The 144,179-nt window shown below is 44.5% G+C and overlaps 1 protein-coding gene across 1 annotated transcript; it reads right to left on the bottom strand.

Moving 5' to 3' along the window:
• Positions 1 to 50,337: 50,337 nt before the first annotated feature.
• LOC122945459 (lipopolysaccharide-induced tumor necrosis factor-alpha factor homolog) lies at positions 50,338 to 117,298 on the bottom strand. Its single transcript, XM_044304526.1, has 6 exons — positions 117,232 to 117,298; positions 94,906 to 94,965; positions 83,620 to 83,679; positions 65,826 to 65,879; positions 64,311 to 64,470; positions 50,338 to 50,823 (listed from the first exon to the last, which is right to left on the bottom strand). Exons 1-6 carry the CDS (start codon positions 117,296 to 117,298, stop codon positions 50,715 to 50,717), a joined length of 510 nt encoding a protein of 169 aa, XP_044160461.1. The 3' UTR covers positions 50,338 to 50,714.
• Positions 117,299 to 144,179: the final 26,881 nt, after the last annotated feature.

The raw sequence follows: 144,179 nt of genomic DNA, 5'->3' as shown, positions 1-144,179 counted from the left end.
ATTGATGTTCTGAAGACTGTATTATTTTCCCTTATAACATGGTTATAAGGGAAAATAATAGCATTCTGAATACAGAATGCATAGTAAAACAGCGCTAGAGGGGTTAAAAAAAATAATAAATAATTTAACTCACCTTAGTCCACTTGCTCGCGAAGCCCGGCATCTCCTTGTGTCTCCTCTGCTGATGAACAGGACCTGGGGTGAGCTGCTCCATTAAATACAGGTTAAGGACCTTCGATGACGTCACTCTGGTCATCACATGGTACGTGACATGATCTTTTACCATGGTGATTCACCATGGTAAAAGACCATGTGATGACCGGAGTGACGTCATCGAAGGTCCTTAAGCTCTATTTAATGGAGCAGCTCACCCCAGGTCCTGTTCATCAGCAGCGGAGACACAAGGAGATGCCAGCTTCGTGAGCAAGTGGACTAAGGTGAGTTAAATTATTTTATTTTTTTAACCCCTCTAGCGCTGTTTTACTATGCATTCTGTATTCAGAATGCTATTATTTTCCCTTATAACCATGTTATAAGGGAAAATAATAATGATCGGGTCTCCATCCCGATGGTCTCCTAGCAACCATGCGTGCAAATCGCACGGCATCCGTACTTGCTTGCGGATGCCATCCGATTTTCACACACCCCATTGACTTCTATGGGGCCTGCGTCACGTCAAAATCGGACAATATAGAGCATGCTGCGATTTCAACTGAACGCACAAGTGATGCGTTAAAAACATCGCTCATGTGCACAGCCCCATAGAAATGAATGGGTCAGGATTTACTGCGGGTGCCATACGTTCGCCGCACGGATCGCACCCGCACGGAAAACTCGCCCGTGTGAAAGGGGCCTTAAGGGGATGGTCAGCTATGGAGGTCAGTGTTAAGGGGTATACTGTCGATATCTTTTAACACAAACATTAAATGAAATAGATGACATATACCCATGCGAAGCTGGGTCCTTCTACTAGTATGTAAATATAGAGATAACAGCATTTAGTTTAGAGACGGCTCACTCTCGGTCTCAGCAGCACCTCTGCAGGGACGGAACAATATAACTGAGGGATAGTGACAGACACACTTTTCAAAGCTGGTTGTCACGATCCAAAGCCTGCTACTCTATTCTTGTTTTTCCACATACCTCTACACTACCAGCAGCGGAAGCATGCACGGTCTGCTAGCCCAATCAAAAGCAAGCATCCCGCTCATAGCACAAGTGCAGGCAAGAGCATGGAGCTGGAAGAGTAGGTAAAACCGGTAGTTGGGAAAACCCCTTTAATTACAGGCCTTTACTCACCTGGTGGTGGGTAAGCTGGAGCGGACGGCAGGTACCCCTTATCTGGCACATGCATGGTTTTATTTCTGGTACTTTATTTCTGACCTGCATAAGAAGAGAAAAATCATTCTTTCATGGTTACTCGTTTCCCAGGGGTATTCCCACCTCATAAACAGAGCACATGTAGCTAGGATAAGTCATCAGTGCAGGAAGTACTCCCCTCATAGAACACAATGAAAACACTAGAATGTTGTGATCTGACAGAAATTGGACTAAACATGTCAACATTGGCTAAAATATCATTCTGAACCTGTCACATTTATATGCAGTCAGTCTGATCTATGGGCTACATAGAAGGAACAACTGAGCAGATGGACATTTAGGGGGAGATTTATTAAAACTAGTGTATGGCTTTGTTGCCCATAGCAACCAATCATATTCCACCTTTTATTTTTCATAGCTCCTGTGGAATCTGATTGGTTGCTATGGGCAGTTGAAGGGGTTGTCTCACTTCGGCAAGGGGCATTTATCATGTAGAGAAAGATAATACCAGGCAATTACTAATATATTGTGATTGTCCATATTGCTTCCTTTCCTGGCTGGATTCATTTTTCTATCACATTATACACTGCTTGAATCCAGGGGTTACGACCACCCTGCAATACATCAGCTGTGGTCTTGCTTGCTCATTATAGGAAAAAGCATCGACCTCTCTAGTGACCGGGACTGTGGAAGTGCACATAGGCTGGTGCAAGCACGACCACTGCTGATGGATTGTAGGGTGGTCGTAACCATGGAAACAAGCAGTGTGTGTGATGGAAGAATGAATCAAGCCAGCGAAGGAGGCAATATGGACAATCACAATACATTAGTATGTGCCTTGTTTTAACTTTCTCTACATGATAAATACCAGTTGCTGAAGTAAGGCAACAACTTTAATCCTGTTTTCCTTTGCACTAGTTTTGCTATATATGGTTTTGTGGGAAGAGAGTTAATATAATTTGTGATTTATTCATTAAAAATCCTGCATAGTCTGAGTTTAGGAGTCCAGTAGCTGTTCTTATAAGGAGTGGAAGTCCCTGTAAGCACATTTATGTTAGGAAGGCTGCCCCTCACTGATAACCCTGCCACTGGACTCTAGAATGATAAGGAATTTAAAGTAATGTTATAGCAAGTTATATTCAATCTGTATCCACACAGCTATAGTTAAATGTGTTCGGCTCTGTATCTTGCTACAGGTAGATCCAGGGTTGCCAACCAGAGTTTCTTTTTTCTGGACAATGTATACAAAAATCACGGACAGACAACATTTTTTAGGGACAAATTGGAAAACCATAATGAGTGATAAAGATTATAAGTAATACTGTCTATCGCTCAATTTACTGATAACACCTTCTAACCAGCATTTACTGTGAGCTGTAAAATGATAATTATCACCAAAATAATCTAGTCAAGTACAATCAGCCTCAAAAAAACGATTTGATACATATGCAAATTAACCTGAGATGAGTCCTGTATGTGAGATGAATCAGGGACAGGACTCATCTCAGGTTAATTTGCATATGTATCAAATCGTTTTTTTTACACAATAAAAGCACACAGAGCTATGGGGACTGGGTATTGCAGATGTGCTAGCGGCCATCTAGCAGCCCATGTCCTCAGCTCTATACATAAAATCCCGGTGACAGGTTCCCTTTAAATGTATTAGTTAATTTCCTTTGATTGGCTTCCCTTCTGATTTCCTATAACATACATAAAGCATAACAATCAGACGTTCAGTCACATGACTTTGTTAGAAAGCCAAGAACACCAAACTCATCATGGCAAAATAATAAAATGCAATTTGCTGTTTGCAAATATTGAAGACTAGAAAGTAATCTGCATCAAAAGCCCAATGTAAAGTATTAGACTCCCTGTACATACCTGAACGATGAGCTCTCGTGCCTTGGGTTCCTTGAAGTGAGAATGGCTGGTGCTAGCAAGTGCTGTACATTTGCATAGAGTGTCACCTATCATTTCTCAGTTAGTAACATAGTAACATAGTAACATAGTAACCTAGTACATAAAGCCGAAAAAAGACATTTGTCCATCCAGTTCGGCCTGTCATCCTGCAAGTTGATCCAGAGGAAGGCAGAAAAAAAAAACCCTGTGAGGTAGAAGCCAATTTTTCCCACTTTAGGGGAATAAAAAATTCCTTCCCGACTCCAATCAGACAATCAGAATAAGGCTACATGCACACGACCGTGTGTGTTTTGCGGTCCGCAAATTGCGGTTCCGCAAAAAAAACGGATGACATTCCGTATGGCATCCGTTTTTTTTGCGGATCCGTTTTTTTTGCGGATCCATTGTAATAATGCCTATACTTGTCCGCAAACTAGAAAAAAATAGGACATGCACTATTTTTTTAGCGGAGAAACGGAACGGACATACTGATGCGGACAGCACACTGTGTGCTGTCCTTGTTTTTTGCGGACCTATTGAAATGAATGGGTCCGCATCCTATCCGCAAAAAAAACGGATCGGACACTGAAACAAAATACGGTCGTGTGCATGTAGCCTAACTCCATGGATCAACGATCTCTCTCTAGTAGCTATAGCCTGTAATATTAGTACACCCCAGAAATACATCCAGGCCCCTCTTGAATTCCTTTATTTTACTCACCATCACCACCTCCTCAGGCAGAGAGTTCCAGAGTCTCACTGCTCTTACCGTAAAGAATCCTCTTCTATGTTTGTGTATAAACCTACTTTCCTCCAGACGCAGAGGATGTCCCCTCGTCACAGTCACCGTCCTGGGGATAAATAGATGATGGGACAGATCTCTGTACTGACCCCTGATATATTTATACATAGTAATTAGATCTCCCCTCAGTCGTCTTTTTTCTAAAGTGAATAACCCTAATTTTGATAATCTTTCAGGGTACTGTAGTTGCCCCATTCCAGTTATTACTTTAGTTGCCCTCCTCTGGACCTTCTCCAGCTCTGCTATGTCTGCTTTGTTCACTGGAGCCCAGAACTGTGCACAGTACTCCATGTGTGGTCTGACTAGTGATTTGTAAAGTGGTAGGACTATGTTCTCATCACGGGCAGCTATGCCCCTTCTGATGCAACCCATTATCTTATTGGCCTTAAAACCAGATAGTAACACATAATCCTTTTTTCTATTCCTTTTTTATTTTCTGATTGTAGATTTTTTCAATTCTATTTCCTGAACATGATTACAGTGGCAGCCATCTTGCCTGCGCTGTTTTTAACTAGTGATGGACGAACATCTGCTGGGACAGTGCGCGAACGCGATCGGGTCCCATTCATTTTAATGGCAGGTGAACCTGAAAAACCTCCCGGTTTGACCCTCTCCCATATTTGCAGCCACAAAATACTTACTAGATGGGCACACATAGTCCCACAACATGGACACTGACATACCAGAAGTATTAAGCGAATCTGAGATCTACAAGCATTATTTTTTTATGTGTGAGTTTTAATCGCAAGAGCACATGCGCTAGGAAGGCTTGGCCTACAGCAACTGGTTTGCACCGACTAGAAATTAGATGGATGCAATGGTTGGAATCAAGTTCAGCAACGAAGAGGAAGAACTCCTGGTGACTGTAAGTAATCTTACATTACAGCAGTGCATTTGATTACATTTCACCCGCATGTCTGAACAATCACTTTATATGCATAAAGAGTATTATAAAAAAAATAACAGTGCGACCTTCTGCGATTCAAATTTTTCTTAAGTGCAGAAAACTTCACATTTTATAAGGTCTCACTAGATATTAGTGATTGTTGCACTAAATATTCCCGTGACATCACACCCACTATGCTAGTATCATATTTGTATGGAAAGCAGAGAAATATATTTCATATGCACATTGCACATCCATTGTCATGCCGCACACTATACAGTATACTGCACACACACACTATATACCGCACACACACAGTTTATAGATTATAGTTTGTATCCTGTTCAGGACTCGGGAGAAGCTTTCTTTGTCAGACCGCCAGTATTTGCTGGTTCATTTAGCGTTACCCAGGGTGCATCCTGGGGAGGCGAACCAGCTGTACACCCCATACCGTACCGTCACTTCACTAAACAGGTACATCTCCGCTTAGCTGGATAATATCTGATAGCTCCGACCCCACCTACATACATCGTAATACAATCCCATCTTCTAACCGCAACAGTAAGGCCGCATGCACACGGGTGTGTTTTCACAACTACGGACCGTAAAAACCCAGGCTGCTGGCTACTAACTCGCTATGACGCCATGCGCTTGTTGCCGCCACCGCTGTAGAGTAATACACTTGTATAGATCATACAAGTGTATCACAGTACAGTGATGGTGGCCGGAAGCGCACAGCGTCATTGCAACCAATGAATCCGTGCGCTCGTCCACTCTGCAGGATGGGTTTGTACGGTCCGTAGTTGTGAAAAAACACGCCCGTGTGCAGGCGGACTGAATCTAATATTTCCACTTCAAAGACTTAAATACTTTTTGCAGTTTACTTGAGTAAATTATTTTCAATACTATCAGTGTTATAAATTGGGATTATATGCTTGCATTTTTATCTTGCAGCGGATGTTGGGGCGAGGATATGACCGCACCCGATCCCACACCGAGAAGCTGCAGATTGTGCGGGAGCTGGCATTTGAGATCTGGCGCAAAACGGGTCTCAAACGCAACCATCTGACCATCATAAAATGGTCAGACATGAAGCGAAGACACCCCCGGTTTATAAAAATGATCCGGGACGAAAAATGCGCAGGTAGAGGCGTAAATAACTTTTGTATATTTTGCCAACACTGTAATGTATACAGTGCTAAGCAAAAGTATTCACCCCCCTTGACTTCGTTCTTTTTTTTGTTGTCTCACATCCTGGAATTAACATAGATTGTTTGAGGATTTGCATAATTTCATTTGTAGAACCTTCTTTTAAATTGGTTAATTGTAAAGCATAAAATAGGACAAAATAACAGAAAAGGTCAATGTGCATAACTATTCACCCCCTAATGTCAATACTTTGTAGAGCCCCCTTTTGCAGCAATCACAGCTCCAAGTCGCTTTGGATAAGTCTCTATGAGCAGTTGCCACATCTTACCACAGGCGTTTTTGCCCATTCCTCCTTGCGAAACTGATTTGGCAACTTCCAATTGGATGGTTTGTGAACAGCAATCTTTAAGTCTGACCACAGATTTTCTATTGGATTGAGATCTGGGCTGTGACTCGGCCATTCCAACATATTTACATGTTTCCCCTTAAACCAAAGTGTTTCTTTAGCAGTGTGTTTGGGGTCATTGCCCTGCTGGGAGGTGAACCTCCGTCCTAGCCTCAAATCACGCACAGAGTGGGACAGGTTTTGCTCAAGAATATCCCTGTCCATGTTTCCCTCAACTCTGACCAGTTTCCCAGTCCCGGCTGCTGAAAAACATCCCCACAGCATTATGCTGCCACCATCATGTTTCTTTGTGGGGATGGTGTTCTTTGGGTGATGTGATCTGTTGCCGCCACCATGTTTCATTGTGGGGATAGTGTTCTTTGGGTGATGTGATGTGTTGGCTTTGTGCTAAGGGAGCAGTGTCCTTACAGCACGCACCACGTGCAGTAGCCGGGTCAGAATACCCCAGCTACATCAGCCACACCAGGCAACAGCATTGCATAACCAAGTATAATAGCAAAGCCACAGCGCTTCAGCCACATCTAATTCATCTCTGGCAAAGCATTGTACTACATTGTCAGTAAAAGTGACCGGGGAGCATTAAACGAACAGCAAACAACCTAGCTGCAGCTGCAGCACACCAGACTTGATAAAGGGGTCATGCGCACCCCGAAACGCGTTGTCTCTCAATAAACCCGTACTTGTCAAAACCGGTAGTGATTTGTGCCTCACGTCCACCAGCTCACCAGACCACAAAGGTCATGACGGGCACTGTTAGTATTTCTAGTAATTAACGAAGTGGCCCCTTGGTTCTTTTGGACGCGGCAGCTCCAACCTGATACCTAGCTAATCCAGCAGACCTTCATCACGGTTGCACCCAATAGGTGAGCAGCATATACTCATCTTAAATTGAAGAACGCTGTTTCATCTTTACCTATTTACCCTATGAGAGCCTTTCTCATCCTGTGGCCACATATTTGCTATACTTACTGAAAGGGCAGTTAGAAGCTCCTTGCGCATATAATTGATCAAAAATATGTCGGGCCCATCTGCCAGACGACAAGGTGGCTTCTAATCAGATGGGGCCTACTCTAACATGCCTCTCCTGGGCTTACAGCCTACAATCTGGGAAAAGTAGCACCCAGCTATATCCTACACATTGTTGTCCAGTAGATGGGCCTGAATTTTTTTTATCAATTATATGCGCAAAGAGCTTCTAACTGCCCTTGCAGTAAGTATGGCCACCAAGCAGTTAGTTTGTATTCAGTATTTGCTTATATCTTTGTGCAATTGACTAGCAGTGTGCTGTTACCTGTAGTTCTACTAATCCCATGGTATGATATATCAGTCGCCCCCCCCAAAAAACAGATTGAAGCGGGGTGTTATATACCAATATACTTTCTTTATAGTGCATTTGGGTACTGTATAGTGCATTTGCGCATACGCGTACGCGAAAATTATATTGCCGATATTTTCCATTTAAACTAATTATGAATGGAGATCGCAAATTCGAATAATACATCTGGTATGTCACTGTCCATGTTGTGGGACTATTTGTGCACTTCTAGTAATTATTTCTTGGCTGCAAATATGAGCTGAAGGTTTTTCAGGTTCGCCTGCCATTAAAATGAATGGGACCCGCCGCGAACTTGCGGTTCGTGAACTTTTGATCGTGTTCAGGTGATCGTGTTCGCGAATCGTCCCGGCAGAAGTTAGAGAGCATTATAAAAATAGATTTACAGCAGCTCTTTTTAATACAATATATAGTATACAGCACAAATTTTTAAAGGGTTTCTGTCACCAGAATTAACCCTATTAAACTAGCTGACATTAGCGATGTGCTAATGTTAGCTGTAACCTAACTAGTCTATTCCTACTTTTATCTATGCCCCCATTACTCCTGAAATATAACTTTTATAATATGCTAATTAGCCTCTAGGTGCAGGGGGGGCGTTGCCCTTGCTCCTAGAGGCTCCGTTCTCCCACCTCTGGCCACGCCCCCTGCTACACTAGATTGACAGGGCCAGGCAGCGTTGGTCTCCTACTGCCGGCCCTGTCTGCCGTGTAAATCTCGCGCCTGGGCCGTCCCGTTCAGTATTCGTATTCGGCGCAGGCGCAGTGAGTGAAGGGCACTCGCCGACTGCCAGCTTCCTCACTGCACCTGCGCCGAATACTGAATGGCGCGAGATTTCCCCAGCGCACAGGGCCGGCAGTTGGAGTTGAAGGTTGCCTGGCCTGTCATTCTAGTGTAGCAGGGCATCGCTAATGTCAGCTAGTTTAATAGGGTTAATTCTAGTGACAGAAACCCTTTAAGTTTTATCTGTTCTATTTTTATAGGACGGACCTGACCTCTTGTGGGCAGAATTAATATGACAGACAGTAAGTAAATGACTTAGTTGCAGTTATAAGTTTAGCATTATCATCCACTTACATATCACTTTTTTAATATACTAACATATTAACTGAATGCTCAGTGGAAAGTGGATTCAATTATGTATATGATAGCACATACTACACAGTATTTTATTTATTATATAATTTGTTTGTAACATATGTTTCTTTTAGCCACTACTTGTGGGACACATTTTAGTTATCGCATTAAGATGTACCGTGTTTTATATGATACGTTTTCTTATTGTGTTGTCCTAACTAGGGATGAGCGAACTCGAACTGTATAGTTCGGGTTCATACCGAATTTTGGGGTGTCCGTGACACGGACCCGAACCCGGACATTTTCGTAAAAGTCCGGGTTCGGGTTCGGTGTTCGTCGCTTTCCTGGCGCGTTTGTGACGCTTTCTTGGCGCTTTTTGAAAGGCTGCAAAGCAGCCAATCAACAAGCGTCATACTACTTGCCCCAAGAGGCCGTCACAGCCATGCCTACTATTGGCATGGCTGTGATTGGCCAGAGCACCATGTGACCCAGCCTCTATTTAAGCTGGAGTCACATAGCGCCGCCCGTCACTCTGCTCTGATTAGCGTAGGGAGAGGTTGCGGCTGCGACAGTAGGGCGAGATTAGGCAGATTAACTTCTCCAAAGGACTTGATTAATCGATCGATCTGCAGCTGTGCATCATTGAGCTGCTGAAATTCAATTGCTCACTGTTTTTAGGCTGCCCAGACCGTTTGTCAGTCACTTTTTTCTGGGGTGATCGGCGGCCATTTTGTGTCTTGTGGTGCGCCAGCACAAGCTGCGACCAAGTGCATTTAACCCTCAATGGCGTGGTTGTTTTTTGGCTAAAGCCTACATCAGGGTGAAGCTGTCACACCAAGTGCATGTAACCAGCAATAGTCTGTTTATTTTTTGGCCATATACTACATCAGGGGCAAGCTGCGCCTGTCACCAAGTGCATTTAACCCTCAATGGTGTGGTTATTTTTTGGCTAAAGCCTACATCAGGGTGAAGCTGTCACACCAAGTGCATTTAACCAGCAATAGTCTGTTTATTTTTTGGCCATATACTACATCAGGGGCAAGCTGCGCCTGTCACCAAGTGCATTTAACCCTCAATGGTGTGGTTGTTTTTTGGCTAAAGCCTACATCAGGGTGAAGCTGTCACACCAAGTGCATTTAACCAGCAATAGTCTGTTAATTTTTTGGCCATATACTAAATCAGGGGCAAGCTGCGCCTGTCACCAAGTGCATTTAACCAGCAATAGTCTGTTCATTTTTTGGCCATATACTACATCAGGGGCAAGCTGCGCCCGTCACCAAGTGCATTTAACCCTCAGAAGTGTGGTTGGTCAAGCTGTCACACCAAGTGCATTTAACCAGCAATAGTCTGTTCATTTTTTGGCCATATACTACATCAGGGGCAAGCTGCGCCCGTCACCAAGTGCATTTAACCCTCAGTAGTGTGGTTGGTCAAGCTGTCACATCAAGTGCATTTAACCAGCAATAGTGTGGTTATTTTTTGGCCATATCCCAGTACAGCGCCTAAATACTAGGCCTCAAATTTATATCCCGCTAAATCTGTCGTTACCGCTGTACTGTTGTGGCTGGGCAAGTTATGTAGTGTCCGTTAAAGCACATTTTTTGTTCAGGGTTGAAATACAATTCCCAATTTAGCAATTTCATAATTTAGTGGTTTCTGCTATATCAGAGTTATTTGAAATCTATCCCTAAAAGGGTATATAATATTCAAGGTGCACATAGGGTCATTCAGAATAACTTCACACACACGCTATTGTGCATTTCCAAGTCTAATTCTGTCACTAAATCCATACCGGTCACCCAGCGCCTAAATACTAGGCCTCAAATTTATATCCCGCTAAATCTGTCGTTACCGCTGTCCTGTTGTGGATGGGCAAGTTATTTAGTGTCCGCCAAAGCACATTTTTTGTTCTGGGTTGAAATACAATTCCCAATTTAGCAATTTCATAATTTAGTGGTTTCTGCTATATCAGAGCTATTTGAAATCTATCCCTAAAAGGGTATATAATATTCGAGGTGCACATAGAGTCATTCAGAATAACTTCACACACACGCTACTGTGCATTTCCAAGTCTAATTCTGTTAGTAAATCCATACCGGTCACCCAGCGCCTAAATACTAGGCCTCAAATTTATATCCCGCTAAATCTGTCGTTACCGCTGTACTGTTGTGGCTGGGCAAGTTATTTAGTGTCCGTTAAAGCACATTTTTTGTTCAGGGTTGAAATACAATTCCCAATTTAGCAATTTCATAATTTAGTGGTTTCTGCTATATCAGAGCTATTTGAAATCTATCCCTAAAAGGGTATATAATATTCAAGGTGCACATAGGGTCATTCAGAATAACTTCACACACACGCTACTGTGTATTTCCAAGTCTAATTCTGTCACTAAATCCATACCGGTCACCCAGCGCCTAAATACTAGGCCTCAAATTTATATCCCGCTAAATCTGTCGTTACCGCTGTCCTGTTGTGGATGGGCAAGTTATTTAGTGTCCGCCAAAGCACATTTTTTGTTCTGGGTTGAAATACAATTCCCAATTTAGCAATTTCATAATTTAGTGGTTTCTGCTATATCAGAGCTATTTGAAATCTATCCCTAAAAGGGTATATAATATTTAAGGTGCACATAGGGTCATTCAGAATAACTTCACACACACGCTACTGTGCATTTCCAAGTCTAATTCTGTCACTAAATCCATACCGGTCACCCAGCGCCTAAATACTAGGCCTCAAATTTATATCCCGCTAAATCTGTCGTTACCGCTGTCCTGTTGTGGATGGGCAAGTTATTTAGTGTCCGCCAAAGCACATTTTTTGTTCTGGGTTGAAATACAATTCCCAATTTAGCAATTTCATAATTTAGTGGTTTCTGCTATATCAGAGCTATTTGAAATCTATCCCTAAAAGGGTATATAATATTCAAGGTGCACATAGGGTCATTCAGAATAACTTCACACACACGCTACTGTGCATTTCCAAGTCTAATTCTGTTAGTAAATCCATACCGGTCACCCAGCGCCTAAATACTAGGCCTCAAATTTATATCCCGCTAAATCTGTCGTTACCGCTGTACTGTTGTGGCTGGGCAAGTTATTTAGTGTCCGTTAAAGCACATTTTTTGTTCAGGGTTGAAAAACAATTCCCAATTTAGCAATTTCATAATTTAGTGGTTTCTGCTATATCAGAGCTATTTGAAATCTATCCCTAAAAGGGTATATAATATTCAAGGTGCACATAGGGTCATTCAGAATAACTTCACACACACGCTACTGTGCATTTCCAAGTCTAATTCTGTTAGTAAATCCATACCGGTCACCCAGCGCCTAAATACTAGGCCTCAAATTTATATCCCGCTAAATCTGTCGTTACCGCTGTACTGTTGTGGCTGGGCAAGTTATTTAGTGTCCGTTAAAGCACATTTTTTGTTCAGGGTTGAAAAACAATTCCCAATTTAGCAATTTCATAATTTAGTGGTTTCTGCTATATCAGAGCTATTTGAAATCTATCCCTAAAAGGGTATATAATATTCAAGGTGCACATAGGGTCATTCAGAATAACTTCACACACACGCTACTGTGCATTTCCAAGTCTAATTCTGTCACTAAATCCATACCGGTCACCCAGCGCCTAAATACTAGGCCTCAAATTTATATCCCGCTAAATCTGTCGTTACCACTGTCCTGTTGTGGATGGGCAAGTTATTTAGTGTCCGCCAAAGCACATTTTTTGTTCTGGGTTGAAATACAATTCCCAATTTAGCAATTTCATAATTTAGTGGTTTCTGCTATATCAGAGCTATTTGAAATCTATCCCTAAAAGGGTATATAATATTCAAGGTGCACATAGGGTCATTCAGAATAACTTCACACACACGCTACTGTGCATTTCCAAGTCTAATTCTGTCACTAAATCCATACCGGTCACCCAGCGCCTAAATACTAGGCCTCAAATTTATATCCCGCTAAATCTGTCGTTACCGCTGTCCTGTTGTGGATGGGCAAGTTATTTAGTGTCCGCCAAAGCACAGTTTTTGTTCTGGGTTGAAATACAATTCCCAATTTAGCAATTTCATAATTTAGTGGTTTCTGCTATATCAGAGCTATTTGAAATCTATCCCTAAAAGGGTATATAATATTCAAGGTGCACATAGGGTCATTCAGAATAACTTCACACACACGCTACTGTGCATTTCCAAGTCTAATTCTGTCACTAAATCCATACCGGTCACCCAGCGCCTAAATACTAGGCCTCAAATTTATATCCCGCTAAATCTGTCGTTACCGCTGTCCTGTTGTGGATGGGCAAGTTATTTAGTGTCCGTCAAAGCACATTTTTTGTTCTGGGTTGAAATACAATTCCCAATTTAGCAATTTCATAATTTAGTGGTTTCTGCTATATCAGAGCTATTTGAAATCTATCCCTAAAAGGGTATATAATATTCAAGGTGCACATAGGGTCATTCAGAATAACTTCACACACACGCTACTGTGCATTTCCAAGTCTAATTCTGTCACTAAATCCATACCGGTCACCCAGCGCCTAAATACTAGGCCTCAAATTTATATCCCGCTGAATTTGAATACAATACATTGGGCCAAATAATATTTTTGTTGTTGTGGTGAACCATAACAATGAGGAAAACATCTAGTAAGGGACGCGGATGTGGACATGGTCGTGGTGGTGTTAGTGGACCCTCTGGTGCTGGGAGAGGACGTGGCCGTTCTGCCACATCCACACGTCCTAGTGTACCAACTACCTCAGGTCCCAGTAGCCGCCAGAATTTACAGCGATATATGGTGGGGCCCAATGCCGTTCTAAGGATGGTAAGGCCTGAGCAGGTACAGGCATTAGTCAATTGGGTGGCCGACAGTGGATCCAGCACGTTCACATTATCTCCCACCCAGTCTTCTGCAGAAAGCGCACAGATGGCGCCTGAAAACCAACCCCATCAGTCTGTCACATCACCCCCATGCATACCAGGGAAACTGTCTCAGCCTCAAGTTATGCAGCAGTCTCTTATGCTGTTTGAAGACTCCGCTGGCAGGGTTTCCCAAGGGCATCCACCTAGCCCTTCCCCAGCGGTGGAAGACATAGACTGCACTGACGCACAACCACTTATGTTTCCTGATGATGAGGACATGGGAATACCACCTCAGCATGTCTCTGATGATGACGAAACACAGGTGCCAACTGCTGCGTCTTTCTGCAGTGTGCAGACTGAACAGGAGGACAGGGATCAAGACTGGGTGGAAGACGATGCAGGGGACGATGAGGTCCTAGACCCCACATGGAATGAAGGTCGTGCCACTGACTTTCACAGTTCATAGGAAGAGGCAGTGGTGAGACCGAGCCAACAGCGTAGTAAAAGAGGGAGCAGTGGGCAAAAGCAGAACACCCGCCGCCAAGAGACTCCGCCTGCTACTGACCGCCGCCATCTGGGACCGAGCACCCCAAAGGCAGCTTCAAGGAGTTCCCTGGCATGGCACTTCTTCAAACAATGTGCTGACGACAAGACCCGAGTGGTTTGCACGCTGTGCCATCAGAGCCTGAAGTGAGGCATTAACGTTCTGAACCTGAGCACAACCTGCATGACCAGGCACCTGCATGCAAAGCATGAACTGCAGTGGAGTAAACACCTTAAAACCAAGGAAGTCACTCAGGCTCCCCCTGCTACCTCTTCTGCTGCTGCCGCCTCGGCCTCTTCCTCTGCCTCTGGAGGAACGTTGGCACCTGCCGCCCAGCAAACAGGGGATGTACCACCAACACCACCACCACCTCCGTCACCAAGCGTCTCAACCATGTCACACGGCAGCGTTCAGCTCCCCATCTCACAAACATTTGAGAGAAAGCGTAAATTCCCACCTAGCCACCCTCGATCCCTGGCCCTGAATGCCAGCATTTCTAAACTACTGGCCTATGAAATGCTGTCATTTAGGCTGGTGGACACAGACAGCTTCAAACAGCTCATGTCGCTTGCTGTCCCACAGTATGTTGTTCCCAGCCACCACTACTTCTCCAAGAGAGCCGTGCCTTCCCTGCACAACCAAGTATCCGATAAAATCAAGTGTGCACTGCGCAACGCCATCTGTAGCAAGGAGCAAGGTCCACCTAACCACAGATACGTGGACCAGTAAGCACGGCCAGGAACGCTATATCTCCCTAACTGCACACTGGGTAAATGTAGTGGCAGCTGGGACCCAGACGGAGAGCTGTTTAGCGCACGTCCTTCCGCCGCCAAGGATCGCAGGGCAACATTCTTTGCCTCCTGTTGCCACCTCCACCTTCTCGGCTTCCTCCTCCTCTTCTTCCACCTGCTCATCCAGTCAGCCACACACCTTCACCACCAACTTCAGCACAGCCCGGGGTAAACGTCAGCAGGCCATTCTGAAACTCATATGTTTGGGGGACAGGCCCCACACCGCACAGGAGTTGTGGCGGGGTATAGAACAACAGACCGACGAGTGGTTGCTGCCGGTGAGCCTCAAGCCCGGCCTGGTGGTGTGTGATAATGGGCGAAATCTCGTTGCAGCTCTGGGACTAGCCAATTTGACGCACATCCCTTGCTTGGCGCATGTGCTGAATTTGGTGGTGCAGAAGTTCATTCACAACTACCCCGACATGTCAGAGCTGCTGCATTCACATCCTGTCTGCGCTACAGCGTAACTTCGGCCTTCCCGCTCACCGCCTCATATGCGACGTGCCCACCAGGTGGAACTCCACCTTGCACATGCTGGACAGACTGTGCGAGCAGCAGCAGGCCATAGTGGAGTTTCAGCTGCAGCACGCACGGGTCAGACGCACTACAGAACAGCACCACTTCACCACCAATGACTGGGCCTCCATGCGAGACCTGTGTGCCCTGTTGCGCTGTTTCGAGTACTCCACCAACATGGCCAGTGGCGATGACGCCGTTATCAGCGTTACAATACCACTTCTATGTCTCCTTGAGAAAACACTGGTGGCACCCAACGCAGCTCGGGTCCATCACTGGTGCGTGGCTGGGGGGAAAGGCAGGACAATGACGATACGCCTCCCACAGAGGACAGCTTGTCCTTACCCCTGGGCAGCCTGGCACACATGAGCGACTACATGCTGCAGTGCCTGCGCAACGACAGCAGAGTTGCCCACATTTTAACCTGTGCGGACTACTGGGTTGCCACCTTGCTGGATCCACGCTACAAAGACAATGTGCCCACCTTACTTCCTGCACTGGAGCGTGATAGGAAGATGCGCGAGTACAAGCGCACGTTGGTAGACGCGCTACTGAGAGCATTCCCAAATGTCACAGGGGAACAAGTGGAAGCCCAAGGCCAAGGCAGAGGAGGAGCAAGAGGTCGCCAAGGCAGCTGTGTCACGGCCAGCTCCTCTGAGGGCAGGGTTAGCATGGCAGAGATGTGGAAAACTATTGTCAACACGCCACAGCTAACTGCACCACCACCTAATACGCAACGTGTTAGCAGGAGGCAACATTTCACTAACATGGTGGAACAGTACGTGTGCACACCCCTCCACGTACTGACTGATGGTTCGGCCCCATTCAACTTCTGGGTCTCTAAATTGTCCACGTGGCCAGAGCTAGCCTTTTATGCCTTGGAGGTGCTGGCCTGCCCGGCGGCCAGTGTTTTGTCTGAATGTGTATTCAGCACGGCAGGGGGCGTCATTACAGACAAACGCAGCCGCCTGTCTACAACCAATGTGGACAAGCTGACGTTCATAAAAATGAACCAGGCATGGATCCCACAGGACCTGTCCGTCCCTTGTCCAGATTAGACATTAAATACCTCCCCTTAACCATATATTATTGTACTCCAGGGCACTTCCTCATTCAATCCTATTTTTATTTTCATTTTACCATTATATTGCGAGGCTACCCAAAGTTGAATGAACCTCTCCTCTGTCTGGGTGCCTGGGGCCTAAATATATGCCAATGGACTGTTCCAATGTTGGGTGATGTGAAGCCTGATTCTCTGCTATGACATGCAGACTAATTCTCTGCTGACATGAAGCCAGATTGTCTGTTACGGGGCCTCTCTCCTCTGCCTGGGTGCTGGGCCTAAATTTATGAAAATGGACTGTTGCAGTGGTGGGTGACGTGAAGCCTGATTCTCTGCTATGACATGAAGACTGATTCTCTGCTGACATGAAGCCAGATCCTCTGTTACGGGACCTCTCTCCTCTGCCTGGGTGCTGGGCCTGAATATATGCCAATGGACTGTTGCAGTGGTGGCTGACGTGAAGCCTCATTCTCTGCTATGACATGCAGACTGATTCTCTGCTGACATGAAGCCAGATCCTCTGTTACGGGACCTCTCTCCTCTGCCTGGGTACTGGGCCTAAATTTATTAAAATGGACTGTTGCAGTGGTGGCTGACGTGAAGCCTGATTCTCTGCTATGACATGAAGACTGATTCTCTGCTGACATGAAGCCAGATTGTCTGTTACGGGACCTCTCTCCTCTGCCTGGGTGCCGGGGCCTAAATATCTGAGAATGGACTGTTCCAGTGGTGGGTGACGGGAAGCCAGATTCTCTGCTATGGGACCTCTCTCCAATTGATTTTGGTTAATTTTTATTTATTTAATTTTTATTTTAATTCATTTCCCTATCCACATTTGTTTGCAGGGGATTTACCTACATGTTGCTGCCTTTTGCAGCCCTCTAGCCCTTTCCTGGGCTGTTTTACAGCCGTTTTAGTGCCGAAAAGTTTGGGTCCCCATTGACTTCAATGGGGTTCGGGTTCGGGACGAAGTTCGGATCGGGTTCGGATCCCGAACCCGAACATTTTCGGGAAGTTCGGCCGAACTTCTCGAACCCGAACATCCAGGTGTTCGCTCAACTCTAGTCCTAACTTTCCTTTGTGTTGCCATCATCAGTAGCACCTCTTATTTTTTTCTGTACCGTCTTTTTTAGTAGTTACATCTGTACATTTGTGGTGCATATTATTATTAATGCCTGAAGAAGGGGCCAAATCCGCCCCAAAATGCATTGCTGTACATCTGTCAACCATTTTACCTAAATAAAGCAATGTATTGAATGAATACGTTTGCCTACCTGTTTCACGCTGTCCTGGTGTTCCCTCTATTTCTCTCAGTGCATAGCCATGCTGTGTTTGAGCTGATGAGCCTAGGCGAGAGTAGCCACACAACCGATCAGTTACTAAAGTGCATCAGGCAGCAAACATCCCGCTGGCTGTCTCCGACTAAGCAAGGTTGTCAGCGTCAATGGCAGGAACATTGCGGCTGCTCTGCATTTAGGAGAAATAACACGTGCTCCCTGCATGGCGCACGTGATAAATCTAGTCGTGCAACTCTTTTTGAAAAATGACTGTGGCTCGCAGACTGTTCATGCATTTTAGCCATTCATATGTAGCAGGAAACTCCCTCCTGGACTTGCAACGAGAGAACGGTCTACCATTGCAGCATTTGATCCCTGAGGTTCCAACTTGCTGGAATTCTTTGTAAGGAACTTGGATCCAGCTCACCTGTCCGGTATGTTATAAGTTCCCGGCTCCTGGGGCCCTAGGGAAGTGTTCCCTTGGCAGGCTTGAATTGAAAAGAAAGGTCCCGGAGACAATTAAGATCCTCTTTTCAGCTCTTCTTTATTGTTCAATTGATAAAAACGGACATTGCCACATCTTACATGACACAACGTTGACGCGTTTCGGGTGGGTACCCTTAGTCGTAACAGTTTGTCAAACTGTGACCCCATATTTTATAAGGGCTTGAAGAACTCCTCCTCCAAACTCTGGGAGTGAGTCTTCAGTCCCATTGGTTGCCACACAATGACACACCTATACTCTCTTCACTTAAATCACAGGTGTGATGGGAAACACATTGAGCAGGCTTTCTCTAGATATATTAACCCTGGCATTGCCATAGTGTTTGATCATTAAACAGAAAAAGCCGCAGAATGTGAATAACAGTCACTTTCCAAATTAAAAAACATATTGTAAAAACAAAGAATGGCCTTCTGTTCTATCACGAGCTGTGAATCATGACAATATAACATGTTACATTACAATTTGTTGCAATACACTTAATTATTACAAACTGTGGATATAACTACTTACTATTAAACTGGACACGGGTTGAGATAGTTTTTACATATATATCAGTTAATAATTGTCACTTGTGAGGACCGTTCAAATGAACTATGTAACACTATTCTTCCATTAACCTCTGATATGCTGTGTATTATAATTAACGTGTTTGAACTAGGAAAACATGGACATATATCTTGTTTGATTTTTGCCCTGTATAAAATCAGGGGATACATGCATCTCATGTTTAGTCCTGTTCCAACACTAAATAGTTGTAAATGGAAAGAAAATATAATAAAATAAATACACAGTTAAATCCCGGACCATTCATATATAGCTATATATGAGAATGTTGGTCTGAATGGTCGTTGGTTCACTGATATATATACATCAGTTCCTTCTTCAAATTGAGACCTGCTGGATTTCTAGTACCAAGTCTAAAAATCCAGTAGGCCTCACGTAAAAGGATTTTTTTCCGGTGATCACCCCCCCTTCTAGATACAAGGACTCTCTCTATAGCGTATGCCTGGAAGAACGATACCTGACGTGCATGTTCCTGTATAAAGTGTCTGGCTATGTTGGAAATATTCAGACTGTTAGGGTTACTAATATAATTTAGGTGTTCCAAAATTCGACTTTTAAATTTACGAGAGGTGCTGCCTATATACATGAGATCACAATGGGTGCACCTGATGGTATATATGACACCTTCCGTATTGCAATTAATATAGCTGCGAATCGGAAATTTTTGTGAATGCGCTGAATTTTCAAAGGTTTGTGTGGGTATTACATAGCTGCAAGTTTTGCAAGGACTCCCTCCACACTTGGTAAAACCTTTGTAGTTCAGCCAACTTGGTTTGAAGTTACTTCTCATTTTGTTGGCAGTGTAGAGGGAAGGTGACAGTGAGGAGGACAAAGTGGTAGCCTTTCTAGCGACAATTCTACAGCCCGAATGAAGGGCTTGATATAAAATATCATCATTGAATAAAATAGGCAAACATTTCTTAATTGCCGTACTAATTAAGTTAAATTCACTGCTATATGTCAAAGATAAGGTGGGAATAATGTCCTGATCACTGTCACCTAATCTCTCCACCTTACCACTAGAACCTTGATTTTGGGATCGTGTTTTGTCTTTCTGAACAGTATGTCTTTTCTGTCCTTCTGTGATGCAATCTCTCTCCCCCTTTTGATCATCCAGGTTGGATAACTCCTGTCTTTTAGTCTTTTCTCCACCTTGTCAAATTCTTCACTTAGTTTTTCCACACTACTGCAATTTCTGGCTGTGCGTACGAATTCACCCACAGGTATTGCCTTGATGGTGTGCAATGGGTGGTGGCTCCTCGCATTGAAAATGGAGTTACCTGCCACCTTCTTTCTGTATGTGATGGTGTGCACCACCTCACCAGGACATCCGCGGAGTGTCAAATCCAGGAAATTGATGCAAGACTCGTGTGCCGAGCATGTAAACCGGAGGTTGTAATCATTACCATTGAGATAAGACTGGAGGTCCGGGACGGCAGACACATCGCCCGACCACACAATTAGTATGTCGTCGATGTATCTGCCGTACCAGACCAGATCAGACCCAAATGGATTATTCAAACCATAAATGTACCTCTCTTCCCAATATGACATTGTCAAATTGGCCAGTGACGGTGAGAACTTGGCCCCCATTGACACTCCGCGGATCTGTAGGTAGTGCACACCATCAAACGCAAAATAATTATGGGTGAGCAAATAGGCTGTGACCTCACAGACATAGTCTATGAAATCAGGCCTAAACCCAGTGTATCGATGGAGATGGTACTCCATTGCCAACAGAGCAACCCCATGGGGAATAGAGGGATAAAGGGAAACGACGTCCGCCGTAATCCACCTGTACTTATCTTTCCATACCATTTGATACATAGCCCGCAATACATCCCCTGTATCTAGTAGGAACCCTGGAGTGCGCCTGACCAGGGGCTGGAGAACATTGTCCAGCCAACTGCCCAGGCGCTCGGTCAGGGAACCTATACCGGAGACTATAGGGCGAAGGGGGGTGGATATCTTTGTGAATTTTCGGCAGCGCATGCATGATGCGTGTGACAGAGGCATCCACGCACAAATATCTGTATTCAGTATCATTAAATATACCCAAATCCTTTCCTTTCAGCAGAAGCGACAAGTAGCCATCTCTGTATTCACATAGTGGATCTTTCGATAATTTTTTGTATGTGCATGCATCTGCCAACATCCCACGCAATTGGTCGCCATATATTATTTTATCCATAACGACCACCGACCCCCCCTTATCCGCCATGACCAAGGTATCGCACTGTTGTAATTCCTGGAGTGCTCTCAATTGAGAAGCACTAAGATTGTTATGGATATTATTATTTTTGCTTTCTAATTCTATTTTTCCTAATTCTTTCTCTATTACATCCTGAAAAACATCCATGCTTCCCGTGCGTGACATCACTGGGTAGAACTTGGCATTTTGAGTGCGGAATTTTTTGAGGGGTTTTGGTGGATCCCTAATTCCCTGCTCCTCCTGTAAACCCTCTAGGCAACACAAGGATACCTGTTCATTGAACAGTAAATTTTTTAATGAATTTTCTTCATGAATCTGTGTGTCGCCCTGTTGGGTGTCAGGAGGAGATGGAATATCATGAAAGTGTTTAGATACTGTCATATTACGCATAAATTTATTTATATCAAGTAGTGTAGAGAACATATCAAAGTGACTCGTAGGTGCAAAATTAAGACCGAGTGATAATACACTCCTTTGTTCACTGCTCAATACAACACTAGACAAATTAACCACACTTAACTGTTCGGCGTCTGCTATCATTTCATCTGCAGCCGGGTGGACCTTAGATGCCGTTGACCGATGTCTCCGTCCACCCCGGGTTCTACGTTTTTTGGTGCAATCATTGGATCCATTTTATCTTTATCTTTTTTAGATTTCCTGTAGTATGAAGTACCTTTGCCTATATCATCAGACAAAAAAGGCAGGGCGGAGACATCAGAAACCGGCTCCAGATCACCGGCCGCATGTGAGAATTCCGACCCCTCCGTATCCGAGGAGAAGCTAACCCTGGGCCTCCTTTTGTATGTTTTCTTTTTTTTAGGGTTTTTTAGAATAGGTTTTGGTGTGGAAACATTGCTATCCCTCCTCCCCCATTCATAAACTTGATTGTGGCTATAATCATACAAGTCCCGCTGGAACTTGGAATGTTTGTATTCCATTATATTGTCCTCAAGTTTCGTAATGTCTAGCTTCATATCTTCCTCCATGGAAATATATTCTGGATTGCTGTTATACTTGACTAGCGATTCTCTGATGATCTGAATTTCTTGTTGTAATATTCCAAGTTTGTCATTTTCAAAGTCTATAATTAGATTCATTAGTTCCATCGAGCATTCAGACAAAATGTTATTCCATCTGCAAACAAAATCGTCCGAGAAAACAGTGGTGGGGATCTTTTTAATTCTTAGTCCCCGTGGTATCATGTTTTTTTCTTTATATTTGGTGAGGGTAATACAATCCCACCACACACGTGTCTCCTGATTCAGTAGGCTTTCCAAGTTGATCATTCCACTTTTTAAATTTAAATCACTGTGGCAGGTTCGATCTTCCATTGAAAAAACTGAATCAGCTTTAGATTGTCGATCCGACAGAACAGAAAAGGCCATGTTGAAGGTATGTCTAAGTAAGCACTGTGGTAGTCCGTAGTATATATGACGTTTATAGAGCTAGAGGTAATGTTATCTCTTCGGGAAACCAGCGGCGTAGCACGGACAACAACACTTGTAAAATATTTGTAAGGAACTTGGATCCAGCTCACCTGTCCGGTATGTTATAAGTTCCCGGCTCCTGGGGCCCTAGGGAAGTGTTCCCTTGGCAGGCTTGAAGTGAAAAGAAAGGTCCCGGAGACAATTAAGATCCTCTTTTCAGCTCTTCTTTATTGTTCAATTGATAAAAACGGACATTGCCACATCTTACATGACACAACGTTGACGCGTTTCGGGTGGGTACCCTTAGTCGTAACAGTTTGTCAAACTGTGACCCCATATTTTATAAGGGCTTGAAGAACTCCTCCTCCAAACTCTGGGAGTGAGTCTTCAGTCCCATTGGTTGCCACACAATGACACACCTATACTCTCTTCACTTAAATCACAGGTGTGATGGGAAACACATTGAGCAGGCTTTCTCTAGGTATATTAACCCTGGCATTGCCATAGTGCTTGATCATTAAACAGAAAAAGCCGCAGAATGTGAATACCAGTCACTTTCCAAATTAAAAAACATATAGTAAAAACAAAGAATGGCCTTCTGTTCTATCACGAGCTGTGAATCATGACAATATAACATGTTACATTACAATTTGTTGCAATACACTTAATTATTACAAACTGTGGATATAACTACTTACTATTAAACTGGACACGGGTTGAGATAGTTTTTACATATATATCAGTTAATAATTGTCACTTGTGAGGACCGTTCAAATGAACTATGTAACACTATTCTTCCATTAACCTCTGATATGCTGTGTATTATAATTAACGTGTTTGAACTAGGAAAACATGGACATATATCTTGTTTGATTTTTGCCCTGTATAAAATCAGGGGATACATGCATCTCATGTTTAGTCCTGTTCCAACACTAAATAGTTGTAAATGGAAAGAAAATAAAATAAAATAAATACACAATTTAATCCCGGACCATTCATATATAACTATATATGAAAATGTTGGTCTGAATGGTCATTGGTTCACTGATATATATACATCAGTTCCTTCTTCAAATTGAGACCTGCTGGAATTCTAGTACCAAGTCTAAAAATCCAGTAGGCCTCACGTAAAAGGATTTTTTTCCGGTGATCACCCCCCCTTCTAGATACAAGGACTCTCTCTATAGCGTATGCCTGGAAGAACGATACCTGACGTGCATGTTCCTGTATAAAGTGTCTGGCTATGTTGGAAATATTCAGACTGTTAGGGTTACTAATATAATTTAGGTGTTCCAAAATTCGACTTTTAAATTTACGAGAGGTGCTGCCTATATACATAAGATCACAATGGGTGCACCTGATGGTATATATGACACCTTCCGTATTGCAATTAATATAACTGCGAATCGGAAATTTTTGTGAATGCGCTGAATTATCAAAGGTTTGTGTGGGTATTACATAGCTGCAAGTTTTGCAAGGACTCCCTCCACACTTGGTAAAACCTTTGTAGTTCAGCCAACTTGGTTTAAAGTTACTTCTCATTTTGTTGGCAGTGTAGAGGGAAGGTGACAGTGAGGAGGACAATGTGGTAGCCTTTCTAGCGACAATTCTACAGCCCGAATGAAGGGCTTGATATAAAATATCATCATTGAATAAAATAGGCAAACATTTCTTAATTGCCGTACTAATTAAGTTAAATTCACTGCTATATGTCAAAGATAAGGTGGGAATAATGTCCTGATCACTGTCACCTAATCTCTCCACCTTACCACTAGAACCTTGATTTTGGGATCGTGTTTTGTCTTTCTGAACAGTATGTCTTTTCTGTCCTTCTGTGATGCAATCTCTCTCCCCCTTTTGATCATCCAGGTTGGATAACTCCTGTCTTTTAGTCTTTTCTCCACCTTGTCAAATTCTTCACTTAGTTTTTCCACACTACTGCAATTTCTGGCTGTGCGTACGAATTCACCCACAGGTATTGCCTTGATGGTGTGCAATGGGTGGTGGCTCCTCGCATTGAAAATGGAGTTACCTGCCACCTTCTTTCTGTATGTGATGGTGTGCACCACCTCACCAGGACATCCGCGGAGTGTCAAATCCAGGAAATTGATGCAAGACTCGTGTGCCGAGCATGTAAACCGGAGGTTGTAATCATTACCATTGAGATAAGACTGGAGGTCCGGGACGGCAGACACATCGCCCGACCACACAATTAGTATGTCGTCGATGTATCTGCCGTACCAGACCAGATCAGACCCAAATGGATTATTCAAACCATAAATGTACCTCTCTTCCCAATATGACATTGTCAAATTGGCCAGTGACGGTGAGAACTTGGCCCCCATTGACACTCCGCGGATCTGTAGGTAGTGCACACCATCAAACGCAAAATAATTATGGGTGAGCAAATAGGCTGTGACCTCACAGACATAGTCTATGAAATCAGGCCTAAACCCAGTGTATCGATGGAGATGGTACTCCATTGCCAACAGAGCAACCCCGTGGGGAATAGAGGGATAAAGGGAAACGACGTCCGCCGTAATCCACCTGTACTTGTCTTTCCATACCATTTGATACATAGCCCGCAATACATCCCCTGTATCTAGTAGGAACCCTGGAGTGCGCCTGACCAGGGGCTGGAGAACATTGTCCAGCCAACTGCCCAGGCGCTCGGTCAGGGAACCTATACCGGAGACTATAGGGCGAAGGGGGGTGGATATCTTTGTGAATTTTCGGCAGCGCATGCATGATGCGTGTGACAGAGGCATCCACGCACAAATATCTGTATTCAGTATCATTAAATATACCCAAATCCTTTCCTTTCAGCAGAAGCGACAAGTAGCCATCTCTGTATTCACATAGTGGATCTTTCGATAATTTTTTGTATGTGCATGCATCTGCCAACATCCCACGCAATTGGTCGCCATATATTATTTTATCCATAACGACCACCGACCCCCCCTTATCCGCCATGACCAAGGTATCGCACTGTTGTAATTCCTGGAGTGCTCTCAATTGAGAAGCACTAAGATTGTTATGGATATTATTATTTTTGCTTTCTAATTCTATTTTTCCTAATTCTTTCTCTATTACATCCTGAAAAACATCCATGCTTCCCGTGCGTGACATCACTGGGTAGAACTTGGCATTTTGAGTGCGGAATTTTTTGAGGGGTTTTGGTGGATCCCTAATTCCCTGCTCCTCCTGTAAACCCTCTAGGCAACACAAGGATACCTGTTCATTGAACAGTAAATTTTTTAATGAATTTTCTTCATGAATCTGTGTGTCGCCCTGTTGGGTGTCAGGAGGAGATGGAATATCATGAAAGTGTTTAGATACTGTCATATTACGCATAAATTTATTTATATCAAGTAGTGTAGAGAACATATCAAAGTGACTCGTAGGTGCAAAATTAAGACCGAGTGATAATACACTCCTTTGTTCACTGCTCAATACAACACTAGACAAATTAACCACACTTAACTGTTCGGCGTCTGCTATCATTTCATCTGCAGCCGGGTGGACCTTAGATGCCGTTGACCGATGTCTCCGTCCACCCCGGGTTCTACGTTTTTTGGTGCAATCATTGGATCCATTTTATCTTTATCTTTTTTAGATTTCCTGTAGTATGAAGTACCTTTGCCTATATCATCAGACAAAAAAGGCAGGGCGGAGACATCAGAAACCGGCTCCAGATCACCGGCCGCATGTGAGAATTCCGACCCCTCCGTATCCGAGGAGAAGCTAACCCTGGGCCTCCTTTTGTATGTTTTCTTTTTTTTAGGGTTTTTTAGAATAGGTTTTGGTGTGGAAACATTGCTATCCCTCCTCCCCCATTCATAAACTTGATTGTGGCTATAATCATACAAGTCCCGCTGGAACTTGGAATGTTTGTATTCCATTATATTGTCCTCAAGTTTCGTAATGTCTAGCTTCATATCTTCCTCCATGGAAATATATTCTGGATTGCTGTTATACTTGACTAGCGATTCTCTGATGATCTGAATTTCTTGTTGTAATATTCCAAGTTTGTCATTTTCAAAGTCTATAATTAGATTCATTAGTTCCATCGAGCATTCAGACAAAATGTTATTCCATCTGCAAACAAAATCGTCCGAGAAAACAGTGGTGGGGATCTTTTTAATTCTTAGTCCCCGTGGTATCATGTTTTTTTCTTTATATTTGGTGAGGGTAATACAATCCCACCACACACGTGTCTCCTGATTCAGTAGGCTTTCCAAGTTGATCATTCCACTTTTTAAATTTAAATCACTGTGGCAGGTTCGATCTTCCATTGAAAAAACTGAATCAGCTTTAGATTGTCGATCCGACAGAACAGAAAAGGCCATGTTGAAGGTATGTCTAAGTAAGCACTGTGGTAGTCCGTAGTATATATGACGTTTATAGAGCTAGAGGTAATGTTATCTCTTCGGGAAACCAGCGGCGTAGCACGGACAACAACACTTGTAAAATATTTGTAAGGAACTTGGATCCAGCTCACCTGTCCGGTATGTTATAAGTTCCCGGCTCCTGGGGCCCTAGGGAAGTGTTCCCTTGGCAGGCTTGAAGTGAAAAGAAAGGTCCCGGAGACAATTAAGATCCTCTTTTCAGCTCTTCTTTATTGTTCAATTGATAAAAACGGACATTGCCACATCTTACATGACACAACGTTGACGCGTTTCGGGTGGGTACCCTTAGTCGTAACAGTTTGTCAAACTGTGACCCCATATTTTATAAGGGCTTGAAGAACTCCTCCTCCAAACTCTGGGAGTGAGTCTTCAGTCCCATTGGTTGCCACACAATGACACACCTATACTCTCTTCACTTAAATCACAGGTGTGATGGGAAACACATTGAGCAGGCTTTCTCTAGGTATATTAACCCTGGCATTGCCATAGTGCTTGATCATTAAACAGAAAAAGCCGCAGAATGTGAATACCAGTCACTTTCCAAATTAAAAAACATATAGTAAAAACAAAGAATGGCCTTCTGTTCTATCACGAGCTGTGAATCATGACAATATAACATGTTACATTACAATTTGTTGCAATACACTTAATTATTACAAACTGTGGATATAACTACTTACTATTAAACTGGACACGGGTTGAGATAGTTTTTACATATATATCAGTTAATAATTGTCACTTGTGAGGACCGTTCAAATGAACTATGTAACACTATTCTTCCATTAACCTCTGATATGCTGTGTATTATAATTAACGTGTTTGAACTAGGAAAACATGGACATATATCTTGTTTGATTTTTGCCCTGTATAAAATCAGGGGATACATGCATCTCATGTTTAGTCCTGTTCCAACACTAAATAGTTGTAAATGGAAAGAAAATATAATAAAATAAATACACAGTTAAATCCCGGACCATTGCTGGAATTCTACCTCGTGTATGTAAGCAGAGTAAAGAGGTGAATAATCTCGTCATCAACTATGTCATCCCCCTAATATTTATCTTAGAGCAAATGCTTAAGCTGATGCAACTGGGGATGGGGAAAGAAGAACAGCTTCTGCATCTTGGTGACCATCCTATAGCTGTTAGGGTCCCACATGAAGAAAGTCTCATGGAGGAGGAAGTGGAGGATGAGGAGGTACCACTATAGAAGGAGCAGGAGGAGTCACTTCTGCAGGCGGATGAGGCTGATGAAAATGATGATGATGACACTGGCCATGATGACCAATTATGTCAGTAGGGGCAGAGCTAATGGGTCCTCGGGCACACTGGGTAGCATGTTTGCTTGCTTAAGTACTAACAGGCATATTGTTGGCATTAGGTAATCTGATGATTACTAGATGGCAATGCTTGTAGACCCTCGCTATCAAAGCAAAATGAGGGAATGTTTTCCTGTTAGCAAAAGGTGGCCAAATTCCCAGGAAACACTGTGTATGCAACTTTTAGCAAGCAGACACCAGTCGCCCGTGTGCCTGCCTTGGCCCCTCTCCACCCCCTCACCAAGTCACCCACCTCCCACCATGTCTGCAACCACAAGCAGCAGAAGCCTCAAATGGAGTTGTACCACCTGAAGAAAGAGGTGCAATCCTATCTGGACTGTGGCCTCTCTCCAGCACACACCGTGTTCCCTGACACCATGAACTTCTGGGCAGACACATTGCAACAGTGACTGGAACTGGCAGAGTTTTCTCCCTTTGTACTGTCGTGTCCAGCCTCCAGTGTCATCCTGGAGAGGGTTTTCAGTGCGGCAGGTGGCACCGTCAGACCCAAATGGACAAAGGTGTCCTCTACTGGTGTACAAAACATCACTTTTGTTGAGAATGAATGAGGGATGGATCCATGAGGATTTTCACACTCCTTTGGCTGAGGCCCAGGAGTACCGGTAGATCTGCCATTTCTGGCTGTGCCCCATCATGCCACTGCCTTCCTGCCTACCATCATGTTCCATACCGTATGGCTGCAGCTGCTACTCCTTAATCCCCAACTTCCTCTTCCATTACCCCTACACAGCCGCCACTATCACCTCAAAGCGCACAGCCTTACTGCCTTGTTTGTTTCCATGCTGTGCTGCTATTGCTGGCACTACTATTGCTGCCACTATTACCCCTACACAGCATACACTTCCCACATCTACACTGTACTGCTGATGCTGCCAAATAAAAGGGACAATTAACACTTGTGCGTGCAGTGTCGGACTGGGGTGCCAAGGGCCCACCAGTAGAAGTGACTCTAGGGGCCAACAAATATTGACACTTAAGGGGGTTTTCTGATTTGCATCAACATCCTTTAAAATAATCCTTTATATAGGAAGCTGTAGTGTAACAGCGCACACGACCGTGCAGATAATCGCTGTCCTTGGTGCTGTACACCACTGGGGCCAGTGATTGGTTACAGCAGTCAGGTGCGGTACACAGGCACTGTACTGCGGCAGCCAAAACATTATGTCCCGGCTGCAGCCTGGCTGAGACAACAGAGTATTGGTGCTGGATCAAATAGCGATCAGGATGGTGAGTCTACGTGTTTGTTTGTTTTCATTTTTGTTTTAACAGCATCCTTGTAGTTTGGCCTCAAAAATCTGAATGTAGGCACCCCCTTCAAGCTCAGTACTTAGATAAGGTAACAGAACCAAGCTCTGTGCATGGATACAGCAACAGAACTCTTTTACACGCTTATTTATGCACATGTCGGCGCTCTTTTACATGTATACTTATACACATACCAGCACTCTTTTACACGCACACTTCTACACACGCCAACACTACACGTACACTTCTACACATGCCAACACTCTTTCACACGTATACTTATACACATGCCGACACTCTTTCACACTTATACTTATACACATACCAGCACTCTTTTACACGTATACTTATATACATACCAGCACTCTTTTACACGTATACTTATACACATACCAGCACTCTTTTACACGTATACTTATATACATACCAGCACTCTTTTACACGTATACTTATACACATGCCGACACTCTTTTACACGCACACTTATACACATGCCAGCACTCTTTCACACGTATACTTATACACATGCCAGGACTCATTTACACGTATACTTATACGCATACCAGCGCTCTTTTACACGCACACTTCTACACACGCCGACACTACACGTACACTTTTACACATGCCGACACTCTTTTACACGTATACTCATACACATACCAGCACATTTTTGCTCGTATATTTATACACATGCCGACACTACACGTATACTTATACACATACCAGCACTCTTTTACACGTACACTTATAAACACGCCGACACTACACGTATACTTATACACATACCAGCACTCTTACACGCACACTTATACACATGCCAGCACTCTTTTACACCTATACTTATAAATAGAGTTGAGCGGACACCTGGATGTTCGGGTTCGAGAAGTTCGGCCGAACTTCCCGAAATTGTTCGGGTTCGGGATCCGAACCCGATCCGAACTTCGTCCCGAACCCGAACCCCATTGAAGTCAATGGGGACCCGAACTTTTCGGCACCAAAAAGGCTGTAAAACAGCCCAGGAAAGGGCTAGAGGGCTGCAAAAGGCAGCAACATGTAGGTAAATCCCCGGCAAACAAATTTGGATAGGAAAATTAATTAAAATAAAAATTAAATAAATAAAAATTAACCAAAATCAATTGGACAGAGGTCCCATAGCAGAGAATCTGGCTTCACGTCACCCTCCACTGGAACAGTCCATTCTCAGATATTTAGGCCCCGGCACCCAGGCAGAGGAGAGAGGTCCCGTAACAGAGAATCTGTCTTCATGTCAGCAGAGAATCAGTATGCATGTCATAGCAGAGAAACAGGCTTCAACTCAGCCACCACTGCAACAGTCCATTGTCATAAATTTAGGCCCAGCACCCAGGCAGAGGAGAGAGGTCCCGTAACAGACAATCTGGCTTCATGTCAGCAGAGAATTAGTCTGCATGTCATAGCAGAGAATCAGGCTTCACGTCAGCCACCACTGCAACAGTCCATTGTCATAAATTTAGGCCCAGCACCCAGGCAGAGGAGAGAGGTCCCGTAACAGACAATCTGGCTTCATGTCAGCAGAGAATTAGTCTGCATGTCATAGCAGAGAATCAGGCTTCACGTCAGCCACCACTGCAACAGTCCATTGTCATAAATTTAGGCCCAGCACCCAGGCAGAGGAGAGAGGTCCCGTAACAGACAATCTGGCTTCATGTCAGCAGAGAATCAGTCTTCATGTCATAGCAGAGAATCAGTCTTCATGTCATAGCAGAGAATCAGTCTTCATGTCATAGCAGAGAATCAGGCTTCACGTCACCCACCACTGTAAGAGTCCATTTTCATAAATTTAGGCCCAGCACCCAGGCAGAGGAGAGAGGTCCCGTAATAGACAATCTGGCTTCATGTCAGCAGAGAATTAGTCTTCATATCATAGCAGAGAATCAGGCTTCACGTCACCCACCACTGTAAGAGTCCATTTTCATAAATTTAGGCCCAGCACCCAGGCAGAGGAGAGAGGTCCCGTAACAGACAATCTGGCTTCATTTCAGCAGAGAATTAGTCTGCATGTCATAGCAGAGAATCAGGCTTCACGTCAGCCACCACTGCAACAGTCCATTGTCATAAATTTAGGCTCAGCACCCAGGCAGAGGAGAGAGGTCCCGTAACAGACAATCTGGCTTCATGTCAGCAGAGAATCAGTCTTCATGTCATAGCAGAGAATCAGTCTTCATGTCATAGCAGAGAATCAGGCTTCACGTCACCCACCACTGTAAGAGTCCATTTTCATAAATTTAGGCCCAGCACACAGGCAGAGGAGAGAGGTCCCGTAACAGACAATCTGGCTTCATGTCAGCAGAGAATCAGTCTTCATGTCATAGCAGAGAATCAGTCTTCATGTCATAGCAGAGAATCAGGCTTCACGTCACCCACCACTGTAAGAGTCCATTTTCATAAATTTAGGCCCAGCACACAGGCAGAGGAGAGAGGTCCCGTAACAGACAATCTGGCTTCATGTCAGCAGAGAATCAGTGTTCATATCATAGCAGAGAATCAGGCTTCACGTCACCCACCACTGTAAGAGTCCATTTTCATAAATTTAGGCCCAGCACCCAGGCAGAGGAGAGAGGTCCCGTAACAGACAATCTGGCTTCATGTCAGCAGAGAATTAGTCTGCATGTCATAGCAGAGAATGAGGCTTCACGTCAGCCACCACTGCAACAGTCCATTGGCATATATTTAGGCCCAGCACACAGGCAGAGGAGAGAGGTCCCGTAACAGAGGATCTGGCTTCATGTCAGCAGAGAATCAGTCTGCATGTCATAGCAGAAAATCAGGCTTCACGTCAGCCACCACTGCAACAGTCCATTGTCATAAATTTAGGCCCAGCACCCAGGCAGAGGAGAGAGGTCCCGTAACAGACAATCTGGCTTCATGTCAGCAGAAAATCAGTCTTCATATCATAGCAGAGAATCAGGCTTCACGTCACCCACCACTGTAACAGTCCATTTTCATAAATTTAGGCCCAGCACCCAGGCAAAGGAGAGAGGTCCCGTAACAGACAATCTGGCTTCATGTCAGCAGAGAATCAGTCTTCATATCATAGCAGAGAATCAGGCTTCACGTCACCTACCACTGTAAGAGTCCATTTTCATAAATTTAGGCCCAGCACCCAGGCAGAGGAGAGAGGTCCCGTAACAGACAATCTGGCTTCATGTCAGCAGAGAATCAGTCTTCATATCATAGCAGAGAATCAGGCTTCACGTCACCTACCACTGTAAGAGTCAATTTTCATAAATTTAGGTCCAGCACCCAGGCAGAGGAGAGAGGTCCCATAACAGACAATCTGGCTTCATGTCAGCAGAGAATCAGTCTTCATATCATAGCAGAGAATCAGGCTTCACGTCACCCACCACTGTAAGAGTCCATTTTCATAAATTTAGGCCCAGCACCCAGGCAGAGGAGAGAGGACCCGTAACAGACAATCTGGCTTCATGTCAGCAGAGAATTAGTCTGCATGTCATAGCAGAGAATGAGGCTTCACGTCAGCCACCACTGCAACAGTCCATTGGCATATATTTAGGCCCAGCACACAGGCAGAGGAGAGAGGTCCCGTAACAGAGGATCTGGCTTCATGTCAGCAGAGAATCAGTCTGCATGTCATAGCAGAAAATCAGGCTTCACGTCAGCCACCACTGCAACAGTCCATTGTCAGATATTTAGGCCCAGCACCCAGGCAGAGGAGAGAGGTCCCGTAACAGAGGATCTGGCTTCATGTCAGCAGAGAATCAGTCTGCATGTCATAGCAGAAAATCAGGCTTCACGTCACCCAGCACTGTAAGAGTCCATTTTCATAAATTTAGGCCCAGCACCCAGGCAGAGGAGAGAGGTCCCGTAACAGACAATCTGGCTTCATGTCAGCAGAGAATCAGTCTTCATGTCATAGCAGAGAATCAGGCTTCACGTCACCCACCACTGTAAGAATCCATTTTCATAAATTTAGGCCCAGCACCCAGGCAGAGGAGAGAGGTCCCGTAACAGAGGATCTGGCTTCATGTCAGCAGAGAATCAGTCTGCATATCATAGCAGAAAATCAGGCTTCACGTCAGCCACCACTGCAACAGTCCATTGTCAGATATTTAGGCCCAGCACCCAGGCAGAGGAGAGAGGTCCCGTAACAGAGGATCTGGCTTCATGTCAGCAGAGAATTAGTCTGCATGTCATAGCAGAGAATCAGGCTTCACGTCACCCAACATTGGAACAGTCCATTGGCATATATTTAGGCCCCGGCACCCAGACAGAGGAGAGGTTCATTCAACTTTGGGTAGCCTCGCAATATAATGGTAAAATGAAAATAAAAATAGGATTGAATGAGGAAGTGCCCTGGAGTCCAATAATATATGGTTAAGGGGAGGTAGTTAATGTCTAATCTGGACAAGGGACGGACAGGTCCTGTGGGATCCATGCCTGGTTCATTTTTATGAACGTCAGCTTGTCCACATTGGCTGTAGACAGGCGGCTGCGTTTGTCTGTAATGACGCCCCCTGCCGTGCTGAATACACGTTCAGACAAAACGCTGGCCGCCGGGCAGGCCAGAACCTCCAAGGCATAAAAGGCTAGCTCTGGCCACGTGGACAATTTAGAGACCCAGAAGTTGAATGGGGCCGAACCATCAGTCAGTACGTGGAGGGGTGTGCACACGTACTGTTCCACCATGTTAGTGAAATGTTGCCTCCTGCTAACACGTTGCGTATCAGGTGGTGGTGCAGTTAGCTGTGGCGTGTTGACAAAAGTTTTCCACATCTCTGCCATGCTAACCCTGCCCTCAGAGGAGCTGGCCGTGACACAGCTGCCTTGGCGACCTCTTGCTCCTCCTCTGCCTTGGCCTTGGGCTTCCACTTGTTCCCCTGTGACATTTGGGAATGCTCTCAGTAGCGCGTCTACCAACGTGCGCTTGTACTCGCGCATCTTCCTATCACGCTCCAGTGCAGGAAGTAAGGTGGGCACATTGTCTTTGTAGAGTGGATCCAGCAGGGTGGCAACCCAGTAGTCCGCACAGGTTAAAATGTGGGCAACTCTGCTGTCGTTGCGCAGGCACTGCAGCATGTAGTCGCTCATGTGTGCCAGGCTGCCCAGGGGTAAGGACAAGCTGTCCTCTGTGGGAGGCGTATCGTCATCGTCCTGCCTTTCCCCCCAGCCACGCACCAGTGATGGACCCGAGCTGCGTTGGGTGCCATCCCACTGTGACCATGCTTCATCCTCATCCTCCTCCACCTCCTCCTCATCCTCGTCCTCCTCGTCCTCCAGTAGTGGGCCCTGGCTGGCCACATTTGTACCTGGCCTCTGCTGTTGCCAAAAACCTCCCTCTGAGTCACTTCGAAGAGACTGGCCTGAAAGTGCTAAAAATGACCCCTCTTCCTCCTCCTCCTGGGCCACCTCCTCTTCCATCATCGCCCTAAGTGTTTTCTCAAGGAGACATAGAAGTGGTATTGTAACGCTGATAACGGCGTCATCGCCACTGGCCATGTTGGTGGAGTACTCGAAACAGCGCAACAGGGCACACAGGTCTCGCATGGAGGCCCAGTCATTGGTGGTGAAGTGGTGCTGTTCTGTAGTGCGACTGACCCGTGCGTGCTGCAGCTGAAACTCCACTATGGCCTGCTGCTGCTCGCACAGTCTGTCCAGCATGTGCAAGGTGGAGTTCCACCTGGTGGGCACGTCGCATATGAGGCGGTGAGCGGGAAGGCCGAAGTTACGCTGTAGCGCAGACAGGCGAGCAGCAGAAGGATGTGAACGCCGGTAGCACGAACAGACGGCCCGCAATTTATGCAGCAGCTCTGACATGTCGGGGTAGTTGTGAATGAACTTCTGCACCACCAAATTCAGCACATGCGCCAAGCAAGGGATGTGCGTCAAATTGGCTAGTCCCAGAGCTGCAACGAGATTTCGCCCATTATCACACACCACCAGGCCGGGCTTGAGGCTCACCGGCAGCAACCACTCGTCGGTCTGTTGTTCTATACCCCACCACAACTCCTGTGCAGTGTGGGGCCTGTCCCCCAAACATATGAGTTTCAGAATGGCCTGTTGACGTTTACCCCGGGCTGTGCTGAAGTTGGTGGTGAAGGTGTGTGGCTGACTGGATGAGCACGTGGAAGAAGAGGAGGAGGAAGCCGAGAAGGAGGAGGTGGCAACAGGAGGCAAAGAATGTTGCCCTGCGATCCTTGGCGGCGGAAGGACATGCGCTAAACAGCTATCCGCCTGGGGCCCAGCTGCCACTATATTTACCCAGTGTGCAGTTAGGGAGATATAGCGTCCCTGGCCGTGCTTACTGGTCCACGTATCTGTGGTTAGGTGGACCTTGCTACAGATGGCGTTGCGCAGTGCACACTTGATTTTATCGGATACTTGGTTGTGCAGGGAAGGCACGGCTCTCTTGGAGAAGTAGTGGCGGCTGGGAACAACATACTGTGGGACAGCAAGCGACATGAGCTGTTTGAAGCTGTCTGTGTCCACCAGCCTGAATGACAGCATTTCATAGGCCAGTAGTTTAGAAATGCTGGCATTCAGGGCCAGGGATCGAGGGTGGCTAGGTGGGAATTTACGCTTTCTCTCAAATGTTTGTGAGATGGAGAGCTGAACGCTGCCGTGTGACATGGTTGAGACGCTTGGTGACGGAGGTGGTGGTGGTGTTGGTGGTACATCCCCTGTTTGCTGGGCGGCAGGTGCCAACGTTCCTCCAGAGGCGGAGGAAGAGGCCGAGGCGGCAGCAGCAGAAGAGGCCGAGGCGGCAGCAGCAGAAGAGGTAGCAGGGGGAGCCTGAGTGACTTCCTTGGTTTTAAGGTGTTTACTCCACTGCAGTTCATGCTTTGCATGCAGGTGCCTGGTCATGCAGGTTGTGCTCAGGTTCAGAACGTTAATGCCTCGCTTCAGGCTCTGATGGCACAGCGTGCAAACCACTCGGGTCTTGTCGTCAGCACATTGTTTGAAGAAGTGCCATGCCAGGGAACTCCTTGAAGCTGCCTTTGGGGTGCTCGGTCCAAGATGGCGGCGGTCAGTAGCAGGCGGAGTCTCTTGGCGGCGGGTGTTCTGCTTTTGCCCACTGCTCCCTCTTTTGCTACGCTGTTGGCTCGGTCTCACCACTGCCTCTTCCTCCGAACTGTGAAAGTCAGTGGCACGACCTTCATTCCATGTGGGGTCTAGGACCTCATCGTCCCCTGCATCGTCTTCCACCCAGTCTTGATCCCTGACCTCCTGTTCAGTCTGCACACTGCAGAAAGACGCAGCATTTGGCACCTGTGTTTCGTCATCATCAGAGACATGCTGAGGTGGTATTCCCATGTCCTCATCATCAGGAAACATAAGTGGTTGTGCGTCAGTGCAGTCTATGTCTTCCACCGCTGGGGAAGGGCTAGGTGGATGCCCTTGGGAAACCCTGCCAGCGGAGTCTTCAAACAGCATAAGAGACTGCTGCATAACTTGAGGCTCAGACAGTTTCCCTGATATGCATGGGGGTGATGTGACAGACTGATGGGGTTGGTTTTCAGGCGCCATCTGTGCGCTTTCTGCAGAAGACTGGGTGGGAGATAATGTGAACGTGCTGGATCCACTGTCGGCCACCCAATTGACTAATGCCTGTACCTGCTCAGGCCTTACCATCCTTAGAACGGCATTGGGCCCCACCATATATCGCTGTAAATTCTGGCGGCTACTGGGACCTGAGGTAGTTAGTACACTAGGACGTGTGGATGTGGCAGAACGGCCACGTCCTCTCCCAGCACCAGAGGGTCCACTAACACCACCACGACCATGTCCACGTCGCGTCCCTTACTAGATGTTTTCCTCATTGTTATGGTTCACCACAACAACAAAAATATTATTTGGCCCAATGTATTGTATTCAAATTCAGCTGAATATAAATTTGAAGCCTAGTATTTAGGCGCTGGGTGACCGGTATGGATTTACTGACAGAATTAGACTTGGAAATGCACAGTAGCGTGTGTGTGAAGTTATTCTGAATGACCCTATGTGCACCTTGAATATTATATATCCTTTTAGGGATAGATTTCAAATAGCTCTGATATAGCAGAAACCACTAAATTATGAAATTGCTAAATTGGGAATTGTATTTCAACCCAGAACAAAAAATGTGCTTTGACGGACACTAAATAACTTTCCCAGCCACAACAGTACAGCGGTAACGACAGATTTAGCGGGATATCAATTTGAGGCCTAGTATTTAGGCGCTGGGTGACCGGTATGGATTTACTAACAGAATTAGACTTGGAATTGCACAGTAGCGTGTGTGTGAAGTTATTCTGAATGACCCTATGTGCACCTTGAATATTATATACCCTTTTAGGGATAGATTTCAAATAGCTCTGATATAGCAGAAACCACTAAATTATGAAATTGCTAAATTTGGAATTGTATTTCAACTGAGAACAAAAACTGTGCTTTGGCGGACACTAAATAACTTGCCCATCCACAACAGGACAGCGGTAACGACAGATTTAGCGGGATATAAATTTGAGGCCTAGTATTTAGGCGCTGGGTGACCGGTATGGATTTAGTGACAGAATTAGACTTGGAAATGCACAGTAGCGTGTGTGTGAAGTTATTCTGAATGACCCTATGTGCACCTTGAATATTATATACCCTTTTAGGGATAGATTTCAAATAGCTCTGATATAGCAGAAACCACTAAATTATGAAATTGCTAAATTGGGAATTGTATTTCAACCCTGAACAAAAAATGTGCTTTGACGGACACTAAATAACTTGCCCAGCCACAACAGTACAGCGGTAACGACAGATTTAGCGGGATATAAATTTGAGGCCTAGTATTTAGGCGCTGGGTGACCGGTATGGATTTAGTGACAGAATTAGACTTGGAAATGCACAGTAGCGTGTGTGTGAAGTTATTCTGAATGACCCTTTGTGCGCCTTGAATATTATATACCCTTTTACGGATAGATTTCAAATAGCTCTGATATAGCAGAAACCACTAAATTATGAAATTGCTAAATTGGGAATTGTATTTCAACCCTGAACAAAAAATGTGCTTTGACAGACACTAAATAACTTGCCCAGCCACAACAGTACAGCGGTAACGACAGATTTAGCGGGATATAAATCTGAGGCCTAGTATTTAGGCGCTGGGTGACCGGTATGGATTTAGTGACAGAATTAGACTTGGAAATACACAGTAGCGTGTGTGTGAAGTTATTCTGAATGACCCTATGTGCACCTTGAATATTATATACCCTTTTAGGGATAGATTTCAAATAGCTCTGATATAGCAGAAACCACTAAATTATGAAATTGCTAAATTGGGAATTGTATTTCAACCCTGAACAAAAAATGTGCTTTGACGGACACTAAATAACTTGCCCAGCCACAACAGTACAGCGGTAACGACAGATTTAGCGGGATATAAATTTGAGGCCTAGTATTTAGGCGCTGGGTGACCGGTATGGATTTAGTGACAGAATTTGACTTGTAAATGCACAGTAGCGTGTGTGTGAAGTTATTCTGAATGACCCTATGTGCACCTTGAATATTATATACCCTTTTAGGGATAGATTTCAAATAGCTCTGATATAGCAGAAACCACTAAATTATGAAATTGCTAAATTGGGAATTGTATTTCAACCCTGAACAAAAAATGTGCTTTGACAAACACTAAATAACTTGCCCAGCCACAACAGTACAGCGGTAACGACAGATTTAGCGGGATATAAATTTGAGGCCTAGTATTTAGGCGCTGGGTGACCGGTATGGATTTAGTGACAGAATTTGACTTGTAAATGCACAGTAGCGTGTGTGTGAAGTTATTCTGAATGACCCTATGTGCACCTTGAATATTATATACCCTTTTAGGGATAGATTTCAAATAGCTCTGATATAGCAGAAACCACTAAATTATGAAATTGCTAAATTTGGAATTGTATTTCAACCCAGAACAAAAAATTTGCTTTGACGGACACTAAATAACTTGCCCAGCCACAACAGTACAGCGGTAACGACAGATTTAGCGGGATATAAATTTGAGGCCTAGTATTTAGGCGCTGGGTGACCGGTATGGATTTCCTGACAGAATTAGACTGGGATATGGCCAAAAAATAACCACACTATTGCTGGTTAAATGCACTTGGTGTGACAGCTTGACCAACCACACTACTGAGGGTTAAATGCACTTGGTGACGGGCGCAGCTTGCCCCTGATGTAGTATATGGCCAAAAAATGAACAGACTATTGCTGGTTAAATGCACTTGGTGTGACAGCTTCACCCTGATGTAGGCTTTAGCCAAAAAACAACCACACCATTGAGGGTAAAATGCACTTGGTGACAGGCGCAGCTTGCCCCTGATGTAGTATATGGCCAAAAAATGAACAGACTATTGCTGGTTAAATGCACTTGGTGTCACAGCTTGACCAACCACACTACTGAGGGTTAAATGCACTTGGTGACGGGCGCAGCTTGCCCCTGATGTAGTATATGGCCAAAAAATTAACAGACTATTGCTGGTTAAATGCACTTGGTGTGACAGCTTGACCAACCACACTACTGAGGGTTAAATGCACTTGGTGACGGGCGCAGCTTGCCCCTGATGTAGTATATGGCCAAAAAATTAACAGACTATTGCTGGTTAAATGCACTTGGTGTGACAGCTTGACCAACCACACTACTGAAGGTTAAATGCACTTGGTGACGGGCGCAGCTTGCCCCTGATGTAGTATATGGCCAAAAAATTAACAGACTATTGCTGGTTAAATGCACTTGGTGTGACAGCTTCACCCTGATGTAGGCTTTAGCCAAAAAACAACCACACCATTGAGGGTTAAATGCACTTGGTGACAGGCGCAGCTTGCCCCTGATGTAGTATATGGCCAAAAAATAAACAGACTATTGCTGGTTAAATGCACTTGGTGTGACAGCTTCACCCTGATGTAGGCTTTAGCCAAAAAACAACCACACCATTGAGGGTTAAATGCACTTGGTCGCAGGTTGTGCTGGCGCACCACAAGACACAAAATGGCTGCCGATCACCCCAGAAAAAAGTGACTGACAAACGGTCTGGGCAGCCTAAAAACAGTGAGCAATTGAATTTCAGCAGCTCAATGATGCACAGCTCCAGATCGATCGATTAATCAAGTCCTTTGGAGGAGTTAATCTGCCTAATCTCGCCCTACTGTCGCAGCCGCAACCTCTCCCTACGCTAATCAGAGCAGAGTGACGGGCGGCGCTATGTGACTCCAGCTTAAATAGAGGCTGGGTCACATGGTGCTCTGGCCAATCACAGCCATGCCAATAGTAGGCATGGCTGTGACGGCCTCTTGGGGCAAGTAGTATGACGCTTGTTGATTGGCTGCTTTGCAGCCTTTCAAAAAGCGCCAAGAAAGCGTCACAAAAGCGCCAAGAAAGTGACGAACACCGAACCCGAACCCGGACTTTTACGAAAATGTCGGGGTTCGGGTCCGTGTCACGGACACCCCAAAATTCGGTACGAACCCGAACTATACAGTTCGAGTTCGCTCATCCCTAGTCTTCACCCATTTGTGAAATAACCCTGTGGGTGTTGTAGGCGTGTGCAACTAATACTACTTACCATGTACCAGTTTTACACAGCCGGCCACAATGCTCCGTTTTTTGTAGGATGCCCTTGTGGTGCATGTGGACCCCGCCGACATCCTCCACCATATGCATTTTTTTGCTGGGGATAGTCGTTTGCTGCGGTCCACATGCGGTGGGGCTGCTCCCCCAATGAAAAACACGCTACAGTGTTAGGGGTTGAGCAGCTCCCCCAGATTTGCCACTATATTTCTGTGTTTTTGTCTTGTTTTATATGTAGTGTATGTGCCTTTACCTGGCATTCAAACACTCTCTTTTGCACCTGGTAACCTCCATCACATGGTCTGATATGGGTGTGGCTTACAGTCTGGCTTTGTTCACATTGCATTAGTTGTCCTGCTATGCAGTTGTGTGGTAGCTTGGCTGTGAGCTGGATTACATCACCTTTAGACCTTGTTCACACCATAGTTAGCGTAGTGGTAGGACCCCTTGCCATGCTGAGTGACCGTGACGTGGTGCATGATGGGCTCCGATATTTTCCTGACAGGAATATATCGGCAAAAGTCTCAGCTTTTAATATCTGCATTTATGACTAGCCAGTATAGTCAGTGGCATATCCGTTTGGCTTTATCCGCACAATGCTCCGTTTTGTGTAGGATGCCCTTGTGGTGCATGTGGACCGCGCCGACATCCTCCACCGTATGCATTTTTTTGCTGGGGATAGTCGTTTGCTGCGGTCCACATGCGGTGGGGCTGCTCCCCCAATGAAAAACACGCTACAGTGTTAGGGGTTGAGCAGCTCCCCCAGATTTGCCACTATATTTCTGTGTTGGTGTCTTGTTTTATATGTAGTGCATGTGCCTTTACCTGGCATTCAAACACTCTCTTTTGCACCTGGTAACCTCCATCACATGGTCTGATATGGGTGTGGCTTACAGTCAGGGCCGGACTGGCCATAGGGCAGACCGGGCATTTGCCCGGTGTGCCGGGCCGCCTGGTGGGCCGGGCCAAACACAATCAGTCGTTTTTTTTTTTTTTTATATTAATGTGGCAGGCAGCAGCCAGCAACAGGACGGCCCGATGTGGGCGGAGCTATCATAGCCCCGCCTCTTTTCTACCCGCGAAGCGATTCCTGCAGCCTGAACCTTTCCTGCCCAGCAGCATGCTGAACATCAGTTGGATTGTTACCAGTTAACTGCACCAGTGATTTGAGTGGCAGGGGAACTGGGGTTATATTCAGCTTTCCCAGACTGTGCACATGTGACCTGCAGTACAGTAGGAAAGCTGGGTGAATTATATCATTAGATGTCATCCAGCTTCCCTGCTATCCTGCATGGCACAAGTGCAGAGGCATTAGAGTATGGGGGAGAGGCACAGCAGGAAAGCTGGGTGTCTATATATGTGTATGGTATATGTGTGAGTCCATGTATGTGGAGAGTGTGTGCATGTGTGCGTCCATGTATGTGGAGAGTGTGTGTATGAGTGCATCCATGTATGTGGAGAGTGTGTGTATTAGTGCGTCCATGTATGTGGAGAGTGTGTGTATGAGTGCATCTATGTATGTGGAGAGTGCGTGTATGAGTGTGTCCATGTATGTGGAGAGTGCATCCATGTATGTGGAGAGTGCATGTATGACTGCGTCCATGTATGTGGAGAGTGCGTGTATGAGTGCGTCCATGTATGTGGAGAGTGCGTCCATGAATGTAGAGAGTGCGTCCATGTATGTGGAGAGTATGTGTATGACTGCGTCCTTGTATGTGGAGACTGCGTCCATGTATGTGGAGAGTGCGTGTATGAGTGCGTCCATGTATGTTGAGAGTGCGTGTATGACTGCGTCCATGTATGTGGAGAGTGCGTGTATGACTGAGTCCATGTATGTGGAGAGTGTGTGTATGACTGCGTCCATGTATGTGGCGAGTGTGTGTATGACTGCGTCCATGTATGTGGAGAGTGCGTGTATGACTGCGTCCATGTATGTGGAGAGTGCGTGTATGAGTGCGTCCATGTATGTGGAGAGTGCGTGTATGACTGCATCCATGTATGTGGAGAGTGCGTGTATGACTGCGTCCATGTATGTGGAGAGTGCGTGTATGAGTGCGTCCATGTATGTGGAGAGTACGTGTAAGACTGTGTCCATGTATGTGGAGAGTGTGTGTATGACTGCGTCCATGTATGTGGAGAGTGCGTGTATGAGTGCGTCCATGTATGTGGAGAGTGCGTGTATGACTGTGTCCATGTATGTGGAGAGTGTGTGTATGACTGCGTCCATGTATGTGGAGAGTGCGTGTATGACTGCGTCCATGTATGTGGAGAGTGTGTGTATGACTGCGTCCATGTATGTGGAGAGTGTGTGTATGACTGCGTCCATGAATGTGGAGAGTGTGTGTATGACTGCGTCCATGTATGTGAAGAGTGCGTGTATGACTGCGTCCATGTATGTGGAGAGTGCGTGTATGACTGCACTATGGGGGCATCTACTGGGGCCCTATATACTGGCACGCATTATAGGTGGGCACTATGGAGAAGTGGGGGACAAGAGCACTATGAGGGCATTATATAGGGGCATTTAATACTGGCACCCATTTTGATGCCACTATGGGGAAGGGAGGAAAGGAGCATTATGGGGGTATCTATGTGGGGCATTTTATAGTGCCACATTATGGAGGGCACTATGGAGACGGGGAAGGAGCACTATGGGGGCATCTTCTGGGGGGACTATATAGGAGTATTTTATACAGGCACAAATTATAAGGTCACTATGGGCACCTAAGCTCAACTGGGCACTAAGTGTTTTTTGTAGTGGCACACAGTGCAGGTCATTAGAACACATGAGGGCACTCTGGGGACATTGGCTCTACTGGGGGCACTAAGAGGAGGTGTTTCTTCTTTTACTGCCATACGACTGAGCATTTTTTGTACTGGTGCACATTATAAGGGGGGGGGGGGTTCTACTGTCACACATTATAAAGATAATTATTACTATCGGGGCATTATGGTGGGCTTTATTACAACTGGGGGACTATGGGAGCATTATTACTTGTGGGACACATTACTGACTTTGGGAGCACCATTACTTTGGGGGCACCCTGGCACAGCATCAGTTTAGCACAGTTCTTTTTGCAGTATAGTTTTGGGGAGCACAGCTTCTCATTATTGGGGGTGCATGATGGGATGTTAATTGGAGGATGATGGAAAAATAGGAAACTAAGATGTCTGTCAAACTCTGCAGAGACGTGAGATGGCTGAAAGAAATGATCACGGTGGTCTGGTCTGAATGGAGAAGATGAAGAAAGAGAACATCTACATCAGAGCAGACGTCACTGGATATAAGAGGTATGGGGTGCTGTATGAGGCTACTTTCACATCTGCGATAGTGATCCTGGCAGGCTGTTCCAGCTGAGAATTCACTGGATCCGGCACTGCTGGATGCTGACGGAATGCCCGCCAGTCCCATTAACTATAATGGGGTACGGCAGAAATCAGGCCACAATCTGGGAAAAATGCAGAGAATCAGCGGGACATAAACCGCTGCATGCTGTGCTTTGTGTCCAGTCGATTCCTTGCATTTTCTGCCGGATTAGGTGGCCGGATCGTACTAAGACCCCCAAAGAACCTTGTGTGTTGGCTGAAGCCTTCCTATCTTACTGGTGGCTGGCCCTGCCTCTCAAATGTGCTTCTGGTTTTGGCTCTGCCCCTAGACTGCAAGGGGGTGGGGCCTGTTGTGGGTCATGTGATTGGGCTGCTCAGTCAAAAATGCCCGGGCCTATTTTTTGTCCCAGTCCGGCCCTGCTTACAGTCTTGCTTTGTTCACATTGCATTAGTTGTCCTGCTATGCAGTTGTGTGGAAGCTTGGCTGTGAGCTGGATTACATCACCTTCAGACCTTGTTCACACCATAGGTAGCTTAGTGGTAGGACCCTTTGCCATGCTGAGTGACCGTGACGTGGTGCATGATGGGCTCCGATATTTTCCTGACAGGAATATATTGGCAAAAGTCTCAGCTTTTAATATCTGCATTTATGACTAGCAAGTATAGTCAGTGGCATATCCGTTTGGCTTCATCCGCACAATGCTCCGTTTTGTGTAGGATGCCCTTGTGGTGCATGTGTACCGCGCCGACATCTTCCACCGTATGCATTTCTTTGCTGGGGATAGTCGTTTGCTGCGGTCCACATGCGGTGGGGCTGCTCCCCCAATGAAAAACACGCTACAGTGTTAGGGGTTGAGCAGCTCCCACAGATTTGCCACTATATTTCTGTGTTTGTGTCTTGTTTTATATGTAGTGTATGTGCCTTCACCTGGCATTCAAACACTCTCTTTTGCACCTGGTAACCTCCATCACATGGTCTGATATGGGTGTGGCTTACAGTCTGGCTTTGTTCACATTGCATTAGTTGTCCTGCTATGCAGTTGTGTGGAAGCTTGGCTGCGAGCTGGATTACATCACCTTCAGACCTTGTTCACACCATAGGTAGCTTAGTGGTAGGACCCCTTGCCATGCTGAGTGACCGTGACGTGGTGCATGTTGGGCTCCGATATTTTCCTGACAGGAATATATTGGCAAAAGTTTCAGCTTTTAATATCTGCATTTATGACTAGCCAGTATAGTCAGTGGCATATCCGTTTGGTGCATTTTTTCTGTGATTTTGTCACGAGGATGTCAAGAGCCACGTCTGACTCCGTTATACCCGGGGTCAGGAAGTCGCAGCAGGTGGCTGCACGCTCTATGTCTAAAGATCATGCTGCTTCTTAATGATAGTTTTCTGTGTTTGCCTTGCAATCCTTTTTGTCTCACTCAGGGATCCGTAGCTTCTCCTCCTCAGCTGTTTCTTGTCTGTCACTCCCAATCTCCTTATATTCTCCTCTCTCACTTCTCTGGTTGCCAGATATAGAGCTTCCTGCCTGGACTTCTATACTGACCCACTGGAGCTGTGAATCCTGGTTGTTGTTCCACAGTGTTACCCTCCGGATCCCTGTTGGGCTTTTTGTTGTCTTCTGTTGTCGCCCACCTGGGATTATATGTTGTCTGTATTGTCTGTCCTCCCCTTGGTGTTTTCCTTTAGAGTTAGTGGTGCGGACTAGTGTTCCCACCGCCCTATTCACTATCTAGGGCTCATCTTAGGGAAAGCCAGGGTTTTAGGGAAATCCAGGGTTTTAGGCACGCGATCGGCGTACGGGTGAGGAACCCGTCTAGGGACGTCAGGGCAGTCAGGTGCCAGCCTCAAGGTGACATAGGGGTCACCACCTTTCCCTCTCCCTTGGACAGAGCCTTCCCTTTTCCCTCCCTTTGTGTCACGTATGTGATAGGCACGCCGGTCGTGATGGATTTATACAAGTATGGACGTCCCCAATATTTTTTATTTGATTTTTTATTATTATTATGATATATATATATATTTCTTTTTTATAAACGTCTAACTTACCCTAAAACAAGAGCTCTAACCCTAATAACTCCCTAACTAACCCTAATGATTTGCCACAAACAGATTAGTGACAGCACACAGGTACAGGGGACAAATGAGGGGCACTTTTGGAGTGTGTGTGTTTTTTTTTTTCACAGGTCTAACTTTCACTCTGCCTCCGATCACTTCTCTGACTGAAATGAGAGGATCGAAGGTGAGAGATAGCGTTCTGTACATAACTCATTGTGATTGGTCCGTTCCTGACTGTGGACCAATCACAATGAATTATGTACAGAAAGCTATTTCTCATCTCCAATCCTCACATTTCATAAAAAATAAAAAAAACACATTTATCACTGATTAAAAATAAAAAATTATAATATTCCCTACACATGTTTGATATCACCGTGTCCGTAATGACCTGATCTATAAAACGGTCATGTTACTTTCAATGGGAGCTGTAGAGTAGATGGAGTGGCACTGCAATGACAGTATAAATCCCTTTTTTGGAGGAGATATGTCACCAGAGTACTTGGCGGAGATTTATATAGCATTTACTGCTGACAGTGCTGCTCAGCCCAACATGTAACTAGATTGTTACTATTGCAATATACTTGTAAAAAAGGGAGACAAGGGCGGCACTCAACGATACTTGTAGAAGTGGTTTCTTTATTCCATTTCGGTATAAGGTAGGGAGCAGACTACATATATGTGTGCATCAGCAGGATAAGGCGACGGACGTTTCGCACCTCAGTGCTTCGTCTGGCCTATAATCAAGTGATGAATTTCACCTGCTTTTAAAACCCTGCTGTAACGTGCTTCTCTCTGCACCGCTCAGGTCCAGCGCTCACCTGGCGCTCACCGATGCGAAACAGAGAGAGAGACGTGTCACTATGTGAAATATACATTACATTAAAAATAATACAAATCAATCATGCAAACAATATAGTGTGAGCAAAGGCACTAACAAAAAGACCCCCATATCGATCTTATCATTGAGACCTAATGGACCCATTGCGCCTGTATCTTGCGCGCAGTGGTACCACTGACGAAGGGAAAGAGTTCCCGAAACGTGTCTGGCGCACACCTGTGAAAGAAGCACCTCCGCATCTTATGCATGGCCATGCTAAGAAAACTATAACGGAAGAAAATTCGGATATCCAGGACGCAGAGTGCAGAATCTGATATTTATCACTCTCCACTGTCCGGACACAGATCACACCCGAAATCCCGCGAGACTCGGGACTAACAAACTAGAGGAGCTACAAGCGAGAAGCCGGAAGTGTTCCACGCTGCTTACCCACTTCTTACGTCCATAGAGGCGTCTACGGGATACACTAATGGGAAGGTAGGAAGACTCAGGCTGTGAATTTTATGTGACGGACATGTTACTTGAACAAGTGCGATAATCCGATTTTGTAAAACTTGTACCTAAGGACATTGAGGTACGTGCTGCTACACGAACAAGAGCAGTCAGGCTCATATGCTAATTGCCAGACTACACTAACACTGGACTAGAGCGTAAGAGTTTGATATCTCACTAACAACTTGAGTGCATGCGTGGGACATTATAGCGCAACAATACTAGAAAATCCTATGATCCAGATAGATTTGTATTCCAGCGTTTTTTGAACATAAGGGATTGTTTATATGCAACAACTCTATTCAGTGGAATCTATCATTATTTATTTTAATTATATAGATTTTATATGTCTATTACAGTTTTTAGTTTTATTGTATAAGATACACATGTTATACTTGTGATTTAATTAAATTTTATTCATACTGATATTGTGGTCCTAGTGTTAAGTGCTCGCCCTAACTTTGATTTGTACTACATTTAATAACTATTTTTGTAAGTATTACTATGTATTATAGAAGTAGAGAAACTGAAACTTGGAAATTTTTTTCTTTTTTTTATAAAAATTATAATTTTTTACTCCATTTTACCAATGTCATGAAGTACAATATGTGATGAAAAAAACAATCTCAGAATGACTTGGATAAGTCAAAGCGTTTTAAAGTTATCACCACATAAAGTAAAACTGGTCAGATTTACAAAAAATGGCCTAGTCCTTAAGGTGAAATATGGCTGTGTCCTTAAGGAGTTAATACATGATATAATATCACTGTGGCGTGAACTTTTTAAATTTTCCATAATTTTCACCCAAAAGCCAAATATCCCTAACTTTTTGTGAGTAGTCAAATCGATTGAGATATGGGTGGCTCTACTCAGTGTAGGGAATTCTGTCAGGGTGCACAATCAATTGTAAGCCCCCGTTTACCAAATAAAAATTGTTATAATGGAAAGATCGGCACTCACAATTATATGGGTCACGCAAAGATGTTTATAATTAAATTACAATTTATTCACACTGCTAAAAATTACAAGAACATAGTAAAATATAAGTATTGGCCAATACTAAAATTGCTGAGGATGATTGGTTCGGGAAAGATAAATTGTCCCAGATAGATGTTGGCTGAAACAGTTTCCCAAATCAATGAGACTCACATGAGAAAAACACTGATTAATATCAAAACGTGTATATAATCCTTTATCCAATGTTGTTTCAATGGGTCAATTGATCAAACATTAACTGTGTATAACAATTGCTATTTCACTTTAAATGCCCAGATACAAAATAGCTGGATGGTTTCCAAACAATTGTATATATTCGCTGTCAGGACTTAATAAAGCGATGGTTCAATAAGAACTTAGATGGAGAGGAAGTTCAATATGTCAACTTGTTTTGAGCAGACACTAATGTCTCAATCTATGTTCGAATTGAGTGTTTATGTAAACTTGTGTTATGAAGCGAGAGTTCAATATCGATACTTATTTGAGGTACTCACGATTTTTCAGCCTTAGATCTCGGCCCGTTATTCAAGGCGTTCAATCTGCCACATGGTACTATCGTGTATCACGCTAATTTCCCAAAGTCCAGTGGCGTGTTTGTGGCGAGGTTGTCTCCAAGTCTCACTTCCTTGTTGCCGAGTTATCGCGAGAATACTTCCGTATCTCACTTCTTTACAGCTGCCTTATCTTGGCAATTTTAAGCAATTAATTCCTATGTCGAATTGATTCTTTGTCGATAATATTCACTACTGGTAGTGTTCTTGTAGCTTTTTCCTCAAAAGGCACTAGGAACCGATTTTTAAAAGTTGACCAAAAGCGTTTCGGAGTATAATTGGGGTCTTACTCCTTCCTTTAATTATAAACATCCTTGCGTGACCCATATAATTGTGAATGCCGATCTTTCCATTATAACAATTTTTGTGAGTAGTGTATTTATACACAAAAGGACATAGGAATAGTGTTATAAATAAGCCACCAGACATACTGCAGATCCATCAATAGTGTGATTGGTTTATTGTGCTCTGATTGAGAGTTGGTGAAAAAGAGTAAATATTATTTTTAGCTAATTTTAATTACATTTTGTAGAATAACATACAGACTGATAATATTTATTTCAATGTCAACTTCAAGGCATTAGAACAATTATGGTAATGAGCAATGAAAGAAAAAACTAATTGCATCTTATATAAGTGCCATTATATTCTTTGAATAAAGTATAAGTACATTTTATTTAACCAAGTGATGTGAAAGAATCGAAAACCTCAATAATAAGTAAAACATAAAATCTGCAGAAAATAAGGTGCAATATGTAAAAGAAAATAAATTGAAAGAAGGAAATACTCTCAGACTAAGTTGCTAAAGTGGATTTGCAAATCAGCAGGGAGGGATAGTCGTATGTGATGAATGGATGCAAGTCCTCCAGGCTTCCCCAAATTTAGGATATTAATGTTTCATGTAAGCTAGCATTTATTCATGAGAGCATGATGTATTGACCATGCTCACAATCTTACATAAAGGGGGGATTTTAACCATTAGTGATCGTGAGTTTTGTTGCCTACAGTTTTCATTGCAGGCTCATAAAGTATAGAGCATTTAAATGTATTTGCTATAAAATGCAATGATTTTGACCAATTTTTAGCGGTGAATTCCCGGTCTAGTTCCTTTTCCCAAGTGAGAAATAGTGGTTTTAGCAAATGTCCTCAGCAGTGAATAGACAGGTTTGAGGCCATTAGGAGGCAAACTGGGTTTATGCTTCTTTTTTCTAGACAGCTGAGGAATCTCATTCAGAGCCTTTTATATTTTGATAGGTGATGATTGCATTTGGGGCAATAATGATCGACATCCTTACAGCTGTCCATGCAGAAAGGAATCAGGCAGCATCCTAACCAGCATCTATAGAAGAGGAGACAATTAGATAAGAAATAAGTCAAGAGTTCACAGAAAACAAGCAATAATGGTCCTGGTTGGGATTGATTCCTGGGAGGCTTTGTAGACCATACACATTGCAATAATGCCATGGGGATTTACTAGTTCCATTTCTAAGAGTGGCTAGCCTTTTAAAGACCTCCATGGCAAATGTTGCAAGACTAAATCGGGAGGGGGCAGTTAAAGTTAGCAGTCATAGCCAGGCCCTGGCACCTGAAGAGGCCCAAAGACCATTCTGCCACCAAAGAAGACAGTGTTCAGTCAGGGTGCTATCTGTTATATAGACGGATAACAACTGGATGGGGAAATCATCAATTTTAAAAGGTCCTAACACTTCTGGGCAGAAGCTGCCAATAGAAAAAATGTTTTTGGATATCCAATTCCAATTGAGTTGTGCCAAATCACAAATTCAGATGTGTTAAAAATTTACCTGGACTAAAAGGTCATGGTATGTTCAGGTGTTTATGCAAATTTTGATGATCCACTTCTGATTTCAAACACTGCATAGAAAACTGAACGTTTGGCCATACTCTTAGGGACAATTGCATTATGTGCAATTTACTAGTACATTGTCATTAGCCAAATGCAGTCGTTTATCAGGTTATACACTGTTTTAGGAATGTCTAGTTAGGAAAGTAAGGGTTAGATTCCAAAAGGATTTTTTGCACATTTGTTTGTAACTTGATCCAAAACTGCATCTAAAAAATGCACCAAATCTACAGTGTTTCAACAAAGCCTTAATCCCTTAAAGACAGGAACTATTTTAATTTTTGCATTTTTTTTTTCCTCCCAACTTTCCAGTAGCTATAACTTTTTATTTTTGCCATTTACATAGCCATATGAGAGCTTATTTTTTTGTGGGACAATATGCATTTTTAATGCCACCATTTAATTTATCATGTTTTGTATTGGAAAACAGGAAAAACTTCTTTGTGGGGTAAAACTGAAAAAAATAAATAAAATCTGTCAAGGTTTTGTGGGTTTTGACATCATGGCATTCACTGTGCACTAAAAATGACATGACGTCCTATATCTGCAGTTCAATACCATTACAGTGATACCAAACTTGTACAGTTTTTAGTTTTATTATTTAGAAAAAAATATATATAAAAAATCAAAATTGTTTAGATAACTATTAGCCTCCTTAGAGATCAAGAGCCTATTGTCACGGCTGCGGATGGGGAAAACCCTCAGCCGTGCGGTATCAGCAGGTGGAGTCGCTGCAAGGCCAGGAAGGCAGAATTAGGGAGTAGGTCACCTCCTAAAGCTTCCCTAATCTGACCCTAACTCTTAGCGGCATGAGCCGACCTTGAAGGTAGGAGGACTAGACACGGAGAAACAGGAGTCTAAAGTGACCAACCTACATAGAAATGGGAAACATAAACAGACATATGGCATTGACAGGTAAGTGAGACTAGTACCACACTTACCTGCCACAGACACACAACCTGGAACCCACGTGCAAGTGCTGTTATCCACAACCAACACCAAGGACACAGCACACAACAGACATCACACGGGAACCCAGTAACCATATGCTGCATTAACACATAAACCATAAACTAACACCAGACATAAAGTTTATGACCACCAGGGTGGCCCTCACTGGCAGATGGTAAATAACCAGGAGGATGTCTCCAGCAAGCATGGCTGAAGCACCCCCACTGACTACTGCCTTCCCCTGAGGTTTTATAGGGCCAAGTAGCCACACCCACAGTCAGACACACCCAGTGCACACACACACACACTAGGAAGGAAGTTAACCCTTCCAACACCAGGGAAGGGAAGACATCAACTAAAAGGGGATATGCACACAACACATATAACACCCCGTGCACAACCATAAAAGGCACACCTATAGGAGAGGTTGCCAGGTGCAACCGCATGCCTATTGCAGCAAGCTGCCCAGCACCGCTCAGGCTGCTCTGCTGCCACATACCCAATGTTGCCAGCTGCAACCACAGGTGAGGCAACATACTATAGCCCTCACCTGTGATTGACGACAACACCAAGACCGCAGGCAACTGCATGCGGCCACAAGAGTCACGACCTATGACCAAGGGTCGTGACACTCCCACCCCTCAAAGCCCCCCCAACCGAAAAGGGAAGCTGGTGGGGCCAAACAACAGGGAGTGGGGAAGGGACAATGCCTGATAACCACCAGTGTCTCCCTCCAGAACTGCCGCCAACAAACCTGGACCGACACAACGGTCCCAGGTCGTCAGCCACCAAAGCAGACTGGAGGAAAGAACAGCTGGAGGCACTGCCAGACAGGTACCCGTATCCTCCTCCAGAACTGCCGCCAACATACCTGGACCATCACCTAGGTCCCAGGCAGCCAGCCACCAAAGCAGCCTGGAGGAGGGACACTGGACACAGCGTCCAACTCAGAAAAACGTTCCTACTCTAGGTCGCTGCCAGCAGACATTCCCAGACCTGCACCAAGCAGGTATACCATGGAAAACTGCCAGCAGACGACCAGAGCAAGGAACCCTGAGAGGGATGAGGGGTCACCAACACGGACACGGTTAGCAAGGTGGCGGGGAATAAGCCACCAACCGCGCCGTTAACGGTGAACCCCATAACGCTCTCCCTCCGGAGAACGCGCATGCACCCCATCAGCCTATGGCGATGCATGCTTCACCCTCTTTCAAGGGATACGCCACGTGAGGAGCCATGGTGGTCATACTGTCACGGCTGCGGATGGGGAAAACCCTCAGCCGTGCGGTATCAGCAGATGGAGTCGCTGCAAGGCCAGGAAGACAGAATTAAAGAGCAGGTCACCTCCTAAAGCTTCCCTAATCTGACCCTAACTCCTAGCGGCATGAGCCGACCTTGAAGGTAGGAGGACTCATGCTCTGGAACCTCGGGTCCCTACTAACCCTCCCCAGGTCTCTAAGCTAGGAGCTGGGTAGACTACCTGTTCCTCCTAGACACGGAGAAACAGGAGTTTAAAGTGGCCAACCTACATAGAAAAGGGAAACATAAACAGACATATGGCATTGACAGGTAAGTGAGACTAGTACCACACTTACCTGCCACAGACACACAACCTGGAACCCACTTGCAAGTGCTGTTATCCACAACCAACACCAAGGACACAGCACACAACAAACATCACACAGGAACCCAGTAACCATATGCTGCATTAACACATAAACCATAAACTAACACCAGACAAAAAGTTTATGACCACCAGGGTGGCCCTCACTGGCAGATGGTAAATAACAAGGAGGATGTCTCCAGCAAGCATGGCTGAAGCACCCCCACTGACTACTGCCTTCCACTGAGGCTTTATAGGGCCAAGTAGCCACACCCACAGTCAGACACACCCAGTGCACACACACACTAGGAAGGAAGTTAACCCTTCCAACACCAGGGAAGGGAAGACATCAACTAAAAGGGGAAGTGCACACAACACATATAACACCCCGTGCACAACCATAAATGGCACACCTATAGGAGAGGTTGCCAGGTGCAACCGCATGCCTATTGCAGCAAGCTGCCCAGCACCGCTCAGGCTGCTCTGCTGCCACATACCCAATGTTGCCAGCTGCAACCACAGGTGAGGCAACATACTATAGCCCTCACCTGTGATTGACGACAACACCAAGACCGCAGGCAACTGCATGCGGCCACAAGAGTCACGACCATGACCAAGGGTCGTGACACTCCCACCCCTCAAAGCCCCCCCCAAACCGAAAAGGGAAGCTGGTGGGGCCAAACAACAGGGAGGGGGGAAGGGACAATGCCTGAAAACCACCAGTGTCTCCCTCCAGAACTGCCGCCAACAAAACTGGACCGACACAACGGTCCCAGGTCGTCAGCCACCAAAGCAGACTGGAGGAAAGAACAACTGGAGGCACTGCCAGACAGGTACCCGTATCCTCCTCCAGAACTGCCGCCAACATACCTGGACCGTCACCTAGGTCCCAGGCAGCCAGCCACCAAAGCAGTCTGGAGGAGGGACACTGGACACCGCGTCCAACTCAGAAAAACGTTCCTAGTCCAGGTCGCTGCCAGCAGACATTCCCAGACCTGCACCAAGCAGGTATACCATGGAAAACTGCCAGCAGACGACCAGAGCAAGGAACCCTGAGAGGGACGAGGGGTCACCAACACGGACACGGTTAGCAAGGTGGCGGGGAATAAGCCACCAACCGCGCCGTTAACAGTGAACCCCATAATGCTCTCCCTCCGGAGAACGCGCATGCACCCCATCAGCCTATGGCGATGCATGCTTCACCCTCTTTCGAGGGATACGCCACGTGAGGAGCCATGGTGGTCATACTGTCACGGCTGCGGATGGGGCAAACCCTCAGCCGTGCGGTATCAGCAGATGGAGTCGCTGCAAGGCCAGGAAGGCCGAATTAGGGAGCAGGTCACCTCCTAAAGCTTCCCTAATCTGACCCTAACTCCTAGCGGCATGAGCCGACCTTAAAGGTAGGAGGTCTCATGCTCCGGAACCTCGGGTACCTACTAAACCTCCGCAGGTCCCTAAGCTAGGAGCTGGGTAGACTACCTGTTCCTCCTAGACACGGAGAAACAGGAGTCTAAAGTGGCCAACCTACATAGAAAAGGGAAACATAAACAGACATATGGCATTGACAGGTAAGTGAGACTAGTACCACACTTACCTGCCACAGACGCACAACCTGGAACCCACTTGCAAGTGCTGTTATCCACAACCAACACCAAGGACACAGGACACAACAGACATCACACAGGAACCCAGTAACCATATGCTGCAATAACACATAAACCATAAACTAACACCAGACATAAAGTTTATGACCACCAGGGTGGCCCTCACTGGCAGATGGTAAATAACCAGGAGGATGTCTCCAGCAAGCATGGCTGAAGCACCCCCACTGACTACTGCCTTCCCCTGAGGTTTTATAGGGCCAAGTAGCCACACCCACAGTCAGACACACCCAGTGCACACACACACTAGGAAGGAAGTTAACCCTTCCAACACCAGGGAAGGGAAGACATCAACTAAAAGGGGAAGTGCACACAACACATATAACACCCCGTGCACAACCATAAAAGGCACACCTATAGGAGAGGTTGCCAGGTGCAACCACATGCCTATTGCAGCAAGCTGCCCAGCACCGCTCAGGCTGCTCTGCTGCCACATACCCAATGTTGCCAGCAGCAACCACAGGTGAGGCAACATACTATAGCCCTCACCTGTGATTGACAACAACACCAAGACCGCAGGCAACTGCATGCGGCCACAAGAGTCACGACCATGACCAAGGGTCGTGACTAGGGATGAGCGAACCGGAACTGTATAGTTCGGGTTCGTACGGAATTTTGGGGTGTCCGTGACACGGACCCGAACCCGGACATTTTCGTAAAAGTCTAGGTTCGGGTTCGGTGTTCGTCGCTTTCTTGGCGCTTTTTGAAAGGCTGCAAAGCAGCCAATCAACAAGCGTCATACTACTTGCCCCAAGAGGCCATCACAGCCATGCCTACTATTGGCATGGCTGTGATTGGCCAGTGCAGAATGTGACCCAGCCTCTATTTAAGCTGGAGTCACGTAGCGCCGCACGTCACTCTGCTCTGATCAGTATAGGGAGAGGTTGCAGCTGCGACGTTAGGGCGAGATTAGGCAGTGATTAACTCCTCCAAAAGACTTCATTCAGAGATCGATCTGCAGCTGTGGATGATTGAACTGCTGCTATTCAATTGCTCACTGTTTTTAGGCTGCCCAGAGCGTTTTTCAGTCACTTTTTTCTGGGGTGATCGGCGGCCATTTTGTGTCTTGTGGTGCGCCAGCACAAGCTGCCACCAAGTGCATTTAACCCGCAATAGTGTGGTTGTTTTTTGGCTACATCCTACATCAGGGTGAAGCTGTCACACCAAGTGCATTTAACCATCAATAGTGTGGTTATTTTTTGGCCATATACTACATCAGGGGCAAGCTGTCACCAAGTGCATTTAACCCTCAATAGTGTGGTTGTTTTTTGGCTATATCCTACATCAGGGTCAAGCGGTCACACCAAGTGCATTTAACCATCAATAGTGTGGTTATTTTTTGGCCATATACTACATCAGGGGCAAGCTGTCACCAAGTGCATTTAACCCTCAATAGTGTGGTTGTTTTTTGGCTATATCCTACATCAGGGTCAAGCTGTCACACCAAGTGCATTTAACCATCAATAGTGTGGTTATTTTTTGGCCATATCCCAGTCTAATTCTGACTGTAAACGTATACCTGTCACCCAGCGCCTAAATAATAGGCCTCAAATTTATATTCATCCAAATCTGTCATTATTGCTGTAGCTGGTCAAGTTATTTAGTGTCCGTCAAAGCACAGTTTTTGTTCTGGGTTGAAATACAATTCCCAATTTTGCAATTTCCTAATTTAGTGGTTGATGCTGTATAAGACCTACATTAAATCTATCCCTAAAAGGGTATATAAGATTCTAGGTGCACATAGGGTCATTCTCAATAACTTCACACACACGCTACTGTGCATATCCCAGTCTAATTCTGTCTGTAAACGTATACCTGTCACCCAGCGCCTAAATAATAGGCCTCAAATTTATAGTCAGCTAAATCTGTGGTTATTGCTGTAGCTGGGCAAGTTATTTAGTGTCCGTCAAAGCACAGTTTTTGTTCTGGGTTGAAATACAATTCCCAATTTAGCAATTCTCTAAATTAGTGGTTTCTGCTGTATCAGGCCTACTTTAAATTTATCCCTTAAAGGGTATATTAGATTCAAGGTGCAGATAGGGTCATTCTCAATAACTTCACACACACGCTACTGTGCATATCCCAGTCTAATTCTGTCTGTAAACGTATACCTGTCACCGAGCGCCTAAATAATAGGCCTTAAATTAATAGTCATCCAAATCTGTCGTTATTGCTGTAGCTGGTCATGTTATTTAGTGTCCGTCAAAGCACAGTTTTTGTTCTGGGTTGAAATACAATTCCCAATTTAGCAATTCTCTAAATTAGTGGTTTCTGCTGTATCAGGCCTACTTTAAATTTATCCCTAAAAGGGTATATTAGATTTAAGGTGCACATAGGGTCATTCTCAATAACTTCACACACACGCTACTGTGCATATCCCAGTCTAATTCTGTCTGTAAACGTATACCTGTCACCCAGGGCCTAAATAATAGGCCTCAAATTTATAGTCATCCAAATCTGTCGTTATTGCTGTAGCTGGTCAAGTTATTTAGTGTCCGTCAAAGCACAGTTTTTGTTCTGGGTTGAAATACAATTCCCAATTTAGCAATTCTCTAAATTAGTGGTTTCTGCTGTATCAGACCTCCTTTAAATTTATCCCTAAAAGGGTATATTAGATTCAAGGTGCAGATAGGGTCATTCTCACTAACTTCACACACACGCTACTGTGCATATCCCAGTCTAATTCTGTCTGTAAACGTATACCTGTCACTCAGCGCCTAAATAATAGGCCTCAAATTTATATTCATCCAAATCTGTCGTTATTGCTGTAGCTGGTCAAGTTATTTAGTGTCCGTCAAAGCACAGTTTTTGTTCTGGGTTGAAATACAATTCCCAATTTAGCAATTCTCTAAATTAGTGGTTTCTGCTGTATCAGACCTCCTTTAAATCTATCCCTAAAAGGGTATATAAGATTCAAGGTGGACATAGGGTCATTCTCAATAACTTCACACACACGCTACTGTGCATATCCCAGTCTAATTATGTCTGTAAACGTATACCTGTCACCCAGCGCCTAAATAATAGGCCTCAAATTTATAGTCAGCTAAATCTGTGGTTACTGCTGTGCCTGAATTAGTGTAATACGGTACCTAAATAGATAGCCAGATAGTGTTAGGTGTCTTTAATAAAAGGCCTGAATTTGAATTCAATACATTGGGCCAAATAATATTTTTGTTGTTGTGGTGAACGATAACAATGAGGAAAACATCTAGTAAAGGACGCGGACATGGTCGTGGTGGTGTTAGTGGACCCTCTGGTGCTGGGAGAGGACGTGGCCGTTCTGCCACAGCCACATGTCCTAGTGTACCAACTACCTCAGGTCCCAGTAGCCGCCAGAATTTACAGCGATATTTGGTGGGGCCCAATGCCGTTCTAAGGATGGTAAGGCCTGAGCAGGTACAGGCATTAGTCAATTGGGTGGCTGACAGTGGATCCAGCACGTTCACATTATCTCCCACCCAGTCTTCTGCAGAAAGCGCACAGATGGCGCCTGAAAACCAACCCCATCAGTCTGTCACATCACCCCCATGCATACCAGGGAAACTGTCTGAGCCTCAAGTTATGCAGCAGTCTCTTATGCTGTTTGAAGACTCCGCTGGCAGGGTTTCCCAAGGGCATCCACCTAGCCCTTCCCTAGCGGTGGAAGACATAGAATGCACTGACGCACAACCACTTATGTTTCCTGATGATGAGGACATGGGATTACCACCTCAGCATGTCTCTGATGATGACGAAACACAGGTGCCAACTGCTGCGTCTTTCTGCAGTGTGCAGACTGAACAGGAGGTCAGGGATCAAGACTGGGTGGAAGACGATGCAGGGGACGATGAGGTCCTAGACTCCACATGGAATGAAGGTCGTGCCACTGACTTTCACAGTTCGGAGGAAGAGGCAGTGGTGAGACCGAGCCAACAGCGTAGCAAAAGAGGGAGCAGTGGGCAAAAGCAGAACACCCGCCGCCAAGAGACTCCGCCTGCTACTGACCGCCGCCATCTGGGACCGAGCACCCCAAAGGCAGCTTCAAGGAGTTCCCTGGCATGGCATTTCTTCAAACAATGTGCTGACGACAAGACCCGAGTGGTTTGCACGCTGTTCCATCAGAGCCTGAAGCGAGGCATTAACGTTCTGAACCTTAGCACAACCTGCATGACCAGGCACCTGCATGCAAAGCATGAACTGCAGTGGAGTAAACACCTTAAAAACAAGGAAGTCACTCAGGCTCCCCCTGCTACCTCTTCTGCTGCTGCCGCCTCGGCCTCTTCTGCTGCTGCCGCCTCGGCCTCTTCCTCTGCCTCTGGAGGAACGTTGGTACCTGCCGCCCAGCAAACAGGGGATGTACCACCAACACCACCACCTCCGTCACCAAGCATCTCAACAATGTCACACGCCAGCTCTCAGCTCTCCATCTCACAAACATTTGAGATAAAGCGTAAATTCTCACCTAGCCACCCTCGATCCCTGGCCCTGAATGCCAGCATTTCTAAACTACTGGCCTATGAAATGCTGTCATTCAGGCTGGTGGACACAGACAGCTTCAAACAGCTCATGTCGCTTGCTGTCCCACAGTATGTTGTTCCCAGCCGGCACTACTTCTCCAAGAGAGCCGTGCCTTCCCTGCACAACCAAGTATCCGATAAAATCAAGTGTGCACTGCGCAACGCCATCTGTGGCAGGGTCCACCTAACCACAGATACGTGGACCAGTAAGCACGGCCAGGGACGCTATATCTCCCTAACTGCACACTGGGTAAATGTAGTGGCAGCTGGGCCCCAGGCGGAGAGCTGTTTGGCGCACGTCCTTCCGCCGCCAAGGATCGCAGGGCAGCATTCTTTGCCTCCTGTTGCCACCTCCTCCTACTCAGCTTCCTCCTCCTCTTCTTCCACCTGCTCATCCAGTCAGCCACACACCTTCACCACCAACTTCAGCACAGCCCGGGGTAAACGTCAGCAGGCCATTCTGAAACTCATATGTTTGGGGGACAGGTCCCACACCGCACAGGAGTTGTGGCGGGGTATAGAACAACAGACCGACGAGTGGTTGCTGCTGGTGAGCCTCAAGCCCGGCCTGGTGGTGTGCGATAATGGGCGAAATCTCATTGCAGCTCTGGGACTAGAGCAGCTTTGACGCACATCCCTTGCTTGGCGCATGTGCTGAATTTGGTGGTGCAGAAGTTCATTCACAACTACCCCGACATGTCAGAGCTGCTGCATAAAGTGCGGGCCGTCTGTTCGCGCTTCCGGCGTTCACATCCTGCCGCTGCTCGCCTGTCTGCGCTACAGCGTAACTTCGGCCTTCCCACTCACCGCCTCATATGCGACGTGCCCACCAGGTGGAACTCCACCTTGCACCTGCTGGACAGACTGTGCGAGCAGCAGCAGGCCATAGTGGAGTTTCAGCTGCAGCACGCACGGGTCAGTCGCACTGCGGAACAGCACCACTTCACCACCAATGACTGGGCCTCCATGCGAGACCTGTGTGCCCTGTTGCGCTGTTTCGAGTACTCCACCAACATGGCCAGTGGCGATGACGCCGTTATCATCGTTACAATACCACTTCTATGTCTCCTTGAGAAAACACTTAGGGCGATGATGGAAGAGGAGGTGGCCCAGGAGGAGGAGGAGGAGGAGGAAGAGGGGTCATTTTTAGCACTTTCAGGCCAGTCTCTTCAAAGTGACTCAGAGGGAGGTTTTCTGCAACAGCAGAGGCCAGGTACAAATGTGGCCAGCCAGGGCCCACTACTGGAGGACGAGGAGGACGAGGATGAGGAGGAGGTGGAGGAGGATGAGGATGAAGCATGGTCACAGCCGGGTGGCACCCAACGCAGCTCGGGCCCATCACTGGTGCGTGGCTGGGGGGAAACGCAGGATGATGACGATACGCCTCCCACAGAGGACAGCTTGTCCTTACCCCTGGGCAGCCTGGCACACATGAGCGACTACATGCTGCAGTGCTTGCGCAACGACAGCAGAGTTGCCCACATGTTAACGTGTGCGGACTACTGGGTTGCCACCCTGCTGGATCCACGGTACAAAGACAATGTGCCCACCTTACTTCCTGCACTGGAGCGTGATAGGAAGATGCGCGAGTACAAGCGCACGTTGGTAGACGCGCTACTGAGAGCATTCCCAAATGTCACAGGGGAACAAGTGGAAGCCCAAGGCCAAGGCAGAGGAGGAGCAAGAGGTCGCCAAGGCAGCTGTGTCACGGCCAGCTCCTCTGAGGGCAGGGTTAGCATGGCAGAGATGTGGAAAAGTTTTGTCAAAACGCCACAGCTAACTGCACCATCACCTGATACGCAACGTGTTAGCAGGAGGCAACATTTCACTAACATGGTGGAACAGTACGTGTGCACACCCCTTCACCATTCAACTTCTGGGTCTCTAAATTGTCCACGTGGCCAGAGCTAGCCTTTTATGCCTTGGAGGTGCTGGCCTGCCCGGCAGCCAGCGTTTTGTCTGAACATGTATTCAGCACGGCAGGGGGCGTCATTACAGACAAACACAGCCGCCTGTCTACAGCCAATGTGGACAAGCTGACGTTCATAAAAATGAACCAGGCATGGATCCCACAGGACCTGTCCATCCCTTGTGCAGATTAGACATTAACTACCTCCCCTTAACCATATATTATTGTACTCCAGGGCACTTCCTCATTCAATCCTATTTTTATTTTCATTTTACCATTATATTGCGAGGCTACCCAAAGTTGAATGAACCTCTCCTCTGTCTGGGTGCCGGGGCCTAAATATATGCCAATGGACTGTTCCAATGTTGGGTGACGTGAAGCCTGATTCTCTGCTATGACATGCAGACTGATTCTCTGCTGACATGAAGCCAGATTCTCTGTTACGGGACCTCTCTCCTCTGCCTGGGTGCCTGGGCCTAAATATATGACAATGGACTGTTACAGTGGTGGCTGACGTGAAGCCTGATTCTCTGCTATGACATGCAGACTGATTCTCTGCTGACATGAAGCCAGATTCTCTGATACGGGACCTCTCTCCTCTGCCTGGGTTCCTGGGCCTAAATTTATGACAATGGACTGTTACAGTGGTGGCTGACGTAAGCCTGATTCTCTGCTATGACATGCAGACTGATTCTCTGCTGACATGAAGCCAGATTCTCTGTTACGGGACCTCTCTCCTCTGCCTGGGTGCCTGGGCCTAAATATATGACAATGGACTGTTACAGTGGTGGCTGACGTGAAGCCTGATACTCTGCTATGACATGCAGACTGATTCTCTGCTGACATGAAGCCAGATTCTCTGTTACGGGCCCTCTCTCCTCTGCCTGGGTGCCTGGGCCTAAATATATGACAATGGACTGTTACAGTGGTGGCTGACGTGAAGCCTGATTCTCTGCTATGAAATGCAGACTGATTCTCTGCTGACATGAAGCCAGATTCTCTGTTACGGGACCTTTCTCCTCTGCCTGGGTGCCTGGGACTAAATATCTGACAATGGACTGTTACAGTGGTGGGTGACGTGAAGCCAGATTCTCTGCTATGACATGCAGACTGATTCTCTGCTGACATGAAGCCAGATTCTCTGTTACGGGACCTCTCTTCTCTGCCTGGGTGCCTGGGACTAAATATCTGACAATGGACTGTTACAGTGGTGGGTGACGTGAAGCCAGATTACTCTGCTATGGGACCTCTCTCCAATTGATATTGGTTAATTTTTATTTATTTTATTTTTATTTTTATTCATTTCCCTATCCACATTTGTTTTCAGGGGATTTACCTACATGTTGCTGCCTTTTGCAGCCCTCTAGCTCTTTCCTGGGCTGTTTTACAGCATTTTTAGTGCCGAAAAGTTCGGGTCCCCATTGACTTCAATAGGGGTTTGGGTTCGGGACAAAGTTCGGGTCGGGTTCGGATCCCGAACATTTCCGGGAAGTTCGGCCGAACTTCTCGAACCCGAACAACCTGGTGTTCGCTCAACTCTAGTCGTGACACCTATGTAAAGGGTCAAACATTGACTTATAGGATAGCTGCCTTACATCTGGTGGCATTTGAGGCAGAGCTTGTTAAGAGCTCATTTGCATCCCTTTCTTCACAGAATTCCAGAGAAGCATGTATGACCCATAAGTCTCCTCATGCCAATTTAGGCGCTCACTCCTTAAGGAGAGAAAGTACCCCCTCAAATCCTGTTTTTACATTGCTGGCATTGCCATTGCTGACATATTTTTTTTTTATTATCCGTGAAGGATTCATTATTAGGGTCCATTCACATATCCGTTTTTTCTTTCCTGATCTGTTCCGTTTTTTGCGGAACAGATCAGGACCAGATCTGGACCCATTCATTTTCAATGGGTCCTGGAAAAAATCGGACAGCACAATGTGTGCTGTCCGTTTCCGTTGTTCCTGTTCCGCATGTCCATTTAAATATAAAACATGTCCTATTCTTTGCCGCAAAATTCGGATCCTGGTACAATACAAAGTCAATGGATACGCAAAAAACGGAAGACATTCGGATGTCATTCCGTATGTCATCCGTTTTATGCGGAATCCGTTCCTGGAAACACATAACAAATTTTATTTTTATTTTTTTTTTCAAAGAAATCCAAACAAATTTATTTGATTATTGAAATTTATACATGTTTCAGTTTTTTGCGGATCCGCAAGAAACGGATGACATACGGAAACATTTTCAGGAACAACGGATCCGCAAAAAACGGACCGAAAATCGGGATATAGGAAAATACTGACGTGTGAATGTAGCCTTATAGTCTGTTCATTTTAGTGCTTACCCGACCAGAATCATGGTGCCAAAGATAACCCAGACTAGGAGTCCATTGGTATGTTGTATACGTGTCAATATGTTCTCGCGACAAACAGGACAGGTGCATGATGCTGGAGTGTCAGCAAATGATGTTGCCATGACCACTGTTGTTACAGGGGCCATAACCACTGTCAATGATAAAAAAAGACAAAAAATAGTAAATAGGATAGAATTTTCTACAGAAAAAAAAACCAATAATTGCATTAGGGTAATCGCAGCAATAACAGGGCTGGATCCAGCTGCAACCAAATGATACCAGTAAAAAAAACACTCTAAGAAAAAACATACTGCTGTACTGTATATACAACAAAAACAACAGATGGGAAACAGATACGGTTACATAACGTACTGTTTTTTAGCTGCAGTTCAATTATTTTCAGATTCCAGCTAGACTCAAGGCTGATCTGAACCTGAGCTTACTAGAAAGTGCAGTCAGCAAAGCAGTGCTTGAGTTGCGACAAGATCAACAGATAACTGTGGAGGCTATCATGGAGTCATCAGTTTTCCTTATCGATATTGTACAAGAGGCCATCAAGAACCAGAAAGGGACTGGAGTGCCCCTCCTCAGTGCAGAGCAGAGAGAACTGGCCGTAAATAGATGAAAGAGTAATACACAGGTACAAACAAAAGGTTCTCACCCAGTTAAGCCAGTTCTCTTTGCTCTCCATTTCTGTCTGATATCCATTATTTTAGACAGAAAAAAAGTCCTGAATTACGAAAAATAATTGGTGATGTGAGACTGAGCCTAATATGCATACAGTCATTACAGCAGCCCGTGTCTGTCACTGCCCCATTACAACTACTAACAACATTATTTGTTGCAGTACTGATATTCCAATTTTGGCCAATATCACTCCTTGCTCTGTCTGCATCTGCATGGCTGCTTCTGATTGTTAATCACTTTCTACTATGAATGCTGGGCTGCCCTCTCTCTCCTTGCCTGAGCTTAGATTCCTAGTTTACTAGTTTAACCAGTGAAGGTATGCTGTCTGCTGCCTGCCCTGACTTTAGCCTGTCTACTATACTGACCATTTGCTGTCTGCTCTGACATTTGATAAGTTTCCCAGAATTGTACAAACCCTGCTTGCCCTGACCTCTGCCTTTTTACCTACTACGAGTATTGCCAGCAGATGGCCAGGATAACACTCTTAGGATTAGCCCAAAGTCAAACCATCTAATTTGTTGAAGGGGTCCACACTGACAGCCCATTACAAATGCAAGAAACAGCACTCTTAAAGTGAACCTGTTATATGACAATAATTTATAGAGTAGAAGGAGCCAATACTTAATGGACTTGATGCACTTGTACATCAATCATTATCTATATATATTGCAAGTTGTCACTGTTCACAATGGACTGCTAGTTGTGATACTGCAAAATATTATATTAAACTATGTAGTAAATTGGCTTAATAAAAACTGATACCACCCCCCCCCCCCCCCAAAAAAAAATCAGTATGTGAATGTATCCACTGAACTTTACCTGTGGGCTGTAGTCCTCCAACTCCTGGTGCAGTTGGGTGAGCTACTCCAACACCTGTGTGAAATACAAGACAGCATCATACCCATGTAAAAATGAAATGCCAATATTACATAGTAACATAGTATATAAGGCCGAAAAAATCAGATAACTCCCTGGATCAACAACCCATCTCTAGTAGCTATAGTCTGTAATATTATTACACTCCAGAAATACATCCAGGCCCCTCTTGATCTCTTTTATTGTACTCACAATCACCACCTCTTCAGGCAGAGAGTTCCATAGTCTCACGGCTCTTACCGTAAAGAATCCTTTTCTATGTTTGTGTACAAACCTTCTTTCCTCCAGGCGCAGAGGATGTCCCCTCGTCACAGTCACAGTCCTGGTGATAAAGAGATGATGGGAGAGATCTCTGTACTGACCTCTGATATATTTATACATAGTAATTAGATCTCCCCTCAGTTGTCTTTTTTCTAAAGTGAATAACCCTAATTTGATAATCTTTCAGGGTACTATAGTTCCCTCATTCCAGTCATTACCTTAGTTGCCCTCTTCTGAACCCTATTTAGCTCTGCTATGTCTGCCTTGTTCACAGGAGACCATAACTGTACACAGTACCCCATGTGTGGTCTGACCAGTAATTTGTAAAGTGGTAAGACTATGTTCTCATCACGGTCATCTATTCCCTTTTGATGCAACCCATTATCTTATTGGCTTTGGCAGCAGCTGCCTGACACTGGTTTTTAGTGAGCGTGTGCCGTTAATAACCACCTTCTGTTTTCTATCACTGAGACAGTTACTTACCCACATACAGACATTTTCTCCCAGTCCGAGCATTCTCATTTTATATACTAACCTTTTATTTAGTACAGTGTCAAATGCTTTGGAGAAGTCCAGATATACGATATCCATTGATTCACCGCTGTCAAGTCTAGAACCTACCTCCTCATAGAAACTGATTAAATTAGTTTGACATGACCGATCCCTCGTGAAGTCACGCTGATATGTCGTTATTTGCTTATTTTCATTGAGGCGCTCCAAGACAGCATCTCTTAGAAAACCATCAAACAGTTTACCCACGATGGATTTTAAAATTACCGGCTTATAGTTTACAGGCCCTGTTTTTGGACCCTTTTTGAATATTGGCACCACATTTGCTATGCGCCAATCCTGTGGAACACTCCTTGTCAGTATAGAGTCCTTAAATATCAGAAATAAGGGTCTGGCTATGACATTACTTAATTCTCTTAGGATACAGGGGTGTATACCATCTGGTCCTGGCGATTTGTCTATTTTAATATTTTTAAGACGTTGCAGTACTTCTTCCTGGATCAGACAGGGCACTTTTAATGGGGAATTTACCTTTACATTATGCATTTCATCTGACAGTTTATTTTCTTCAGTGAATACAGTGGAGAAAAAAATATTTAACAGCTTTGCTTTCTCCTCATCGATCTCTCCAACTCCTCCCTCATCACTCTGTAAAGCGACGACACCTTTAGATATGTACTTTTTACCATTCATATAATTAAAGAACATTTTAGGGTTAGTTTTTTTCTCTTTGGCAATTAATCTCCCGGTCTCTAATTTGGCTTCTTTTATTTGTTTTTTACATATTCAATTTTTTTCCTTATAGTTTTTCAGTGCTTCCTCACGACCCTCCTGTTTTAGTTATTTAAATGCTTATTTTTTGTCATTTATTGCTTTCTTTACAGTTCTATTTATCCACATTGGTTTCTTCTTGTTCCTTAATCTCTTATTACCATAAGGTATGTACCACTCACAATTAGAATTTAGGGTGCTTTTAAAAATATCCACCAGCTTATGCATACCGCCATTTGTGATATCTTTCCAACACGCGTTTTGTACATGGACTATCTGCTGCGGAGGCTGCAGTGTTATATGAAGAAAAGTTGAAGTTAATAAAGAAGGTATTTCAAACATTTGGTGTGCTCTTTAAAACTACTGTTTCCATAGAACGGCGCTAGAGGAATTATAGAGTAATAGACAGTCTGGTTAGAGTCAGAGATACCAAAATTATTCTAATGCCACAGCGCAAAAGGCACTTCATAGTGCTGCACCTGCCACACCTATTGCCTCTCTTAGTTGGCAAAATTTAGCTTTTTTGAAGTTTGGTATTTTTGCTCCTTTCTGAAGAAACACTCTTTTGAATGATAATTGGAAGGTTATTACTTTATGGTCACTATTTGCAAGGTTTCCCCCAACCTGAACATCTGTTTCTGTCAAGTATATTAGTTAATACTAAGTCTAGTATGGGCGTCGCTCTAGTCGGGTACTGAACCAGTTGGGAAAGGTAATTGTCTTTGGTTATTGCCAAGAACCTGTTTCCTTTATGAGATGTAAAGGTTTCAGTTTCCCAGTCTATATATGGGCAGTTGAAGTCCCCCATAATAACGACCTCATTATGATTTGCCGTCTCATCGATCTCGTTTAGTAGTAGATTTTCTGTGGACTCTGGTATATTAGGTGGTTTATAATAATCTCCTATTAGTATTTTTTTTTTATTGTTTTTGCCTCCATGTATTTCTACCCACAGTGACTCCACATGTTCATGTTCCTCACTTATATCTTCTCGGACTGTGGGCTTTAAACAGGACTTTACATACAGGCAGACCACTCCCCTCTCCGGTTTTGGCTAACCATTCTAATCAGACAGAGCTTATGTAAAATTACCATGCCTTTAAATCTAGAAAGGATAAAGATAGAACAGCTAATAGAAAAGAGTTTTACAAAAGAGAATACAGCTCATGTCTCACTGATTCATGTATTAAACCATCTTTCATCACTGTATGTAGCCATAACTCATCAGGGACAAAGCAAAGATAAATAAAAAATCTATAGCATGGCCTCAAGGTTTGTCATGCCAGTCCAATTAAACAAAGAATGATGCTTTTCTTTTGAAATATCTGTTTGTGCATACACCTTTTCCAATGAGCATTTTGATTCCAAAATTTGGAAAGCGCACTTAGAGCCAGTGACATCACCGAACACACTGCTGGGCAGAAGTCTCCGCCCGGCAGTGTGTTATTACCCAGATATGTCAGAGCTGCTGCATACACCTTTCCCAATAAGCATTTTGATTCCAAAATTTGAAAAACGCACTTAGCTTTGCGGAGCAGGCAGAAGCAGAAGCCCAATCCCCTCTCAAACAGCTGATTAGTAGAGGTCCTAAAGATCAGATACAGATGACTTATCCAGAGGATAGATAATCAGTTATAAAATCTTGGAAAACCCTTTTAAGATTTTTTTCTCAAAGTTAATGAGGAAAAAGCCACAATAATGCCACACCTATAAAATGGTTTCCGACGTAGAGCAAAAATTCAGCTGTAATGAGATGAGTGGGAGTTTGTAAATTCCTATTCACTTGATATCTGCCCATTGATTTTCAATACCAAATAAGAAAAACAAATGCAAATTAAAATTAAATGTACCGTACTATATTACTCATGGTGCAAGACATCCCAAGCCAATTCATGTATGTAAAATGTGCTCTGCACTCCAAGTTTATGAATTGCAGTTTTATTGAAAAGACAATCCAACAATGATGTTCTTGTCATAAGATAGACAAAATATCCATACTAGGCCAATCACAGAATGTATGACATGTGTAAGGAGTATCCCCAAGAATAGGGCATTAATCGAAAACTAGTAATAATCATAAGGCATAATAATAGGATGTATATAAATCATTTGTATGCAGTTCAGGCACCCCCATGGTATTTTTGACTCTCCTGTGTGATTACCCGTGCATGTATTGAATTCATCTTCTACCCTCTTTGTGTGGATTATGATGGATCACTGTACACAGTGGCTGTGCCATCAGAGATTTGTTCCCAAAACCTGGAAACCTAGTCATGAATATTAGTGAAATTGGAGTTTATATGGGTTTAGAGGGACTGTGCTTGTCCCACTATTTTCAAGGATGATCCAGGGTTTTGCCAGCGATAAAAACAGATCTTGAACAAATGCTCTTTTGATCTCATGACCCTGAAAATATCAACTTTTCAGAAGGTGATAACCAGCATAAAGGAAATTTGATCATCAGTAAATGTAACGTACCAAACCACAGGGGAAACACGTGAGGCTAACGATGGACAGATGGGTGTAATAGGTCATGTACTCACGGTTAGCAGATGCCTCCCTGGGCTGGCATACAGTGTATGGGAACACAGCACAAAATCCTCCAGGGCACTCTCTGTAGCATGGAACACCAGTCAGTTGTTGGTTGAGGTGCCCTTAATGGTAATTGATGTTTAAGGTGCTTTGGTGGCTGGGGCCCTGGTTCATGACGCCAGCACCATAGGGTGCAAATGTTGAGTTTAGTAGTGGAAATGATTAGGAGTCAGTTGTTATAGAACAATTCTAAAGTTTACTTGAATCAATAGTCTCAGGGCAGATGTTATAGTCCATCAACAAATTGCATAAGTGAAGACTTATAAAAAATGTACAATTGCATTCCACTTATCAGTTTTAAGCAATTGTCAATTAAGGAGTTGTCTCTTTAAAGTAAACACTTCACAGGAAAGACTTCGTATGATAGTCCTAAGTTCAATCTATAGCACCCTGGTATTAAATATGCTGATATCTGTTCACTTTGAGCTATCCTATAAGGGTGATCTCTCTTGTGGCAGGCAAACACTTCTGCTTCCTTATTTGCCAGATGCTCCACTACAAGTTTTAGGTTTTTCCACTATGTCCCGGAAGGCTTGTGTAGTGGATAAGGACAATTCTGCGCACTAATTATCCATGCGTGTCCTGGCACTAGGAAAGTTGCTCTCAGGCACTGGTGATCAGAGGCCAGCCAGGATGGACAATCTGATTAACCGGCAGATTCCTTGTGGACAGTTGATACAGTGGGACACTGACACAGAGGGGCGGATTAAGTGCATAATAGGCCCGGGGCTGTCTACCCAACTTGGGCCCCTTCCTCCATTTTAGTTTAGATTTTTTTTGTATAAACAGGCTGCAGTGCTTCGTGAGCGCCACAGTCTCTTCCTAGGCCATATGACATCTTCAGGCTAAAAAAAAAAATACCCAAAATTACCCACAATTGGGTCCTCAACTGAAAAATGTGGTCACCAAATTTAAAATACATATAATTATAATAAAAAAGACATGGAGGGGCACCACATACCTCTTACATCCAGGGACATCTCCTGTCATGTAGACCTTCTCTTTCCTGTTCTCCTCCGTTAGACCGCCATGGCAAATTTTTTCAGCTGCATCTCGTCTCTACAGAGTTTGTATCACAGACACGTTAGATTTCCAAATTTTTTCATACACCCCTCCATAGTGATGTCCCGATAATGTCATCCTGCTGCAACTCCCAATACTGTGCCTGTTGTGCTCCCCAATGTCCCAGGTACTATACTGCTGAAAAAATTGTGACCTAATAGACATAATTAGGGTCATTTATCAAACTGGTGTAAAGTAGAAATGAATTTCCAAAGGAGATGTCAAAATTTTTTGGTGGAACCTGATTGGCTGCTATGGGCAACTAAGCCAGTTCTACTTTACAACAGTTTGATAAATTACCTCAAATGTCTTATAGTGTCCACAGCAGCTATAATGCCCCCTAGAGTGCCCCCAGTAATAATAATATCCTATATCGTGCTCCAGGTAATAATCCCTGTATAGTGTCCCCAAAAATTATAGAATTGCCCCTAAAGTACTCCCCCAATAGCAACACCCCCATATAGTAATTTCCCACACACTGCCCCCACATAGTAATCACCCCATAGTACTTTTCCCCCACACAGTAATTTCCGCAACACTGCCCCCTTATAGTAATCACCCGATAGTAATTTGCCCCCACATAGTAATTTCCCCAACACTGCCCCCACATAGTAATTTCCCCCACACTTCCCCCATATAGTAATTTCCCCTACACTGTCCCATATAGTAATTTGCCCACACATAGTAATTTCTCCTACACTGCTCCTATATAGTAATTTCTCCCACATAGCAATTTTCCCCACACAGTAGTTTCCCCCACACTGCCCCACATAGTAATCCACCCACACTGCCCCACATATAGTAATTTGCCCCCACACTGCTCCTACACAGAAATTTCCCCCACACAGAAATTTCCCCCACACAGTAATTTACCCAAAACTGCCCCCACACAGTAATTTACACCACACTACCCCCACATAGTAATTTACCCCAAACTGCCCCCACATAGTAATTTCCCACACACAGTAATTTCCCCCACACTGCCCCCACACAGTAATTTTCCCCACACAGTAATTTACCCCAAACTGCCTCACACACTAATTTACCTCACACTACCCCTACATAGTAATTTGTCCCCACACAGTAATTTCCCCCACACTGCCCCTACACAGTAATTTCCCCCACACTACCCCTACACAGTAATTTCCCCCACACTGCTCCTACACAGTAATTTCCCCCACACTTCCCCTACCCAGTAATTTCCCCCACACTGCCCCTTCAAAGTAATTACCCCCATACTTCCCCCACACAGTAATTTTCCCCATACTTCCCCCACACAGTAATTTCCCCTAAACTGCCCCCACACAGTAATTTCCCCTAAACTGCCCCCACACAGTAATTTACCCCACATTGCCCCCACACAGTAATTTACCCCACATTGCCCCCACACAGTAATTTACCCCACATTGCCCCCACATAGTAATTTACCCCACACTGCAGTTTCCCTCACACAGTAGTTTACCCCACACTGCACCCACATAGTAATTTGTCCCCACACTGTAATTTTCCCCCCACACTGACCCAACACAGTGGTTTCTCCCACACTGCCCCACATAGTAATTTCCCCCACACTGCCCCAACACAGTAGTTTCCCCCACACTGTCGTGCATAGTAATTTGCCCCCACATAGTAGCCCCTTCCATAATAATCCAGAATCCCCAAAATAGTAATTTCCCCCAGATGTACTGGATGTCTCTTAATACGTACTCCTGTGTGTCCCCATCCCACATGTCCCCCAAAGTAGGAACACATAATAAAATAAAAAATAAAATAAATTTAAAGCTAAATACTCACCTATGTCTAGGGCCAGGCGGAGGATAGGAAGGTGTGATGAGGCAGGCGCGCACACGTCACAGTGCTGCGTCCCAGCACAGGCGCACAATGACGTCATCACGCCCGCCTGCGCCGGGATTTCACTACTGCATAGGCCTCAGGCCTGCTAGGCCTGAAGCCTATGGCGGTGATCGGCAGACGGCGGCGGGGCAGAGAACTATATGCTCCCGTACCCTGCTGCAGTATGTGGGCGTTTGGGTCGGCGTTGGGCCCCTCAGCAATGCTGGGCTCGGGGCTGCTGACCCGAATGTCCCTATTGTAATCCGCCACTGCTCCTCACCCCTGACAAATCTGATTATGATGTGTGTATATTCAAGTTCTGAGGCTATTCAGCATCAGGAAGTTCTCTGGGGAGTTCAGCACTCTCCATCCAACTCGAGGGTTGACTCTGCCTTCCTCTCTTGATCTGCACTCAAGATGCTCTTCTTGTTCAAAGCAGCAGGCCACGCAGTGAGCCCCTGAGGAACAGTGTAGAGGATGGGAATGGTAGTGGCCCTAATATGATGTTGTGTCATAGTGTACTTCTTCAGGCTAATGTTCTCTGGAGACCTGTGCAGTAGAAAGGTGGTTTGAAAAAGCAGACCAGAAGTAAAAGTAGAAAAGCCTCTCTTTACTTTGCAAAATTAACTTGTGGCACATCCAGCAATATTAGGTACAAAGTGCAGTTTCGGTCACTAGGTGCTGAGGTATGGTGGCTACCATTTGCAGGCACTTGTGCATATAAGTGTCTATGGTATGATACAGGCCTGGTGTTTGATTGGCCTGAAAGAGGTCTAGGTGATGGTTGTCTGAGTAATAGTTGATTACCTGAAGCAGAGTCTGTAGAGCAATGATTTTGCTGATCAATCTAGGCACACTGAAACTTTTTTTTAGAAGCAATGTTCTTGATTTTGGGTAAATTTTTGTTTCTATATTTGGCTGGGGTACTGCAGCCAGCAGCCGGTTACCTCTTGGGCTCTGAGTCAGTTCACTGCCCAAATAAAAAGTGCAGAGGTCCCCTGAGCTGCAGCAGAAAAGACACTCCCCTTTAGCAGTCAGCTTGATATAAATACAGCAGAGCAATGAATGGGAAGATCTCTGGATCCACGTGAGGTACACGGCTGGTTCAAGCTTTGTTAGAAAGAGGTTGTCATGTACTATATAATGTCTGATTTTCATTTTTTATATTAGCCATGGGATAACCCCTTTAACTGCCACTTCCTAGTGAGGAGCCCTCCTTTTCCTAAGAAGTGGCAAGAAAACCCCACTATGCCCTGTGGCAGACAGTCAAGACAGTCTCCAAATTATGACTTCTGTGAGAGGATCTGATGATCTGATGATGCCGCTGAAACTGTAGCTGGGTTAGTCCCAAAACGTGCCAGAGCTAAACCGAGCTCAGTTGGCTGCAACTCTCGTATGCTGTTTTTTCTCCACAAGGCGGGCACACAAAACCACAGCCATGTGCAAGATGTGTAGGATTAAAATAAGCTGTGGCCATTTAAACACAATCATAGGTACCAAAGGTCTATTGCAGCACATGAGTCAGCCCCAACTGATCCTTTGGGAAAATAGCAAGCATTCACAATCAAAACTAGTCTGTCCTCTTTGTGGCAGCCATCCAGCATCTCCAAGCAATACAGTGTCCTTGTCATCATCATCATCATCATCATCATCATCAAATTCTTAGTCTCCTGCTAAGACTGCTACTTGTCCTCAAGTCCATCATGAGACATCTATAACGGAATGTTTGGCATAAAAAAACTTTTCTCTACCAGCAATTAGCTTGTCTACAATCTGAACCCTCACCTAGCTATGTTGCTAGCGGTGTAGTCGCTGCCATTCCATTGTATGTATTAGTATCTTGTACTCTCACTTGGCAGAGAACGTGGCCACTCCTTGCAATTCTTGCTGTGTGGCAAGCTGCACTCAACAGTGGACACCTAGAGCAGCTGTTACAGGCACGGACAGTACATATCTTTCACAGCATATTGGCTCAATGCTTTTTTGTGGCAGCTGGTCAGGCAAGACCCTTTTTGCGGCAGCAAGGCCAGGTCGTTTTCACCCCCCACGATTGTGTCTGCCTGGCTACCACACCAGGCCCTTATCCGCCTCCTCCACCTCCTCCTCATGGACATGCTCTCATCCCCAATAGCAGCAGGGCACACCGTCACTTCCACTCCCCCTCCTTTCTATCACCTGTGTCAAGTCACACGTTGCCATGCGGTGTTAAAGCTGACCGGCCTGGGCTAGAGTAGTCACACAGGTGAACAGTTGCTAAAGTACATCAAGCAGCAAAAGAAAAGGTGATGGTTGGCACTCCAAAATAATGTTGATGTACTGGTGCTCCGTGGTAGCATAATATTCCCCGAGGTATATCAGAAAACACCATGGCACTCAGTGATTAAGATGCACATTAGTTTTATTCCATCCAACGTTATATTGACATGGCCAGCGTTTTGGTCCTTCCAGGACCTTGTTCATGGCCAGAATGTCTTAAAGAGGCATGGAGCGGGGATGGCATCCTATCACATCATTGAGTGCCGTGGTCTTTTCTGATGTACATCAAGCAGCAAACATCTCCGCCTGCTTTCACCCCGCCAATTCCAAATGAGCAAGGTGGTCAGCGACAATGGGCACAACATCCGGGCCGTCCTAAGCCTGGGGAAATAACACATGCATGGCCTTATAAAAAACCGCACTGGCTTGCACAAGGTGCTGGCAATGTCCAGGAGACTGTACCTCTTTTCAGACATTCTCACATGGTGAGGATCACTCTCCTGGACTTGCAGCGTCAGAATGCTAGACAGTCATTGGATATCAATTTTACTGCAGGCCAAATACATTTCAAATACATATGTTTAAAAGAACTAAATATATAAAATTGGATTAAAAACTTGCTAACAAAATCCCCCTTTCTAGAAAAAAAAAAACGATGGCAATAAGTGAAATTCAATTAAACTTGGTTGTCACAGATTTAAATTCCTCCGAGATCCATGCCTCATTAATTTTTAGAAATGTGAGGCAGTTCACACTGTCGTGAGCTAGGTGAGTGCGCTTATCGGTCACGATACCCCCCTGCTGCGCTGAACGTCCTTTCAGACAGGACACTTGACGAGGGGTAAACCGAGAGTTCCATTGCAAATTGTGCTAGGTATGGCCACAGGTCAAGCCTGCACACCCAGTAGTCAAGGGGTATCTCGCTTCTCAGAGCGTGCACATCGACCGTTAACCCGATGTAGTCGGACACCTGTCGGTCTAAGCGCTCCCTGAGGCTGGATCCGGAGGACAGCTGTCGATGGGTTGGCTGCAAGAATGATCTCATATCCGAAGTGACCAACACATCTTTAAACCGCCCTCTTCTTGCATGCACGGTAGGATTGGTACCCGCAACTGTTTCTCTGTGGGTGGAAATTCCTCTGCCAGCGCCCGCAACAGCAGACAGCATCCCTCGAAGCAAGGCCTGGAAATGCTGCATTCTGACAGTGCTCTGTGATGCTGGTAACATGTCCATCATTTTGTGTTTGTACTGGGGGGTCTAAGTACGTTGCCACCCAGTAATGGTCCTTGCCCTTTATGCTTTTCATATGGGGGTCCCTCTTTAAACACTGAAGCATGAAGGCCCCCATTTGCACTAAATTGGAAGCGGGGGAGCAGCCTGGCGCCTGCTCATCGCCCAGGAGAATGTCGTCCTCGGTCTCCTCCCCCCATCCACGGACAACACCAGAGATCCCAGAACATTTTGAAGCCTGCTCTTCTTGCTCCTCCTCCTGTCACGGAAGGTGTACAGGAAACAAGACAATACAAAATGAATATATGACTCACTGGATCCAAAACTAAGGAACAAAAAGGGAGACCCCTGCATAAGACCTGGCACTCTCCCTGACTGCTCAGCCTATGCAAACATCCCAATGGTAGATGATCGCATATCCTCGTACCTCGACTGTATAACACCTGAACACCCTATATTAGTGAGGTGACACGACCACCGGCTCCCTACACTAGACACGGAGGGAGTCAGGGTCACCTGGGATCCAGCAAACAGAAAATCACAAATGAATGTTCAACACTTATCTTGTAGAAGACTGGGAAATAGGATCAGCATGCACACACACTCCAGGAAGTTGTATAAACCGCACACTAATGTATTATGGGGAGGAATTTGAAGGGATGCAATCAGTCCAACTACAAGACAGCTGAGAGAGGCTAACGAGATGAGGAACTGAAAACCAAAACAAAGAAAGCTCAAGGAGGAGGTTCTGAAAGGCATCTGTCAGAGCTTCTCAGATGTCTGGTTGTGACACCTCCTCCTCCCCCCAGGCACCATCCTCCTCTGACTCTTCTTTAGACTCCTGCTGACTTGTCTCAGATGGAGAAGTCCCCCCCTGGGAACTCATTCAGCATTGTGACTTCCTCATCTTCCTGCTCCTGCTTCTCGACGGATTGATCAATGATATGACACAATGCACACTCCAGAAAGAAGGTGTAAGGTACATTGTCACTGATGGCGCCCTGGCTGTGACTGACCAGTTTGGTGATCTCATCAAATGGTCGCAGAAGTCTGCATGCGACGTGCATGAGCAGCCACTGGCTCGGTGAAAAAAAAAAAAAACAAGCTCCCCAGAACTTGTCCTGCTGCAGAGTTCCAGCGCGTCGGGCAGTCACAAATCAGATATCTGACGGGCAAGTGGTGTCGTCGCTGAACGTCAGAAAGGCGAGCCATGGCCGTGTAAGATCTTCTAAAATTCCCAGAGATTTTCCTGGCCTGCCGCAAGACATCCTGGACCCGGGGCATTTGGCAACGAATCATTGCTAGACTAAGCTCAGGACATGTGCCATGCACGGCACGTGTTTTATTTAGCACTGTTTCAGCACGCTCAGCAGATTGGCACCGTTGTCGCACACCACTCTACCAACCAAATTGAGCGGGGTTAGCCACTGATCGGCCTGCAGAGCTGAAAGGAGTGCAGGACCGGTGTGGCTCTTGGCTTTCAGGATCAACAGCCACAGCACAGCATGGCAACGTCTCACCTGGCATGTCGAATAGGTTCTGGGGAGCTGGGGGGGTGCAGCAGACGAGGCGATAACAGTGGAAAAGAAGGAGTCAGCCAAGGAGGAGACGGAGGATGGAGTAGGAGCAGGAGAAGAAGAGGCATGCAATGCGTGGCGGTAACACCAAATCCACATGGGTGCCACGGGTTTCATGCTTGACAGCCGTCAGAAGGTTCACCCAGTGGGCAGTAAAAGTTATGTACCTTCCCTGCCCATGTTTGCTAGACCAGATGGCTGTGGTCAGATGTATTTTGTCACCGTCACTGTATGCCAGAGATACACTCACTTGCAGCTGAACAAAGCCATATAGCTCTGGGATGCCCTTCTGGGAGAAATATTTTCTTCTGGGGACCTTCCATTGCGGTGTGCCAATGGTAACAAATTTTCTAAAGGCCTCTGAGTCCACCATATGGCAGTAGTTGGCGGGCTAGCAGTTCCGACAAGCCAGCGGTCAGCCGTTGGGCAAGAAGGTTATCTGGCGTCATCAACTTTTTAAGTTCGAACACTTGGGCTACAGAAGCCTGCCTTTTGCCAGATGAATGCGATGATGGCACGGTGTAAGGTGGAGTAGAGGACAAATGAGAGGTGAAGGAGAAGAGGCAGGACGTGGAGCGCCGGGAGTGTAGCTTTGTGGGTTCTGATGGTGTTGCTCCCACTGATGGGAGGCCAGGTACCTTCTGAAGGCGGTCGTCCCTAGGTGAGTGTTGAGCTTACAGCAACTTATGCGTTGACAGCACAGGCTGCAGATGGAAACACTATTATCAGCAGCTGACACGTTAAAAATAGCCCACACTGTGGAGCCATGTGCCGGCGTCCTGGGAGCACCAGATGTGACTGTGCATGGTGGATGACTCGCTCCAGATATATTTGCAGTCTGCTTTTTGCCTCCTCTGCACTGCGAGTTCTGCCTGCTTCTCCTCCTTCTCCTCCCTATCTGCTGCTTCATCTCTCCCTCTGAACTCTCCTCCTCTTCTTCTCTTGTGGGAACCCATGTGATGTCCATCATCACGTCATCATCATCACCTTCACCACCACTGACATTAGAGATCTCGGAGTAGGCAGCAACAGCGGATACCACCTTCCTTGGGCTGATCTGGGTACTGTTGTCAGACCGCTGGGTGGCGGCCGTTGCTACCTCCTCTTCCTCATCCGATGCCAAAAATGACTGTGTATCAGTAAGGTCTGGAAATGGATGGAAAAAAAATTCCTCTGACTCGAGTGGAGGGGCTATGGTGGTGGTGGTGTCTCTGGGGGTGCACATAGCAGAGAGTGAGGAGGGTGCAGAAACAGAGGATGAGGAACGTGCAGAAGCGGAAGGCTGAGTGAGCCACTCAACCAACTCTGGTGCATCCTTTGACGTAATCGCATGCACCTTCTCCAACTTCCCACTTAGGCTCCGGCCTGGTGCACCTGCCCGACCCCTACCATCCCTGCGGAATGGCCTGCGTCTTCATCTGCCTGTCATTTTTTTAAATGACCCTGTGACAAAGTCCCTATAGAAGAGCAGTATTTGTAGAAGCAGGTATATAGAACCCCTTAATGATTATTTGCTGGAAGCAGGTATATGAAACCCCTTAATCAGTTTTTTTAGGGGGCAACAGGTAACAGGAATATCAAACCAGTTGTAATTAGTTGCTCCATTTGCGTTTGTCCCTCTGTATAGCTTTGGTATCGCAGCAGAACCGCACACAACTGCTGCACAATAAAAATGCACTATGTAGAAAGTATATTATAGGTGTATCACACCCCTGCCTCAATTAGTTTTTTTGGGGGCAACTGGTATATCACACCAGTTGCAATTAGATGTTCCAATAGAGTTTGTCCTTCTGTATAGCTGCGGAATCTCAGCAGAACCGCACACAACTGCTGCACAATACACATGCACTATATAGAAAGTATATTATAGGTATATCACCTATATTCAGTGACAGACTGCTGCATTCTAGGTGCACGAAGGAACGTTATCAGAGGTACTTCCTCCCAGCAGCGGTTAGGATTTATAACCACCACTGTTCCCAGAAACCCAGTAGTGCATTTTTTAAGTAAATTCTGTGTTATGTTTTTCTTGTATTTTACTCTTTAATTTCTAATTACTCTTATTTTGCTCCTGTTGTGAATGTGATTGTTGCTGTTATGCCAAAATTTCCCCACTCAGGGACAATAAATGGATTTTCTTCTTCTTCTTCACATGCCTTCCTTAATCAGTTTTTTTTTTGGGGGGGGGGGGGGGGGGGGCAACAGGTATATTACACCAGTTGCAATTAGTTTGTCCCTCTGTATAACGGCAGTATCCCTGCAGAACCACACACAACTGCTGCAAAATATAAATACACTATATAGAAAGTATATATTAGGTATATCACACCCCTGCTTTAATCCGTTTCTTTTGCGGCGCAACTGGTATAACACACCAGTTGCAATTAGTTGTTCCAATAGAGTTTGTCCCTCTGTATAGCTGCGGTATAGCTGCAGAACTGCACACAACTGCTGCACAATACAAATGCACTATATATGTACTACAGTACCCAGAAAGATTACTAAGGGGAGATCTAATAACTATGTATAAATTTATCAGGGGTCAGTACAGAGTTCTATCCCATCATCTATTTATCCCCAGGACTGTGACTGTGACGAGGGAACATCCTATGCGTCTGGAGGAAAGAAGGTTTGTACACAAACATAGAAGAGGATTATTTATGGTAAGAGCAGTGAGACTATAGAACTCTCTGCCTCCAGGTGGTGATGATGAGTTCACTAAAATAGTTCAAGAGGGGCCTAGATATATTTCTGGAGTGTAATAATATTACAGGCTATAGCTACTAGAGATGGGTTGTTGATCCAGGGAGTTGATCTGATTGCCTGATTGGAGTTGGGAAGCATTAACAACAGAGATGCGATTTAGCAATAGCAGTTGAAGAAGAGTTCGCCGCGGCATTTAGCAATCCATAAAATTAGTTCCTTTAAAAACACCAGCATAGCAAAGTAAATGAATCACAACAGCCTGTTTTGCACTGCGTGCATTTCTTTATGGTCCCCTGTACCTGACCCTGTACACCTGCTATTATCATACAAAAACTGGGAAACAACTAACAAATTACAGAAGCAACTGTACAGTGAAAGGAGGTATAGGGGGCATAATGAGGCATGAATTAGAGAGTGGTAATGGATATTGAATCAGATGATAGGAGTGCTGCTCACTGCTGGTGCAGAGTAGGGTGGGCATGAGCCACGTGCAGCATCTGGAGAGATGTTTTGTGGAGGCACCTGGTAAAGAAAACGGGCAGGGACACAGAGGAGGAGGTGGGGGGTCGTGGCAGTTTCAGCGTTCGGGATTGGTGGAACCCACGCTCTTGCTCTAATGTGTAGAGTGCATGGTGAAACAGAGGGGAGAAGCTGTATGTCTAAAGGTCCCTTTACACGGGATAATATTACAGCAGATTATCAGAAAGAAAGCGTTCCTTCCCGACAATAATCTGATCACTAGCTGAGGATACCATGGCATTTACATGCAGTGATCTCCACCAGAGTATGGGGAGGAGCGATCGCTAATGCCATCGCTCTTTCCCATAAGGACTCATTATTTGCCGTCAGTAGATCGTGTTTACACAGCACAATCTGCTGGCGGTAAATGATCATTGTTGCGTGCGCGCAAACAATCGGATTACCCGATGAAGGAGCATTTTGCTCATTCATCAGGTAATTGGCAGTATATTTACACCACCCAATAACCACTAACTAGCGTTACTATGAACACTCGTTAGTGATAATCTGTACAATTCTCGGGCCGTGTAAAGAGCCATTAAAGGCTACGTACACCTTTGGAGTAAATTTTTTTATGATTGCTAAAATCATATTTTTAATTGGCCTTTATTTAAAATATTGAGCTATTCAGTCACAAAGGGTTAACTGTTTTTCTAACTGTGTGACTGGTACTTTCACTTCACCGGTCATCTAATTACCCTTATTTCTAAACTACTGAGAGGTCATAAACACTTATTTAAGCCACATTTTTATCAGTAAGATAAGGATTGAGCTTTAATGAGTGTTTATGATATGAGAGAGCAGAGATAAGGAGCCCGTCAGCTCCTCAGATGATGGAAAGGACAAAAAAAATCCACAAGCAGCTAGAGGAGCATGTCAGCTCTGTACAGAAAAAAGGATTCCATATTTGTAATAAAGACCAACTGAAAAAAAGATTTTTAGTTCAAAATAAGTATAATGCAATAATAAAAGAAAATTATGCCCAGAGGTGCACATAGCCTTTAAGTATATGTGAGAGGCAGATAGAATGGAAAAAAGGGTGAATAAGTTGTTGAGTGTGTGAAGTGTATTGGGGTGTGTATTTGGGATTGCCATTAGAGATGAGCGAAGTTTTTAAAAATTTGATTCATCTTCTTTGATGAATTTTACAAAAAAATTTGCTTTGTGATAATTTACTTTGGAAGGGGAGAAGGGAATGCGGGGGTAAAGGAAAGGGGGGGGGGTGTAGGATTGGTGGTTGGATGGCACCAAAAGGGTGTATGAAAATGTACAATGTTCTTATGCATGAAGAAAGGACGATAATATTTATAATGATGATGATAGTAATAAAATTAATGAATGAATGTAAAAATATAAATATTCCAGGAATGTGTTTAAAAATAATTGCATTTCAAGACTTTCCATATGGTTCTAAACATTGTAATTAAAAATCCAGAACATCTCCCTTTTTTAAGGGATTAGAAGCAGTCAGGGCAATTTTCAGAAATTTTCTCAATTGGTGTTATAGAGAGATCGGTAGGGTTCTATTCATGAGTTGATAGAAAGTGTGATGAAACATGTTTAGTGAAGTCACGCACTATGTTCCACTGGTGCATGTGCATTCTTTCTTGGAGGCTTTGGATGGTTCCGCCAACATATTGGAGTCCATCTTGCACAACACAAATAGATGAGCGTGCCTAACATACCCTTCTGAGGCATACATCTGTACTTATTTACCCAATGAGTGCCACGTCTCTTCCTGGGGAAACAAGGAAATCCCTATTTGCATCCTAATAGAAAGTGGTACTTCTTGTCAGAATGTGAAAATGAAGTGCTCTAATTGGAAAAAGATAATATTCTGATTATAGTTCTTTTTTTATATCTGTAGAGAGCTATTTCCTTCCAGAAAACCACAGTTTAAAGTACATGTCTGTAATAATTTTTGACAAAATAATTTTTTACGAAGACAATTATGACATGCACATGGTATAATTTTATATGTATTTTTGATCAGGTGACGAATACAATACTATACAGACAATCTTAAAAACCATCAGCATTATAATATCTTAACTATACATTTTCACAAATAATAAACAATATTTTCCAATTTTATAATTATTTTTACAATCCATTTAAATTGTTTTGGATCATAATAATCTGTACATGTGGACACACCTTTCATTCTTCAAGATCATCTATTCTTGGATAATACCTGATAATAACTTTCTGAACTATAGGAACCTGGCACAGCCCCTAAATAGTGGACAGAGTTTTACACTTCTGCCTCTGTTCATTGTGAACAGCTGATTGGAGGGGATGCCAGGTGTTGCCAGGTATCAATATCTAGAACCCAGGCAATCCCTTTAATAAAAATGTATTTAAAACTCCCAAAGCCCACCAAAAAATAATTTATGTACATGTAATTATTGCACTATACCTGGGGTCTGTGGTCCTCCAAATCCATATGGTGGTGGGACTGGATGTGCTCTTTCAGCACCTAAAAATACAAACATGAAGCCTTTACAAAAGCAAGACTAGAAGCCAAAGTTACACTGTTAAATATTTTATTAATATATTATTATATAATATATATATATATATATATATATATATATATATCTACAAACCGGATTCCCAAAAAGTTGGGACACTATACAAATCGTGAATAAAAACTGAATGCAATGATGTGGAGGTGCCAACTTCTAATATTTTATTCAGAATAGAACACAAATCCCGGAACAAAAGTTTAAACTGAGAAAATGTACCATTTTAAGGGAAAAATATGTTGAATCAGAATTTCATGGTGTCAACAAATCCCAAAAAAGTTGGGACAAGGCCATTTTCACCACTGTGTGGCATCTCCCCTTCTTCTTACAAGACTCAACAGACGTCTGGGGACCGAGGAGACCAGTTTCTCAAGTTTAGAAATAGGAATGCTCTCCCATTCTTGTCTAATACAGGCCTCTAACTGTTTAATCGTCTTGGGCCTTCTTTGTTGCACCTTCCTCTTTATGATGCGTCAAATGTTCTCTATAGGTGAAAGATCTGGACTGCAGACTGGCCATTTCAGTACCCGGATCCTTCTCCTACGCAGCCATGATGTTGTGATTGATGCAGAATGTGGTCTGGCATTATCTTGTTGAAAAATGCAGGGTCTTCCCTGAAAGAGATGACGTCTGGATGGGAGCATATGTTGTTCTAGAACCTGAATATATTTTTCTGCATTGATGGTGCCTTTCCAGACATGCAAGCTGCCCATGCCACACGCACTCATGCAACCCCATACCATCAGAGATGCAGGCTTCTGAACTGAGCGTTGATAACAACTTGGGTTGTCCTTGTCCTCTTTGGTCCGGATGACATGGCCTCCCAGATTTCCAAAAATAACTTTGAATCGTGACTCGTCTGACCACAGAACAGTCTTCCATTTTGCCACACTCCATTTTAAATTATCCCTGGCCCAGTGAAAACGCCTGAGCTTGTGGATCTTGCTTAGAAATGGCTTCTTCTTTGCACTGTAGAGTTTCAGCTGGCAACGGCGGATGGCACGGTGGATTGTGTTCACTGACAATGGTTTCTGGAAGTATTCCTGAGCCCATTCTGTGATTTCCTTTACAGTAGCATTCCTGTTTGTGGTTCAGTGTCGTTTAAGGGCCCGGAGATCACGGGCATCCAGTATGGTTTTACGGCCTTGACCCTTACGCACAGAGATTGTTCCAGATTCTCTGAATCTTTGGATGATGTTATGCACAGTTGATGATGATAGATGCAAAGTCTTTGCAATTTTTTGCAATTTTTCGCTGGGTAACACCTTTCTGATATTGCTCCACTATCTTTCTGCGCAACATTGTGGGAATTGGTGATCCTCTACCCATCTTGGCTTCTGAGAGACACTGCCACTCTGAGAAGCTCTTTTTATACCCAATCATGTTGCCAATTGACCTAATTAGTGTTAATTGGTCTTCCAGCTCTTCGTTATGCTCAAATTTACTTTTTCCAGCCTCTTATTGCTACTTGTCCCAACTTTTTTGGGATTTGTTGACACCGTGAAAATTTGAATCAACGTATTTTTCCTTTAAAATTATACATTTACTCGGATTAAACGTTTGATCTGTCATCTACGTTCTATTACAAATAAAATATTGACATTTGCCATCTCCACATCATTGCATTCAGTTTTTATTCACAATTTGTTTAGTGTCCCAACTTTTTTGGAATCCGGTTTGTGTATATATATATATATATATATATATATGTATGTATATATATATATATATATATATAGAGATATATTTAATATATATTTATATATAATATATATTATTAATAATATTAAATACATTTAACAAAGTTAAATAATCTAGGCATTATTAGCAAATAAAACTATATTACTATAAAAAATATTTTATGTTCCTTCTGTTCCTTGACTGAGAAAGTGTTCTACTTCAATAAACTTGATCAGCAATAGTTCCAGTGTCTAAAAGTCTAAAAATGCTCACTTAGTGCCACTTACCAAGTATAATTGCTCCTTAGTGCCCTTCAAACTGTAATAGAGTCCCCAGATAGGAACAGTGCCCATAAATAGCTCAAATACAGTTAATATGTCCCTTTAGTGCCACCCACCAAGTAATAGTGCACCTTGCACAACGGTCCTGGCACCTCATACTGTAGCCGTCAAACATGAAGAGTCCATTAGCATAAAAGAACAGACATTCAGCGACATTCTTTCTACACTACCATGCCTTTTTAAGAAGTCAGTGAGAGGGCTTTAAAGGGTTGAGTATAATATTGAAGTTTTGAAAGGGATCATGTCACCTTGATTTTGCCTATAGAGCTGCGAACTTGCGCTGTGAGATCGCCGCTAGAATGTCCGCAATATACATTCCCCATAGCTCTTAGTGCTTTTATTGTGTCAAAAAAACAATTTTATATATATGTAAATGAGGCAAGTAAGGTGCCCAAGGGGCTGTTACTAACGTTTCTGGTGCCCAGCCACGCCCACTGTGAAGGAGGCCAGGACCGCCCGCATCCTCCGAATCTCCTCCTTGCTCTCCGACGTCACAAAGTTACAGCGTTGTAATCTCGCATATGCGCGAGTATGCCGCATGTCAGTGCCGGCATAGTATTCCTTCCTTGTGCTGGCAACAGCCTCAAGGAACGAACTGTGCATGCCCTATCTGCGAGATTACAGCGCTCTAACTTTGTGACGTCGGGGAGCAAGGAGGAGATTCGGAGGATGCGGGCGGTGCTGGGCTCCTTCACAGTGGGCGTGGCTGGGCACCAGAAATGTTAGTAACAGCCCCTTGGGCACCTTACTTGCCTCATTTGCATATATATAAAATAGTTTTTTTTACACAATAAAAGCACTGAGGGCTATGGGGAATGTGTATTGTGGCCATGCTAGCGGTGATCTAGCATCGCATGTCTGCAGCTCTATAGGCAAAATCCAGATGACAGAATCCCTTTAAAGGGGTGATGTTTTTTAATGGGGTTTTAATGGGGTTTTTCCTGCCGTGAAGGTCTCACAGGAGAACTCATTAAACTTCATTGAAGAATTCTCCATAAGACATCTGACAACTTGTAGATGTCCAAAAAATAAAAAATAGAAAAATGGAGACAGCACGTCCAAAAAGGTGAGTTTTAATTCCAGATGCATCTGGAATTAAAACTCACCTTTTTGGACGTGCTGTCTCCATTTTTTTATTTTTTGGACATCTACAAGTTGTTAATATTGGGGGGCCTTTTACCACCTCCCTTGGAGACGAGCACCCGCAACATTTTTTCTTAGGAGTGCTGTCCACCCGTGTTTTTTCTAAGACATCAGACATTGAGGGGATCAAAGTGTGGTCAGGGGAAATAAAACATGCACTCTTTGCAGCTGACTTTTTAATATTTAAAAAAAAAAACACACAGAGACTTTACTCAACTTATGCCATTTGCAAATATACGGGCAAGCGTCAGGATTTAAGATAAATTGAACTAAAAGTGAACTGATGTTTCTGTCTCACAGAGGGTCCTCTAAAGATCTAACAATGTTTTGCTCACAAGTGAAAGTAGTCAAATCTCACATATGTTACTTGGGCATCTATGTAAGAAGGAACCCTAAATCCATCTATAATCTGAATTACCCACCACTGATTCAGAAGATACTCCAAGAGATAGAGAGTTGGATGTGTCATCATCTCTCCTTCCTGGGATGTTGCCATGTTGTTAAGATGGTCAGCTTCACCAGACTGTTATACCCCATGCAGACTTATTCCGTTGCTACTTAAATATTCTGATGTTTCTACCCCAGAAACAACATTTAGGTCCTTTATATGGAGAGGTCATCGCTCAAAATATTAGTACAGAAATTGCAGCTTGCACGGGAGGAAGGGGGACCTAATGTCCCAGACATTTGTAGATATAATTTGGAGAGTAATCTAACTACAAGATTGAGTCCCATCTGGTACAACTGTGGACTTTGGCCTCCCTATTACATACTAAATATGAAAATCTACTGCCTCTGCTTAAAAAAAGCCTGCTAATTAAAGACACAGTAGTGACTTGGAAGGCGGTACGGCAGAAGTATGGGCTTTCGTTCCCAGTGTCCAAACACTTGCCTCTCTGGGGTCACCCTGAGTTTAGAGAAGGATCACATAATAAACAATTTGAGATATGGTGTAGTAGGGGAATTATGAAAGTACAGGACCTGTGGCATGGGACAGAGGGGAGGTATCTCTCTTTTCAAGAAGTGTGCAACACATTTCTGATGAGCTTACTCAGAGTATTCTCCAAGCAGACTGTTGAAGTCCTGGGAGAAGGAATTAAAAATAACAGATTTGCAGGACAAGATACTCCGGGGATGGGTGGCAGTAAGGAAGTCAATTCCAAATGACATTTCGAAGGAGACCCACTTCAGAATCATGCATACACCAAAATATGGCTTTCATAGCACCCACTTGCCAGAATGTGCAGGTAGAATAAACAGTTGTCCAAAATGCAATACGCAAAACACCAACCTATGCCATGGTATTTGAACATGCCCGCAGATTATTAGATATTGGCAAATGGTGAAGACCTGTGCCAGATCCTTGATGAAGGTCAATATACCGCGTTCTCCCAAGTTTGTTCTCTTCCACCATCATCCAGAAGACAAACCTATTCCCCAGATACTGTAGTGCACGTAAGCTTATTAGGTGTCTTCTGTAACATTGGTTGAGACCCTATACAACTCTCCCACTGGAGCAGTGGCGTAGGGATCGCCATAGCAACCATAGAAGTGGCTATGGGGCCCTACGCTACTGGGGGCCCATCCAGGCTGCCTTCTGTTGATTTTTTAATTTTTTTTATTTACACACAGGCAGCCAGGCCCGAGTCGCGGACCGCCCGCCCACTACATCGGGCCTGGCTGGGGAGAAGGAGTCAGGACTGGAGCAGGGCGCACGCGCAGCAGATGAGGTAGGCGGTGGAGGGGGCCGGGACAGGGGCGTACCTGAGGGACAGAGCCAGCCACCAGCGCCGCAGGCCCGCAGCGCAGGAATCCTAAGTTCCGGATCTTCAGTTGAAGCCGCGGCAGGCGTGTGTGGGGGGATGGGGCCTGCTGCCGGCGACTTGTGGCACCATTGTGAGCTGCAGGGCAGGCTAGGGGAGGGCGGGCACAATTAGTGGGCGGTCCGTCCGTGGCCCAGGCCAGCTCGGGCCTGGCTGGGGAGGAGTCAGGAGCAGTCAGAGTAGCACAGATAGTGGTAGGCGGTGGAGGGGGACAGACCGGGGGCGTACCTGAGTGGAGGGAGGAGGGACTAGAGCCAGCCAGCCACCAGGTTGGAGAAGCTGCAGAGGGAGGCGGACTCAGGCGGTGGAGGGGGGCGGTCCTCTTCTCTCTGCTCAGTGCTCCTGCCTCCTCCTCAACTGGTCTCCACTCCATTCTCCAGTCCTGCCAGTCTGTGCCTGCTGCCTGCTGTGACTAGTGTGCTCTAAATAAAAGTAAGTGAAAGAAAGTGAGAACCTATGATTTATGAGATACTTGATCTGAATTATGAAGTTAAAAAGAGCTGCCTGCAGAGTGGGGCCCCCAAGAGAAGCAAGGGGCACCCTCCTTATCATTGCAGGTCTCATGGCAGCTCTTTTTAACTTCAGAATTCAGATCATCAGACTCTCACTAATTACAAATTTACAGCACACACACCCTGGCCTGTAGTGTCCATCATCAGACAGGGGAGGGAAGAAACCCCAGAACTAGAGTGTGCCCCCCAACTTGGGGCGCACACTGACACTCTAGTTCTGGGGTTTCTTTTCTTCCCTCCCCTGTCTGATGGTGGACACTACAGGGGTGTGTGCTGTAATTAGTAAGTGAGAGTCTGATGATCTGAAGTTAAAAAGAGATGCCAGCAGTGATAAGGAGGGCACCCCTTCCTTCTTTTGGGGGGGCACACTCTAGTTCTGGGGTTTCTACCCCCCCCCCCTTATATGACAGACTAAGGGTACTTTTACACTTGTGGCAGGACGGATCCGGCAGGCTGTTCAGCCTGTCGGGTCCATCCTGCCGCTTTTTCGCTGGACCACTGCTCCGTCCCCATTGAGTGGTGGGAGAACTAGGATGGGTGTTTGGGTGGGAGCTTTGGAAGGGGTGGTGGGAGGCCTGATAGATATGTGTTTGGGCTGGGGCCATAAAAAAGCTACGCCCCTGCACTGGAGATATTGCAGCAGATTAAACGGTGCATGAAAATTTCATTCTTGGATTAAGTAGTCCTTGGTGAAAGTACTTATGCAAAAATGAATGTAATTTAGTAGCACGGTGCTAGATAATAAAGATATGAGGGCAGTAGTCGGACCATTTAGCTCGACAGAATGGTTCCTATGGGAATGTGTGAAAGGATCCCTGGAGAGATTAGACCCAGACGAAAGGGTAGATAGCCAGCATGCCTAAAAGAGTGCCTTTACCATGAAGGAGATTTAAATCTGGGAAACAGGAGTTAAGGGATAGGGGGAAGGGGATTTATTTTGTTCTTTCACTACGTCTCTACAAATGTTATTACTGTATTACAATGTATTTATGTTGTAATCCTTTATTATACTAAAATAAAAAGTTCCTTGAAGAAGCTCTGGTATTAGCTTCCTTTCTAGTCCCTGTCTCTCTGAAACGCCACCTCCTGTCAGGATGCAGGACCTGCCCACTCCTACCAAGACGGGAGTAACAGTGTGATTGAGCGAGCATGCTCGGCCGAATACCAGTTCAGCTTGAGCATTGCTATGCTCGGCACATGGCGGTACTCAGCCGAGTACCGCATGTGCTCGAGCGCAATGCTCGAGTCTCCTCCCCGCATGTTTCGCAGCTGCTAAGCAGCGAATAAACGTGCAGGTAAATACTGCCCTCACTGTAATGCCAGTAATGCCAGTTGGCTACTGGCATTTCAGCGATTGGCTTGCCGAAACGCGTCATCGGGTGCTATATAGCACAGCGTGTACAGCTCATTCTAAGTCAGGGAGAGCTAAGCATAGGAAGGGACAGAGAGTGTAGGGAGTGTAATTGAATAGATTTTTTCTACAAAAATGTTTCATAGACCCAAAAGTCCTTGTAAGGACTATTGTGTGTGACAGCAGCAATATATGTTTGTAGCGCAACCTGCACTAAATTGCTCAGTGTTAGGGAGAGCTGTGCATAGGAAGGGACAGACAGTGTAGGGAGTGTAATAGGAAGATTTTTACACAAAAAACTTTTCAGACACCCAAAAGTCTTTTTAAAAACTATTGTGTGTGACAGCAGCAATATATATTTTTAGCGCATCCTGTGCTAAGTACCGTGTAATAGGCCACTGCGGACAGTTAAATTATTCACGCCACACCTCCTGTGTAAAGTGTGCGCATCCCTAAAATATCAGTGACATCCAGTAAACTTTTTCCGTAGACGGTGTCTGCCGCGTACAGTTATTATCCGCGCCATATCTCCTGTGTAAATTTTGAGCATCCCTAAAATATCAGCGACAACCAGTGCACTTTTTCCGTAGACGGTCTCTGCTGCGGACAGTTATTATCTGCGCCACATCTCCTGTTTAAAGTGTGCGCATCCCTAAAATATCAGTGACATCCAGTGCAGTTTTTCCGTAGACGATGTCCCCTGCGGACAGTTAAATTATCTGCGCCATATCTTCTATTCAAAGTGTGTGCATCCCTAAAATATCAGTGACATCCAGTGCACTTTTTCTGTAGATGGTGTCCCCTGTGGACAGTTGAATTATCTGCGCCACATCTCCTGTTTAAAGTGTGCGCATCCCTAAAATATCAGTGACATCCAGTACAGTTTTTCCGTAGACGGTGTCCTCTGCAAACTGTTAAATTGTCCATGCCACATCTCCTGTTTAAAGTGTGCGCATCCCTAAAATATCAGTGACATCCAGTACACTTTTTTCCGTAGACTGTTTCCCCTGCAGACAGTAAAATTATTCACACCATTGGTGGTCCCCTTTCCCCTCTCTTCTGTCTGAAAGTTTTTTGTCCTGGTCCTGTTTTTTAGCTGGGGGTGGTTCAGGAACCTTGGCAGGGCATATATATCCCTGCCCTGCCTCTTTCACTTCCTCTTTCAGTGGAAGCGTCGTGGCCCACCCTCCCGCCCTTATGGGTTCAACTCTGGACGGAGTGGTTCAGTCTGATATGTTTATTTGATCTGGAGTTGGTTGTGCTATTCTCTATGTTTTAGGGTTGCATGCCCTGGTTGAATTCAAGAAGTCACAGCGAGCGGCATTTCAATACAGCGGAGAGGTGATGGAAGCAAATAGCGCACTTGCCCGCTGGGAGTCCAGCAGTCGGCATACCGCTTCGTTGATTTGCCGCTTTAAAAAAGAAGCTGTGGCCGATCACCACCCAGCAATAAAAAGTTAAACGGTTGTCTATGTTTTTGTTAGGCCTCTTTCACATGAGCGAGTCCGGATAAGGTCCGGATGCGTTACGCCAAACCCGCACGAGTAGGTACCCAATTGCAGTCAGTTTTGACTGCGATTGCGTTCCGTTGTTCAGTTTTTATCGCATGGGTGCAATGTGTTTTGCACTCGCGTGATAAAAAATTGAATGTGGTAACCAGACTCGAACTTTTTCACAGAAGTTCAGGTTTGGGTTCAAGGTTGTGTATATTGTATTTTTTTCCCTTATAACATGGTTATAAGGTAAAATAATAGCATTCTGAATACAGAATGCATAGTACAATAGGGCTGGAGGGGTTAAAAAATAAAAAATAAAATTTTAACTCACCTTAATCCACTTGTTCGTGCAGCCGGCATCTCTTCTGTCTTCTTCTTTGAGGAATAGGACCTTTGATAACGTCACTGCGCTCATCACATGGTCCATCACATGATCTTTTACCATGGTGATGGATCATGTGACGGACCATGTGATGAGCGTAGTGACGTCATCAAAGGTCCTATTCCTCAAAGAAGAAGACAGAAGAGATGCCGGCGGTGCAAACAAGTGTATTAAGGTGAGTAAAAAAATGTTACATTTTTTTTAACCCCTCCAGCCCTATTGTACTATGCTTTCTGTATTCAGAATGCTATTTTTCTCCCTTATAACCATGTTATAAGGGAAAATAATAAAGATCGGGTCCCCATTCAGATCGTCTCCTAGCAACCTTGCTTGCGGATGCTTGCGATTTTCACGCAGCCCCATTCACTTCGATGGGGCCTGCGTTGCGTGAAAAACGCACAATATAGTACATGCTGTGATTTTCACGTAATGCAAAAGTGATGCGTGAATATCACCGCTCATGTGCACAGCCCCAAAGAAATGAATGGGTCCGGATTCAGTGCGGGTGCAATGCGTTCACCTCATGCATTGCACCCGCGTGGAAATCGCGCCCGTGTGAAAGAGGCCTTATTGGGAGTTAAAGGGTTTCTACCACCACATTTTGACCCAATTAGCTGTCAGACACTAGCGATCTGCTAGTGTCTGCTGTACCTAACCATGCTATTGTAATCCCTTTCTCTGCAGCGGTTACCCTGCAAATGAGCCTCTAGGTGCTATGGGGGCATCTTTTCAGCACCTAGAGGCTCTGTCTACTCACCATGTCTGCCGCCCAGCTCGTCCCTCCAGCCCGCCCATCTCTAGATTGACAGCCTTCATCGTGGCCGAATTCTCACGCCTGCGCCGATGACTTCAGAGTGCTTCCAGGAACAGACGACGCCCGGCCTCAAGCAGTGGAGATGCGCAGGCGCAGTGGAGATGCGCAGACGCAGTGAGCGGTCTGACAGTCAGTGCGCCTGCGCCATATACAGACGCACACGGCGCAGTCTGTGAATGAGGCATTACTCTTCTCCCTATTCCTGGCTCACTTTAAACTATTTCTTCTCGGTCATTCTGCAGCATTTCAAAGTACTTGTTCACACATGACAGACTTGCTGTGAGTATTCCGACATTTACCAAATCTCATCCACACGCTGTAAAAATTTTCTATGCAGAAACTGATCTGCAGTGTAGATTTTTCAGTCCACACCATGTCAGTTTTTGTTGTGGACTGGTCATGGACTTGTTGCAGATTTTGACTTAGGTGGTGGAGGATTTTGATCAAAATTACGTGAGGATCCACAAGAAATTCCACAAGTTCTGAAAAAATATCTCACTTTCCTAAAATGTTTTAAATAAACACAATTGAAGAAAGAATGGAGTAAAACTTAAAAATGACTTTAGATAGACAGCTGCAAACCGATACTACTAAAGCTATTTGTTCAAGTAACATCCACAGTAACTGCACTAGAAGACATCATCCATTTCCCACAGCATCTCCCAGCAATGGTCAGTGAACACAAATGCCATCTTCATTGTGTCAGTGGTTTTCATGGATCCATAGACTACAATGGGCGTGAGTTTGTTTAGCATCATGGACCAAAGTAGTGCATGTCTCCATTATATTTCCACTGTCCCATGGAGAAACAAGAATGTGTGGATAAAAACACATTAAGATCAATGCATACAAGTGCTATCCGTGGAGAAGACAGACAGCACAGATCCATGATTCAATGACATGTGAATGAGGCCTAATTGGTCATCTTCTTAACATTATCACAGTTACTTTAATTAATCAACTCACTGATGCACCACTTCACCACCCGATGACAAATTGCAGGATTTGGAGAATTGTGAGTAGTGAGTATTATTTTTTTAATTCATTTTCATACTTATATCCTATTTTATTGTATATTTTTATGCTATACCTTGTTTACTATGCTTTTACTGTATAAACTACATCTAGTCATCAATATGCCACTATAGTACCCGTCCTGATTATAGTCCTATATACCTCTATAAATATAATATATATATATATAAATATAAAATAATTTATATATAAACAGTATACATACTAGTTATGTATGTGTATAATATGGACATATACATGTGCATACATCACATGTGGCTGAATCATATAAATGCCACTGGAAGACCTAGGGACTTTTGTCAGGCCATGAAAACCCACCAGCATCCCACAGTCATGTCTTGGTGCTGATGAGAAGACAGAGGGAGGTCCTAACCACGACATATAAGGTGTTGACTAAACCAAAGGGTCCTGTAGATGGAGGAACAAAAAGATACCTATTTCCATCCTAATAGAAAGTAGCACTTTCTGTCAGAATGTGAAAATAATGTGCTGTGATTCATCAATATCTCGAACCAAGACAACCTCTTCAATAAAAATTGATTTAAACCTCCTACAACTCACCAAAAATTCATTTATGTACATGTAATTATTGCACTGTACCTGGGGGCTGTGGTCCTCCAAATGCATATGGTGGTGGGGTCGGATAAACTCCTTCAGCACCTAAAAAAACAAATATGAAAGCTATACGAATGCTAGACTAGAAGGCAAACATGATCGTAGCTATAGAAGCAGGGGACGTGGCTGCTGTGGGGACATAACTCAGAAGGGGCCCACCCAGGAGGAGGACTGAAAGATTTTGTTGTCAGGGCCCCCTCAACAATGTTATACAATGACATTATGTACAGTGACAGTATATACAGTATATACGGTACGTGTAGGAAACAGAACGAGCGGTTGCCGGGCCTGGCCTAAGAGAGGGATCTTGACCAGCCACAGAAGTGAGGGTTGCACGAGTAAAGGGGGTTGCGAAAAAGTTGCTGGGGAGGGGGGAGTCTAAAATAGCAGATTTGTGGGATTGAGAGCGTATTTTTTGGCTGCACTATGCTCTTGATTCAGCTCTTTTTACAGATATGTGTGACGTTCTGTCCACATTACCATGCCTTTTAAGAACTCATGGATAAGAGTATAATATTGGAGTTAACTGGCCATGCCTACATTTTCAGTCTTTGATTTGAGGTAGGCTTTGAAGGGGTTTACCCACCAAAGACACTTAAACACAGAATAGAGGACCACTAAGGGCTCCGCTGTTCTCCATTGGAGTGGAGCAGCGGTGGATTATGTCCACTTCCACTCCAGTCAATGCTATGGGACTGTTGGAGATGAATAGATGTTCCAGAACGTCCGTTCAGAGATAAGTCCTGACTAGAGTTGAGCGAACTTCGTCCCGAACCCGAACCCCATTGAAGTCAATGGGGACCCGAACTTTTCGGCACTAAAACGGCTGTAAAACAGCCCAGGAAAGGGCTAGAGGGCTGCAAAAGGCAGCAACATGTAGGTAAATCCCCTGCAAACAAATGTGGATAGGGAAATTAATTAAAATAAAAATTAAATAAATAAAAATTAACCAAAATCAATTGGAGAGAGGTTCCATAGCAGAGAATCTGGCTTCCCGTCACCCACCACTGGAACAGTCCATTCTCAGATATTTAGGCCCCGGCACCCAGGCAGAGGAGAGAGGTCCCGTAACAGACAATCTGGCTTCATGTCAGCAGAGAATCAGTCTTCATGTCATAGCAGAGAATCAGGCTTCACGTCACCCACCACTGTAAGAGTCCATTTTCATAAATTTAGGCCCAGCACCCAGGCAGAGGAGAGAGGTCCCGTAACAGAGGATCTGGCTTCATGTCAGCAGAGAATCAGTCTGCATGTCATAGCAGAGAATCAGGCTTCACGTCAGCCACCACTGCAACAGTCCATTGTCATAAATTTAGGCCCAGCACCCAGGCAGAGGAGAGAGGTCCCGTAACAGAGGATCTGGCTTCATGTCAGCAGAGAATCAGTCTGCATGTCATAGCAGAGAATCAGGCTTCACGTCAGCCACCACTGCAACAGTCCATTGTCATAAATTTAGGCCCAGCACCCAGGCAGAGGAGAGAGGTCCCGTAACAGAGGATCTGGCTTCATGTCAGCAGAGAATCAGTCTGCATGTCATAGCAGAGAATCAGGCTTCACGTCAGCCACCACTGCAACAGTCCATTGTCATAAATTTAGGCCCAGCACCCAGGCAGAGGAGAGAGGTCCCGTAACAGACAATCTGGCTTCATGTCAGCAGAGAATTAGTCTGCATGTCATAGCAGAGAATGAGGCTTCACGTCAGCCACCACTGCAACAGTCCATTGGCATATATTTAGGCCTAGCACACAGGCAGAGGAGAGAGGTCCCGTAACAGACAATCTGGCTTCATGTCAGCAGAGAATCAGTCTGCATGTCATAGCAGAGAATGAGGCTTCACGTCACCCACCACTGCAACAGTCCATTGGCATATATTTAGGCCTAGCACACAGGCAGAGCAGAGAGGTCCCGTAACAGACAATCTGGCTTCATGTCAGCAGAGAATCAGTCTGCATGTCATAGCAGAGAATGAGGCTTCACGTCACCCACCACTGCAACAGTCCATTGGCATATATTTAGGCCTAGCACACAGGCAGAGCAGAGAGGTCCCGTAACAGACGATCTGGCTTCATGTCAGCAGAGAATCAGTCTGCATGTCATAGCAGAGAATGAGGCTTCACGTCACCCACCACTGCAACAGTCCATTGGCATATATTTAGGCCTAGCACACAGGCAGAGCAGAGAGGTCCCGTAACAGACAATCTGGCTTCATGTCAGCAGAGAATCAGTCTGCATGTCATAGCAGAGAATGAGGCTTCACGTCACCCACCACTGCAACAGTCCATTGGCATATATTTAGGCCTAGCACACAGGCAGAGCAGAGAGGTCCCGTAACAGACGATCTGGCTTCATGTCAGCAGAGAATCAGTCTGCATGTCATAGCAGAGAATGAGGCTTCACGTCACCCACCACTGCAACAGTCCATTGGCATATATTTAGGCCTAGCACACAGGCAGAGCAGAGAGGTCCCGTAACAGACAATCTGGCTTCATGACAGCAGAGAATCAGTCTGCATGTCATAGCAGAGAATGAGGCTTCACGTCACCCACCATGTCCGACCATGTCCACGATCATGTCCACGTCCGCGTCCCTTACTAGATGTTTTTCTCATTGTTATGGTTCACCACAACAACAAATATATTATTTGGCCCAATGTATTGTATTCAAATTCAGCGGGATATAAATTTGAGGCCTAGTATTTAGGCGCTGGGTGACCGGTATGGATTTAGTGACAGAATTAGACTTGGAAATGCACAGAAGCGTGTGTGTGTGAAGTTATTCTGAATGACCCAATGTGCACCTTGAATATTATATACCCTTTTAGGGATAGATTTCAAATAGCTCTGATATAGCAGAAACCACTAAATTATGAAATTGCTAAATTGGGAATTGTATTTCAACCCAGAACAAAAAATGTGCTTTGACGGACACTAAATAACTTTCCCAGCCACAACAGGACAGCGGTAACGAGAGATTTAGCAGGATATAAATTTGAGGCCTAGTATTTAGGCGCTGGGTGACAGGTATGGGTTTAGTGCCAGAATTAGACTTGGAAATACACAGTAGCGGGTGTGTGTGAAGTTATTCTGAATGACCCAATGTGCACCTTGAATATTATATACCCTTTTAGGGATAGATTTCAAATAGCTCTGATATAGCAGAAACCACTAAATTATGAAATTGCTAAATTGGGAATTGTATTTCAACCCAGAACAAGAAATGTGCTTGAACGGACACTAAATAACTCGCCCAGCTACAGCACTAAGGACAGATTTAGCGGGATATAAATTTGAGGCCTAGTATTTAGGCGCTGGGTGACAGGTATGGGTTTAGTGCCAGAATTAGACTTGGAAATACACAGTAGCGGGTGTGTGTGAAGTTATTCTGAATGACCCAATGTGCACCTTGAATATTATATACCCTTTTAGGGATAGATTTCAAATAGCTCTGATATAGCAGAAACCACTAAATTATGAAATTGCTAAATTGGGAATTGTATTTCAACCCAGAACAAGAAATGTGCTTGAACGGACACTAAATAACTCGCCCAGCTACAGCACTAAGGACAGATTTAGCGGGATATAAATTTGAGGCCTAGTATTTAGGCGCTGGGTGACAGGTATGGGTTTAGTGCCAGAATTAGACTTGGAAATACACAGTAGCGGGTGTGTGTGAAGTTATTCTGAATGACCCAATGTGCACCTTGAATATTATATACCCTTTTAGGGATAGATTTCAAATAGCTCTGATATAGCAGAAACCACTAAATTATGAAATTGCTAAATTGGGAATTGTATTTCAACCCAGAACAAGAAATGTGCTTGAACAGACACTAAATAACTCGCCCAGCTACAGCACTAAGGACAGATTTAGCGGGATATAAATTTGAGGCCTAGTATTTAGGCGCTGGGTGACCGGTATGGATTTAGTGACAGAATTAGACTGGGATATGGCCAAAAAATAAACAGACTATTGCTGGTTAAATGCACTTGGTGTAACAGCTTCACCCTGATGTAGGCTTTAGCCAAAAAACAACCACACCATTGAGGGTTAAATGCACTTGGTGACAGGCGCAGCTTGCCCCTGATTTAGTATATGGCCAAAAAATGAACAGACTATTGCTGGTTAAATGCACTTGGTGTGACAGCTTCACCCTGATGTAGGCTTTAGCCAAAAAACAACCACACCATTGAGGGTTAAATGCACTTGGTGACAGGCGCAGCTTGCCCCTGATTTTGTATATGGCCAAAAAATGAACAGACTATTGCTGGTTAAATGCACTTGGTGTGACAGCTTCACCCTGATGTAGGCTTTAGCCAAAAAACAACCACACCATTGAGGGTTAAATGCACTTGGTCGCAGCTTGTGCTGGCGCACCACAAGACACAAAATGGCCGCCGATCACCCCAGAAAAATGTGACTGACAAACGGTCTGGGCAGCCTAAAAACAGTGAGCAATTGAGGATCAGCAGCTCAATGATCCACAGCTGCAGATCGATCAGTTAATCAAGTCCTTTGGAGGAGTTAATCTGCCTAATCTCGCCCTACTGTCGCAGCCGCAACCTCTCCCTACGCTAATCAGAGCAGAGTGACGGGCGGCGCTATGTGACTCCAGCTTAAATAGAGGCTGGGTCACATGGTGCTCTGGCCAATCACAGCCATGCCAATAGTAGGCATGGCTGTGATGGCCTCTTGGGGCAAGTAGTATGACGCTTGTTGATTGGCTGCTTTGCAGCCTTTCAAAAAGCGCCAAGAAAGCGTCACAAAAGCGCAAAGAAAGCGACGAACACCGAACCCGAACCCGGACTTTTACGAAAATGTCCGGGTTCGGGTCCGTGTCACGGACACCCCAAAATTCGGTACGAACCCGAACTATACAGTTCGAGTTCGCTCATCCCTAGTCCTGACCGCTCAGATGTTTACAGTCTATGGGCGGTCGGGAACTGGTTAAACCTGTCACTTTGTCCACAGCTATAAACAAACTTGAACATAAAGGGGCATATACATGAAAGCTATCTAAAAGAACACTGACTTGCCCATAGCAACCAATCACAGCACAGCTTTCATAGCAACCAATCACAGCCCAGCTTTCACTTTTCAAGAGCAGACTGTGTTAAAGGGGTATTCCCATCTTGGGAATCAGGTGTATTTAAATTCCAAATAGCATAAATGATAACTTACTAAATATATTCAATTTTCAGTCTTCGATCGTTTTTTTAGATATCTGGACTTTGATCTTTGTTTTGTTTACACTTGTGTAACACCCCAGAGTGGTATTACCACTTCTACACCTTGCTACTGTCTTTATTGGTCTAACCTCATGTCATCTTGTATATTCATTCCAGGTCCTCAACTATGTGCATTCCTATTTTGTTATGCAACTGTTATGTTCACATGTAATGTGCCTGGTTCACCAGCAGGTGGCAGCAAACACAGCAGAGCTACAGTTACATAGAGTGGAGCTTTTCATTACATTCTAACCCCCCTCTGTGGATAAGTGGGCGAGTCCCACTTTCTGCAGGAAGGGTGGGGACCAGTTTCAGTCAGTCTAGCTTACCCCCTGCTAGGGGACAGGCGTGCAGGGCATGTCTCTGTTGGAAGTGCCCAAGCCAGCCAGAGCACCCTAAGCTCTGCTGACCTAATCTACAGACAGACCACACAAAGAGAAGTGCAGCAGACAGAAGATTCTGAGTCATACAGTCAGCCAGAGCCAGAGAGAAACAAGTGTAGCCGAGATGCGTTTGCCTGCCAAGTTTTAATGCTAAAGCCTGCTGGGACCAAGATAAAGCTTATTATCTTGGATGAACATTTATTCAAGTAAAGCTGCTATTCAACTTTATATAAGGTCTTGACTTGAATCTTTTTTCAATCCCTCAATTATTCCTCCTATTTATTGCTTCGGAGACAAGGCCTGGGGTCCAGCCGCATCCAGATAGGAGCACCATGACACAAAAAGGGACATTTTAGGCTGCACTATACCACTCGGCATTCCTATACCTGGGACACGCGTCATTACATCTATTAAGGGCCCTAGTGGGAGGCGCCCGTCGCACTTGGTAGCCTATAGTTACGGCCACCACAGCGATTGCGCAGTTTCTTATAGCTGTGCTGTTTTCCATGGATGGCCAGCACTTTGGGAGCGCGCACATCAGAGCTTTCTGCCCGGCCACCTCTACTCAGCTGCATAGATGTCTATGGAAGGCTTCAGAGCATGCTCTGAAGCCCTGAAGCTGTTCCATAGAAAAAGTTTTAGATCTGCCTGCCGCACCATCCTCCACTGATCAAAGAGCACTGTAAATAAGATCGCGCAGTGAGTCTGTCTCTAAGTTATTATTATCTCTATCTATATATATATAAAGAAGGATGTATGTACTGTATATATGTATGTATAATGTATGTTCCGCGATCACTCAAAAATGCAACTATTGATTTCAACAAAACTTAGTATACACATCCCTTGCTACCTGGAAAGAAATCTTGTGGGGGTCACAGCTCTCTAGCACATACCGTTCCTGAGATATTCCCAAAAAATTCAAATATGGCACATCACATGACCTACATTAGCCAATAGGTCTTTCTGCAGGTCTTTCTCTTCATATCCCAACTGCCATACACACGGCCACATGTCCCTTATCAGCCATCAGAAGCTTGCAGTTCCTTAATCTCCACATACACACAGTTTTACACCAGGTTTCCATAACAACCCAGCCGTTTTTCTTAACTGCTACAGGTCATCTATAAAGGGGCAGGGAGCTGTGGATGACACTGTTACGGGAGTGGAGTGCTTTGGAGGTGACAGTTCAGGGGGCAGGTAGGGTGGCCATTCAGGCCATCCTCAAAAGACGGACTTAAAAACCCCACCCCCAGGTCCAGCTAAGCCATTCCCAAATCCGGTTAGGGCATGCCCCCTTCCACTCCGCAGCTGACAGGAATTTAAAAAATGAAGGGACAAATCAACTTCTGTCAGCGGCAGGGGTGGGAGCGACAGTGACTTTCTCCCTGCAGCTCACACTCAGACAGCACAGTGCTGCTGTCTGAGAGTGAGCTGTTCAAAAGCACATCCCTGCGTGAAATATTCCCAAAAAATGCATTAGCCAATAGAAGCCTGTTCACATGACCCTTATCAGCTAATAGAAGCTTGCAGGCCCTTAGTCTCCACGTACACACAGTTTTACACCAGGTTTCCATAACAACCCAGCCATTTTTCTTCACTGCTGTAGGTCAGCTTTAAAGGGGCAAGGCGCTGTGAATGACACTGTTAAGGGAGCGGAGTGCTGTGGAGGTCACAGTTCAGGGCAAGTAGGGTGGCAATTCAGGCCACCCTCAAAAGACAGACTTAAAAACCCCACCCCCAGGTCCCACTAGGCCATGCCCCCTCCCACTCCACAGCCGACGGGGATTGAAAAAATGAAGGTAAAAATCAACTTCTGTCAGCTGCAGGGGATGGAGGGAGGGTGACTTTCTCCCTGCAGCTCATGCTCAGACAGCACAGTGCTGCTGTCTGAGAGTGAGCTGTTCAAAAGAACATCCCTGTGTCCATCCAGGCCCTGCACTGGACGGTGGGCAGGAGTATGAAAGCCGGACTGTCCGGCCTAAAACCGGACCTCTGGCCACCCTAGGGGCAGGCTGGTGTGGAGGTCACAGTTAAAGGGGACGGTCCACTATGGAGGTCAGTGTTAAGGGGCAGAGTGCTGTAGAGGCCACTGTTAAGGGGACGGGGTGTTTTGGAAATTACTGTTACGGAGATGGGGTACTGTGGAGGTCACTAATGAAGGGGCGGTCACTGTGGAAATCACTGTTAAAGGGTCAGGCTGCTGTGGAGGTCACTGTTAAGGGGGCAGGTTACTGTCGAGATCACTGTTAAAGGGTCGGGCTGCTGTGGAGGTCACTGATAAGGGGGTGAGCAATGTGGAGGTCTCTTTTAAGGGGACAGGGAACTGTGGAGGTCAAAGTTAAGGGGACGGTCTGCTATAGAAGTCAGTGTTAAGGGGCGGGGTGCTGTAGAGGTCACTGTTAAGGGGTATACTGTCGATATCTTTTAATGACATACAAAAACATTAAATGGAATAGATGACATATACCCATGCGAAGCTGGGTCCTTCTGCTAGTATGTAAATATAGAGATAACCAGGGGCGTCGCTAGGTTAAAACATTCGGGGCCTGGGCCCCGGATGTTTTGTCCCAGGCCCCGAATGTCCTGCCTGCCTGCTAGATACAACTGTATTGTCGTACACAGAACGGCAATACAATTGAATCTTACACTGGGAAGAGGCGAAGGACCTGTGGTGACATCACAGGTCATGTGATCAGCAAAACAGGCTGTGATAGGATGACCTGGATGATGTCACCATCATGTGACCAGTGCAGGATTGGACCAGAATGAAGAGGAGAAGGAGCCTAATGGTGATATCTGTACATGAGGAGAGGTAAGTTAAGGGAGAGGCAGATGCTGGGAGTTGTAGTTATTTAACTGGGATGTATGTTAGGGCTGAAGGGAGGGATGTTTTTGACATTGAACTGTGTGCTTGAGGTGGCTGGGGGAGGGAGTGATGTTATTTACATGGGACTGTATGTGCTTGTATTATCGGTGCGGATCTGTCCTGTACCAGTACAAGTGTGAAAGTAGCCTTAAGGGGTGATGTTTACATGGGATTGTGCGTTGGAGGCGGCTGGGGAGGAGGTGATGTTATTTACTTGCGACTGTATGGTGAAGAGTGGAGTATAACTGCAGGGGGCACTGCAGATCCAGTGGGACATTATAGGCGGTCTTATTACTACTGGGGGCTCTATAGGAGGGTCTTGTAGATCTGCCTTATTTCTACTAAGCGCACTATGGGGGCCTTATTACTACTGAGGGGTCTGTAGGGAGCTTTATTACCACTGGGGGAACAATAGGGGGCCTTATTTCTACTGGGGACTCTGTGAGGGTATTATTAATATGGGAGGGCTCTTCTAATAATGGGGGCATTGTTGAGGAGCATTATCACGGTTGGGGCAGTATTACTAATGAGGGCATTCTAGAAGGGAATTACTATTGGTGGGACTATGAGGAGCACTATTACTATGGGGGGCAGTAATGTTTCCTCAGGATAGTATTTGGGGGTATTGGGGGGGGGGGCAGGGGCGTAACTAAAGGCTCATGGGCCCCGGTGCAAGAGTTCAGCTTGGGCCCCCCTTCCCTCAGTGCTTTGTGTGTCTTCTTATGCGGCACAAGTGTCTTTGGGCCCCTTCAGGCTCCTGGGCCCAGTAGCGACTGCTAGCTCTGCACCCCCTATAGCTACACCCCTGGGGGGGGGGGACTCCAGTTGGGGGATAATGATAGAATGTGAGGAAGCTAAGATGTCTGTGTGTCACACTCTGCAGAGACGAGGCGGCTGAGAGAAGTGTCCGGACCGAGTGGAGAAGATCTACAGAGAAGATGATGACAGAGAGGAAACGTCACCTGGAGGCCCTGGATGTGACAGGTAAGGGCTGCTGTATAGCAAGTACAGCAAAGTGCGGGGCGGGGGGGGGGCAACATATTTATTGGGGCTTGTGCCCCGGATCTTTTGAGACCCTAGCAACGCCCCTGGAGATAACAGCATTTAGTTTAGAGACGGCTCACTCTCGGTCTCAGCAGCACCTCTGCAGGGACAGAACAATATAACTGAAGGATAGTCACAGACATACTTTTCAAAGCTGGTTGTCACGATCCAAAGCCTGCTACACTATTCTTGTTTTTCCACATGCCGCTACGCTACCAGCAGCGGAAGCATGCACGGTCTGCTAGCCCAATCAAAAGCAAGCATCCCACTCATAGCACAAGTGCAGGCAAGAGCATGGAGCTGGAAGAGCAGGTAAAACCGGCAGATGGGAAAACCCCTTTAACTACAGGCCTTTACTTTTTGCACCATCCATTTTCACTGGAAGTATAGGACTTTTTAAACTCACCTGGTGGTGGGTAAGCTGGAGCGGACGGCAGGTACCCCTTATCTGGCACATGCATGGTTTTATTTCTGGTACTTTATTTCTGACCTGCATAAGAAGAGAAAAATCATTCTTTCATGGTTACTCGTTTCCCAGGGGTATTCCCACCTCATAAACAGAGCACATGTAGCTAGGATAAGTCACCAGTGCAGGAAGTACTCCCCTCATAGAACACAATGAAAACACTAGAATGTTGTGATCTGACAGAAATTGGACTAAACATGTCAACATTGGTTAAAATATCATTCTGAACCTGTCACATTTATATGCAGTCAGTCTGATCTATGGGCTACAGAGAAGGAAGAACTGAACAGATGGACATTTAGGGGGAGATTTATTAAAACTAGTGTATGGCTTTGTTGCCCATAGCAACCAATCATATTCCACCTTTTATTTTTCATAGCTCCTGTGGAATCTGATTGGTTATATGGGCAGTTGAAGGGGTTGTCTCACTTCGGCAAGTGGCATTTATCATGTAGAGAAAGATAATACCAGTAATACCAGGCACTTACTAATATATTGTGATTGTCCATATTGCTTCCTTTCCTGGCTGGATTCATTTTTCCATCACATTATACACTGCTTGAATCCAAGGGTTGCGACCACCCTGCAATAAATCAGCTGTGGTCATGCTTGCTCATTATAGGAAAAAGCACCAACCTCTCTAGTGACCGGGACTGTGGGAGTGCACATAGGCTGGTGCAAGCACGACAACTGCTGATGGATTGCAGGGTGGCCGTAACCATGGAAACAAGCAGTGTGTGTGATAGAAGAATGAATCAAGCCAGTGAAGGAGGCAATATGGACAATCACAATACATTAGTATGTGCCTTGTTTTAACTTTCTCTACATGATAAATGCCATTTGCTGAAGTAAGGCAACCCTTTTAAGCCAGTTTTCCTTTGCACTAGTTTTGCTATATCTCCCATGGTTTTGTGGGAAAAGAGTTAATATAATTTGTGATTTATTCAATAAAAATCCTGCATAGTCTGAGTTTAGGAGTCCAGTAGCTGGTCTTATAAGGAGTGGAAGTCCGTGTAAGCACATTTATGTTAGGAAGGCTGCCCCTCACTGATGACCCTGCCACTGGACTCCAGAATGATAAGGAATTTAAAGTAATGTTATAGCAAGTTATATTCAATCTGTATCCACACAGCTATAGTTAAATGTGTTCGGCTCTGTATCTTGCTACAGGTAGATCCAGGGTTGCCAACCAGAGTTTTTCTTTTTTCTGGACAATGTATACAAAAATCACGGACAGACAACATTTTTTAGGGACAAATTGGAAAACCATAATGAGTGATAAAGATTATAAGTAATACTGTCTATAGCTCAATTTACTGATAACACCTTCTAACCAGCATTTACTGTGAGCTGTAAAATAATAATTACCGGTATCACCAAAATAATCTAGTCAAGTACCACCAGCCTCAAAAAAATCGTGCATACATCTATTTTTTTTTTCACGGACACAGGAAAAAAGTTGCCGATTTTTATGGACTGTCCAGAAATTTCTGGACGGTTGGCAACCCTGGGTAGATCGGACAGCGACAAGTTCATTTCAAAGGATTGGTTAGACAAAGCCCGGATAACTAGGTCCTGATATAATAGACAGGGGTCTTCCTAATATGCTGAGAACCCAGACAACTTCATTGGCTGCATTGTAAATGAGCATTTATATTGTGCTGCCTTGTTAATGACTATTAATTTAATTTAAATGTATTCGTTAATTTCCTTTGATTGGCTTCCCTTCTGATTCCCTATAACATACATAAAGCATAACAATCAGACGTTCAGTCACATGACTTTGTTAGAAAGCCAAGACTCATCATGGCAAAAGTAATAAAATGCAATTTGCTGTTTTGCAAATATTAAAGACTAGAAAGTAATCTGCATTAAAAGCCCAATGTAAAGTATTAGACTCCCTGTAAATACCTGAACGATGAGCTCTCGTGCCTTGGGTTCCTTGAAGTGACAATGGCACACTCAAGTTTCAACTTAAAAGAATGCAGCATCGAAAAACAAGTAAGGCGGGTGGGGGGGGGCTGGTGCTAGCAAGTGCTGGACATTTGCATAGTGTCACCTATCATTTTTCAGTTAAAACCAGATAGTAACACATAATCCTTTTTTCTATTCTATTTCCTGAACATGATTACAGTGGCAGCCATCTTGCCTGTGCTGTTTTTAATTAGTGATGGACGAACATCTGCTGGGACAGTGCGCGAACGCGATCAAGAGTTCGCGAACCACAGGTTCGCGGCGGGTCCCATTCATTTTAATGGCAGGTGAACCTGAAAAACCACCCGGTCATATTTGCAGCCACAAAATACTTAGTAAATGCGCACACATAGTCCCACAACATGGACACTGACATACCAGAAGTATTAAGCGAATCTGAGATCTACAAGCATTGTTTTTTTATGTGCGAATTTTCGGCAAAGTATTAATCGCAAGAGCACATGCGCTAGGAAGGCTTGGCCTACAGCAACTGGTTTGCACCGACTAAAAATTAGATGGATGCGATGGTTGGAATCAAGTTCAGCGACGAAGAGGAAGAACTCCTGGTGACTGTAAGTAATCTTACATTACTGCAGTGTATTTGATTACATTTCACCCGCATGTCTCCACAATCGCTTTATATGCATAAAGAGTGTTAGAAAAAAATCGTCAGTGCGACCTTCTGCAATTCTAATTTTTCTTAAGTGCAGAAAACTTCACATTTTATAAGGTCTCACTAGATATTAGTGATTGTTGCACTAAATATTCCTGTGACATCACACCCACTATGCTAGTAGCATATTTGTATGGAAAGCAGAGAAATATATTTCACATGCACATTGCACATCCACACGCACACTATATACCGCACACACACACAGTTTATAGATTATAGTTTGAATCCTGTTGGTCAGGACTCGGGAGAAGCTTTCTTTGTCAGACTGCCAGTATTTGCTGGTTCATTTAGCTTTACCCAGGGTGCATCACGGGGAGGCGAACCAGTTGTACACCCCATACCGTACCGTCACTTCACTAGACAGGTACATCTCCGCTTAGCTGGATAATATCTGATAGCCCCGACCCCACCCACATACATCGTAATACAATCCCATCTTCTAACCGTAACAGTAAGGCCGCATGCACACGGGTGTGTTTTCACAACTACGGACTGTAAAAACACAGGCTGCTGGTTACTAACTCGCTATGACGCCGTGCGCTTGTTGCCGCCACCGCTGTACAGTAATACACTTGTATAGATCATACAAGTGTATCACAGCACAGTGATGGTGGCCGGAAGCAAACAGCGTCATAGCAACCAATGAATCCGTGCGCTCGTCCACTCTGCAGGACAGGTTTGTACGGTCCGTAGTTGTGAAAAAACACACCCGTGTGCAGGCGGACTGAATCTAATATTTCCACTTCAAAGACTTAAATACTTTTTGCAGTTTACTTGAGTAAATTATTTTCAATACTATCAGTGTTAGAAATTGGGATTATATGCTTGCATTTTTATCTTGCAGCGGATGTTGGGGCGGGGATATGACCGCACCCGATCCCACACCGAGAAGCAGCGAATTGTGCGGGAGCTGGCATTTGAGATCTGGTGCAAAAAGGGTCTCAAACGCCACCGTCTGGCCATCATAAAATGGTCAGACATGAAGCGAAGAAACCCCCGGTTTATAAAAATGATCCGGGACGAAAAATGCGCAGGTAGAGGCGTAAATAACTTTTGTATGTTTTGTATACAGTGCTGAGCAAAAGTATTCACCCCCCTTGACTTCGTTCTTTTTTTTGTTGTCTCACATCCTGGAATTAACATGGATTGTTTGAGGATTTGCATAATTTCATTTGTAGAACCTTCTTTTAAATTGGTTAATTGTAAAGCATACAACTAAGGCTGAGTTCACACCAGCGTTCAGCCTTTCCGTTCTCCTGCTCTGTTATAGGAGCAGGAGAACGGAAAGGACGGATTGGGCACATAACTGAGACGAGCGGAGGCTCCGCTCGTCTCAGTTATGTGCCCAATCCGTCCTTTCCGTTCTCCTGCTCCTATAACGGAGCAGGAGAACGGAAAGGCTGAACGCTGATGTGAACGAGGCCTAATAGGACAAAATAACAGAAAAGGTCAATGTGCATAACTATTCACCCCCCTAAAGTCAGTACTTTGTAGAGCCACCTTTTGCGGCAATCACAGCTCCAAGTCGCTTTGGATAAGTTTCTATGAGCAGTTGCCACATCTTACCACAGGCGTTTTTGCCCATTCCTCCTTGCAAAACTGATTCGGCAACTTCCAATTGAATGGTTTGTGAACAGCAATCTTTAAGTCTGACCACAGATTTTCTATTGCATTGAGATCTGGGCTGTGACTCGGCCATTTCAACACATTGACATGTTTTCCCTTAAACCAAAGTGTTGCTTTAGCAGTGTGTTTGGGGTCATTGTCCTGCTGGGAGGTGAACCTCCGTCCTAGCCTCAAATCACGCACAGAGTGGGACAGGTTTTGCTCAAGAATATCTCTGTCTATGTTTCCCTCAACTCTGACCAGTTTACCAGTCCCGGCTGATGAAAAACATCCCCACAGCATGATGCTGCCACCACCATGTTTCTTTGTGGGGATGGTGTTCTTTGGGTGATGTGTTGGCTTTGTGCCAGACAAGTGACGGCCCCATCTCAGGACTCGGAGGAAGAGGAGGCGATCAGCTGTCCCTGCCAGGAGGGTAAATATGTGCACAGCAATATGATTATGTATCTATAACATGTACATAAACATAAAAAGTGCCAACAATGAGAGGACAACATACACTATAGTAATACAAAAAAAGAACACTGGACAATAACTCTTAAATCTACATTTAAACCAAGCAGCACTTTTTGTGCTGTCGGCGGAGAAAAGGCTTCCTCTGCATCACTCTCGCATGCAGCATCTCCTTGTGTAAAGTCCACCGAATAGTTGAACGATGTCTTTGGTGCTGGTCTGTGGGTTGACTCTGACTGTTGTCACCATTCGTCGCTTCTGTCTATCCGAGATTTTTCTTGGTCTGCCACTTCGAGCCTTATCTTGAACTGAGCCTGTGGTCTTCCATTTCCTCAATATGTTCCTAACTGTGCAAACAGACAGCTGAAATCTCTGAGACAGCTTTCTGTATCCTTCCCCTAAACCATGATGGTGAGCAATCTTTGTCTTCAGGTCATTTGAGAGTTGTTTTGAGACCCCCATGTTGCTAATCTTCAGAGAAAAGTAAAAGAGGAGAGAAACTTACAATTGACCCCCTTAAATACTCTTTCTCATAATTGGATTCACCTGTGTATGTAGGTCAGGGGTCACTGAGCTTACCAAGCCAATTTGAGTTCCAATAATTAGTTCTAAAGGTTTTGGAATCAATAAAATGACAACAGTGCCCAAATTTATGCACCTGCCTAATTTTGTTTACACAATTATGTGTGTGTATATGATATATTTAACTGACATTTTTTATCGTAACAACCAACAATTTATACAGGAAAGTCATGACGATTAACAAGGTTGCCCGAACTTTCGCATCCCACTGTAGTTTTTATTCAGTATTTGCTTATATCTTTGTGCAATTGACTAGCAGTGTGCTGTTACCTGTAGTTCTACTAATCCCATGGTGTGATATATCAGTCGCCCCCCCAAAAAACAGATTGAAGCGGGGTGTTATATACCAATATACTTTCTTTATAGTGCATTTGGGTACTGTATAGTGCATTTGCGCATGCGCGTACGCGAAAATTATATTGCCGATATTTCACATTTAAATAAATTATGAATGGAGATCGCAAATTCGAATAATACATCTGGTATGTCACTGTCCATGTTGTGGGACTATTTGTGCACTTCTAGTAATTATTTCTTGGCTGCAAATATGAGCTGAAGGTTTTTCAGGTTCGCCTGCCATTAAAATGAATGAGACCTGCTGCGAACTTGTGGTTCGTGAACATTTGATCGTGTTCAGGTGATCGTGTTCGCGAATCGTCCCGGCAGATGTTAGAGAGCATTAAAAAATAGATTTACAGCAGCTCTTTTTAATACAATATATAGTATACAGCACAAATTTTTAAAGGGTTTCTCTCACCAGAATGAACCCTATTAAACTAGCTGACATTAGCAATGTGCTAATGTTAGCTGTAACCTAACTAGTCTATTCCTACTTTTATCTATGTCCCCATTACTCCTGAAATATAACTTTTATAATATGCTAATTAGCCTCTAGGTGCAGGGGGGCGTTGTTCCTGCTCCTAGAGGCTCCGTTCTCCCACCTCTGGCCACGCCCTGCTACACTAGATTGACGGGGCCAGTGTCACAACCAGACAGCTGAGAAGCTCTGACAGAGGCCTTTCAGAACCTCCTCCTTGAGTTCTCTTTGTTGTGCTGTTCAGTTCCTCATCTCGTTAGCCTCTCTCAGCTGTCATGGAGTTTGACTGATTGCATCCCTTTAAATTCCGCCCCATAATGCATCACTGGGCGGCTTATACTACTTCCTGGAGTGTGTGTGCATGCTGATCTTGTTTTCCAGTCTGCTACAAAGTTAAGTGCTGAACATTTATCTGTTATTTTCTGTTTGCTGGATCCCAGGTGACCCTGACTCCCTCCGTGTCTGGTGTAGGGAGCCGGTGGTGTGTCCCCTCACTATTGTAGGGTGTTCAGGGGTTATATAGTCGAGGTACGTGGATATGCAACCTTCCACCTTTCGGATCTTTGCATAGGCTGAGCAGCCAGGGAAAGTCTCAGGTATTGTGCAGGGGTCTCCCTTTTGGTTCCTTAGCTTTGGATCCACTCAGTCATATATGCATGTTGCTTTGTCTTGTTTCCTGTACACCGTCCGTAACATTATAAGCCGCCAAAACCGTCTCAAGCATGGATCCGGTTTCACTTTTGGCTGAACGCCTTCAGAGTCTTTCATTGGAGGTAGCTGATCTCCGTAAGACTTTTTCTCAGCTTCAAGTGACCGGTTCAGCTTGCGTTCATGGAGTTTGTTCTGAGCCTAAGATCTCGCTCCCGGATACGTTCTCCGGGGGTAGTGAGAATTTTGTGCGTTTTAGAGAGGCTTGCAAACTCCATTTTCGCCTTCTTCCCCATTCCTCTGGTGATGAGGAACGGAGGGTGGGGATCATTATATCGCTGCTCAGGGGTAACGCTCAGTCCTGGGCCTTTTCACTGCCGGAGGGGGCACGGCCTCTCCGTTCAGTGGATGATTTCTTTTTAGCCCTTGGTCAGATATATGATGATCCGGATCGTATTGCTCTGGCTGAGTCTAGACTACGTCTATTATGCCAGGGTAAACAATCCGCAGAAATATACTGCTCAGAATTTCGGAGATGGGCAGTGGATACTGGTTGGAATGATGCTGCACTCCGAAGTCAATTTTGCCATGGTCTTTCAGAGGGATTGAAAGATGCATTTGCCTTTCATGAGAGGCCTATTTCTTTGGACTCTGCTATGTCTCAGGCCGTTCGTATTGACAGGCGTCTTAGAGAGAGAGGAGAGATGTCCCCTTCCTGTCATACTCAGTCCCAGGACAGTGCAGCGGTCCCATTCTGTGCGCAGGGGTCTCAGTCGCTGTCAGCCCCTTCTGAGCAGGAGCCCATGCAGCTGGGGTTGATTGCTTCTGACAATAGAAGATTCAGCTCGCATGGGAGGGTTTGTTTTTGTTGTGGAGGCATAAATCATTTGGCAAATATTTGTCCCTCTAGGAGATTCAGGCAGTTTTCTGGGAGTAATAAAGAAACAAACAGGAAAAAATCTTTTAAAAATGTTCCGTCTGTTACTATTAGCAGGGTTGCTAATTGAAGGTTTTCCGTTTGCTTGTAGTTCCCGTTTTGAGAGCTAGAGAGCAAGAAAAATTTTTGTGAGATTTTTGTGGATAGTGGAGCAGCATCAATCCCATTGATAATCAATTTGCGATAACTCATGGTTTCCAGGTGCGCACTTTGGGAAAGGATATTCCTGTTTTCGCTATTGATTCCGCTCCACTTTCTCAGAAATCATTAAAGGGCATAGTTCACAATATCCGTTTAATTGTGAGTGATGCTCATGTTGAGGATGTGTCATGTTTCATCCTTATCGGTTTGCCTACTCCTCTAGTGTTGGGGCTACCCTGGCTCACTAAACATAACCCCACCATTGATTGGCAAGCGAGGCAAATAAATGGTTGGAGTGACTTTTGCAGAGAGAATTGCCTCACGACATCTGTTTCTGAGGTTGCTACTAAGACTGTACCATCTTTTCTCTCTGAATTTTCGGATGTCTTCTCTGAGAGTGGAGTTCAGGATTTGCCCCCGCACAGGGAGTACGATTGCCCTATTAATCTCATCCCAGGCGCCAAACTGCCTAAATCTCATTTATACAATCTTTCCCAACCTGAGAGGATCGCTATGCGTGCTTATATCTCTGAGAGTCTGAGAAAAGGACACATACGACCTTCAAAGTCACCTGTTGCCGCTGGTTTTTATTTTGTTAAGAAAAAAGATGGTTCTTTAAGACCTTGTCTGGATTTCAGGGAGCTGAACAGTATCACTATTCGTGACCCTTATCCGCTTCCTCTGATCCCGGACCTGTTTAACCAGGTTGTTGGGGCTAAAGTCTTTTCCAAATTAGATCTAAGAGGGGCATACAACCTGGTCAGGGTCAGAGAAGGAGACGAATGGAAGATGGCCTTCAATACCCCTGAGGGCCATTTTGAGAATTTGGTTATGCCTTTTGGTTTGATGAATGCCCCAGCCGTTTTTCAGCATTTCGTGAACAGCATTTTTTATCATTTGATGGGAAAATTTGTATTAGGTGTATTTGGATGACATTTTGATTTTTTCTCCTGATTTCAAAACTCATAAGGAACGTTTACGTCAGGTCTTGCTCATCCTGCGGGAGAATAAATTATATGCAAAACTGGAAAAATGTGTGTTTGCGGTTCCAGAAATTCAATTTCTGGGGTTCCTTCTCTCCGCTTCTGGTTTTCGCATGGACCCCGAGAAGGTCCGCGCTGTGCTTGAGTGGGAGCTTCCTGAGAATCAGAAGGCGCTGATGCGGTTTTTGGGCTTTGCCAATTATTACAGGAAGTTTATTTTGAATTATTCCTCTATTGTTAAACCACTCACTGATATGACCAGAAAGGGGGTAGATTTTTCTTCTTGGTCAGTAGAGGCGCGTAAGGCTTTTTCTAATATCAAGGAGAGTTTTGCTTCCGCTCCCATCTTGGTGCAACCTGATATTTCTTTACCCTTCATAGTTGAGGTTGATGCTTCTGAGGTGGGTGTGGGGGCGGTCTTGTCTCAGGGTTCCTCTCCTGCCAAATGGCGACCGTGTGCCTTTTTCTCGAAAAAACTCTCCTCCGCAGAGAGAAATTACGATGTGGGAGATAGGGAATTGTTGGCCATCAAGTTGGCTTTTGAGGAATGGCGCCATTGGCTAGAGGGAGCCAGACACCCTATTACCGTATTTACTGACCATAAAAATCTGGCCTACTTGGAGTCAGCCAAGCGTCTGAACCCGAGACAGGCCAGATGGTCTTTGTTCTTTTCTAGGTTTAATTTTGTGGTCACGTTCCGCCCTGGAGTTAAGAATGTGAAGGCAGATGCCCTGTCACGTTGTTTTCCGGGAGGCGGGAATTTTGAAGACCCGGGTCCCATTTTGGCTGAAGGTGTGGTGGTCTCTGCTCTCTTTTCTGAATTGGAGGCAGAGGTGCAGGCAGCCCAGTCAGAGGCTCCTGATCTTTGTCCTCCTGGGAGGTTGTTTGTGCCTCTCGCTTTAAGACACAAGATTTTTAAGGAACACCACGATACGGTCCTTGCTGGGCACCCGGGGGCAAGAGCCACACTGGATCTCATCGCTCGGAGATTCTGGTGGCCTGCGCTTCGTAAGTCGGTTGAGGGTTTTGTGGCAGCCTGCGAGACTTGCGCTCGTGCCAAAGTCCCTCATTCACGGCCATCAGGTCCTCTCCTTCCCTTACCCATTCCTTCCCGTCCTTGGACACATCTGTCCATGGACTTTATAACGGACCTGCCTCGTTCCTCGGGGAAGACTGTGATTCTGGTGGTGGTGGACCGTTTTAGCAAAATGGTGCATTTCATCCCTTTTCCTGGTTTGCCCAATGCTAAGACGCTGGCGCAGGCATTTATTGATCACATTGTCAAATTGCACGGTATTCCTTCAGACATAGTCTCTGATAGGGGCACGCAGTTTGTTTCCAGATTCTGGAAGGCTTTCTGTTCTCGCTTGGGGGTTCGGTTGTCATTCTCTTCTGCTTTCCACCCGCAGTCGAATGGCCAGACAGAGCGCGTCAATCAGAATCTGGAGACATATCTGCGCTGTTTTGTGGCGGAGAATCAAGAGGATTGGTGTTCTTTTTTGTCCCTTGCTGAGTTTGCTTTAAATAACCGTCGTCAGGAGTCCTCTGATAAGTCACCATTTTTTGGTGCATATGGGTTTCATCCGCAGTTTGGGACTTTCTCGGGAGAGGGGTCTTCTGGTTTACCTGATGAGGACAGATTCTCCTCGTCTTTGTCATCTATTTGGCAAAAGATTCAGGATAATCTAAAGAGCATGAGTGAGAGATATAAGCGTGTGGCAGATAAGAGACGTGTGCTTGGTCCGGACCTGAATGTTGGTGATCTGGTGTGGTTGTCTACCAAGAATATCAAATTGAAGGTTCCCTCCTGGAAGTTGGGTCCTAGGTTTATTGGGCCTTACAAAATCCTGTCTGTCATCAATCCTGTTGCCTACCGTCTTGATCTTCCTCAGACTTGGAAGATCCATAATGTTTTTCATAAGTCCTTATTGAAACCTTATGTTCAACCCATTGTACCCTCGCCTTTGCCTCCTCCTCCGATTATGGTTGATGGGAATCTTGAATTTCAGGTCTCTAGGATTGTGGATTCTCGTCTTGTCCGCGGTTCTCTTCAGTACCTTGTTCATTGGGAGGGTTATGGTCCTGAGGAGAGGATGTGGGTCCCAGTGACGGACATTAAGGCCTCTCGTCTCATCAGGGCTTTCCATAGGTCCCATCCTGAGAAGGTGGGCTCTGAGTGTCCGGAGTCCACTCGTAGAGGGAGGGGTACTGTCACAACCAGACAGCTGAGAAGCTCTGACAGAGGCCTTTCAGAACCTCCTCCTTGAGTTCTCTTTGTTGTGCTGTTCAGTTCCTCATCTCGTTAGCCTCTCTCAGCTGTCATGGAGTTGGACTGATTGCATCCCTTTAAATTCCGCCCCATAATGCATTACTGGGCGGCTTATACTACTTCCTGGAGTGTGTGTGCATGCTGATCTTGTTTTCCAGTCTGCTACAAAGTTAAGTGCTGAACATTTATCTGTTATTTTCTGTTTGCTGGATCCCAGGTGACCCTGACTCCCTCCGTGTCTGGTGTAGGGAGCCGGTGGTCGTGTCCCCTCACTATTGTAGGGTGTTCAGGGGTTATATAGTCGAGGTACGTGGATATGCAACCTTCCACCTTTCGGATCTTTGCATAGGCTGAGCAGCCAGGAAAAGTCTCAGGTCTTGTGCAGGGGTCTCCCTTTTGGTTCCTTAGCTTTGGATCCACTCAGTCATATATGCATGTTGCTTTGTCTTGTTTCCTGTACACCGTCCGTGACAGCCAGGCAGCGCTGGTCTCCTACTGCCGGCCCTGTCTGCCGTGTAAATCTCGCGCCTACGCCGTCCAGTATTCGTATTCGGCGCAGGCACAGTGAGTGAAGGGCGCTCACCGACTGCCAGCTTCCTCACTGCACCTGCACCGAATACTGAATGGCGCAAGATTTTCCCAGCGCACAGGGCCGGCAGTTGGAGTTGAAGGTTGCCTGGCCTGTCATTCTAGTGTAGCAGGGCATCGCTAATGTCAGCTAGTTTAATAGGGTTAATTCTAGTGACAGAAACCCTTTAAGTTTTATCTGTTCTATTTTTATAGGACGGACCTGACCTCTTGTGGGCAGAATTAATATGACAGACAGTAAGTAAATGACTTATTATCATCCACTTACATATCACTTTCTTAATATACTAACATATTAACTGAATGCTCAGTGGAAAGTGGATTCAATTATGTATATGATAGCACATACTACACAGTATTTTTTTTATATAATATGTTTCTTTTAGCCACTACTTGTGGGACACCTTTTAGTTATCGCATTAATATGTACCGTGTTTTATATGATACGTTTTCTTATTGTGTTGTCCTAACTTTACTTTGTGTTATTTTTAGTAATTACATCCGTACATTTGTGGTGCATATTATTAATGCCTGAAGAAGGGGCCAAATCCGCCCCAAAATGCATTGCTGTACTTCTGTCAACCATTTTACCTAATTAAAGCAATGTATTGAATGAATACGTTTACCTACCTGTTTCACGCTGTTCTGGGGTTCCCTCTATTTCTCTCAGTGCATATTTAAAGTTAAGGGTTGCCATGCTGTGTTTGAGCTGATGAGCCTAGGCGAGAGTAGCCACACAACCGATCAGTTACTAAAGTGCATCAGGCAGCAAACATCCCGCTGGCTGTCTCCGACTAAGCAAGGTTGTCAGCATCAATGGCAGGAACATTATGGCTGCTCTGCATTTAGGAGAAATAACACGTGCTCCCTGCATGGCGCATGTGATAAATCTAGTCGTGCAACTCTTTTTGAAAAATGACTGTGGCTCGCAGACTGTTCATGCATTTTAGCCATTCATATGTGGCAGGAAACTTCCTCCTGGACTTGCAACGAGAGAACGGTCTACCATTGCAGCATTTGATCCCTGAGGTTCCAACTTGCTGGAATTCTACCTCGTGTATGCAAGCAGAGTAAAGAGGTGAATAATCTCGTCATGCACTAGACCACCTCAGAAAGAAGCATGTGTTGTTTGAAGGTCAGGCAGTGGCAGCTCATCAGAGACAAGTTTTGCATACTCAAGCCCTTCGAAGAGGCCACCAGATTTGTCAGTAGGGACAACTGAGGCATCAACTATGTCATCCCCCTAATATTTATCTTAGAGCAAATGCTTAAGCTGATGCAACTGGGGAAAGAAGAACAGCTTCTGCATCTTGGTGACCATCCTGTTAGGGACCCACATGAAGAAAGTTAGGGACCCACATGAAGAAAGTCTCATGGAGGAGGAAGTGGAGGATGAGGAGGTACCACTAGAGAAGGAGCAGGAGGAGACACTTCTGCAGGCGGATGAGGCTGATGAAAATGATGATGACACTGGCCATGATGACCAATTATGTCAGTAGGGGCAGAGCTAATGGGTCCTCGGGAACACTGGGTAGCATGTTTTATTGCTTAAGTACTAACAGGCATATTGTTCGCATTAGGTAATCTGATGATTACTAGATGGCAATGCTTGTAGACCCTCGCTATCAAAGCAAAATGAGGGAATGTTTTCCTGTTAGCAAAAAGGGTGCCAAATTCCCAGGAAACACTGTGTATACAACTTTTAGCAAGCAGACACCAGTCGCCCGTGTGCCTGCCTTGGCCCCTCTCCACCCCCTCACCAGGTCACCCACCTCCCACCATGTCTCCAACCACAAGCAGCAGAAGCCTCAAATGGAGTTGTACCACCTGAAGAAAGAGGTGCAATTCTATCTGGACTGTGGCCTTTCTCCAGCACACACCGTGTTCCCTGACACCTGTCACGACCATGTTTATGGCCGTGACTCCTTGGGAGCCGCATACAGTTGCCCGCGGTTTGGGTTGTTGTGTCAACCGCAGCTGGAGGCATAATGTTGCTTGCCTCAGGTGCGGTTGCCGCGGACAACAGTTATGTGTGCGGTTGCCTTGGAGTTGTGTGCGTGTATGTATGCACTTTTGTATGTTTGGTGTGCACTGACATCTTCCCTTCACTGTGGTTGCCCGTGGCAACGTTTGGTTGTATGTGTAGATGTGGTGGCAGTGTCCCGGCCTTCGGGCTGACTCCCAGGACATGGTTACCACCCATGTCGTTGCCTGCGGCAACAGCCACAGTGTTCTTGGGTTGGACACTTTCCCTTTAAGTTTGTGTTTCCCTTCCCTGGTGCTGGAAGGGTTAACTCCCTTCCCAGTGTGTGTGTGAGTCACTGGGTGTGTCTGACTGTTGGGTGTGGCTTCTTGGCCTATAAAGCCTCAGTGTTTTGCACATGTCTGAGAGTTGCTACAGCCATGCTTAGCTGGAGCAGCCTCCTGTGTTTTCCACCTGCCAGTGAGAGCCACCCTTGTGGTCATAAAAAGATTGATGTCACATTAAGTTTATGTCATGTTTATGTGTGATGTCTATGTGATGTTCAGTTGGGATTTTCCTTTTGTTGTTTGGTGCAGCTTATGGATCTGGATTCCTGTGTGCATAGGGATCCAGTCAGCAAGGCTGTGGCAGGTAGGTGGAACTAGTTCAGTTCACCTGCCATATCCGTAAGACTGTTAGTGTTCCCCTTTTCCCTGCAGTTTGGCCAGTGAGACCCCTGTACCTACGTGTCCAGAAGGAACAGGCCGTCTTACCCTGACTCCTAGTCCAGGGACCGGTCGGAGCGTGAGTTAGGGATCCGAGGTTCCTGAGCATGGGTCCTCCTACCTTAAAGGTCGGCCCATGCAGCTAGGAGTTAGGGTCAGGTTAGGGACGCTTTAGGAGGTGACCTGCTCCCTAATCCTGTCATCCTGGCCGAGCAGCCTAACATCTTCTGGCATCGCACGTCTGAGGGTTTTCCCCATCCTCAGCCGTGACAACACCATGAACTTCTGGGCAGACAGATTGCAACAGTGACTGGAACTGGCAGAGTTTGCTCCCTTTGTACTGTCGTGTCCAGCCTCCAGTGTCATCCTGGAGAGGGTTTTCAGTGCGGCAGGTGGCACCGTCAGACCCAAATGGGCAAAGTTGTCCTCTACTGGTGTACAAAACATCACTTTTGTTGAAAATGAATCAGGCATGGATCCATGAGGATTTTCACAATCCTTTGGCTAAGGCCAAGGAATACCGGTAGATCTGCCATTTCTGGCTGTGCCCCATCATGCCACTGCCTGCCTGCCTACCATCATGTTCCATACCGTATGGCTGCAGCTGCTACTCCTTGCTGTTAATCCCCAACTTCCTCTTCCATTACCCCTACACAGCCGCCACTATCACCTCAAAGCGCACAGCCTTACTGCCTTGTTTGTTTCCATGCTGTGCTGCTATTGCTGGCACTACTATTGCTGCCACTATTACCCCTACACAGCATACACTTCCCACATCTACACTGTACTGATGATGCTGCCAAATAAAAAGGACAATTAACACTTGGGCGTGCAGTGTCGGACTGGGGTGCCAAGGGCCTACCAGTAGAAGTGACTCTAGGGGCCCACCCTATAATTTCATGCAAATATTGACACTTAAGGGGGTTTTCTGATTTGCATCAACATCCTTTAAAATAATCCTTTATATAGGAAGCTGTAGTGTAATAGCGCACACGACCGTGCAGATAATCGCTGTCCTTGGTGCTGTAGACCACTGGGGCCAGTGATTGGTTACAGCAGTCAGGTGCGGTACACAGGCATTTTACTGCGGCAGCCAAAACATTATGTCCCGGCTGCAGCCTGGCTGAGACAACAGAGTATTGGTGCTGGATCAAATAGCGATCAGGATGGTGAGTCTAAGTGTTTTTTTTTTTTTCGTTTTTTTTTTCACAGCATCCTTGTAGTTTGGCCTCAAAAATCTGAATGTAGGCACCCCCTCCAAGCTCAGCACTTAGATAAGGTAACAGAACCAAGCTCTGTGCATGGATACAGCAACAGAACTCTTTTACACGCATATTTCTTGCATATGTCGGCGCTCTTTCACACGCACACTTCTACACACGCCAACATTACACATATACTTCTACACATACCAGCACTCTTTTACACGTATACTTATACACATGCCAGCACTCTTTTACACGTATACTTATACACATACCAGCACTCTTTTACACGTATACTTATACACATACCAGCACTCTTTTACACGTATACTTCTACACATACCAGCACTCTTTTACACGTATACTTATACACATGCCAGCACTCTTTTACACGTATACTTATACACATACCAGCACTCTTTTACACGTATACTTATACACATACCAGCACTCTTTTACATGTATACTTATACACATACCAGCACTTATTTACACGTATACTTATACACATACCAGCACTCTTTTACACGTATACTTATACACATACCAGCACTCTTTCACACGTATACTTATACACATACCAGCACTCTTTTACATGCATACTTATACACATACCAGCACTCTTTTACACGTATACTTATACACATGCCAGCACTCTTTTACACGTATACTTATACACATACCAGCACTCTTTTACATGTATACTTATACACATACCAGCACTCTTTTACACGTATACTTATACACATACCAGCACTCTTTTACACGTATTCTTATACACATGCCAGCACTCTTTCACACGTATACTTATACACATACCAGCACTCTATCACACGTATACTTATACACATGCCAGCACTCTTTCACACGTATACTTATACACATGCCAGCACTCTTTTACACGTATACTTATACACATGCCAGCACTCTTTTACACGTATTCTTATACACATGCCAGCACTCTTTCACACGTATACTTATACACATACCAGCACTCTTTTACACGTATACTTATACACATACCAGCACTCTTTTACACGTATACTTATACACATACCAGCACTCTTTTACACGTATACTTCTAAACATACCAGCACTCTTTTACACGTATTCTTATACACATGCCAGCACTCTTTCACACGTATACTTATACACATACCAGCACTCTTTCACACGTATACTTATACACATACCAGCACTCTTTCACACGTATACTTATACACATACCAGCACTCTTTTACACGTATACTTATACACATACCAGCACTCTTTCACATGCACACTTATAAACATACCAGCACTCTTTTACACGTATACTTATACACATGCCAGCACTCTTTTACTCGTATTCTTATACACATGCCAGCACTCTTTCACACGTATACTTATACACATACCAGCACTCTTTTACACGTATACTTCTAAACATACCAGCACTCTTTTACACGTATTCTTATACACATGCCAGCACTCTTTCACACGTATACTTATACACATACCAGCACTCTATCACACGTATACTTATACACATACCAGCACTCTTTCACATGTATACTTATACACATACCAGCACTCTTTTACATGTATACTTATACACATACCAGCACTCTTTTACACGTATTCTTATACACATACCAGCACTCTTTTACACGTATACTTATACACATACCAGCACTCTTTCACACGCACACTTATACACATACCAGCACTCTTTTACACGTATACTTATACACATGCCAGCACTCTTTCACACGTATACTTATACACATACCAGCACTCTTTCACACGTATACTTATACACATACCAGCACTCTTTTACATGCATACTTATACACATATCAGCACTCTTTTACACGTATACTTATACACATACCAGCACTCTTTTACACGTATACTTATACACATGCCAGCACTCCTTTACACGTATATTTAAACACATACCAGCACTCTTTTACATGCATACTTATACACATACCAGCACTCTTTTACATGTATACTTATATACATACCAGCACTCTTTTACACGTATACTTATACACATACCAGCACTCTTTTACACGTATACTTCTAAACATACCAGCACTCTTTTACACGTATACTTATACACATGCCAGCACTCTTTCACACGTATACTTATACACATACCAGCACTCTTTTACACGTATATTTATACACATACCAGCACTCTTTCACACGTATACTTATACACATACCAGCACTCTTTTACACGTATACTTATACACATACCAGCACTCTTTCACACGCACACTTAAACACATACCAGCACTCTTTTACACGTATACTTATACACATGCCAGCACTCTTTCACACGTATACTTATACACATACCAGCACTCTTTCACACGTATACTTATACACATACCAGCACTCTTTTACATGCATACTTATACACATATCAGCACTCTTTTACACGTATACTTATATACATACCAGCACTCTTTTACACGTATACTTATACACATACCAGCACTCTTTTACACGTATACTTATACACATGCCAGCACTCTTTACACTTATATTTAAACACATACCAGCACTCTTTTACATGCATACTTATACACATACCAGCACTCTTTACATGTATACTTATATACATACCAGTACTCTTTTACACGTATACTTATACACATACCAGCACTCTTTTACACGTATACTTCTAAACATACCAGCACTCTTTTACACGTATACTTATACACATGCCAGCACTCTTTCACACGTATACTTATACACATACCAGCACTCTTTTACACGTATATTTATACACATACCAGCACTCTTTCACACGTATACTTATACACATACCAGCACTCTTTTACACGTATACTTATACACATACCAGCACTCTTTCACACGCACACTTAAACACATACCAGCACTCTTTTACACGTATACTTATACACATGCCAGCACTCTTTCACACGTATACTTATACACATACCAGCACTCTTTCACACGTATACTTATACACATACCAGCACTCTTTTACATGCATACTTATACACATATCAGCACTCTTTTACACGTATACTTATATACATACCAGCACTCTTTTACACGTATACTTATACACATACCAGCACTCTTTTACACGTATACTTATACACATGCCAGCACTCTTTTACACGTATATTTAAACACATACCAGCACTCTTTTACATGCATACTTATACACATACCAGCACTCTTTTACATGTATACTTATATACATACCAGCACTCTTTTACACTTATACTTCTAAACATACCAGCACTCTTTTACACGTATACTTATACACATGCCAGCACTCTTTCACACGTATACTTATACACATACCAGCACTCTTTCACACCTAACTTATACACATACCAGCACTCTTTCACATGTATACTTATTGTCACGGAAGGTGTACAGGAAACAAGACAAAACAGAATGAATATATGACTCACTGGATCCAAAACTAAGGAACAAAAAGGGAGACCCCTGCATAAGACCTGGCACTCTCCCTGACTGCTCAGCCTATGCGAACATCCCAATGGTAGATGATCGCATATCCTCGTACCTCGACTGTATAACACCTGAACACCCTACAATAGTGAGGGGACACGACCACCGGCTCCCTACACTAGACACGGAGGGAGTCAGGGTCACCTGGGATCCAGCAAACAGAAAATCACAAATGAATGTACAACACTTAGGCCTCATGCACACGACAGTTTATTTTCACGGTCCGCAAAAACGGGGTCCATAGGTCCGTAACCCGTGACCGTTTTTTCGTCCGTGGGTCTTCCTTGATTTTTGGAGGATCCACGGACATGAAAAAAAAGTCGTTTTGGTGTCCGCCTGGCCGTGCGGAGCCAAACGGATCCGTCCTGAATTACAATGCAAGTCAATGGGGACGGATCCGTTTGACGTTGACACAATATGGTGCCATTTCAAACGGATCCGTCACCATTGACTTTCAATGTAAAGTCTGGAGTTCTTTTATACCATCGGATTGGAGTTTTCTCCAATCCGATGGTATATTTTAACTTGAAGCGTCCCCATCACCATGGGAACACCTCTATGTTAGAATATACTGTCGGATATGAGCTACATCGTAAAACTCAGATCCGACAGTATATTCTAACACAGAGGCGTTCCCATGGTGATGGGGACGCTTCAGGTTAGAATATACTGAAAAACTGTGTACATGACTGCCCCCTGCTGCCTGGCAGGTGCTGCCAGGCAGCAGGGGGCAGACCCCCCCCCTGTTTTTAACTCATTGGTGGCCAGTGCGGCCGCCCCCCCCCCCCTCCCCTGTAGTTAACTCGTTGGTGTCCAGTGGGCCCCCCCTCCCTCCCCTGTAGTTAACTCATTGGTGGCCAGTGGGCCCCCCCTCCGTCCGCTATAGATAACTCATTGGTGGCCAGTGGGCCCTCTCCCCTCCCTCCCCCTCCTAATTAAAATCGCCCCCCTATCATTGGTGGCAGTGGTGAGTACCGATCGGAGTCCCAGTGTAATCGCTGGGGCTCCGATCGGTAACCATGGCAACCGGGACGCTACTGCAGTCCCGGTTGCCATGGTAGCTTAGCAATTTGTAGAAGCTTCATACTTACCTGAAGAGCTGCGATGTCTGTGACCGGCCGGGAGCTCCTCCTACTGGTAAGTGAAAGGTCTGTGCGGCGCATTGCCTATAGCACAGACCTGTCACTTACCAGTAGGAGGAGCTCCCGGCTGGTCACAGACATCGCAGCTCTTCAGGTAAGTATGAAGCTTCTACAAATTGCTAAGCTACCATGGCAACCGGGACTGCAGTAGCGTCCCGGTTGCCATGATTACCGATCGGAGCCCCAGCGATTACACTGGGACTCCGATCGGTACTCACCACTGCCACCAATGATAGGGGGACGATTTTAATTAGGAGGGGGAGGGAGGGCCCACTGGCCACTAACGAGTTATCTACAGCGGAGGGAGGGGGGGCCCACTGGCCACCAATGAGTTATCTATAGCGGACGGAGGGGGGGCCCACTGGACACCAATTAGTTAACTACAGGGGAGGGGGGGGGCCCACTGGACACCAATGAGTTAACTACAGGGGAGGGAGGGGGGGGCGGCCGCACTGGCCACCAATGAGTTAACTACAGGGGAGGGAGGGGGGGTGGCGGCCGCACTGGCCACCAATGAGTTAAAAACAGGGGGGGGGGTCTGCCCCCTGCTGCCTGGCAGCACCTGCCAGGCAGCAGGGGGCAGTCATGTACACAGTTTTTCAGTATATTCTAACCTGAAGCGTCCCCATCACCATGGGAACGCCTCTGTGTTAGAATATACTGTCGGATCTGAGTTTTCACGAAGTGAAAACTCACCTCTGAAAAAGCTTTTATGCAGACGGATCTTCGGATCCGTCTGTATGAAAGCATCCTACGGCCACGGATCACGGACACGGATGCCAATCTTGTGTGCATCCGTGTTCTTTCACGGACCCATTGACTTGAATGGGTCCGTGAACCGTTGTCCGTCAAAAAAATAGGACAGGTCATATTTTTTTGATGGACAGGAAACACGGATCACGGTCTCAGCTGCAAAACGGTGCATTTTCCGATTTTTCCACGGACCCATTGAAAGTCAATGGGTCTATGAAAAAAAACGGAAAACGGCACAACGGCCACGGATGCACACAACGGTCATGTGCATGAGGCCTTATCTTGTAGAAGACTGGGAAATAGGATCAGCATGCACACACACTCCAGGAAGTTGTATAAACCGCACACTAATGCATTATGGGGAGGAATTTAAAGGGATGCAATCAGTCCAACTACATGACAGCTGAGAGAGGCTAACGAGATGAGGAACTGAAAACCAAAACAAAGAAAGCTCAAGGAGGAGGTTCTGAAAGGCATCTGTCAGAGCTTCTCAGATGTCTGGATGTGACACTTATACACATGCCAGCACTCTTTTACACGTATACTTATACGCATACCAGCACTCTTTTACACGTATACTTATACGCATACCAGCACTCTTTTACACGCACACTTATACACATACCAGCACTCTTTTACACGTATACTTATACACATACCAGCACTCTTTTACACATATACTTATACACATACCAGCACTCTTTTACACATATACTTATACACATACCAGCACTCTTTTACACGTATACCTATACACATACCAGCACTCTTTTACACGTATACTTATACACATGCCAGCACTCTTTCAAACGTATACTTATACACATACCAGCACTCTTTTACACGCACACTTCTACACACGCCGACACTACACGTATACTTATACACATGCCAGCACTCTTTTACAGGTATACTAAACACATACCAGCACTCTTTTACACGTATACTTATACACATACCAGCACTCTTTTACACGTATACTTATACACATACCAGCAATATTTTACACGTATACTTATACACATACCAGCACTCTTTTACACGTATACTTATACACATACCAGCACTCTTTTACACGTATACTTATACACATACCAGCACTCTTTTACACGCATACTTATACACATACCAGCACTCTTTTACACGTATACTTATACACATACCAGCACTCTTTTACACATATACTTCTACACATGCCAGCACTTTTTTACACATGTCGGCACTCTTTTACACATATACTTATACACATGCAGGCACTCTTTTACATGCATACCTATACACATGCAGGCACTCTTTCATACATACACTTTTATACATACCGGCACTCTTACATACACACACTGTCATAAATGCCAGCACTCTTACATACACACACTGTCATGCATGCAGGCACTCATACACACACACACTGTCATACATGCAGGCCCTCTTACACACACACACTGTCATACATGCAGGCACTCTTACATACACAATGTCATACATGCAGGCACTATTACATACACACACTGTCATACATGCAGGCACTCTTTTACACGCATACTTTTGCACATGCCGGCACTCTTTTACACGTATACTTATACACATACCAGCACTCTTTTACACGCACACTTCTACACACGCCGACACTACACGTATACTTATACACATGCCAGCACTCTTTTACAGGTATACTAAACACATACCAGCACTCTTTTACACGTATACTTATACACATACCAGCACTCTTTTACACGTATACTTATACACATACCAGCAATATTTTACACGTATACTTATACACATACCAGCACTCTTTTACACATATACTTATACACATACCAGCACTCTTTTACACGTATACTTATACACATACCAGCACTCTTTTACACGCATACTTATACACATACCAGCACTCTTTTACACGTATACTTATACACATACCAGCACTCTTTTACACATATACTTCTACACATGCCAGCACTTTTTTACACATGTCAGCACTCTTTTACACATATACTTATACACATGCAGGCACTCTTTTACATGCATACCTATACACATGCAGGCACTCTTTCATACATACACTTTTATACATACCGGCACTCTTACATACACACACTGTCATAAATGCCAGCACTCTTACATACACACACTGTCATGCATGCAGGCACTCATACACACACACACTGTCATACATGCAGGCCCTCTTACACACACACACTGTCATACATGCAGGCACTCTTACATACACACAATGTCATACATGCAGGCACTATTACATACACACACTGTCATACATGCAGGCACTCTTTTACACGCATACTTTTGCACATGCCGGCACTCTTTTACACGTATACTTATACACATACCAGCACTCTTTTACACGCACACTTCTACACACGCCGACACTACACGTATACTTATACACATGCCAGCACTCTTTTACAGGTATACTAAACACATACCAGCACTCTTTTACACGTATACTTATACACATACCAGCACTCTTTTACACGTATACTTATACACATACCAGCAATATTTTACACGTATACTTATACACATACCAGCACTCTTTTACACATATACTTATACACATACCAGCACTCTTTTACACGTATACTTATACACATACCAGCACTCTTTTACACGCATACTTATACACATACCAGCACTCTTTTACACGTATACTTATACACATACCAGCACTCTTTTACACATATACTTCTACACATGCCAGCACTTTTTTACACATGTCAGCACTCTTTTACACATATACTTATACACATGCAGGCACTCTTTTACATGCATACCTATACACATGCAGGCACTCTTTCATACATACACTTTTATACATACCGGCACTCTTACATACACACACTGTCATAAATGCCAGCACTCTTACATACACACACTGTCATACATGCAGGCACTCATACACACACACACACACACTGTCATACATGCAGGCCCTCTTACACACACACACTGTCATTCATGCAGGCACTCTTACATACACACAATGTCATACATGCAGGCACTATTACATACACACACTGTCATACATGCAGGCACTCTTTTACACGCATACTTTTGCACATGCCGGCACTCTTTTACACGTATACTTATACACATGCAGGCACTCTTTCATACACACACTGTCATACATGCAGGCACACTTACATACACACTGTCATACATGCTGGCACTCTTTTACACGCATACTTTTACACATGCAGGCACTCTTTTACACGTATACTTATACACATGCAGGCACTCTTACATACACACACTGTCATACATGCAGGCACTCTTACATACACACACTGTCATACATGCCAGCACTCTTGCATACACACACTGTCATACATGCAGGCACTCTTACATACACACTGTCATACATGCAGGCACTCTTACATACACACACTGTCATACATGCCAGCACTCTTGCATACACACACTGTCATACATGCAGGCACTCTTACATACACACTGTCATACATGCTGGCACTCTTACATACACACACTGTCATACATGCAGGCACTCTTTTACACGCATACTTCTACACATGCAGGCACTCTTTTACACGTATACTTATACACATGCAGGCACTCTTACATACACACACTGTCATACATGCCAGCACTCTTACATACACACACTGTCATATATTCAGGCATTCTTACATACACACACTGTCATACATGCCAGCACTCTTACATACACACACTGTCATACATGCAGGCACTCTTACATACACACACTGTCATACATGCAGGCACTCTTACATACACACACTGTCATACATGCAGGCACTCTTACATACACACACTGTCATACATGCAGGCACTCTTTTAGACCAATTACAATTCATGTAGATTCCTTTCTTCACCTCATTGCCCTCTGTATTACTTGTTGTGTTCCCAGCTCCTGAGCCAGGTTCCTCCCCCTTGCAGCAGCTGGGCTCCAGACTGATCACACAGGCAGCAGTCCTTCTAGCAGAGTTGCCTCATTGGAGGAGGTCCTGTCAGTGCTATTTAGCCCAATTAGCACTCCTGGTCAGTAGGCTGTTTCCACTTTATCTAATTTACATAAAATCGCTGCAAAATGCTGTGTTTTTTCACGATTTTATGAAATACAGATCATGTGGAAACAGCCTACTGACCAGGAGTGCTGATTACACAAAAAGTTGTCAGTTCCCATGAATCGGCGTTGGTGTGGAGCCTTCTTTCTCATTTAGGATGAATCGCAGGCAGCATACATTCTACTGCTTACAGGGGGCAGAGCTTATTGCAGACAGCTTCTAAGCAAGGAAGCTCACTTGCTGGATCGGGGGCCCACCAAGGATTTCCCCGGCTCCCCGGTGGGCCAGTCCGAGCCTGTGTGCATGTGTAAATATGGGCAGGCATTCGACCCCCATATACTGTATCCATAATTTTTGGACACCTGGGCAGCTGCAGATTCTAATGACATTAATATATTTGTATTAACACTGTCGAACATGCGTTTACCCATAGCTATACATGTCAGCATCACTCTGACAATATTTGATGTCAATTGAAATGAGTGGGTTTTGCAAGTAATTCATAGACATGTGAGGTCCTCCAAAATGGGAGATGCTTTATGTGGTGACTCTCATACTATCTCCCTATCTAATCTACCTATTAACTCAAAATTCATGAATATAATTTTTAAAAATGTTTTTTTTTCCTAAACCAGGCAACCTATTTAATGCTATGGTGTCTATTATATTTGGGGCATGGGGTTCTGCCTGGCCATTACTAAAAAACAAGACTGGTTATACACCTGATTGCATCATGGAGGCCAATGTTCGGTTGACAAATGGAACCTCCTCCCGTTGATGACCCCGTTATGTTGCTATTGACTGAGCCAGTACTGGAGTTGCCTCCAATCTCTGCTGTTTCTGTGGTGTGCCATTACTGCACCATACATTTCCAGTGCTGGTGGATGCCCCAGACAGCTGATTAGTGTGGGAATAAGTTATCAATATCTGTAGCCTGAACAGCACCTTTAATGTATATGATGCTGATCCTGGGGCTTTTTAAACATGCAACTTGAGGCTCTGAATAAGGCTAAATGCACACGACCGTATGTGTTTTGCAGTCAGCAAATTGCGGATCCGCAAACAAAACGGATGACTTCCGTATGGTATCATTTTTTTTTGCGGATCCATTGTAACAATAATTATCCTTGTCTGCAAAACAGACAAGAATAGGATATGTTCTATTTTATGTTCTATATTTGCGGGGCTATGGAACGGAGCAACGGATGCGGACAGCACACGGAGTGCTGTCTGCATCTTTTGCAGCCCAATTGCAGTGAATGGGTCCGCACCCGAGCTGCAAAAAATGCGGCTCGGATGTGGAACCAAACCAAGTTTGTGTGCATGCAGCCTAACAATGAGAAGAAAATAAAAAAAAGGTTTATTTTAATAAAAAGTTAAATGTAGAAATAAATACATATATACTCATTAAAAAAAATGATGAATCAAGAAGGAGGAGTTGTTGGAATTAAATGACATTTTATATGTGTGAATATAATAATGAGTAAGTGATAACATTATTAGAACAAAAGGATAAGTTTATTGTGGAAAAATGTACAGTAGAAAGGAGGCTCTAATACCCTGTTGGGCCACCTCCAGCATGGATGCGAGATGAGATAGGATTAGGCATGGAGGCATACAGGTTCTGTATGGTATTCTGTGGCCTGAAAATCCTGCACATTTGAAGGCTGCCGAAGGTGGCGTCCCAGTTAGTCCCAAAAATACTTTATTGGTGATAAATCTGGTGACTGGGCAGGCCAGGGAAGTGTTGTAGTGTGGTGGAGACATTCCCAAGAAACCCTTGTTGTGTGTGGGCATGCATTATCCTGCTTAAAGGGGTTCTCTAGGGATAATTTTTTTTTTGCAAGTCCCCCAACCTTAAACTCCATAAACAGAAAATTCATAATTACCTGCTCCCCTCCGCTCCATTTCTCCACGCTGCCTCCTGCATGTCCATGTTCCAGTCCCAGAGCAGTGTTTGTATCTGCCGCAGCATATGGGCATGCTCACATGCTCTGAAGCAGTGAATGACTGGCTTGAGCAGGGACATGCTGCTTGAGGACATTTCACTGCTGAAGCCAGTCATTGGCTGCCCAGGAGTAGAGATGCCACGAACATAAAATTTTCCGTTTGCGAACGGCGAACGCAAATTTTTGCAAATGTTCGCGAACGGGCGAACCGGGCTGTAACGGAATGCCTAGCACCTACGTCGATAGATGCTCCTAGTGCTTCCAGAGGACTCCAAGCACTCCACTTGACACTATCAGCGCTGCAGACCCCACGAACCGCCGAAGCTTGGTGGAGGTCTCACCGTCTCCTACCCACCCTGGACCTACGTCAAGGCTCCAGGCTCCAGAGGGTGAACCTCTCCTAAATGCAGAGACAGGAACCAGGAACAAGCTCTTACAAGAGCTTATACTCAGGGGAGTATTGTGATATAGCAATCCCCAAGAGTGTAGTTATCGCATTCCCCAAACATGAGCCAAAAACTTAATGAAGGTATAAAAGCAGCCTCTGACTGTACCTACACGTACAGCCTCTTTTATTCACAATCCACAAACATAGTACTGCCCACAGGGTTTTGAAATACAACCAATCAATATATTACAACACATACAATGTAAGTACAGCAACCAATCGGACACAGGACACATATGTAGCAATTCAGGATACAGACACCACACATCCCCACAATGCATCATTGTTTCCTCCTCTCTGCCCTGGAGACATCCGAGGAGCAATCCAATTATCTCTCAGGACAAAGGGAAATCGCCAATACACATGTGGAGACAACAGGACAGAAATCACCATTTAAACACACAATGGGACAATGGCACAATGGGACAATAGAAACACACCCAGCATATTCCTCCCCTCTGTCTAGGAGATAATTGAGTCAATTGCTGTATCTACTCAGCTATCTCCTACGCTGAAAAGTTACACTTCTTATAAATTGTTACAACTTTGTGAGTTTACATTGTACATACATATAACTTATATCAATTTAACCAGTATAACTTGGGGACAAACCTATCCAAAATTCACTTGAATAGGTTAAGGGGTTTAAAAGTTAGTAAAAGTATTTTAAAAGGGCCATAATCCTGAGGCAAGAGGTTGGTAAACAGGCCTCTCCAAAACCCAGTGGCGAGGTTGGTTTCACCACACGGGCGAACCGCCATTGACTTCAATAGGCAGGCGAATTTTAAAACCCACAGGGACTCTTTCTAGCCACAGTAGTGATGGAAAAGTTGTTTCAAGGGGACTAACACCTGGACTGTGGCATGCCGGAGGGGGATCCATGGCAAAACTCCCATGGGAAATTACATAGTTGACGCAGAGTTGGGTTTTAATCCATAAAGGGCATAAATCACCTAACAATCATAAATTTTTTTGAACAACGTGGTTTAAAACATCCAGTGTGTGTATACGTTCAGGTATGATGTTGCATCGATAGAAAAATAGGTTGGACTGGCACTCATATAAGGAATAACAAGGTTTATTACATATGAATACAATGTGAAATATAGTTTTCTTCACCTGTCACAAATAAAATACGAATAAAATACAATGAATACACTATTCAAACCTAAAAACTTATTAAATCACAAGAAAATAAAAATTATAAAAATTGCAGGAACCGCGGGCACCAACCATTCACAGAATTCAATGGTTCTGGTTGTATATCCAATGGTCAATGATGCCACCGGTTACCGCAACCCATATGGTATTAAAACAACAATTTCGTTTCCATGTATTATTCCACCTTTAAAATTCCACAAGTTAGGAGATCTCAGAAGCACAAGGTTCAGAGCTTTCAATATGTTAGTACTAGTATTTTCAAAGATATAGCAACTTTTCAATATAATAATGTGTCTTTATCCTCAATGTTGCAAGACAACGTTTAATAGTCAGTGTTTAAGATGATAGTTCCTGCACAGCAAATTTTCAGGAAGACAGTGTAGCAATTTCCACAGCTGACACTGTTCAAACAAATTGTCCGCTGTTTATAGTTACCCGCAAAGATATTTTCTTTAGGTGGGAAGCTGTTATTTAATCCACTATGTGATGCGGTTCTATTATTTTCTTGTATGGTAGCGGCGATGATCGCTGTGGTAAGTGTCACTTCAGTGAAAAGGTTGTAAGTTTTCCCACAGGTGTGGGCTTACCTCCGCCTGCGCTCTGCTCAATGGGACTAGTAGATGGTCTTTTTCGGCCGCTCGATGTGCCGGCGTCCCGGCTGCGGTATTCGCGTCCCTCGTGTCTCTTCACTGCTGCTTCTCACGTGATGTACTTACGTGAGGTATGCAGTCGCTTGTTTCTGAGCGCTGGCGGGATGACGTAATCACTCTTTTCCGATGCGTGTCCAGGAAATCTTTCTCTTTGTATAAGTGCACTTATTCTCCAAGATAGGATTCGGGGTCTTTTAGTCTGGGATATTACCCAGATGCTCACCAAACGCGTTTCGGGGAGACGCTGTCCCCTTCCTCAGTGGTATCGCCCCGATTCTATTATCCCTGCATTTTATAGTTGCTATTGGTATTATTGAAAGTCCGTCCTGGATCCCATTTTCAGCCAAAATCCGGTCTGGATCTCCAAGGTTGCATAATAATCGCATCTATTGGAATAAATTGTGATGCGAATTTTTTGATGCGAATTTTTTGCATTAAATTTCCTCTGTGTGTATATAGCGGACAATACAATATATTCCTGCGTTTTCATACTATTGTGTTTTCATACCATTACATTCCTAAAATTTCTAAAATTTATGCTCTTCACATGGGTAGGAATATTAGCCATGTGAATCCAACATATATGTTGTTTCAAACAGCTATAAAAATATAAATATATTGTGCAGGTCATAAATTTTCACGGATCCCTCATGTTGGTATGGCTGCAATTTTGTCACATCAATTACAACCAGCAAAAAGCTAAATAGACTTTATTTGGGTACCTCCGGACATATTACTTTTGGATCTAGTTTCCTTAATATTTTTATCAGTCTTTTTGGAACCGAATGTAGAAAATGATGTGGAAAGGGGGGGCACGTGTGGGGTAGAGGCAGGGTTGCAGTGCTGACAAACAGCCTGACATGCAACTCTGCGTCGGCACCCAAACGTACCACCCTATATAAACCCGAATATTTCTAGCTCGGCATTTAAGCCTCTTGGTAGGAGACTTCCAAATTCATATATTTTCCTAGATTCGGCTCGTGATAATCTCTCAATTTGATTCCCTCCTCGCCAATGTTTCTCTACCCTCTCCAGTGCCATGAACGAAAGACCCTTAGGGTCTTGATTATGTACCTCCTTGAAATGTCTGGATAGCGAATGTTTATCATAGCCCTTGGCTATTTTATTCAGATTTTCTGCTATCCTGACTTTCAAGTTACGTTTTGTTCTTCCTATGTACTGCTTCGAACATGGACACTGGATTAGGTAGATAACATTGGTGGAATCACAGGTGAGAAATTTTTTGATGGTCATAGAGTGAGAGTTTTGCGTTGATGTGGCCGTTGTGGTTTTCCTAGGGAATTTGGTTTTTCTACAACCCAGACATTTGCCACATCTATAAAAGCCTTTTAATTGAAGCCAATTTTGTGTCTGGCCTCCCGTGTGTTGTTTTTTTATTGATGGGTCTATTTGGATCCCCAAATTTGGGGCCCTCGAATAAATGATTCTGGGGGTTGAAGGTAAAAGCATCCCTATTACTTTATCACTATGTAGGTGATGCCAATGTGCTTTAATGATGGACTCCACCTGCTTTGTCTGGGTATTATATGGGAGAATAATCCTAAATTCTGAATTATCTCCTTGTTTAGATTTTGATGTCTGTTCAAAAAATTCCTTCCTATCCAGATTTCTTACTTTAATTAGGGCCTCATTGACTATCGATTCAGGATAATTTTTTTCTTTAAACTGATTGATCATTGCACTGGCTTCCTCCTCAAATTTATTGTCTTCTGTACAGTTTCGCTTCAGTCTGCGAAACTGTCCGAAGGGTACATTTATCAGCCACCGTGGGAGGTGGCAACTTGAGAATGGAATATATCCATTTCTAGCCGTAGGCTTTTGGAATGTATTACAAGTATATTTGTTGTTTTTTCGTACAATTTGGATGTCCATAAATTCCACCTTCTCCTCTCCAATGCTGGAGGTAAACTTTAAATTATTTGTGTTGTCATTGATATTGACAATAAATTTATCCAATTTATCCGGTTGGTGCCCGCGGTTCCTGCAATTTTTATAATTTTTATTTTCTTGTGATTTAATAAGTTTTTAGGTTTGAATAGTGTATTCATTGTATTTTATTCGTATTTTATTTGTGACAGGTGAAGAAAACTATATTTCACATTGTATTCATATGTAATAAACCGTGTTATTCCTTATATGAGTGCCAGTCCAACCTATTTTTCTATTAATAATCTGCTTTGAGTGGTGTCTCAATTTTTGGACTAGAGCACCTGCCCTGAGGGGACAAAGGTGAGCGGACCCTATTTTTGATTTACTCCTGGACTTTATCATTCACCCAATCCAGGGTCCGGCTCCCATTGCCCCCATCATGGATATATGGAATTACATGGAAACCAAACAGCTTAAGGCTGAAACTTATAATTTTGAGTACATAGAAGGAGGAAATGAGATTAGAATAGAAGAAAAATCTCTGGCGGATACCTTCAGAAATTTGGAGGATTTTCTACACAAAAAACTTAGGCAGATTTGGGAAATACGCTCACTCCAGCTGTATTTAAATCACAATAAAATCCCAAAAGGCTTACAAATATTTAAGATTCCCGCCCAAGATCTAATGGGAGATGAATTTAATAAAGAATGGGAGGAATTACTATATACACAATCGAGAGCCCTTATTGAACTTATTATCAAAAGGAGAATCATAATTCTGGATAAATTATCCGAAAAAATAACGAAACTAAAAATAACACTAGATAAATTCCCAAAAGATCAAATTTATGATATGTGGCAAGAGAGGATACAAAAGAGTTTAGATAAAACAGAACAAGAAATCATAGCTAAAAAAACAAAAAAACATAGGAATGTAAATAGAAGAGAAGATAGAAAAGAAAAAGAAAAAGAAAAAGAAAATGGAGAAGAACAACATTCGCAAATAAATGATAATTCCTATTCTAAACATGAAGGACAAAGAGAAACAAAAAGATATAACATACCAACCCAAAATAGGTATGAGACTCTGGCCAATCACTCTTTTTTAGACCAAACTCCCCCTCACCATTCCCCACGACTGAAACAAAGACAACCACAATCACCAGAACACAGAAGGACAACACCAGATCACAGAAGGACAATAGCTTACACACAGAGAACACCATACAACCTGAGACACAGGGTACCACAAGTAGAAAGGAACCAGACATATCCAAGATCAGATCAGGACAGATACAAAACTTGGACATCAGAAACACAGACCAACCAACATATAAAGGATTCACGGGAGACACATTACAGGGAAAATCCTCAAAAAAGAGGAAGACACGGAGATCCAAAAGAAAGAGGGGAATACAGAAAACACCACCAGTAACCACAGATAATATTATTAATTTGAGTAAAATAAAGCTAACGAATACACAGATTACACTATTGAATAAGGGTTTGAAGTTTGCACCCTCATCTTCACTGAATAAATTTGACACTTATGTAGGCATTCAGAAGTTCATTCGTAAAATTTGCCTAAAGTATTTTATTAAAAATCCACCGGTTATGGAACAACCGAAAAAAGATGTATTCATCCACACACAATTAAAAGGTAAATCAAAAAAATTCCCTAGAGCAGAGATTGGTCCTGAAATGGCCACATTTCAAAAAAATGTGGAAACAGATCTAGAAAAATTAAGAATAAAAAAGGGGTATAGAAATAATTTATCCAATGGGGAAATAAAAGCTATAAAACAACTGCAGAAGAACCATCAAGTAGTTATCCGCCCTGCAGATAAAGGGGGGGGGGGGGGGGCAATAGTGATCTGGAGAGAAGATCAGTATAATAAAGAATGCCTCAGACAGCTATCTGATTTATCTACATACACCCCATTAAAAAAGGACCCTATGGAAGATTTTAAAAGTGCTCTCTCCCACTATTGTGAAAAAGGTCTCAATGAAGGAATCTTAACAAAGCAAGAATATAATTTTATTGTTAATACACCGGGTAGAAGGCCTGTTTTTTATTGTTTACCTAAGGTCCACAAAAATAATGTGGATCCACCAGGCCGGCCCATTATTTCGGGCATTGGATCGTTAACAGTAAATTTGTCACAATATATTGACACACTGTTACAGCCACAAGTGAAGAAAATAAGATCATACATACACGATACCACTGATATTGTGGGAACATTGGAGGACCTGGACGTCCAGGACCATTGGATTATGGGTACCCTGGACGTCCAGTCCCTCTATACTATTATAGACCACGATCAGGGTGTCTTGGCTTTGAAGGAACAACTAATGAAGGATATCACTTGAAATACGGACCAAATTGACTATCTATTGGAGGGAGTTACACATATCTTGCATCATAACTATTTTTCCTTTTCGGATCAATTTTATTTACAGAGAAGGGGGACCGCCATGGGTACCAGGTTCGCCCCCAGTTACGCCAATTTATTTTTGGCGCAATGGGAAAATAACAACATAGACCCGGAACTGGGGGGGAACCTGGTCCTATGGCGGCGTTAGGCTCCTTTCACACTAGCGTTCGCTGGTCCGCTCGTGAGCTCCGTTTGAAGGAGCTCACGAGCGGACCCGAACGCAGCCGTCCAGCCCTGATGCAGTCTGAATGGAGCGGATCCGCTCAGACTGCATCAGTCTGGCGGCGTTCAGCCTCCGCTCCGCTCGCCTCCGCACGGACAGGCGGACAGCTGAACGCTGCTTGCAGCGTTCGGGTGTCCGCCTGGCCGTGCGGAGGCGTGCGGATCCGTGCGGATCCGTCCAGACTTACAATGTAAGTCAATGGGGACGGATCCGTTTGAAGATGCCATAATGTGGCTCAATCTTCAAGCGGATCCGTCCCCCATTGACTTTACATTGAAAGTCTGGACGGATCCGTACGAGGCTATTTTCACACTTAGCTGTTATATGCTAAAAATAATGCAGACGGATCCGTTCTGAACGGAGCCTCCGTCTGCATTATTATGAGCGGATCCGTTCAGAACGGATCCGCCCGAACGCTAGTGTGAAAGTAGCCTTATATTGATGATATCATTTTTATTTGGAATGGATCACAAGAAAATTTGGATAAATTTATTGTCAAAATCAATGACAACACAAATAATTTAAAGTTTACCTCCAGCATTGGAGAGGAGAAGGTGGAATTTTTGGACATCCAAATTGTACGAAAAAACAACAAATATACTTGTAATACATTCCAAAAGCCTACGGCTAGAAATGGATATATTCCATTCTCAAGTTGCCACCTCCCACGGTGGCTGATAAATGTACCCTTCGGACAGTTTCGCAGACTGAAGCGAAACTGTACAGAAGACAATAAATTTGAGGAGGAAGCCAGTGCAATGATCAATCAGTTTAAAGAAAAAAATTATCCTGAATCGATAGTCAATGAGGCCCTAATTAAAGTAAGAAATCTGGATAGGAAGGAATTTTTTGAACAGACATCAAAATCTAAACAAGGAGATAATTCAGAATTTAGGATTATTCTCCCATATAATACCCAGACAAAGCAGGTGGAGTCCATCATTAAAGCACATTGGCATCACCTACATAGTGATAAAGTAATAGGGATGCTTTTACCTTCAACCCCCAGAATCATTTATTCGAGGGCCCCAAATTTGGGGATCCAAATAGCCCCATCAATAAAAAAAACAACACACGGGAGGCCAGACACAAAATTGGCTTCAATTAAAAGGCTTTTATAGATGTGGCAAATGTCTGGGTTGTAGAAAAACCAAATTCCCTAGGAAAACCACAACGGCCACATCAACGCAAAACTCTCACTCTATGACCATCAAAAACTTTCTCACCTGTGATTCCACCAATGTTATCTACCTAATCCAGTGTCCATGTTCGAAGCAGTACATAGGAAGAACAAAACGTACCTTGAAAGTCAGGATAGCAGAACATCTGAATAACATAGCCAAGGGCTATGATAAACATTCGCTATCCAGACATTTCAAGGAGGTACATAATCAAGACCCTAAGGGTCTTTCGTTCATGGCACTGGAGAGGGTAGAGAAACATTGGCGAGGAGGGAATCAAATTGAGAGATTATCACGAGCCGAATCTAGGAAAATATATGAATTTGGAAGTCTCCTACCAAGAGGCTTAAATGCCGAGCTAGAAATATTCAGGTTTATATAGGGTGGTACGTTTGGGTGCCGACGCAGAGTTGCATGTCAGGCTGTTTGTCAGCACTGCAACCCTGCCTCTACCCCACACGTGCCCCCCCTTTCCACATTTTCTACATTCGGTTCCAAAAAGACTGATAAAAATATTAAGGAAACTAGATCCAAAAGTAATATGTCCGGAGGTACCCAAATAAAGTCTATTTAGCTTTTTGCTGGTTGTAATTGATGTGACAAAATTGCAGCCATACCAACATGAGGGATCCGTGAAAATTTATGACCTGCACAATATTTATATTTTTATAGCGTTTGAAACAACATATATGTTGGATTCACATGGCTAATATTCCTACCCATGTGAAGAGCATAAATTTTTGAAATTTTAGGAATGTAATGGTATGAAAACACAATAGTATGAAAACGCAGGAATATATTGTATTGTCCGCTATATACACACAGAGGAAATTTAATGCAAAAAATTTGCATCAAAAAATTCGCATCACAATTTATTCCAATAGATGCGATTATTATGCAACCTTGGAGATCCAGACCGGATTTTGGCTGAAAATGGGATCCAGGACGGACTTTCAATAATACCAATAGCAACTATAAAATGCAGGGATAATAGAATCGGGGCGATACCACTGAGGAAGGGGACAGCGTCTCCCCGAAACGCGTTTGGTGAGCATCTGGGTAATATCCCAGACTAAAAGACCCCGAATCCTATCTTGGAGAATAAGTGCACTTATACAAAGAGAAAGATTTCCTGGACACGCATCGGAAAAGAGTGATTACGTCATCCCGCCAGCGCTCAGAAACAAGCGACTGCATACCTCACGTAAGTACATCACGTGAGAAGCAGCAGTGAAGAGACACGAGGGACGCGAATACCGCAGCCGGGACGCCGGCACATCGAGCGGCCGAAAAAGACCATCTACTAGTCCCATTGAGCAGAGCGCAGGCGGAGGTAAGCCCACACCTGTGGGAAAACTTACAACCTTTTCACTGAAGTGACACTTACCACAGCGATCATCGCCGCTACCATACAAGAAAATAATAGAACCGCATCACATAGTGGATTAAATAACAGCTTCCCACCTAAAGAAAATATCTTTGCGGGTAACTATAAACAGCGGACAATTTGTTTGAACAGTGTCAGCTGTGGAAATTGCTACACTGTCTTCCTGAAAATTTGCTGTGCAGGAACTATCATCTTAGGCCTCTTTCACACTTGCGTTGTCCGGATCCGGCGTGTACTCCACTTGCCGGAATTACACGCCGGATCCGGAAAAACGCAAGTGTACTGAAAGCATTTGAAGACGGATCCGTCTTCAAAATGCTTTCAGTGTTACTATGGCACCCAGGACGCTATTAAAGTCCTGGGTGCCATAGTAGTAGTGGGGAGCGGGGGAGCAGCATACTTACCATCCGTGCGGCTCCCGGGGCGCTCCAGAATGACGTCAGAGCGCCCCATGCGCATGGATCATGTGATCCATGCGATCACGTCATCCATGCGCCTGGGGCGCCCTGACGTCACTCTGGAGCGCCCCGGGAGCCGCACGGATGGTAAGTATGCTGCTCCCCGCTCCCCACTACAGTTTACCATGGCTGCCAGGACTTTAGCGTCCCGGCAGCCATGGTAACCATTGAGAAAAAGCTAAACGTCGCATCCGGCAATGCGCCGAAACGACGTTTAGCTTAAGGCCGGATCCGGATCAATGCCTTTCAATGGGCATTCATTCCGGATCCGGCCTTGCGGCAAGTGTTCCGGATTTTTGGCCGGAGCAAAAAGCGCAGCATGCTGCGCTATTTGCTGCGGCCAAAAAACGTTCCGTTCCGGAACTGAAGACATCCTGATGCATCCTGAAGGACGGACTGTCCATTCAGAATGCATTAGGAAAATCCTGATCAGGATTCTTCCGGCATAGAGCCCCGACGACGGAACTCTATGCCGGAAGACTATAACGCAGGTGTGAAAGGGCCCTTAAACACTGACTATTAAACGTTGTCTTGCAACATTGAGGATAAAGACACATTATTATATTGAAAAGTTGCTATATCTTTGAAAATACTAGTACTAACATATTGAAAGCTCTGAACCTTGTGCTTCTGAGATCTCCTAACTTGTGGAATTTTAAAGGTGGAATAATACATGGAAACGAAATTGTTGTTTTAATACCATATGGGTTGCGGTAACCGGTGGCATCATTGACCATTGGATATACAACCAGAACCATTGAATTCTGTGAACGGTTGGTGCCCGCGGTTCCTGCAATTTTTATAATTTTTATTTTCTTGTGATTTAATAAGTTTTTAGGTTTGAATAGTGTATTCATTGTATTTTATTCGTATTTTATTTGTGACAGGTGAAGAAAACTATATTTCACATTGTATTCATATGTAATAAACCGTGTTATTCCTTATATGAGTGCCAGTCCAACCTATTTTTCTATTAATAATCTGCTTTGAGGGGTGTCTCAATTTTTGGACTAGAGCACCTGCCCTGAGGGGACAAAGGTGAGCGGACCCTATTTTTGATTTACTCATGATGTTGCATCGATCAGGTAGTGTAAGGGTTACGCCCGCTTCACAGACATTGACAGACCAAACTCCCCTTTTAATGCATCACAAACAACCGCAAACAGTCCATTTGCCCAACCGCAAACTCCCCATTTGCACAAGGTTGGATACCAAGCTAGCCATGTCCCATTGATGTCATTGAAGGTTTCTTCCTCCACCCAGCTACGTACAACACCAAGGGTCCCCGAAAGGTGAATTGAATTGATTTTTCGAACGGGGAGATGGTTAAAAAAACGCTGGCTCCCTCCCCTTTGTTTGAATCCACAGTCACTGTGTCTGCGCCGTGCAATTTACTCTCACACCCGATATGAGTGTTATTTTCTGTAGTTCTCTTCTCATCAGTTTAATCCCTGTTACGTCCCCAATCTGGGGTCCATTTATTGAATTGATTTTTCGAATGGGGAGATGGTTAAAAAAACACTGGCTCCCACCCCTTTGTTTTAATCCACGGTCACTGCGTCTGCGCCGTGCAATTTACTGTCACACCCGATATGAGTGGTATTTTCTGTAGTTCTCTTCTCATCAGTTTAATCCCTGTTACATCCCATATCAGGGATTGCCTTTTGTGAAAAAACATTTAGGCCGGGTACCTTCGATTGCCTTCACAGTGACAGACCAAACTCTGATACACCAAACTGAATTGATTTTAGGAACCGGGAGATGGAAAAAGCAGCTTGGTCGGTCCTCTTACTCCAGAGTTGGGGCACTGTGCATGCACGGAGCAATGTGCTGTGACACCCTATATGAGTGGTGTCTTAACTAGTACTATTCCTATTAGTTTAATTCCTGTTACGTCCCCTATCCGGGGACATGTGTCGAATTGATTAACCATTGTCGAATTAACGAACCATTATGACATCCTGAAATAATTTAGATCTGAGCTTTGTACTTGCCTTGTACTGGAATTGATGGGGATTTTTTAAATTGTCTGCATTATTTCTAATAAACTATTAAGAGACTTTATTATGATTTTTTTATTTTATGTATTAAAAACCCATACAACTTAACAAAAAAAAAAAGAAAATGTATGTTTTTTCTATGAAAAATTATCCAGCCGATCGCTTTTAGTCTGATCATAATGAAGCAACGGCCTTATCATCTGGGGTGTGGCAACATTGCCAACAGACTCATAGAGGTGATGATCGCTTCATTGTGATACGCAAGCCCCTTCACCACAACAAGGTACCGATCACGAAGGGGAATTGACACATGTATGTGCCTTTTTTTTTGTTTTGTTTTTGCAGCCACAGTGCAGCACCAGAGGCCAGAAAAATTAGGCATGTACACATGCCTGAAAAATCAGGTATTGTTGCAGCCGCTGCTGCAGCGGCCG

Source organism: Bufo gargarizans, chromosome 8 (assembly GCF_014858855.1).
Source record: "Bufo gargarizans isolate SCDJY-AF-19 chromosome 8, ASM1485885v1, whole genome shotgun sequence".
Taxonomy (NCBI): domain Eukaryota; kingdom Metazoa; phylum Chordata; class Amphibia; order Anura; family Bufonidae; genus Bufo; species Bufo gargarizans.
Note: the sequence above shows the minus strand (reverse complement) of the source record. Positions and strands in the feature narration are given on the sequence as shown.

What these genes read in the sequence shown, in the direction of transcription:
- LOC122945459 (XM_044304526.1), bottom strand. Translation starts at nt 117,298, where the DNA reads ATGGCAACCCTTAACTTTAAATATGCACTGAGAGAAATAGAGGGAACC. An exon ending in TGGAGGACCACAGACCCCAG is followed by an intron (nt 65,880 to 83,619) that starts GTATAGTGCAAT and finishes TATTTCACACAG; the next exon opens with GTGTTGGAGTAGCTCACCCA. An exon ending in GGCACCATGATTCTGGTCGG is followed by an intron (nt 50,824 to 64,310) that starts GTAAGCACTAAA and finishes CCTCTTCTATAG; the next exon opens with ATGCTGGTTAGGATGCTGCC.